The sequence below is a fragment of the Meriones unguiculatus genome, chromosome 14, assembly GCF_030254825.1.
Source record: "Meriones unguiculatus strain TT.TT164.6M chromosome 14, Bangor_MerUng_6.1, whole genome shotgun sequence".
Lineage (NCBI taxonomy): Eukaryota > Metazoa > Chordata > Mammalia > Rodentia > Muridae > Meriones > Meriones unguiculatus.
In genome coordinates, this window is record NC_083361.1 from 68,049,440 (window position 1) to 68,193,140 (window position 143,701).

The window sequence follows — 143,701 nt, forward strand, 5'->3', positions numbered from 1 at the left end:
AGACCAGGAGAGCAGCAATATGAAAGCTCAAGCTTTTAATTTTTTTTTAATATTTACTTTTATTTTATGTGCATTGGTGTTTTGCCTGCAAGTATGTTTTATGTGAGAGTGTCAGATCTTGGAGTTACAGACAGTTGTGAGCTGCCGTGTGGGTGCTGGGAATTGAACACGGATCCTCTGGAAGAGCAGTCAGTGTTCTTAACTGCTGAGCACCCCTCCCACACACACACACACACACACACACACACACACACACACACACACACACATCCCACCTTGAGACAGGAGCTCTGTGGTCCAGGTCAGTCTCGAACTTGCCAAGTAGTCGAGGATGATCCTGAATCCCTGGTCCTCCTTCCTCTATCTCCCAATTGCTGGGCTTACAGGTGTTCACCCACGCTCAGCTTATAGGGTGCTGGGGGTGGAACTTGGGGCCCCTTGCATTCTTGGAAAGCACTCTACCAGCTGAGCCACATCTCCAGCCCAAGGTCAGGTTACAGATGGGTGATTGGATGTCTGGGGTTTCCCTTTGACCTAAGCCCAGATGGGGTTGAGAAACCTGGGTGTATAACACAACACGATTCAACACAGGGGAACCTGAACCAGCCAAATGCTCAGTAATTGAGGGTTTGGTTAAATAAATTATGGATCTCCTCTGAGAATGAAGTACTGCACCATTGTTTAAAAGTAATAGATCATGTATTAAAGGCACTAGAAGAACTTTTTTTTTTCTTTGTTTAGCAATTAATTATGGAGTGCGAAGACCTAAAGTTGTATTTAAAAATCCAGAAGCCAGGGGCTGGAGAGATGGCTCAGTGGTTAAGAGCACTGGCTGTTCTTTCAGAGGACCCAGGTTCAATTCCCAGCACCCACGCGGCAGCTCACAACTGTTTGTTAATCCTGTCCCAGGGGGATCTGACACCCTCCCTCAGACACACATGTAGTCAAAACACTTGTGTACATGACATAAAAATAAATTTTTTTTTAAAAAAAAAGAGAATCTATCTTTCTCTGAATACAAAAATAAAAATCCAGAAGCCACAAAAAGGAAAGTCTGAGTAGCTAAAAGCAAAAATTTCTCCATTGCGGGGAGCGTGTGTGTGTGTGTGTGTGTGTGTGTGTGAGAGAGAGAGAGAGAGAGAGAGAGAGAGAGAGAGAGGGAGAGAGGGAGAGAGAGAGAGAGCATTACAAGAGGCTGAGGCAGGAGGATTGCCTCAAGTTCAAGGTCCAAATGAGCTACACAGCAAGGCTCCATCTCGAATGGGAGGGGCAGGACGCATTGCCTAGTTGGCAGAATGTTTGCCCAGCGTGCAGGAAATCCTGGGTTCCGTCCCAACCAGCTGTGGTTGCATACACTCGTAACCCCAAAACTGGGGAGGCTGAGGCGGTGTCAGAATTTCAAGGTCATCCGAGTCTACACAACACATTTGAGGCTAATCTGAGATCTATGAGACCCAACCGAGAGAGAGAGAGAGAGAGAGAGAGAGAGAGAGAGAGAGAGAGAGAGAGGTGGGTACTGCACACTTGAGGTGTACAGCCAAACATGCAAGTAAAATAACCATACACATAAAATAGGTAAGAGGTAGGTAAATAAAAAGAAATAAAACAAAAAAGAACAAACAAAATAACCCCATAAGGAAAGTCAAAAGGAGCAGTCTGCTGAGGTGAAGGAACCAGCCTCAGTAGTGAGGTGGCACAGACCTTAAACCCGAGTCCTTGGAAGGCAGAGGCAGGTGGACCTCAAGTTTGAGGCCAGCCTGCTACAGAGCGAGTTCCAGGAACAGCCAGGGCTACAGAGAGAAACCATGTCTGGGAAAAAAAAAAAAAAAAAAGGGAAGATTCATTTTATTTTTAAATTATGTAACTGGTGCTTGTCTGTGTGTGGGTTTGTATATTCGAGTGCAGGTGCCCTCAGTGGCCTGGAGATGTCGTTGGGCCTCCTGGAGCTGGACTTGCAAGTGATTGTGGGCTGCCACAGCAGGTGTGGGATTCAAACTCGGGTTCTCCGCAAGATCAGTTCACACTCGGAACCACTGCGCTGTTCTTTTCAGTATGTTTTGAAGTTAAGTGTCTCATACATAGATTTCTCTGCATGTGACAGGGTGACATTTGCCACTGAATTGGAGGTGAGCGCAGAATAAAAGCTTAGCATGTCTGAGGCTCTGGGTTCAAGCCCCAAATAACAGACACAGGTAAACAGTGAGATTAATATCAACAATGTTCAAAGGGGCCTTACAAGGTGTTTGAAAAACACACACGATTACAAACTGGACAAAGGATTAGATCCTGAAGTTCTCAGAAGAGGAAATGAAAAGGCCAGTGGGCACAGTTAAGACGCCCAACCTTGATTACATTCAGGAAACCGAATCAAAAACAATGAGGTTCTGCCTGTGATCTTGGCAACTGTTTAGGCTTGATGTTCCCAACATCGAGAGCTGGACAGGGTGTGGGACATTCACACGCCCCTAGGGGACTGGTGACTTGTTCTGTTGAGACAGGAAAACTGCAACGTATATAAAATTTAAGCGCATATACTTGGTGACCCGGTGACCCTGTTTGGAGAATTTATGCTGAACACATGGGGTGGGAGGAACCAAGACTGAGAGACGGGCAGGATAAGGCTTACTGCCAGCGTTCCGTACAAACGTCTACACGCCTTGCTTGCTCTTACCACTGTGAGCAAAATACGAAAGCGTTCATGTTGGCTCTGGGTCTGAAAGATGATCCAGTGCTTCCTGGTGGGCAAAGCTTTACGGCAGGAGGGCGAGACGGCTGCCCTTGTGGGATCTGTAGTTCCGATACAAAGAGAGCAAATGCACAGTTTGCTTTCCCCTTTTTTTCACTTTTTATTCATTCTACGGCCCCACCCCACACATTCAGGGGGCGTTTTCCTCCCGGGACCCAAACTGGGTAGGGATGGACACACGTCTGGCCTTCTGAGGGTGCTTCCTCCCAATAAGGTTCCAAGTCTAGTGAACCTGACAATGAGCGTCAACCACCGTGTCCAGGCAGCCCACTTACGTTACGAGCAGTCCACAGGAATTATGCCATGGCTGGGCTTAAACTTTCTGTGTAGCCTCGCCTGGCCTTGGACTCTTTAGCCTTTCACCTTCACCTCCCAGTGCCATGATTACAGGCATGAAACGGCAGACCCAAAACACCCGTATATTTTTAAGTTACAAAAATTTCAAAGGCTGGAGAAATGTTCAGCAGTGAAAAGTCGCTTGTTGCTCTTTCAGACAACCTGAGTTCAGATCCCAGCACCCACATGACGGTTCGCAAATAACTATAACTGCAGTCCAGGGGAGCTAATGCCCTCTTCTGACCCCCATGGGCACCAGGCATGTGTGTGGTACACAGACATACACGCAAGTAAAAAACCACTCATACACGAAAAATAATTTAAAGGTTGGCAAATTCTAGTGTAGCATTCACATGATGCTTTTTCACACACACACACAATAACACTTCCTAACCTAACTCGGTGGCACACACCTTCAATCCCAGCACTCAGGAGGCAGAGGCAGGCAGATTTCTGCGTTCTAGGCCAGCCCGGTCTATACAGTGAGTTCCTGGACAGCCAGGGCTACACAGGGAGGCCCTGTTTCAAAAACACCAACAAAACAAATAACCACTTCCTGGAGGCACTGACTTGTGCCTGGCCATAAATGCCAAGAAAATAGAAATGAGACTTGGCAAACTGTGAGTTTACTTCGCTTCCATGGGTCAGCTTGACGCAGGAGGGCCATTAGAGGAGGAGAGTGATTGTTTTCTCCACATACTTGGATGAATTCTTTGAAATTTAAGAACAAACACCTTAGGTTTGAAGCAATCATCCATCACCACCCAAACCGTCAAGACTTTACTTTAAAAGGAAGGAAGGAAGGGCTGTGTTGTGGCTAGAAGTGGGGGGGAGGATTGGGATTAGTATAGGCAAAGCCTTGAGTTGGGTTCAGCCTCTATCGTGGAGGGAGAGGAAAGAGAGAAGACAGCACGGGGGGGGGGGAAGAGGACGGCAGGACTGCTCTGAGGCATAAGTTCTTACAGCAGACAGAGAAGGGTGTCTGGGTGAACACAGCTTGCTTGACCTGGGTAGCCATCTTGGTCATGGGCAACACTCTGTGTGCTGCGTTACTTTCCTCATTTCTGTGTCAAAACACCTGACAAAAGCAACCTAAGGAGAGAAGGGCTTACTTTGACTCGGGTCACTGAGGCAGCAGGCGTGTGTGGTGAGGTAGATGGTTAGACAGTATCTGTGCTAAGGAAGCAGGGGTTGGGGGTGGGGCTGGCACTTCATTTTCTCCTTTGTGTTCTGAGCTGGATGGATGCCGCTGCCCACTTTTAAGGTGGGTGGTCCCACCTTACTGGAAACACCCCCCAGGGAAGATGAGCCATCCCATCCACCGTGTTGCGAGCTGACCCTGTGTGTTGCGAGCTGACCCTGTGAGATAAACAGAGCCCTTAAGAGCCCTTAAGACAGTCAGCGGAGAGTTGTGTGCCCAACAATGAGCAATGGCGCCCTGCCTGTCCCCGCTGATGTTGCAGTTTGGGAAAGCTCGGTTACAGTGCAACTGGCAACGTGCCTCTTGTCTTCTAACGTAGACAGGGCATATGCACACCTCCTCCTCCAGCTTGGGGGTGCTGGATCCTCCTCTTTTACCCCTGCCCAATACATATTTCCGTTGCTAAGACCCTGGTGGGTTGCTCTCCGCAACCCGGCGCTTGTCCACCTCTTCCCTCCATCTTGTCTTCCTGCGCCAACATTCCTCCCATCCTCCCCCCCACACACACACACACACTCTGAAATAGTATCTATCACAGAGAGTCCAGCATATGCAAAGGCAGGAATCAACTTCCTGGTGGGCAGTGAGGCTCGGTGATGCAGGCTTTATCCCTAGGGAATGCCAAATCCCTGATGACTTTTGAGCTGAAAGCATCTGACGGGTCAGATCTGCCTTGTGGGGAGAGCACCCCTGAGACAGTCGGAGGCAGGCTGGGTAATGGGAGGGGCCGGGGTTCCACAGATAGCTGCACACAGTGATGTGGGGTGGGGCAGGGCTTTAGGGAGCGACAGTTTGGTGGTAGTTTCAAGAGATCTGGTGAGAGGGTCATGGAAGTAGCCTGTGAGGATGACTAAGGAGGGGGGCACCAGGGCGCTGCTAGGCTGGGCAGACAGAGCTGGGAAGCAGTTCCTGAGCTAGTCTTCAAAAACAATTTCTCGGGGCTGTTGTCTTCAAGAATTTGGTATGGTTTTCATTATAAAATTAATTGAAAACAGTTTTTTGGAAGAAGAAAACCAAACAAAGAGGCAGAGAGGAACATTTAAAGAGAACTTTCTCCAGAGAGACAGGAAGTGGAAAGGGGCCAGCCGCTAGCTACAACTGTGGAGGGGAAAGATGGACCTGGAGCCCAATGGGAGATGTGGAGACCTTGAGATAACGGGATGAGGAGAGGCAGCCCGACAGCTAGGCGGGAAGGTTGAGCCCTGCCCCCTCTGCAGATGCCCTGAGTGCTGACTTCTGCACTAGCTGAGGGCCTCGTGTTGTGTGGCACCCTTAGGAACCCCGACACAGATGGGGCTGCAATCACTGTCTGACACCCACAGGTTGGGCAACTGGATTTGCATGGTTACGGCCTCTGACTTCCTCCTCTAGAAAAATGGGACAGTTTTCTCTGAAACCCTCAGAGAGTGACACCTCTGCAGATTTTGTCCCAAATAAAATGTCTGTCTTAGTTCAGCCAAACAAGACTTGTCCACCCAAAATATCTGTCCCTCTTAGGGGTGAAGCTGGGCAGGCGGCGCCAGATTAAGAACAGGATGAAGGTGTCGTAGGGGTATCTCTGCAGTGGCTGCCCAGGATGAAGCGATGGCTCTTCATGGAAGGGTCACAAGACCCTCCCAGGAGCACTACAGTTGGCCAGTGACCTCCAGGTCTCTGGAGTGTCTCAAGCCTGTGGTATTTCTTTCTGCCTTGTGTCTCCTATGCAGAGGCCAAATCACAGTCCTAAGCCAGCGGAGCTTAGAAGCTGCTTGTCATCCATCACATGTTGAGAACTAAGCCCAGAGATCAAGTGACTTGCCTGAGGTCACTGGGCAGGGGCAAGACGTGACCTCACCACCACAACGATAATGCTAATAGTCACATTTCCCGGACCCCATGACACACTGCTATGAACTGCAATGCTATGATTTCAGTGGCAGGATAAGGCTGCAAACCCTGGGCAGGAAAGAAGGGAACCCAGCCTCCACATTCCCATTCAACCCCTGAAAGCCATGGGTATGGTTTCAGTTTGTTGTACCCCATTTCAGATATTTCATAGGTCCTTTTTCTCTTCTGACACAGTTTTACTCTCTGTGTATCCCAGGCAGTCTTGAACAGACCATGTCCCTACCTCAGTCTGTCAAATCCTGAAGTTCTAGGCCTGCACGCACCACCACACCCAGCCCTGAACATCTTTGAGCAATGACTCATATCTTCATTTTGAGCTGGGCCCTGCAGTTACCGGTCCTGACATGTGGGCTGAGCCCCTAAGCATTTAATGTCCACACGAGCAGCCTGTGGACAAGAAGAGGAGGGCCAGGTTCCATGGAAATGAGACCCGGGATAAAATAGCTCTGTGTGTCATCCGGGAACCTGGAGAGAGTTTTAGGGGCAGTATTGAAACACAGATATCCTGGCTCCAGGATGAGCAAGTTAAGAATAGAGGTCTAAGCCAGGCATGGTGGCACACACTTTTAATTCCAGTACTCGGGAGCAGAGGCAGGCAGATTTCTGTGGATTCAAGACCAGCCTGGTCTACATAGTGAGTCTCAAAACAGCCAAGGCTACATAAAAAGACTGTTTATAATAATAACAGAAGAAGAAAAGAAAAAAGAAGTAGAAATGAGAGAGAGAGAGAGAGAGAGAGAGAGAGAGAGAGAGAAAGAAAGAAAGAAGCCTACTTGCCAGGTGATATGGAAAGTCTGGAATACCAAGGACTTGGAGGGGAAGGCAGGAGGACCAAGGATTCAAGATCATGAGCCAGGCTGGTAGCACAGGCCTTTAATCCCAGTACTTGGGAGGCAGAAGCAGATGGATCTTTGAGTTCGATGCCAGCCTGGTCTACAGAGTTCTAGGACAGCCAAGGCTACACAGAGAAACCCTGTCTCCAAACAACAACAACACAAAAACTAATTCATGATCATCCTTGGCTATACAATGAGATCGAGGCCAATCGGGACTACATGAGACCCAGTTGCAAGCAAAACAACAGGAGTTCAGCAACCTGCTTCTGAGGAAAGGAAACAGGCTCAGGGAGAGCCTGAGGCATTCTCCAAGTGGCCCGGTCAGCAAGGCAGAGCCCCCAGGACAAGAATGACCCAAGAAGAAGGCACTGACCTTCTTGACTGTTCAAACACATTACATGACACCCCACACCAGGAATCCACTGCTCAGGAGTTTCCCAGCCCAAGGAGCCTTCTGTGCCGAACTTGCCTTACCGGAAGGTCTTTGTGTTTGTCATTTACCCTTTGCTGTGACAGACCCCTGAGACAATAATTTGAAGTAGGAAAGATTTATCTGGTCCACAGTTTCAGAGGGCTCAGCCCATCCTGGCGGCTGCTGGGCAGGAAGCAGAGAGGGACCGCTTGCGATGGAGATGGAGGCGGTTCTCCGTGTCCCTTTCATTCCATCAGGACCCCTAGCCCCGCCTTCAGGACGAGTCTCCCCTCCGCGGCTAAGCGAATCCCCAGGTGCTTCTTAGCCCACTCAAGCTGAGACCAACCAGGTTGCGTCCTGGAGCCGCGGCCCTCCAGTGAGTCCCACCTAGCCTTTCCCCAGCTCCTCTGCGGTCACTGTTTCCGCCTTCCTGGCAGCATGGGCCTGCCCTCCCTGGTTCACCTGCGCTGGTCAGTCTCCCTGCCCTGGCGTTGCCGGGGCTGGCAGAGGAATCCTTGCGACATGCCCTTTTAACACCCCCGGGGTTTAGGTTTCTCGACTTTGGTGATGGACCAGCCTGTTAGGGGTTAGTAGAGCGGGGTTCCCTGACCTGGATGTAAGACTCGCCACCCCACCCACCCTGCCCCGAGTAAAACTAAGAGCAGGAAGTAGACATCGCTCTCCGGTGCTGCATCTCAGCTCGCTGTTCTCAGCCTTGTCCTGGGACATTCCTCGGTTCTCGTCACGTTCTGCCACTCCCACTGTGGTTCACCCTGAGGCGCACAGCCCCGTCCCTCAGCTCCTCATCGCAGCCTCCCTCGCCTCCAGCATCAGGAACTAAAATCACTGAGATGTCCTTACACCTGCGGAGGGCCCCCCACCCTCCTCGCACCTGGGGACCTGCTCCAACCTGTCTTCTCTGCATGCCCTTCCCGCTCTGCCTCAGTAGCCTGAGGCCTTTGTGGGACTTTGTGGGAACTCTCAGGCTGCTGTGCTGCCTTCACGCTCCGTGTGCTCTCCTCACTGACCTCCCCTTGAACTCCTTCTTGCCCAGCTTTCACGACCCCGCCTCTCCAACAACCCCCACCTCTGCCACACACACTAGAGCATCCCTTCCCATCTTGTCCCCACGTGTGGGTCCCCTCTTGCTGTCTTGAGTGTCCTGCTCTTTCCTTGGGCTCACCAGCTCCTGGATACCACCACCACCCTATTTCCAATCAAAGCCAAACCCCTGAACTAGCCTCTCTGGGTCCCTTGGGCCTTCCCCACCTTGCCTCTGAGTTGGCTGCTGTTAATTCTCATCTTTGGACACCACCACCTGCAAGCTCTCCGCCTCCCTGTCTTCCAGTCAGCCTTGGGTGTGCCCAGAGCTGTCCCTGCCACCCCATGGCCTAACCCTGTCCTTAAGTAAGTGCCTCACGGCCTCTCAAGTTTCTCAGGGGCCGCCATGGCCTCCTAGCTTCTGTCTCACTTCCAGCTGGGTAGGCCTTACAGTGCCCTCCTCCACAACTGTTTATCAACCTTCAGAGCTGCTCCTGGGCAAGCCACACCCCAGGCACAGCTTCTGGTCTCAGTACCCACTGTCAGTGCGGCTTCTTCCCCCGATAAGCGATGGCCGGCCGCACCCTCGGCTTCATCTAGCCCCTTCCCAGGGCAGGAGAGAAGCCAGCCTGCATGGCACAGAGCCTGGCAGCTGAGCAGCTGACAGGACAGCAGTGCCTGGTTAGCCGTGCTTGGGGGGCCTCACAGGACATCTTCTGGTCGCTCTGTCCCAGAGTGTCACGGTTTGCCTGTGAAAAGTCCCCTCAAGCTCCTGAGTTGAACACTTACTTCAGCTGGTGGCACACTTTGGGGAGACTACAGATCTCTGGGGATGGATGTGGGTCCTACATAGCCTTGGCGGGTTTTTCCTGCCTCCAGTTCATCCAGCTCTCGGCTTCCCCCATCTACCAAGATCATGCCACAGTCAGTACTAGGATTCCACAGGGCTTCCCCGCTGGGATGGGCTGAAACTGAACAGTGATGAATCTTCCTTCCCTTAAGTCACAGAGATGAAACAGAAAAGGAACACTTGGCGTTCTCCTCTTTGGAAACACAGAGCTCTGTCCAGCCAGCCTGGCCCTGGAGACTGTCCCAGGTTACTCAAGGAAAAGGCCCACCTGTCCTTGTCCTGGGGCCTGGGGTACTTGCTCCAGCATAACGGTCTGCATAACACATGCCCCCTGAATGGTTGTTCAGGAGAAGTGGGGCCACAGGCCTGCGGTGGATGAAGCCCACTCCAGGACTGTAGGCTAAGGTCCGGCTTTGGGTCCTGGCTATGACCCCTGTTAACAGGGTGATACAGTATAACTCAGTTACATGCCTTGATTTCCTCCCTTGCAGCCAATTACAGCACGTTACCTCACTGGGGCATGGTGAGAAATGCGTACTCTGCTCATGTAGCTCAGTGAGCACTCTACTCAGTGTGCACCAGCCATTTAGGATGATGACAGACATCCTGGACCAAACAGCTCCAGGCTCTGCTTGCCACCCTCAGAGGCTCCAGACCTGAGCTTTCCACACCCTCTCCCCATTCAGGTGACCCAAGGTCCCAGGGGGTCAGTGCTGAGGCAGCCAACAGGACAAAGGGGGGAGGTGAAGGTAGCTGTAGCTTTAACGTTTGCCAATTTCCATGGCTTAGGAGATCCACCTGAGCATCAGGTGTCCGGCTGTGTCAGAAGATGGAGGTGAGAGACAAGGGCCAGGAGCTGCACAGTCCCACTGTGCAGACCAATGGGCCCCAGAACCCAGGGCTTTCTCATGCTAGTCAAGCATAGAATTACCAACAGAGCTATGTCTCCAAGCTCCTCACCGCCTTTGCTTTTAGTAAACTTTCAGTTAGTTGGCTTGTTTCTTTGAAGACATATTTTAAATTACGCATGTGTGCATGTGTGTGTGTGTTCACGCAGATAAGTTCAGAAGAGGTGCTAGATGTCCTGGACCCGGAATTATAGGTGACTGCAAACTCTCCAGCCCTTGCTTTCTATAAACTTTAACTGTAAACATTCCTAGTTTAATGTTTCACAATGGCTGCGCTGAACAACTGACCCATGAAATGGTAGAACCTTAGCAACTGGCTATACCAAGCACATGTAAGCTAGCCCCAGCCCCTCACTATGCCTTCTTGGGTCCTCCCTTCCTGAGAAGGCTCTGGTTTACTATAGGAACTCTAAGACCTGACCTCTGTCCACTCAACAGACACAGCAACCCTCCCACCCTAACACACACACACACACACACACACACCTCCCGCCTCCTTCTACTGTCTTGGAATACTAGGCATAGACAGAAGATGTCTCTGGAATGTCCTGTGTCACCTGGGGACCTCTGGTCTGCCCACAAAGCTGGGGTGGTGGCAGATGTCTGTAATACCAGGATGTGGGAGGGTGAGTCAGGGGGATTGTGTGTTCTAAGGCAGCCTGGGCTGACAATCAAACAACAATGATAAAACCTGTTTTCATTCCAGGTAAAACAAACGTGGGGTTTGTATTCAGACATACTTTGGTATCTTTCGTGTTGATATCTGCCATTTAATCACCATGTGACCCTTAGCAGGTGACTTCATCTTCAAGCTAGTCATTTGCTGCATCTGTATAAAGGGAATATGAATTCTAGCCAGAATATAATCCCAGAACTTGGAGCCTGGAGGATCAGGAGTGTAGGGTATCTCAGCCTGGGCTACACGAGACCCAGACTCAAACAAAACCAAACCTGGGGCTGGGGTCCTGACTCATCAGGTAAGGAAGAGTGCTTGCTACACACACAAGCATGAGTTCAGGCCCATGTGACAAGCCAGGTGTGATTGTGTACCAGGCCTGTAAAACCCAGCACTATGGAGGGCAGAAGCATGAGGACCACGAAGGACCGTTGGCCACAGGAAAACCCCTGAGCTTGCTGGCTACTAGCCTAGCTCCAGGTTCAGTGAAAGGTCCTGTCTCCAGGGAATAAGGCAGGGAGTGATAGCTCAGGACATGCTGTCCTCCTCTGATTTATGTGTGTGCATAGGTGCTTACACCCAGGCACCCACATGCACAGACATCACACATATCACACACACACACACATACACACACACACACACACACACAAACACGGGAACACCTTAAAAACAAAACAAAGCAAGCAAACAAAAAAAGCTAGGCACACCTGTAATCCCAGCACTCGGGAGGCAGAGGCAGGTGGATCTAGTTCAAGGTCAGCCTAGTCTACAGTGTAAGTTCCAGCCCAAGGCTACACAGAGAAACCCTGTCTTAGAAACAAACAAACAAACAAAAACAAAAACAACAATAAAAAAAAGAAAGAATTGCAGAGAGTCTGATACAGAGGTCTTAAATTAACTGTGAATTTCGTCTTGGACCCAAACAAGTTTTATCAACTAGTCTTTGGCATGAACTCACATTGGAGTTTGCAAGTTCTGACAGTACATATTGGTGAATTATACTCACGTGACAACAGGGGCATACTAAGTCTGTTGACAGTTTCCTCCCTTTTGCATTCCCTCTTTCCAACCAGGCAGACAATGATCTGTCACTAGGGCCTAGTTAGCATGTCCTGTTAATGAGATCACACCACGTGTAACCTTCTGTGTCTGGCCGCCTCACTTGTGAGCTATTTCAGATTTGACTCAAGCGTCCAGAACTCCTGACCCAGGGTGTGATGCCCTCTCTCAGCTAGGGAGGGCTGTTAGGCAGCAGTTCTGGGGTACCCATGAGAGAAGCCTGCTCAGACACCCGTTTAGGCTAATCGCCGGCCAGAGACTGCACTGGGTGTTTGGGATCCAGTGCAGCACCAACCCTTTCTCAGGGCAAGTTTTTAAGCACGGAAACCATGTTCTACATTTAAATCCTTCAGTTAACAAGAACAGTTAGCCAAAAGTGGAACTACAGATGCCAAAAAGCGTTAGAGACTTTCCCAGAACGACAGACGGTGATGGATTAGGTCTTTGTTTTCATTTTGGCAGGTGGTACTGTCTACGTGCTGAATTTTACAGGCTGAGTGGTACCTCCATCATGGAGTTGGTTTCGATAAGGTCTGAGGGTCTACTAAGGTCTGGGGCCCTGTTACACAGTAACAAGCAGCTCCAGTTCTTGGTGGTTTCTTTCTTGTTCACATCCCACGCCAACTGGCGCACCTCCTTATGTACAATTGTCACTGATGGAAGCAGTCACCAAAGAAGTGGCCCAGCCTGGTGTCAAAACATTGGCTATCCCACCGTCACTGCTGAGATAGATCGCACACCGTGCCTCTTCCCCAGGGACCAAAGTCTTCTGACAGAGCCTGGTCAGTTGGACTACCTAAACCCACCTTTGGCCATGGCCTACCCTGTCCATGGCAGTCTCTTGCCTCACAATTCCCAGAAGCCCTAGCGTTATGGAGCTAGAAAGATACTAGCAGCCCTGCAGGTCATTGGAGATGGACCCCCTCTCTCCTGTTTCCCCGGCAACACTATGACAGGAGCCTCTTCTTAGGATTTAAGTTATAGTCTGGTGGGGTATCTGGGCTTGGTTGAGGCCCATTTAGGAAGAGCTACTTCTTCCTGGTTCTTCTTCTTTCCTGATGGGAAGACTGGCACCTGAGTTCTACCTATAGCCCTAAAGAGAGACCTGACATTTTAAGGTACCCAGAACATGACACCGTTGTCTCCTTTTAAGAGTTAATCCAGCTAGGCCTGTCAATCACCTGGCCAGGACTCCATCCCCGAGGAAAGCTGCTTCAGCAGAAGACAGGCCTAAAGAGAAAGGAGAACTAGTTAGCCCCTTAATGAGATGAAATACTAACCCTTCTTGAAGGCCCCCCCTGGGGACAGCAGTTTGCAAAATTTCCTTCCTGGGTCCTTCCCAGAACACTGGAGTCCTAACTCCTAACTCAGAAAAGAGTAAGTTCTCTCTCTCTCTCTCTCTCTCTCTCTCTCTCTCTCTCTCTGACAGTGGCCAGGAACTGGAGCATGCTTTCCCTGGCACTCTGACACCACATGACTGCTCTGTTACCACCATTGCAAAAGGCCCCAATTTCTCTCTTCTTTCCTCCATCTTCCTCCTTCAGGCAGCTGCCAAGATTTACCACCTGCTCTGCCCTGCCGCTTTCTTCCGAATGCTCATGAAATTGTCCTCAAGCTTTCTTCCTAGCCTGTATTTAAGTTCTTTTGTTAACTAGACTAAGAACTCAAAAGGGAAAGCTCCACTTCCCTGATAACAACTAGAGACTCCCATGCCATGGCCCAGGCTCTTCTAACCCTAGCTGGTGTGAGCAAGCTTCAGAAAGCAGCAGCCTCCCGCAGGCCGTGCTCTTCCTGGGCACTGCTGTCCACTATCCCCGCCAGGCTTCTGCAGACATCCTTTCCGGGGCTCCAGTGCCCACAACTCTCTTAGCCTCGGATTTCTGTTTCCGACCACGGGGCACACTCTCAGTTCTGCCACTCTCATACAGCCAGACCCTGAGCAGGCCAATTACTCCCTGGTCACCAGGTCCTGCCTGCCCTGACTACGACACTTTCCAGGTCCTGCCAATTCTAGCCCTTCAGTGTGCTATAACTCTGCTTCTTGCCGTCTGTCCCCACTGTCCCCACTGTCCCAACTCAGACCTGACCTGGGTCATTACAAATGCTCTCCTAGCTGGCTCTGAGACATTTTTTTTTTTCTTTCCCTCTTTATCCACTCTCCACACAGAAATCAAGGGTAAAAATAAAAACAGAGGTGAATGTTGGGGTGCACGGCTATAATCTCAGCATGTGGGAGGCAGGGGGATTATGATGTACTTGAGGGCAGCTGGGACTGGGCCTCAACCAGACTCAGCTCTCTTTTCCCTCCAGGCCCTCAGGGCGCTTCCCACAAGGGGCTTCACCTCATGCCCCAGAACAGAACCCTCCACGCCCTGAGCTCAGAGCCCTCTGTATTCAAGGTGTCTGGGAACATTACGTGCCCCCTCCAGCCTAGGGAAAGGACGCAGTGGGGCCGGAGGGCGGTGGGGCAATGGCATTAGTGACAGCGACAACCATGGGCTAACATTTCTTCAGCTCAGGCCATCAGTCAGTCACTGTCCCACATGCCTCTTACAAATTAGTTTTCCAGCCCATAAAACTGTATGTTTTGAGACAGGGTCTCATGCTGCCCAGGCTGCCCTCAAACTTTGCAGCAATGCTCCTGCCTCAGTCTTCTGAGTGCAGGACAATATAGATGTGAGCCACCATGCCGCGTTGCTGCTTTTTTTTTTTCCTAACTCAAGTACAGCATGCCTACAGCAAAAGATAAACCGTAAGCAGAGAACTGAACGAAGCATCAGAACACAGCACACACGTGTAAACAGGGCAGAGCAGAAGAAAGTGCCAGGCCCCGTAGGAGCCCCACCGTGCCTGGGTGACTCACCCTAGGAGGCCCCCTTCCCCTGACATCTGCTCCCAGAGAGTCATCCTGTCTGTCTTTAAGGTTGGACTAAATGACACTTCGCCTTGGGCAAAGTTGATTCTGCCTCCCCCACGTGCCTGCAGGCCTGAACACCTGCTTCCCGGGGGGCTATGAAGCAAGGTGCTATGGTTAGCCGTGGCTCCTCTGGGATCAGGTAGCGCGTCTTCAGAGTGATCTGGGCACTTGCTCCACTGTGGATGGCTACCATGGTGCCCTAGTTAGCCTTGTCAACTTGACACAGCCTAGAGTCATCTGAGATGGAGGCCCCAGCTGGGAAGCTGCCTGGATCTGTGAGCATGTTCTGTATGTGGATCTGGGTGAGGGGGACCCGGCCCGCTGTGGGTGGTGCCATCCCTAGGCAGTTGGTCCTGAGCTGTATAAGAAGGCTAGCTAAGCATGAGTCTGTGAGCAAGTCAGCAAGCACTGCTCCTCCACGGCTTCTGCTTCCGATGGTTCCTGCCTTGACCTCCCTCAACAAATGTCCATGACCCAAAATTGTAAGTCAAATAAATCCTTTCTTCTCCTGAGCTGCTCTTGGCCAAGGTATTTGCCGCAACAACAGAAAGGAAACTAGAACACTGTGTTGTGTCCCGGGCTTTTAGAGCGTGCATAATGCTCCTGTCATCCTGCCCACATCTTCTGAACGCACATGCGCTAATTTGGCCTCCCTGAGTCATGGAGTCAGCACACAGGCTCCAGTGGGCTCCATCAGCTGAGCCTGAGCAGTCTCCTGAGTGCCAAGCCCAGTCTTCTGTAGGCACATGACAGCCGTCCTGGTTCTTCCACCCAGGGGAACACTCCCCACCTCATGTGCATAGGACCTACCTCCCTGTACTTCCTGACTACCAGGAATGGCTGTTCACGAATCGGAAGTGCCCACTAGGATTCTGTCTCTGTCTGTGGCCCTCAAGTCTGATGCTGGCAATGCCAGCATTGAGCCTTAGAGTTCCGAAACAGCCAGGGCCACATAGAGAAACCCTGTCTCAAAAGCAAAACAAAACCGAAAACTCCCAAAACAAGAGAGAGTGTGTCTCAGTGCCTTCCTGGTTTGGGTCTTCTATTTGTGGTTGGGGTGCTGGTTCACACAAGGGGAGCTGTGCTGTTCCCATTTCGCAGATGAGGAAACAAGTACGGCGGTAAGGGATGTTGCCCAAGGCACACCTCTGGAGGCAGCAGAGCCGCCCAGCCACAGCGATGTTTCGTCTTGTCTTCACATTACCATTAGTAGCATTTTTCCCCCATCCCAGAATTCTAATTCATCATATATTTTAAATAGTGTTGGTTGATGTTGTAGGTCCCAGGGCAAGGCAGGCCCAAAGGGGTAGAGAAACACAGACAGAGCTAAGATAAGTGGGGACACTCTGCAGAAAGCGTCCCCAAAGTCCTGAGCCAAACACAAAGTGGAAGCTGGCTCAGGGGACTGCTGTTGGGGGTGTGGCTAACCAAAGCTCCAGTGTGAGATGCAAGATCCAGGAAAAGTTTCAAAGTTAGCGGTTCAGACACTGTGCTTTGGTGTGGAAACCATTGCTCTAACAGGAAGAAGGTTACTCCCTATGGCTGTCCTATGGTTACGCCCTAAGCCCATGTTGCCGTCTCCCCCGGAAGCTGTCTTTGACTAGGGAGTGTGGCTCAGACAGCCTGCAGCTAGCCACAGGTGGAAGGATGTCACATGTTCATTGCTGAGGCTGGAGAATACCTGCACTGAAGGCTGCCCAGGCTGGAGGATGGTCTCACAGTGAGAGATACCCAGGCATCGTAGCAATCTTAGGGCCTCACTTTCCAGGTCCGCTGAGGGAAAAACACTTGTCCCTCTTACCAATACAATTGTGTAAGAGGCATGCTGACCAATGAACCACAGGAGCAACCATGGGCTTTTTTTCTCTTTCTTCCCAGGACAGCAGTGACCTATGGGTCTCCCATCTGTCACCTTGAAGAGGCAGCAAGACCAGTCTACTACCCATCGTCCCTTATCCCGCAATCAGCACCTCAGCCATTATCAGGGTCTTAACTCATGATGGTCGATAGGTCAGATGTTGTGAAAACAGTACACATTCCATAGAAACTGTCCTTTAGTGTGGGATCTTGCCAGGTCTAGCAATATGCAGATCAATCATCTCGACAGGACAGGCACTGGCGGCAATCCCATCTCCATACGCCGGACTGTGGTGCTACAGTAAGCTGACCTGTGGCATAGGTCATCAGTTATGTTTTCAACTGAGGGCATTTCCAAATGGTGATGATTTTATTGGAACAAAACCCTGTTCTAAGACAGGGAACACCCATGCCTGACAACAGTGCCTGGAACTCCTTTAGAGCACTATATCTGCACTTCTCTCTCAGGAGCTTGCAAAACCCATTCTCCATCACGAAGAAGACAACTTCCAGCCGGCCCCTCCGCAAGACAGGGTCCTCATTCATTCCCAAGCGCAGCCAGGATGCCAGTCTGAAGGCATAGCTGGGGAAAGGTACAAGCTTTGTTCTTGAATTTAGTTTTCAAAGACAGTGGTGGGGGGTGTGCTTATATGACCCCACTCTTATTGGGCCTACAGGGCAGAGCCCATCACCTGACTCCAGTTCTGCACAGAATGTGGGCCCCCTCCACTGCACCTGTTGGGGGCATCCAACTTCCTACAACTCTAGAGCTCTTCCCTCTGACCCCATCTCTGGTCCCACCAGTCAGTCATTCCTTTGTCTTCAAGAAAGCTTCACCCTGTTTTACCCTGCAGTTTCTCTGGACATGGCAAGAGGTCTTCCGGGGGCTGGTTGGGTCCCTGTCTTCCTGAGGGGACCCCTGGTTGCTGCTTTTCTCACTGCCAGGATGAGCATCAGATACTGGTGGCTCTCTCCTTTCCAATACCACAAACCTCCCAGCAACAGCAGCAGACACGGCCTGTGGGGCTCTCTGTGGCCTCCACAGTTGGTATGTCACAAAGAGGCCCCCTCTGATAGAGACAGCCAATCTTTGGAAGGTCCTAGCAATGTATTCCTCATAGCCATCCTAGACAGGACCCTGGCCATCCCAAGCTGGAGCTGTTGAAGGAAGAGCTGGCTTTGCTGGCCCAGCTGGGAGCTCAGCTGGGCAGTTCTAAGCAGGAAGTCATCTTTTCTTAGTCACTTCCCCATTGAGGCAGAAGTGGGGTCTTTGAGAGCTGCAGACCATTTCTTGGCTCTTGGTGAGCTTAGCTAGGGGTAGGGGAGAAAGCTGGAGTCCCAGAAAACTTGACAGCCACAAAAGCCACGTCGAGCCAGTGGTTTCCAGGTCCTCGTCTTGTCAATTTAAAGAAAGAAGTGCATGGCCACAGAGGGCTGTACAAAGCTTTATTACAATCACTGATAATTTCAGAGCCTAATCCATACAGCTCCATTTCCAGGAGTGGCTCCTGGAAGACAGGCCACGAACGGCTAGGTCAGGTCTTCTTAAAGGACTCATGGTAAAAGCTGGGGTGAGGTATAGGAGGAGGAGCTGAGTGACCCACCCAGGAGGTGGGCAGTTTTAGTCACACCCTCACATACAGCTTTGAGGCCAGGCCAGAAGAACCAGGACCTCTTTTGGCATCCCTGACCTCTAGCAAAGGCATTCTTAGAGTTGCGGCTCTGGGTCCCTTCCCTGACTGACCAATCTGGTTCATGTTCTCACTGCTATCAGACACTCTCCTGTGATCTGAGGTTGCTCCAATATCCAGGCATTCCTTTCCCCTTGGCCACAGTCTGTCCTTCACTTTCAGCCGTTGGCCCTGTCACTCAATCCAGCTCCACACTCTCCTGCCCACTCATTCACAAGCAGGCATTTATACCCCAGTAACTCCAAATGGACGTGCCTGCACCCCATCCTTCCCAGAACAGTCCTTGCTGTCCTCCACCTTGAAGCAATGGGCCTCCCCACCCCCACGTCACAGTCCTAGTGTGCACAAGTCCTGAGAGACTGTGAGGTTCAACTTCTGCTTTCCTTAGTAACGCACCCATCCGCCATTCTTTATGGAGCAGTACGGATGTGGCACTGTTCAGAGCAGCCAGGGCACAGGGCGAGGTAAGAGGCTGATATCCCTGCCCTGGGGTGGGGGTGGGGGCTATATCCTAGGAGAAAAAAAAATAACTGAACGGCATGGAGTCCCAGTGCCTTGGGGAATAAAGCTGAGCAAGGCTAGGAGCTGTGGCGGTTTTACATGGTGCCTGCATGCATGAGGCATGTATGGAGGGCGGACTCTCCACCTCTGGATAACAGGACTGTGCTGGGCTGAGGGCCACTGAAACTATGTCCTCAGCTTTGAAAGTGAACATAAAAGATGCTTGTTTCTTACTCCTTTAAATCGCAAACACTTGATGACTGGAGAGATGGCCCAATGGTGAAGAGCACTTGCTCTGCTAGAGGACCTTAAGTTTGGCTCCCAGAACCCCGTATCAGGCAGCTTACAACCACTTAGCTCCAGCTCCAAGAGATCTAAGGCCTTCTTCTGGTTTCAGAGGGCACTTCCCCAGCCCCATATAAAAATACCAAACTACAGCGGGGTGGTGGCTCACACCTTTAATCCCAGTACAGGCAGGTAGATCTTTGAGTTTGAGACCAGCCTGGTCTACAGAGTTCCAGGACAGCCAGGGCTACACAGAGAAACCCTGTTTGAAAAACAAAACAAATAAAATCTCCCCAAAAACCCAAACTACATGAATATATGTCCTCTTTGGAAAATAGAAAAGCTGAAATGAGAAAGAGCTTCGGAAAGGATTGATCACTTGCATTAAGCTTTTTCAACAGCTACTTCTGCCAAAATGTGCAGGTGAAGAGCACCCCAGAACTTCCAAGGCCAAAACTTTGACCTTGAGGTTTGGGCCTAGCCTGGCAACTCCCACAGAGAGCTGGCTCACCGTGGGTGGTCAGCACACTCGGAGCAGTGGCCATCTAGAATGTTTGCAGACAGGTCCCTCCCTTCTGGGTGGGTCTCAGTACTCTGCCTGCCTACTGTAAAGTGGGTGAGGACCTACTTTAAAGAGCTACTTTCATGTACCTATCACAGACCCTTCTTTGAAAAGACATGGTCATGCTAAGGAAGCCTTCAATAGCCCAGGCCACAGACTGTGCCAGGGACCTGGTGTGAGGCATTTTCTCCTAGCGTCTTTTCTGAAGGTAAGGTCACAGAGAAAATTGCTAAGCTGCTTCTATAGCGGTGAGGGAGGGCTGGCTCTGTATGTGGCAGAGAATGAATAACCAAGGCCTGAGAGACTCAGGATACCTGTATGAGGCCATGGTCAGGCTTGGGGAGAGGTAATTTGTCCAGCACCCTGCACAGTAGGCATGACACTGGTGAGTCGGGGGTGGGAAATATCCTTTAAATCTTCCACATGGCTGTCACGGAGTCTGGCCGCCGTAGCTCCGGGCTCACAGTAGTGTCTCCATGTTCCATCTATGTGAGCACTGTCAGGGAAGCTCAAAGGCAGCGGAGCAAAGACAGCCTGTGTGCTTAGAAGCAAGCTCAACCCTCTTCGGGTACTGACACAGAAGTACGGGTAGTGGGAGGATGCCAGTTTTTAACTAGTGGCAGTGAGAAAACCCAGGGAAGCTTCAGTGTAACTCTACAGGTCCAGGATCGCAAAGCAAACAGGAACCCAGTCACTGGCTGTGCAACAGATGTCTCAGAACAAAACACCAAGGTCTCCCTCTAACTATTCCATGGAAAAGGGCAGAAGGCACGGTAGCATACACTTGTAATCTCAGCATTTTGGAGGTGAGGCTGGAAGACTGAGAATTTGCATTACAAAGTGAGACCTTGTCTCAAAACACAAAGAGGAGAGAGAGCTAGACCTCAGACTATGGCTTTGTTGACAGCAAACATAATTAATTAATTGATTGATTAATTAATCCCTCTGGCTTGCCCAGGGGAATTGAGTTTTCCAAGCTCAAACCGACAGACTGTTTAGGGGCATCGCGCAAGCCATTGTGTGATGCTTGCTTTTGCCGCCTACAGTGCCAGGCCACAGTCTGGGGAACCAAGTAGTTTCTAGCAGGCAAACACCTGAAATCTAAACTGCCAGGAAGCCAAGGGCTCCCAACTCAAGGGTGCCTTCAGGCACCAGCAAGCACTTGAGAACACTGCGGCTCTTATGACCCCTGACCTAACAACACACTGGATGGCTTCATCTCAGGCAACCAACTGGAGCTGCACGGGATCCTCCCGCTCCTGGTCTGCAGCCTCAGAAAACCAAGCCTCTTTTTATTAGTTTGTGAGAGTTGCTCAATCCCTTAAGTCTCAGTTTCCCCGTCTAGAGAGGAGAAGGTTGTAAATGGAGAAACCACCTACAATAATGAGGAGGAAAAGGACTTTGGAGCCAAGCAGGCACATTTCAAACCTTAACCCTGCCTGACCTAAAAGCAGGTTACCCTATCTGAGCCTGTGGTACTTGGCACCAAAATGTCTGAGAATGTCTGTGGCTGGGATCAGAGAGGTGGCTCAGTTCAGAACACTGCTGCTCTTGCAGAGACCTAACTTCCGTTCTCAACAGCCATATTTTGGGGGACTTTCTCAACCTCCTGTAACTCCAACTCCAGGAAACTCCATACCCTTCTCTGGCCTCAGAGCCTTCCCATATATACACATGAACAGCACAAATAAAATAAATCTTAAAAAAAATAAAATGTCTCTGATAAGGACTGTTAAAGGGTCTTGCTCATGTCACCTACAGCAGATGCAAAACACTGGTTTTCTTCCTTGAATTCCTATTCACATCCAGCCATTGTAAAAGAGGTGTGGATGTGCTAAAATGACAATAAATCAACATAAGATTAACATGCTTAAAGAGAATGGCATGGGGGATTTGGTCTCAGACCTATCCTCTAGCCAACTGGCCATTGATGAGGCTCTGACAGAGGACCCGAAAGGTTGAGGACAAGACACTGCAGGCAGCAGTGGGCAGAGCGCAAGAAGTCCTGCTGGAAAATGAGAAAAGCTGGGTAAGATACATGATCCTCCTAGGATCATCAGAAGGCCGGGGGAAATGCGCTAGCAGGAGGGAGGGGCATCTGGGCAGAAGGAGAAAGGGGGGTCTGGGCTGGGAGGTTCCCTGTCAGGGGCACCAGTGCCCTCACTACCCAGGCCTGAGGCCCAGCTGATGGCACGGAGAAGAAGCCCTGCCCCCAGCAGCAGTGCCAGCTCCAATCTGGCCATAAGAAGAAGACTCAGCATATGTTACCATCGACAGGTTTCCAGCTGCAGAACGTTGCCCAAGGGAGCCCAGCATGCCCACAGCACGACTCAGATTAGAGAGCTCACAGCACTGCGGCTAGCATGCTGTGGGCTCAGCCCACAGAGCACCCAGTTCAGGTTCTCAGCTCCAGAATCTGAGACTGGTTAGTGGGTTTCTGAGCAAGGGGAGGTGGGTCACCATTCACGTCATAGACATTGAACCTTCTGCTTCCAGGACAAGTGTATTTTAAGTTAGGGAAGAGTCATAACTCTGGGAAGATTCAGACTTCACATTCTGTAGACATCGGGCTCTCCTCTGGGCAAGGGTTCTGGCATGTGTTTAGGGGTGTCCTCCCTACTGGCAGGGGTGATGGCAGGCACCCAGAGTGTGACTTACACTGTGTCTGGCACACACATGCCTGTAACAAAACGACTAGAAATATGGCGTGGGGAACATGTGCTCTGTAGCAACTGCTGACCAAAAAGCTTGGCTACACAAAGGGATTCTAGGAATAGAGGCCCTAGCAGAGCCAGCAGATACCCTGCCGTCAGCTGCCTCTTGCCATACCTAACATCTGAAAGGCTGGCCCTTCTCCCCGGTTCCCTACCCAGTAAATGATATAGGATCTCAGAAGCCCTCGATGCCAGAGAGGAAGTCAGAGGTGATCGATCAGTCCCAGTGGTGGGCTCCTGGGCACCAGGTGGCTTGTTCCCCAGTCCCTCAGGGCAGCTGTGTGGGGGAGGCAAAGGAGCAGTGGCTTAGTGTCCTGATGTCTACCACAGCCATGCCTATCAGAGGGAAGCAGGATGGCCACGCAGTGTGCACCCCACTCCTTTCCCACTCTGTGAAAGGCTCAGGGTCCCAAGGTGTGACTCTAAAGGCTCAACAAGGTTCTGCTTCCGGATTTGACTGCTTTGCCCATCCCAAGAATTCCAGTTCATCCCAGTCATCCACCTTCACACAAACTGGGACAGGTTGGGAACTTTGATGTTGAGATCACCGATGTTGATGTTCCTCGGGATGTCAGGGAGGTTGATGTTCTTCACAGCAGACACAGCCCTTGCCGGAGCTGCTGAAAGTCCACCCTGGGAGAAGAGGAGAGCGTGAGTGGCTTTCCCAGTGTCATCTGCTTAAATCTTTTCTTTTCTTTTCTTGCCTGAGATAGGGTTTCTCTGTGCAGCCTTGGCTGTCCTGGAATTGCTTTGTAGACCAGGCTGGCCTCGAACTCACAGAGACCCACCTGCCTCTGCCTTCCTGAGTGCTGGAATCACAGGCATGCGCCACTGTGCCCACTGTCTGCTTAAGTCTTAAACCAGAAGGCAAAGATCTAAAGAACTCCAAACAGCACAGGCAGACGTTTTCATTTTCCTCCTTCCTCAAAGGTCGTCAACAAAACCTTATGTAGGACAGATGAAGCCTTGTGGAGCCCTACAGCCTTTTATTTTCGTCCCACTACAAGCTCTGCAAAGGTGGGCTATGTCTTATGCGATTTTACAGCCACAGCAACTAACAGTGCTCATGGCCATGGTAGTTGCTCAATAAATGCTTGCTGAGGGACTCTAAGATGGCTTACTCAAGTCTTAAGTATCAAGGAAATTTAGAAAGCAAAATAAAATGAAACCCTTTCCTCAAGAGACCATCTCAGAGGAGTGCAAAGCCAGAGAAATTCTTTAAAGGAAAAAGAATGTCAGCTTTAGAGAACTGCTTGCCAACTAGTGTGAGCTGGAAGAGGGTGGACTTTGGATGTCATATGGTGTCAAGCTGGGAAGCACGAACACGCACTGGGGAAGCTGCACCAGACAGGACAGTAACCCGCTCTCCAGGCTCAGCCTGGGGGTGGAGAGGGGGAGTGACAAAGACTTCAGAACCGCTGTCCCTAACCCACAGCTCTCAGGATGCTCACTCTAACCATCCCCTCCCCCTGCGTATCTGTCTCTGCTGTTTCCAGACCCCTTGCCTGACTCACTCACTGTGCCTGGAACCTTCCCAGCCTGCACTTCTCAGAAAACTCTGGCAGCCAGAGCTGTGGCTAGAAAAGCTTCCCTAATAGGATCATAGGAAGGACTCCTGGTTTTGTGAGACAGGTTCCAGTCACAAAGCAAAGAAACCCTGGGAGACACTCAGAGATAGCACTGTCCTGTTATTTCTGCAGCTGTTGGGGTTCTCCTCTAATTGCTGCTCACTGTAGAGCCAGCCGAGGCAGGCTAAGAGCACAGTGGGACACCAAGATGAGCGGGTACGGTATTTCCTCCCCCGGCCCCCCAGCCCCAGACAAGGTTTATTTATGCAGCCTTGGCTGTCCTGGAACTCACTCTGTGGACCAGGCTGCCCTCAAACTCAACAGAGATCCACCTGTCTCTGCCTCCTGAGTGTTGGCATTAAAGGTTTGTGCTACCACGCCTGGCAAGGAATTCTCTTTTTTGACTGTTTGTTTGCTTTTTGAGACAGTGTTTCTCTATGTAGTACTGACTGTACCTAAATTCGCAGTGTAGGCCAGTCTGGCCTTGCACAGAGATCATCTGCGGCTGCCTCCCCAGTGGAGGGACTACAACAGGTGGGTGTCACCACCACCCGGCCAGGTACGGTATTTCCAAATCAGCATGATTGTAGTTTTGTAGAGGCCTCACTGAAAAGAAAGAATCTTGAATTTCTAGAGGCTAAAAGATACCATGAAATTTAGCTGTTCAGAGAACAGATGCACACAGGTCCCACAAATATGGGCCATAATCATATTCCAGAAGCTGTTTGTCCTTTATGCCATCTGCCTTTCCTTAAGCCTGAGATCTCAAGTTGCCCTACCTGTTTAATGTTTGTTTATACTGGCCTTCATGTTAATGTAGACAAACCAAGAAATACAGGCTGGGAACCACCTCCTAAAGACCCAGAGAAACCAAGCATACACAAAATACCAAGCGCACACATCATACATAAGCCCACACAGCACACACAAGCCCACACAAGCCCACACAAACCCACACAAGCCCACACAAGCTACACAAACTACAGAAGCAAACGCTCCTCCCCTGACCCAGAGCTATCTACCCAGCCAGGGCACAAGTATAGCTACTTCCTTACCTCTGACTTCTCCAGCCTGTTTTGAGCTTCAATTTGGGCCACAATTTCATTCATGTTTGTTTCCAACACCATCCCGCCCATCACCACCTCCTGAAGAATGTAGTGCACCTAGAAGAGAGGCAACGAGAGGGCTCTGAGCTCAGCACAGCGGTTTCCTTTGGTGGAGCAACAGAGGGGACCCACAACTCATCCCCTCACTGGTGAGACCACAAAGGCTCTCTGCCTTTTGGCCTAGGGCCTTATGGTCTTTTATTACCAATGGCAGAAGGGTTTGGTATTCTCAAGACAGTGAGGTGGTGGCTGTGGCTTCCAACTCAGACAGGTCGTATTTAAATTCTAGCCCTGCTGTTAGCTAGGTGGTCTTCTCAACCCTTCAGATTCCTTCCAAAAACTACAGGAATACATGGCTGGGTGAGATAGGCATAAAACACTTTGGCTGGTACCTGGTAAATGCTGAACTCTATACAAGCAGTGATGCTTTTCTATCATCCATTTGACTGTCACCACACTGGCTGACATTAAGTACTTCCAGCTATGAGAACAAATTCCCAACCAAGCAGCTGAAATGGTCTACATAACCACTTTCCTTAATGTGAAGTTTACACTCAGTTTCCATCCATCCATCTAGCAGTTCTCTAAGCAAAGCTAAGTCTTGAAGCACTACTGGGATGGAGCAGAGGCAATCCACTACACAGGATATAGAAAAGCTGCCATAAGAGTCCTAGGTAGGTAAAGTCAAGGGTGACCACTGGAAGCCTACAGAGGTGGAACTTCAAATCTCTTTGCAGTACTAACACTGGAGCCAAGGGCCTTGTATAAGCATTTCCCAGCCCCCCTTTCAACTTTAAATTTTAATTCTTGACTCACGTATATCAGATTGATCTTAAACTTGCTGTGTAGGCCAAAATGATCTTAGACTATGATCGTCCTGCCTCTCCCTTCCAAGTGGTAGGATTACAGGTATGTGCCATTATAACTGCTTTATAGTCAGGGGAATTCAACCTAGGGCTTTGAGCCCGGTGGTGGTGGTACACACCTTTAATGCCAGCACTCAGGGAGGCAGAGGTAGGCGGATCACTGTGAGTTTGAGGCCAGCCTGGACTACAAAGTTGAGTCTGAGATAGCCAAGGCTACACAGAGAAACCCTGTCTCAAAAAAATAAACAACAACCAACCCTGCACATGGTAGACAAGCACTTTACCAACTAGCCAATGACCGCATCTTAACCTGTTGAGCAGTGTTCTCGTTAAATTGCTCAGGATGGTCCTATACTCAAAATCCTCCTGTCTCATTTCTCAACTAGCTGTTGCCAACCTGTGCAGGTCCAATCTGGAACTTTATATTTCAAACCAAATCGTATCAAGAAGACTTGTCTGTTAAGCCACGAAGGTAGGCAGTACTACCTTCTGTTGTCAAGTCAGTGCAGAACTATTGGGCCAGCCCACAGGAGGCCAGAAAAGGCCCTGGAAAAAGCAGTTCAGCTACAGGATGAGTGGGTTTGCGAAGCTCTTGGGACTGGCTAGGGTAGCAGCTTTATGTAAGAGGGAGACTAAAGTCAAGGCTGAAAGAACAGCTTGGGTTTAAAGCAAGGTGTCCTAGCCTTGGTGTGCGTGCGTGCATGTGTGTGTGTTTAGATTGTCTATATATATAGTGAATTGTCTGTGTGTGTGGATTAAGAGGCCAGAAGAGGACACCAAACATACATATTCAATTGTTTGTTTTCTGCCTTACTCCCTTTAGACAGGTTCTCTTACTGAATGTGGAGGTAGGCTGGCAGCCAGGAAACTGGAGCAGTCGTGTCAGCTCTACCCTCTAGTGCTGGCGTTGCAAGTCATGTGACCACGCCTGTGCAGTGCTAGGACCTGAACTCATGTCCTCATGCTTGCACACTAAGTGCTACTTTCCCCTGAACCATCTCTCCCTCAGGAGATGAATCTTTGTTGAGCTCTCCTGGATACTGTAGCAGTTAGTCTTGGAGTACTAGCTGCAGGAGTTCCCCTCCAGCAAAGTGTCCTCAGACACTGCTGGAAGTCTCCCACAAGGGAGAGTCATCCTAGCTGAGATCACTTATCCTTTGGATACGTTGGTGTCAACTTATCCTTTGCTTCCAGGAAAGCTGAGAAAAAGATGTGTCTGCGTGCTCTCGTGCATTTGACTGTGTCCTCCAGAGTTTGCCCATAGTAAGTTGAAAGAAGGCACTAACACACGTAACTGAGATTTGTCCTCTGACCTTGGGGATGGAGGACAATATGGAGTAATCCCTTATGTGTACTCACTTATTAAGTCTTATTAACCACATCTCTGCTATCCCCCTCTTTTCTAAATTCTATACAATATACATTATCTATATTATGCACCAATATATGTACATGTAAATAAAATGTAATAGTAAAAGTTTCATATTTAAGCAGCTTAGAAATATGTAACTTTTACTATTAGAGACTGGTTTTCATATTATTCCCTGGGGGAACTCCATTGCCTACACTTCCCTATCCAATAGTTGTTGGATGTATTAACTGTGTGGAAGTTCCTCAGATAGCAAAAACAGAAGTACTGTATGACTCAACAATTCAATTTCTGGGTATACACCCAAAAGACAAAAGCAGAGACCCAAAGAGACATTTATACATCAATGTTCATATTAGCAATAGTCAGTGAGCAAAAATATAGAAGCAACTCAAGAATCCGCACTCAGGTGATGGATAATATATATTAAAATATGTCCATGAAGTAGACTATTTTCCTGCCTTTAAAAGGGAGGAAGTTTTGATAAATGTATACACCCATACAACATGGATAAATCCTGAGGACACTTGCTAAGTAAACTAAATCAGACACACTATAAAATGGGCATGGCACATGCCTTTAATCCCATCACACAGAAAGCAGAAGCAGGTGGATCTCAGAGTTCAAGGCCAGCCTGGTTTACAAAGTAAGTTCAAGGACAGCCTGGTCTACAGGGAAACCCTTCCTCAAAAAACAACCAAAACTAAACAAAACCAAAACAAGACATATTATAGTAATTCATTATATGAGGTGCCTATGTTGCCAAATACATAGAAACAGAAAGCAGAACGGGGTGGGAACAGGGCAGACAGGCACTGTGCTGCAGTGTGTAGAAGTAGATGAAGATCTCTGCAGATGGACGGTGGTAACGGCTGCACACTAAGGTAATGAACTCAATGCCACTCTCCTGAAAAATTAACAATGGTAAGGCTGGTAAGCCCTAAACCTTAAGAAAAGAAAGAACCTATATTCCAGTACTCTCAGTGTTTCGTTCTTTGTGGTTAACCCACCTCTTCTTCATTGGTACCAAGCAATGTTTTCATTGACTATCAACCAGGTGCCAAGTACTTCATAGAGCTTATGTCACAACACTTATCTGACTTGGGTTCTTACGATGGCTGGTGTGAGCGCCAACTTGTCACAACTTAGAACCACCTGGGAAGAGAGTCTGAACTGATTGTCGTAACTGGGTTAAGTCTATGGCAGTGGTTCTCAACCTTCCTAATGCTGCAACCCTTAATACAGTTCCTCAGGTTGTGGTGACCCCAACCACAAAATTATTTTCATTGCTACTCCATAACTGTAATTTTGCTACAGTTATGGACTGTAATGTAAGTACCTGTTATGTAGGCTATCTGATACACAACTCCTATGAAATGGCTATTCAGCTCCCAAAGAGGCTGTCTATGGGTGTGTTTGTGGGGGACGGTATTGACTGTTCATTAATACAGGACGACCCAGCCCGCTGTGGGAAGTACCCATGGCCTGGGCAGTGGTGAACTCTACTGGATAGGGGGAAGGTAGATGAGAGCATGCAGGCAGCTTCTCCACTCCTGTCTGTGGATGTGATGTACCAGTCACTTGAGATCCTGCTACTGTGACTTCACCATGTGATGGTGAAACCAAATAAATCTTTTCTTCTCCTAGGTCACTTTTTGCCCAGACATTTTACCACAGCAAGAGAAATGAAACTAGGATAACTCCTTCGTTTCACATCTGAGAAGATGCTGACAGAGTTCTACAGTGCCAGGAGCCATCAGTTCCAGAACCAGGGGCTGAGTGCAGGTCAGGCTGACTCCCAGACCATATCTGTCATCACATCCACCTATGACCCCAGTACACATGGCATCACTTTAAGGCTTGCTGTTGGTGTGACAGCTCTAGTGGGAACTCTTGAATGCTTCACTCCAAGGCCTAAGTACAAGTACAGTACAGAGCAACCATGCAGAATGGGTAAAAGGCCTTCCCACATCCTATTCCTTGGGCTTTAGCAATTTAGAAGAACAGATGAAAGTGTGACTGCAGAGGCTTTATGGAGGAAATATAGCAACAGGCCTAATGTTGTGGGAATCAAAAAATAGAAAAAATATTAAGAACTTTTTGTTGTTGTCATTGTCTGAGACGGGGTCTCTCTGTGTAACTCTTGCTGGCCTGGACTCACTCTGTAGAGCAGGCTGGCCTCGAACTCAGAGATCCACACAACCTCTGCATCTTGAATGCTGGGATTAAAGGTGTGTGTCCACCGCAGCCTGGAGAAACTTCTAATCTCAGCATTATAGACACAGAATTCTCAAAAGCCATTCAAGTGTTTTATTTATATATATATCACATACATACATACACATACATACATACATATGTATGTATATGTATGTATATGTACATATATATATATATAGATATGTGTATGTGAAACTATAAACCAATTTTCAACAAAACTAGAAAGAAACATAAATTCCAGATCCTCAAACAATGACAAAGACATCAGAGCAGGGGGTTCAGGCAAGGCTTCTTCTGCTTCATAGAAGGAAAAGAATAAAATATGTGACAGAGAGAGGATGGGACCTAGTGACCTCAGAAAGGCCTGCAAAAATACACTCCCTGAAGGCAAAGCACCACACCCATACACATTCTTTGCTGGTGGAGGACAAAAACTTCCTTGGACCTAGAGTTGGGACCATGTCAAAAAATACACAGGCCCTCTGTTTGTGCCTCACAGATGTGATCCTCGTGGCAACAGAAAGAATGTCTTTGCATTGGAGAAGCTTGTGGATGCCTAGCTTTATTAGCTGCCTAGAAATAAGGGTAAATGAACTCACCTAGAACTCTCTAACGCGGTATTCTAACCCAGCTTAGAATATCGCCCCCAACAAAATTCCTAAAAATAGCTGGCACCTGAAAAGCAAACCCATTAAAGATGATTATAAAGAGGAGTCTACACAGGAGCTAAATAAAGATTCAGCAGAGAAAATTAGGAAACAGGAAAACCAAATGGGAGACTAAGATCACATACTAGAAAATTGATGCTAGGGAGCAGCCAAAATTACAGCAAAGCATTTTGAAAAGTTTAAGAGCAAAAAAGAGGAGGCAGAAAAGATAGCTCAGTGGAACAATATGTACCTAGCATGCACAAGGCCCTAGATTTGATCCCCAGTATTGGAAATAAAGCAATTACTAGTTAAGAAATGTATTTGGAGGAGCACGATAGTACATACTTGTAATCCCAGCTACTCAAAGGCTGAGGCAGGAGGAGCAGCTGTTTCTAGGAACAAGAACTCAAAGTAGGAAACAGAGAGATTACAACAGGGAAGAAGACAAAAAGACAAGAAAGTACCTCAGAGTGGAATTCAGGGACAAAACGGAAGAAAAAAGAAATTTCAAGATTGAAGGTAAAAATAGAAAACATAAAACTAGAGATATCACACACACAAAGAAAAGAACAAAGGAAAGAAAGAAGAGAAAAACAAATGAGACAAATTAAAGGGATGGAGGAGCTGGGATGAAGTGGCAGGGTGCTTGTCTGGCATGCATGAGGTCCTGGGCCCACCGCAGCACCGCACAAAGCGCAGGTGGTGGGGCATGTTTATGATCCCAGCATCTGGGAGAAGCAGGAAGTCCTGAAACTCAAGATCATCCTTGGCTATACAAGGAGTTTGAAGCTAGTCTCCAAAACCAACACTTAATACTAGCAGAAAAGGGGAACATTCTCACAGACACACAGTGCAACTCAAGCGTTTTATGCCCAGATGGTCATTCCTGAGTTTTTCTTGAGGAATCTAGTACATGTGTAACAATCAAGAGGCAACTCAGAAAGACTATGGCATAAACGAAAGATCAGCTGTGACGGGGATCAGATCAGGATTCCATGTCTCAACAATGAAAACAAGCAATGGCCAGGGAGAAAAGGGAGGGAAGGAGAGAAGACACCAAGAGACCATGTCACCTTCAATGGCTTAGAGTCCACAGACAGCACATTAACACTCCAGATAGACTTATTATGACGCCACAAACAAACTCCAAGAGTCAACAGTTAAGGCCAAAAAGATCTCTTCCGGATTAGTAATTCAAGGCCGTTAGTTTATAAAGCTCACCTAGAAGGCATGATCTATTATTTCATGGCTCTAGAAGAGAACTTGCCAGACAGCTGCCCATAATCCTGGCTCTCAGAGTAGAAGTAGGGAAGATCAGGAGTTCTAGACCAGCCTAAGTACAGAGTGAGACCCTGCCTCAAAAGCCAAAAATCACTCCAGTACTGGGCTTTTTTTTTTGGGGGGGGGAGAAGAGGGGGATGTTGGGAAGAATGTGGTGTTCATCAGGAGTGGGGGATAAAGGAGGATAATGAAAGGTGAATATGATCAAAGCATATTGCAAATATGTATGAAATTATGAGAAAAGGCACTCCCTGTATCCACCTCGCCAAAAGGAAAATTCCACACTTATGATGTTACAGCAAGTAGAGAATCCTTCTAGATTCCTTTAAAAAGGGCGGGGGATCTCTTTATGTAGCCCTAGCTGCCCTAGAACTCTCTATGTAGACCAAACTAGTCTCAAACTCACAGAGAGCCGCCTGTTTCTGCCCCCAAGAGTGTTGGATTAAAAGCATATGCCACTACCTCTCTCTACAGCATTCAGTTTATTTGTACTCAATGGTTCTCTCTTCCCATTCATGGCTTGTTGTGTATATTTGGTTAAATCCTATAGTTATAATATTCAGAATGTCAGGAGCTCCTTTTGGTACATGGCTTCGTGGATGTAAAGCAGCAAAGGATGAGTGAACAGCAGCCTACCGAAACCTTACAAGCCAGTCGGGAATTCTGAATAAAAGGCAGTAAAACTTATCTGAGTGGATAAGAGTGAGCTGAGATAGCTGGAGGCTGCCAAACAAAGGTGTGGAAAGCATGCAGCCAAGAAACGAAACTGACCCCAGGCACCTGAGGAACTCAAGATATGGGCAGAGCACAAAGAAGGATTCTGTTAGAGGATGAGGGCGGCTGACAGGTGCCCTGGAGGATGCCAGCAGAAATCTAGGTAGATACCTTTGAGAACACTGAGAGTTAAAGTGCTGCCCCATGGAGGGGGTGTGGGAGGAATGAAGACTGGCACCTGATCATGCAGATGACACTAAGAATAATGGGACTATGGGCGGTCTTCAGTCTCTAGTAATGTCAGAAGCTACACCCATAAAATCTCACCACCACCACTGCTCAAATGTGAGCTGAACAAGAATGAGACCAATGGGCTGGCAAACTGGACAGGGAAAAGCCCACAAGGCCTCTACCCCCACAAAGAAAGATAAACAACTGAGGAAAGCTTGATGTGGGAGCAGTGGTCTTGCCTGGGGAAGAGCACACCAACAGGTTGTCCAGTGCCAAACAGTCAGCCCTGAAAACATGAATGCAAGTAACACTATCCAGACTAAGCAGGTTATATTTAGGTGTGTGTTTATACAAACACATATATGCATTCAATAACAATTATTGAAAGAAGAGGCCATGAATTTGAAGGAGAATGGGAAGGGTTTAAAGAGAGGAAAGGGAAGGGATACATGTTGTAATTATATTATCATCTCAAAAAAAAAAAAAAAAAAAAGAAAAGAAAAGACGAGAGTAGAAGAAAGCAGAGGCAAACAAAGGTCAAGAGCCTGATGCACAGCGAATAGTGTGAGCTGCACAAACAAAATGACCAGAAGAATGCAGCATTCTGTCAGCTCAGTAACCATGTACAATAACGGCATTACCAAAACCTACTCAGAATTGCTTATTGGAATTTAAATAAGAATTATTATTTCGTTTCTAAGTTCTTGGCCAATCCAATGAAAAAAAGAGTTTATCTGAACATAAATGTTTAAGACAGCCCAAGGTCCCAATAGATAGAAAAACAATCCGGTATAAAACAACCTGCTATAAAAAGAAAGTATCAGTAAAAGATGCATCTGAAATCTTTTTATTTTTTTATTTGTATTTGTTTTGTTTTTTGACACAGGGTTTCTCTATATAGCCCTGGTTGGCTGTCCTGGACTCACTTTGTAGACCAGGCTGGACTTGAACTCACAAAGATGTACCTGCCTCTATCTCCCAGAGTGCTGGGATTAAAGAGGTGCACCACCACCACCCAGCTTGCATCTGAAATTGTAAGAGTTGTAGAGCATAAGGTAGCAGCTGGGGCTTCCTGAGAGTGATCTACATAAATCAATGAGTAGAAGCTGCTGTTTACAGTTCTACACTACCTAAATTTTTTCTCTTGAATCTCCTATCTTGCAATAGCCAAAAGTTGGACATGCTAACGTGCCAATTCTACAGATACTCTGACCTGTTTTATAATGCTTCTGTTCTGTCCCCATCCTAATTCTCACTCAGATATCTGTATCTCTTCAATTTTTCTTTTCTAAAAAGCTATTACATCCTTCTCTACACCTGGGTTGACTGACTATCCAAGATTTCCTTTACTATTTTTTGCCAATAGAAGTTACCTGTTTGAAGCAGGGTGTGGTGGTGTACATTTGTAGTGCCAGCACTTGGGAGGCTGAGGCAGGAGGATCACAAGTGTGAGGATAGTCTGGATTGTAAAAAGACAGTCTCAAGAAAAACAATGCCAAGTTCTATCTTCCAGGCACCCACTAGAGGTCATACAAGTCAGAATGGGCAGGAATGTAGCAGTTAGTACCCAGGGCCAATAAGACAGGAACATTATATGGTGTCCACTGAGTGTAGCAACAGTGCTTAGGGATAATGCTGGGCCTTCAAACAGTCTATGGCCATACAAAACTTGATCAGCAGCTCTGCTACAGAAGTGCACAGACAGAGGGACTGGGAGGCATCAGACAATGACTTGAGAGCAGCAGAGTGCTCACACATAGTGTATGTGCTCAGCATGCTCAAGGGCCTGGGTCTGATCCTCAGGAAAAAGAAAAAGAAAAACAAGGACTGTCCAACCTACTGGAATCTTCCAATAGAAAGCAAGCACCTTTACAGATGAGAGCTAGGGTTTGGAATGCTGTTAACTGCCGAGATTTGCCAATTCTCACACCTCTCTGCCTTCAACCCATTCTTCACGGTGACCCTGCTGAACGGTGAAGTCAAGACCTCTGCTGGTGGAGTCACTATCTTCCCAGTGACTTGACTGAGCATCTGAGATCCGTAACAGTGCACTGTTACGTTGTTCTCTGCAAATCTCTTGTCTACCTGATCCTTTGAGGTTCCATATTAAAACTCCTGTGGGTGCCCAGAGCAATGTGCCTACAAAGCCGTAGCTCCTAATTGCTGGTGTAATGAAGAGTCCAATACTAGGCTAAGGTCTGTATTTCAAGATACAGCTTGTTGACCTGGCATGGCCTCCAAACTTGGCCCTCTGAAATGTCACATCAGATAAACAGATTAAAATGAGCCTGCTAGCTTCTCGGCAAGGCTGACGTGAGTACAACAGGAGGGACACAAATGCCACTTCAAAGATACAGAAACCAGGCTGTGGAACTATTGAAGGTGGAGACAAGTCAAAGTTTCAATAACCCTTTCCAAGGACACAGGGTGCCAGAACCTCCAAGAGTCCCATCCCTGGTTACATTTCTCAATCAAATCGGAGACCTTTGTGCCTCTAACCCCGTATCAGCAGCCACTGCCACTGGAAGCTAACTATCTGGAAAGGGAAGGGGGCAACAAAGCGCCGCAAACAGGCTTCTCCTCTAGAGGAGCAGTCTCCAAACCTTACTTGGCCGTGTTCAAAGCAAGAGAGCGCACTACAGGTAGTGTGACATGATGTAGAAGCGCAGGCTCAGAGGGAGGCTTCCGGCTGCAGATTCTGACTCTGCTGCTTATCACTGTGTAGTCGGGAGAGGCTGGAGTCCTCTCTCACACCTTCTCCAATATATACAGAAAGTAAAGCTCAAGAAGCCAGCTTCAACCCTAACGCCACCCAAAGCGTGGTGCCTCAGAACAACTAGCATCAACTCCACAGTACAGTGCAGCTCTCGGCGGATCTGCTGGACTCTGTCCTGGAGGCTTTAGGGCAGGGACGATACGTAACATCTTCTAGGACCATCAGACCAGTAGCTACACCACACCCTTAGCTTACTGACAGCCACAGAAACCTCTAGACTCGAGTAATTCCAATTCCTTATAGGACAAAATTTTACAAAAGACAGGGGCATACACCCCTGCCCAGCCACTGATACAATCAATAAAATGCTAACCAGATATAAAAGAACACGGTCACTTTGTTTATGTTAGAAAATCATGGCATCAACTTCCCAATACTCATGCTTTCAAAAGGAATTTCTAATTACTTACAAACCAAGCTTACAAGCTAACAACAGAAGCAGCCAAGTATAGATAACATCCTCTCTTGGCTTAAACTGCTTCAGTAATTTCTATGAAAAGTCTTCAGAGAGTAAGCAGAGAAGAGATTCTTGGGGGAGAGGGTGGGTCACTTTTCTGTCTGCTAGAGGGTATGTGCTCTGCAAGAACCAGAGTGGACTCAACAGACTGGGAAAGAGAAATCACCTTGGCTTAGGGTCAGTTTCTAGTTCTCATATTTTCCATATTAGAAAGAAATGGAGAACAGAGGCAGAAACAGGCCCTAGAGACCTGGTGAGCGTGCCTTTTTCTCCCTGACTCTCGTTCTGAAGCCTGGTGTTCTACAGCATCTCAAGACATGCAGAGCACTGCTGTTCTCCCGCCCTGTGGATTGCCTTATGTCCCTGTGTCAAAAATAAAACTGTGATCAACAGAGCTGACCACTGTTGGCGGCTTATACCCTTCCTCTTCCCAGATAGTTAGTTTCCAGAGCTGGTGACTGCAGATACAGGGTAAGAGGCACAATGCTCTTAGACTTGATTGAGATATGAACCAGGGATAGGGGTCCTGGAACCCTGTGTCCTTGGGAAGGGCTTGTCTCCACTCTCAACAAAGGAATTACTGCAATGCACACCTTGAAGAGTACAGGCATACTTGGTTCCACTGAGGAACTAGGGAAATAAAACGGTGCAGGAAAGAGTTAATTCTTAAATCACCATTCTGTTGTTTTATTAAAAACTTCTGAAAGTGTATTACATACTCCCAAGACTCTAAAACAGCACCCTCACCCCATTCCAGCTAAGATCAACTAATGTGTTGCACTATAATACTGACATGTCTTTCAAAGTTCAGATAGACAGCTGTTTGGTCCTAAGCACCCAGACCTACTGCACAGAGGTAATGTGTTATGTTCAAAACATCCACTCAGCTTCACTATCTTCTCAAATACGTTTAACATCACATAATGCTAAGTGCTGGGAGGAAGAGCAAAGATAAGATGTGGACCATGTCCTCAGGCCCTTGAAACAAGAAAGATAAAGCCTGTACAGAATGAACTACAATAAAAAAAAAGATTGCAATGAGTCCATGACCCGAACAGAATGCTATGTCAGCTCAGGGAGGGGGCCTGAAACTAAGTATCCATGTGGAGGAGAGGCGGGGCGGCAGATCACCTAGCAACTGTATTTTCCTCGTGTTCTAGAAATTCCATAATGAACGGATCACCACTCACCGGCTTCATGATTTATGCTCTTGGAGTTCTTACCCTTGACTTAGCACACTATGTTCACTCTTCTGATCTCTTCCTTTTATAAAGAAACTAATTCTTATTATCAGTTAGGCTTCTCTAAATTTTTTAGTTCGGGGGATCAGATGAAAGGCCTTGTGCATGAGAGTAAATACTCTACCTCTAAGCTACATCCCTAGCTTATCTCTCTAAAAGGGATCTGTGGGGCTGGGGAGATGACTTGGTAACGGTTAAGGGTGCTTACTAGAGTTTGGATCCCTGTAACAACATGACAATCAAGGCACACACAATACACAGACACAAGACACACACTCAAGATGTGTCCACTTATGTGGACACACACACAAATAAATATTTTTTTATTTTTTTATTTTTTAATGCTCTAAAACTGGAGCTGGAGCTCAATGGTAGAGTGCTTGCCTAGCATGTGTGAACCCTTGAGCTCAATCCCTCAATCCCTAAGACGGAAAGAAACAAAACAAAACAAAAGGGAGAAAGGGAGGGGAAAAGGGAAGGTAGAAGAGAGAGAACTAGCATGCTTAAGTCGGGTATAGTGGTGCACACCTATAACCCCAGTTACGTGGGAGACTGTGGTAAAAGGACTACTAAGAGCTCATGGCCAGCTTAGGAAAAAACAAAAGCTCTAATAGGACTTTTTCCTTCTAGTCTCTCATTTGATTCCTCCCATCAACCTGCCTATATTACTGATCTCAAATGCCACCTGGTATTGAGCCCAGAGGACAATCCAGACCTTGTCTTCTTGAATTCTGTCCTTGTCCTAGATAAATGTGGGCTAACAGAACATGACTCCAGTCCGTCTTCCCCATGCTTAGTGTGCTAAAGCAAGAGAGAGCACTACAGCAGTGTGTCGTGGTGTAGAAGTGCAGGCTCAGGTGCAAGCACCAGGCTGCAAATTCTGGGTCTATTTATCACTGTAATCGCGAGAGGCTGTAGTCCTCCCTAAGTCCATTTCTTTACCTGCGAATGGAAAATCCCAGAATCTTAGCTACCTGGCCTACAGATAAAAACGATGATGCTGGAAGAAGACTATTTACATAACCTGCCTAGTCACTCTGGCTGACTCAGCAAATACCAGATGGGGGCTGGTTACTAAGAGATTGTCTTCAAAGCCATCTTGTTTAACTCTTCCCCTACACCAGGATCGAGTTTTAATTTCCTTTAGCTCAGAGAAGAGAGGTACTGTACTATCCCTCGAAGTAACCATCAGAAACTAACTGTAGTAATGGAGCTGCCCACTGTTGAGCAGAAGCAGCCATCAAAAACTTCTCTACTACATTAGCTGCACTACGCAAAAAACCATCTCCATTCCTGGCTGACCTGTGTCCTTTAGAGCAATGACAACAGCAGAGCTCTGTCCCAGCCAAGCTCAGTGGTGCACACCTGTAATCCCAGCACTCAGGGAGACAGAGGCAGGAGGACCTCTGTGAGTTAAAGGCCAGCCTGGTCTACAAAGCAAATCCAGGACAGCCAAGGCTACACAGAGAGACCCTGTCTTGCAAAACCAAAATAAGAAAAAAAGAAAAAGCCCTGTCCTCTACATGGATTCTAGCACCCTTCCTAATCAGAATAATGACAGTCAGGTAAATGAAGCACTTTTCATTTGCTCATCAACAGAGATCCCAAACGCTGGACCACAAAGCTGTCTCTAGGAAGTGACCTCCAATCCCACAGTTGCTGTTCCTTCTAAACCATGGTCACAAAAGAGCCCAGGGCCTCACTCTACTGTCACCCCTTTCCATGCTAGGACAAAGACAAACACAACAATAAAACCCTGAAGACAAGCTTTACAGAGTTTCGGTGTTGCTGACCAAAAGGCTGTCGGCAGGAAAAGGAAAGGGTGAAGCTGGGAAGGCAGGTGGGAGATTATGACAGTTGCTGCGCGCGGCATCGAAGAGCTTCGGATTCAGCATTTTGATGGTAGTACCCAGGTTTTTTACACTGGGGAAAACTCGTTTGTTTAATCAGTCAGGGCCATTTAACATTATTAAAGGTTTCCGGGAAGGTGGAGGGAAGGAAGAGGAAAGACCGATATGCCCGCCTTCTTGCAAGGGCCTCAGTCACTTAGATAGGGCAGACAGTCCAGTCTTAGAAAGAGGAGCATGTTCAGAGTTAATAGTTGTGGAAGTAGAGGACTACAGGAAGAAAGTAAAAACAGAGGCAAATTCAGCATTAACTGAGCTAAATAATTACTAACTCCAATCCCCAATAAGCAAAGGTATGCAGTACTGTACTTACCTGCTCCACAACCTCAGTTGGTTTTTTTTTGTGACTATAAAGGAAAGTGTTACAAATTAAACTTTGACATGCCAGTGACTATAAGACAAATCCTGATTTGAGATAGTAAATCATAACTAGAAGTGAACTACCAATTGATGAGGCCTGCCAAAGCACTTGCCTAGACTATGAAAGGTCCTGGCTTCCATCCCCAGCAAAAGGAAAAAACAAAACAAAAACCCTACACCGATGGAAGATGACATCCTGCTTTATAACTGAGGAAGACTGAAGCAACAAGGCACTCCTTAAGATGGCTTCCTGAGCTACGGAAACCGGGGAAGCTGGAAGCCCACAATGCCTACAGGAGACACAGGGTCCTCCTGAGCCCACCCAGTCATCCCTGAAGAGGAGCCCTACACTGAAGCTAGTGAGGACACAGGGGTGGTGGCAGGTCATGGGAGAAGTGTGCACACTCCTGGAGCACCAGCTCACCCGCGTCACAATGTGACTTGGATTTGTGACCCATCTGTGTGAACACAGATCAATGTTTAAAGAGAAGAGCTAACGAGGGACAAATGTGAGAGGAGGAGACCTACGTTCCCACTTGTCCTCCAGGTGAAAGGGCCCAAGAGGTGGCTCTGCATAAGCAACATTCAACACAGACAAACAGTGTAGTTCATGTGCACGTGAGGACACAGCTATATAGTACTTCGCAAAATCCATCAAGTATGTAGCTCTGGGCTTCGCAGAGTGCTTCTTCTTGTAGTTAAATTCTTCCTTCAATAGTTAAGCCTAGGGTGGGGATGGGGGAGCAACCTAGGCATTCCTCTGTTACAGCCGGCTGACGTCACAAACACAATTGAGGACCTTCTCTAGCCGTCATGAACCTTAACTCTTCAAGTCGTGGGCAGCTAAGGTCACACAAGCTAAACACTGAGCAAATGTGAATGCACGGTGCGGTCTTCAACTGGCATGGAACTACTTTTAGACTCAACACTGGGCCCTGAAGCCTGCACTGGGCCGTTCCCTTTATTGGGCACACACTCCCTTGGCTCCTACAGGCTGTGAAGTTAATTACAGTTTTTAGGCTAGGGAAGGAATAATCTGTAGACAATTTATTATTTTACCTGGCCTCAAACTCAGACTTTGCCTTATATCAGTTGAGTGTGATTTAACTGTTTATTGTTGTAGACAACAAAGGGGAGGGAGAAGGAAAAAGAGAACAATGGAAGGACACATGGACACACACACACACACACACACCAGGCATTATGTACACATGGCACCTTCCTATAAACTTAGTCTCTACATTTATCCAGCATCTCTCCGCAGAGGCCGTGACTCTTACCAGTTTCTTCTATAACCATGACTTGCAACAATCGCTCCATGCTCTTCCTGTATCTCCCACTCCTCATCTCTTATTCCCTCCTACCTTCATCATTGTGATCAAGCCAAAAAATTAGTTGCCGTTTTTTGGGCATCAAGTTCCTTTTACGTATTGTTCCATGGCCTGGAATGTGCTACTCCAGCATCACATATCTCTTTCTTCTCTTCTTTCTGTTCAAATGCTATGCTATCAAACACCTTCTCCAACTGCCCTCCATAAGGTAGCAGGCCGTGTCCAGCTAATCCTTACGCTCCTGTATTGTGCCCTCTCTCTATAGCCACCACCAGTTAATATACATCACATTTTATTTTCTCCTACGCCATGGAAGGGAATGCTTTCTTAACTCTTTTTATAACCCTAAAACAGTGAATAAATTCATTTCACAGTAATTACATAATCAGTATGTGCCAGTATGTAAGTGGAAATATGTGAATAACACAGTCTGATCGCTACTTTCACAATACTATCCAGTAGGGAAAACAAGCTGAATAAGATTCTCATAGTAGGGGGCTAGAGAGATGGCTCAGCAGCTAAGAGCACTGAATGCTCTTCCAGAGGACCTGGGTTTAATTCTCAGTATCCACATTACCAAGTGTCACAACTGTCTGTAACTCTAAGATCTGCCGCTTGAGAGACATACATGCAGGCTAAATATCAATGCTCAATAAAATAAATAAATAAGGGTTCTCATAGTCACTATCAGGGACTATGGCAAAAGCCACAGAGTTCATAAGTGGTAGAGCTAGGCTTCAAGCCCAGCCATGCAGGCTTGAGTCTGTGTGCTCCTAACCACGTCATAAGCAGAAACACGCTGCGACAGCCGGAACCACACAGGTGGCCTGCTTCAGTCTGACTGGGACAGGTGGCAGCAAAGACTTTGTCAAGACCAGCTTCCTTGAAAGGGGTCGCAGCTGTCAGTCTGCAGCTGCACAGAGCTGGACACTGCTTTGGACATGTGAGTATGCAGTGCAACGAGCCTGAGTAAGTGAGGAGTCAGCACAGATAGGTAAGTAAGTTACAGTACTTGAGATTTCCAGAGTATCTGACAGAAAACAAAGGACAGCCCATTTAAGATGTAAAAAGCCAGCTGGGTCTGGGGTATGCCCATTCAGTCCCAGCACTCGGGGAGGCAGAGGCAAGAGGATCTCTGTGAGTTTGAGGCCAGCCTGGCCTATGCACCTTATCTCAGAAAACAAACAAAAAGTTTAAAAGCTCAGAAAGCTTAAAAAAAAAAAAAAAAAAAAAGGTCAGAATGGAAGAAAAATTCCAGCTCGGTATGAAGCTAAGAACAAAGAATGATTTAAGGTAAAGAGGACAAGGCTTCACAGTGTTATCGCTGTCCACAACTCTAAATCCTCCAGCTAGCCCCAGCACACACCCTGTATCCAACCCAGCCTCCCTACCCTCCACCCAGAACCCCTGCCTTCAGGCTAGGAAGTACCGCTGCCCACCAGAGGGCCTTTGGAAAGTGGCCCAGGGTACCACTGAGTATTAGCAAGACGGGTCAAGGACACCAAGGCCAGTGATTAAACGTGCAGTCTCGAGATCTGCACTGGATCTGTTGGAGTTGATGCAAAATTCCTGCTCTCGCACCCATTCCTCCCAACAAGCATGTCCTCCCCAATGCCAGCAGACCCTGAACCTTGGGTAGCTTAAGTTAGCCTTAAACTTGCAATCCTCCTGTTTGTCCCTGAATACTGAGGGAAAGGTGTATAACATCACAATCAGCTTGTTCCTACTCTTTTGTTTTCTAGTTTTGAAAGAAGAAGCAAGAGAAGTGCATATTTGTATAGTAGTCATATTTTAAAGTACTCCAATTCTGTGTAGAAACAACGTGGGTTTAAGTTTCAGGTCCTTTTAACCTAAGCCTCAGCTTCCTCATCTGTTCCTGGAGAACATCACCACACCTACAAAAGATAATGAGGAATAAAGTCCACAGATAATTCCTGGCACTGGGCACCTCCCATCACTAATCTCTTTCCCTGACTCCCTGTTTCTCAATGACTTCTTCGGTGGAAGCTCAAACACCCTCACTGTTCTCACTTGATACTGATCTTCCACCTCCAGCTTTTGACTCAAGACAAGTCACTCCCAGATGGGAGTGACCAGCCAGCACCAGGGCCACTATACTGAGGCAGCCTGGCCTGCTTCCCTATGCAGAAGCCCGGACTTCCAGCTAGACGCTGAGGGCAGTCTGCCATCTAGTGTGCCCACCAGGTTCAGAGTGTAGCCTCAGAAACAGGCACATCCGTCTTCAGTCTCATGCTTTCCTCTACTTCTGATCAACATTGCTAGCTAAGCGCTTACGCACTGTATTATCCCACACAATCAGGTACATGCCTTTGGTTGTTTGAAATCCAATATGCTGCTCTGCATATGTATTTGAGGAAAGTGGTGCTAAGTTACAAGAAGCCGTGCACAGTGGGGTTCCCACCTATCAATAGCACCAAGTCAACTGAGAGTGGCATGTAGTTTACAACATTTTTCCAAAAGTATGACTATTCTAGGACCAAGCAAAGGCTTTGGGTAACCCATCCTTTCAGCTGGACCACAGGTTTCTGGAGGGTAGAGAATTAGTGTATAAGACAAATTTGTCTTTAGTTTCATATCTCTGTGTCACTATATTTAGCAATGTTTTCCTATTAAATGATTAATTAAACACTTTTTGTCTTCTAATCAGGAGTAAACACACACACACACACACACACACACACACACACACCAAAAAAAGGAAAGAAAGAAATAAAAAAGAACAATAAAAAACAAAAACCCACAAACGTTTTCTGCATGCATCCTTACTTCCCAGGTCAGAAATCCCAGGAAAAGGACATCCCAGGAAAGAGAGGTCATTTGCACACAGCTATCCTAAGGAGGGGAGGCTCCTGCTTCTCAGAATCTGTTCCTGAATTTCAATTCCTAAAGTAACCTTAAATTCATGTAGGAAGCATGTAAGATATAAATACCAAATACACTGTCAGCAGCACTTCAGGAAAGCTATTGTAGGAGATGCCTCTTTCTAAGTATTAACCATGTTTTCTTCCTACACAGGTGTTTCTCAGCTAGGTGGTGGTGCACACCTTTAATCCCAGCACTCTGGAAGCAGATTCAGGTAGATCCCTGTGAATATGAGGCCAGCTTGGTCTACAGAGCAAGTTCCAGGACAGCCAAGGCTACACAGCAAAACCCTGTCTCAAAAAAAAATTTTTTTCTGTAGTTTTGCAATATGTAATATAAACTGTTAATGAATTAAATGTCAGCTTTACCCCTAAAAGAACAAATGAAAAAACAGTGGTAGGCTGCTGGGCATGTTGGCACACACTTGTAATCCTAGCACTTGTGAGCAGAGGCAGAAAGATCTGAAGTTCAAAGTCATCCCTACCTACATAATGAGTCGGAGTGTTACCCAGGAGACCTTGTTTGGAAAAAAAAAATCAAACTAAATGAGCAATGTCACTCGACATTCTCCTCCCTTCTCGTACAAGGCAGGACTGCGTTTCCCTAGCCTCTTGAGCATGACATGTAACTAGATTGGCTAAGGAAATGACTAGTGGTAGGCATGTCATTCTAAGAGACAACACACAAGCGCCCAGATGGACTTCCCTCAGCCCTGACCTCCGAGTAAGGGTGTACAGCAAAGGCACAGAATTCCAGAGAAATAAACTAACACTATTATAAAGTGCTGAGATTTTTGGAGTCATGTATTACCAAGCCTCTGCTGATTCACATGAATAGCAAGTGCAGCGATGTGTTCTCAGCTAATGATTACGAAAGTCCTGTTGCCAGGCGTGGTGGCACACACTAGTAATCCCAGCATTTGGGAGGCAGAGGCAGGCAGATCTCTATGAGTTCCAGGACAGCCTGGTCTACAAAGCAAGTCGAGGACAGCCAAGGCTACACAGAGAAACCCTGTCTTAGGAAAAGAAAACAAAACCAAACAAAAAAGTCCTGCTTAGCCAGGTATTGGTGGTTCACACTTTTAATCCCAGCACTTTCAGAGATAAAAGACTCTCTGTGAGTTTGAGGCCACCCTGGTCTACAGAATGAGTTCTAGGACAGCTAGGGCTACACAAAGAAACCCTGTCATGGAAGGAAGGAAGGAAGGAAGGAAGGAAGGAAGGAAGGAAGGAAGGAAGGAAGGAAGGAAGGAAGGAAGGAAAGATAGGAAGGAAGGAAGGAAAGATAGGAAGGAAGGAAGGAAAGATAGGAAGGAAGGAAGGAAGGAAGGAAGGAAGGAAGGAAGGAAGGGAAAGAAAGGAAGGAAGGCAGGAAGGGAGAGAGAGAAAGAACGAAAGAACGAAAGAAAGAAAGAAAGAAGAAAGAAAGAGAAAGAGAGAGAAAGAAAAAGAGAGAAAGAGAGAGAGAAAGAAGAAAAGAAAAAAGTCCTTCTTGTTTTAGAGGTGGCTCAGCCTCTGCTGTAATACAGAAATGCATCTCTGTTCCAGCCTTCAAGGGCCCAACAAATCAGTATCCACCATGATGTGCATAATGTGTGGTTTATTTCATTTGCAACTTATGTAAGAGACAGCACTGGCAATTAACTTTGCTCTTGGTTACAGTCTGGTTGTTAGTTTGGTTTTAGGAAGGGAGTTTCACCTCTATATGTCATGCTGGCTTTGAACTCACAGTGAGCTCCTGACTTAGCTACCCAAGTGTTGGGGTCAAAGGGTGTTACAACACCTGGCTCCCTTCTGCATCTTGAGAAAGACTGAATTTTCTTGAATGGGCTGGATTCCAAACAGATTGCTATGTAAGGTCAAATGTTGCTGTTCTGTGCATAGGGTTAGCTTCCTAGTTGCCCTTAGCTTCTAATAAAAAAAAAAATAACTAAGCAAACCAAAGATAAAAAAAACACACCCAGGAAACCAGTTGAAAAAGCAAGATTATGGTGTGCTTCAGAGAGACAGGAAATGAAACGGAACAAATTCCCTTCAATACAAGAATATGGAGGTATAGATATAGAGGCAATTTTTAAAAAATGAGATTTAACAAAAACAATTTAGAAGTCTGAAAAAAAAATCCCAAGATTAGAGGAGGGTGTGGTAGCAAGTGCCTATAAATCCAGGACTTGGAGTGGGGAGGAGGGCCATTCAGTTCAGCCTTGGCTACATAGTAAGCTCAAGGCCAGCCTAGGCTACATGAAACTCTTTCTTAAAGCAAACAAAAGAGACGCCAAGATTGGAAAACTCTCCAAAGTATTCAAAATCAGTCGAATGTAGTCCACACAGGCCCCATGAGCACAAGGTGACAGACAGAGCAGCTACCAGCTAGTGCAGACGGCGAAATCTACGACCAGGAGCTTCTAGCCTCAAGTGAGAAGATTCTTCAGTTGAGAGGCATGGAATTCAGTGACAATCTTGCTGTTTTGAGACAGGTCTTTTGTCTACATAAGTTGAACAAAACAAAAAGCTGACCATCATGATACACCTTTTGGGGGGGGAGGCGGGATTGTATGTATATGCCCGAGATGGCAAATGCTTTGTGAGGGTGGAGATCATAAGCCTGACGTGTAATGAAAGTGAAGTCTTCTGCTGGAAAACACCTTCAGACATTCTAAGGGTGACTAAGATAGGATTCTGACTGTCCATCATCAATATCAACAAATTCTATAGATATGAGCAGTCTTTTCCCAGTGCCAATCAACACCTAAAAATAAACAGTAAGAGAAATCTGCTGCAGCAGCAAGATGCTTTATGGCACTAAGATAAGACCTATGAGAAGGGCAGTATTTTTATGGCCATGTACTAAAAGCCATGCCTAATAGAGCAGACCTGGCATCACGTTACTGACTGAGCAGACATCCTTAACAGATGTTTGCTTAAACAGCATTAGCATGACGAGGCAAAGATTCACCCAGGAGATAGAGAATCCTCATATCCTTCCATGATCAGAAATTCCCAGACACAAGGAGGAGCAGGGAAGAAAGCTTAACCTGGTAAAGAAGGTTTACAAAAGACCCAAAGCAAATGCTGTGCTTCATAGCAATAGGGTGAAAGATGCCTTTAAAACCAGCAACCAAGGGGCTGGAAAGATGGCTCAGAGGTTAAAAGTACTGGCTGTTCTTCTAAAGGACTCAGGTTCAATTCCCAGCACCCACATGGCAGCTCACAACTGTCTGTAACTCCAGTTCTAAGCGATCTGACACCTTCACACTAATGTACATAAAATTAAATAAATTACTTTTTAAAAAAATCAGCCACCAAGACTTGATGCCATTTAACCCATTTCTAGCCAACACAACGCTAGAGATCCTGGGCAGCACAATGGGAGTGAAAAAAAAAAAAAAAAACCACACAAAAAGTAAAAGCACTGGAAAGAAATTAACAAAATGTCTACATGTGAAAGAACGCATACGAGTTTAACACAACCACTGGTCTTAGTAGTAACATATAAAAAGAAAATGAATTGTAAATAGCAACAATATATTTAAAATGAATATTCCAAACACCATATCTACATTAAAGTCAATATCTAGCATAAAATTTAACAAAATACAAAACCACTATAGAAAAATATCATGAATGCCAATTGACAGGTCTACAGAAACAGAGATAGAAGAGCTGGGTATGGTAGCTCATGTCTGTAATCCTAGACTTGGGAGGCTGAAGCAAGAGGATCACTGTGGGTTTGAAGCCACCTACAAAGTAAGCTATCTGGGAAGTTCCTGGACAGCCAGTCTTGAACAATTTCCCCAAAAGAAGTGAAGATACACTACGGATGCAATTTATATTATAAAAATGTAAATTACCTTCAAATAGCTAATGAATTTGGTACAATTCAAGTTAAAAAATGTATTTTTTAATTTAAATTATACAAACCACACTTAAGAACAGGTCTCCTACCCAGCAGTAGATGGCCAACAGAAAATAAACACAATGGTATTTTGGGAGCTTTCTTTCTTTCTTTCCTTCTTTCTTTCTTTCTTTTAATAATGCTTTATTTGAGCTTTTTTTTTTTACTGGTCTTTTGCTTATATGTTATGATTTTTTATTTTGTGGTTTTATGGATTTATGTATATGGGTTCTTGTTTGCTTGTTTGGGCTTTTTTCCTATTTGTTTTCTAAAGAGAGAAAGGAGTGGAGTTGGAGAATGGAAGGAATGGGGATAATCTTAAAGTAGATGATCAAAACACACTGTGACTATGAAGAGCCGGGCATAGCGGTACTACTTACATTTCAATTTTTCAACTGAAAATTCTTACAGCAAAACAAAGACAGTCAAACGTGAACGGCATGCTGTGATTTGGAAAGCTGTCTTAGAAGCACACCCTACACTGCTTGGATAGAGCAGCTTAAACTTGGGACCCCCCTTCTCCCATCCTCTACCTTTCACAAGACCAGCTGGCTCTTCAAGGCTCCCATCCAAGGGTTCAAGGACCAGGCAGGTGGTCTCCCAGATAATGTGTATGAACAACTGGCATCAGCTACGAACAGCCTAATGCCTATTCTGTGTTGCTCATCACTGAAGCTCTTGCACTTACTAGCTGCCTGATAAAGACAGAGCTCTTGGGCTGGAGAGGTGGCTCAAATAAAACAAACTAGCTGCTGTTCCAGAGAACCCTAGTTCAAGTCCCAGCAACCACATGGCATCTCACAACTGTCTGTAACTTCAGCTCCAGGGGACCCAAAACCCTCACAGACATACATGCAGGCTAACACCAATGCACATAAAATAAAAAGCAGTAAGTCATTTTTTTAAAAAGAGAGAGCTCATTGTGGGAGGGAAAGAGGATGGTCACTTCATCAGAGACTGCCCCTTAATTATACTCCTCAACATGAAAATAGAGGATGAAGTAGATTACAGGATTACACACCTGTAATCCCAATACTCTGGGAGGCATAGGCAGGCAGCTCATTGTGCATTCAAGGCCAGCCTGATCTACATCCAGGACAGTCAAGGCTACACACAGAGAAACCCTGTCTCAAAAAACCAAAAAAAAAGAAAAAAAAAAAAAAAGAAAGAAAGAAAGAAAGAAAGAGATCTTTGTCTTATTTTCTGTCACTTAGGAAATTCCTTTCCCAAGAAGGACCAATGCTTTAATCTATACTGAGACATTAAAAACGTCACGCCTACATTTGCAAACAACAGGTAGCACCTGCAAAGGAACCCAGTCTGTATATCACAAGGTAACCCCAAGCAGCACCCAGTTTTTTACAACTTAAAAAAAAATGAGTGGGGTGTTAAGATAGCTCAAAAGATACAGGCACTGGCTGCCAAGCCAAATACCTAGGCCCTATATGGTAGAGAGAACTGACTGGTTCCCACAAATCTGTTCTCTGACCTCTACACATACGCTGTGGCTACAGAGTGACACTCAGTCTCAAAGAACAAAAACAAAACAACAAAAACCCAACCCTTTAAAACTATTAATATTACTATATTAATATTAAATATATTAACAATATTAATAATAATAACAACTCAATCTCATATTCTAAATGTTAACCTTTTGTTCCCCAGATAGTAGGTAAGGGAAGTGTTCTCTTTGGTGTAAATCACAAGATAGCAACATCCTCAACAACTGGAGAACAACAACCACTGCATGCAAAGAGAAGGGTTAAGGGATGTCTGAAGTTTCAAAGATCCTCTCAGACAACAAGGGAGGTTGACCACCACAAAAGCATCATTGAGCCCTGGATGCCTTGTGAAACTGTCAGTCTCAAGTTGTCTCTAAGGAAGGAATAGGTTCCATGATCCTCTTGCACCAGACTATTAGAGTTAGACACAAGCCAAGGAAAACAGCACTTGTGTCTAATAGCCAAACAAGAGTGCACTGACTGAGGTCATCCTACAGGAGCCAGATTGCTCCTCTAAAGCAGTTAGGACTTCTTTGGATCACAAAAAAACATAACTGGGACAAGATCAACTAGACCCTTGACCAGGACTGTTTAATTATGTCTACCTCTTGCCCCTCATGCAAGTCTCCTACTTAAAGCCACTGGAAATGGCCAGACACTGTTCTGCATAATGCTAGCAGCAATGTGTGTAAAAAATTAATAATAATAATAAACTAATAAAAACTATGCCATGACAATGGGCGGTTTTATCAAAAGGTGAAGTAGGGGGCTGGAGAGATGGCCCAGTAGTTAAAAAGCACTGACTGCTCTTCTAGAGGAGCCAGGTTTGATTCTCAGCACCCACATGATGGATCACAACCATCTTATAACTCCAGTTGCAAGAGATTCTACACCCTTATCTGACCTCCATGGACACTGCACACATACAGTATACAAACATGTACACAAAATATCCACACATATCAAATAAACAAACAATAAATAAACAAGCATTAAAACACAAAACCAAAACAAAACAGAAAAACCTCCTTCCAAAAGCCATGGATAATTGGAAGGTCGCTGGCTGATCTGCCAGTGAATAGCACTGAGGATAGCATGTGCCAGCTGGACAAAATAATGTTCCTATCCCCCTGTGAGTTGTCTCCTGTTTAACTTGGCACATGAGGACACAGGCCTCAGCACAGTTCTAACAAAACAAATCTGAAAACGCTCCTTGGGTCCATTTCAATTCTGTCTGAGTATGCTTTCCTCAGATTATCTTGCATCTGATCTCAAATGGTGTTTCAAATGCATTAGTCACTACACTGCTCCTTGGCAAAGACATAAGTTTTTGTTTTGTTTTGTTTTTTAAGGTTTATTTTGTGTGCATAAGTGTTTTGCCTGTATGTATGTGTACTGCATACATGCCTGGTATCTGTGGAGGCCAGAAGAGGGCATCAGATCACCTCACTGGAGTTAAAGAAAACTGGTTATGAGCAACTAGCTAAAGTCAACTAGTATGTTGGTACTGGGAAACAAGACTGGATCTTCTGCAAGAGTAGTATGTACTCTCCTGTTTGTTTGTTTGTTTGTTTGTTTGTTTTCTCAAGACAGGGTTTCTAACAGCCTAGGGTGTCCTAGAATACAACTCTGTAGACCTTGAACTCACATGGGATTAAAGGCATGTGCCACTACACCCAGCTGTAATATGTACTTTTTTTTTCCAGACAGGGTTTCTCTGTGTAGCCTTGGTTGTCCTAGACTTACTTTGTAGAGCAGGCTGGCCTCAAACTCACAGAGATCTGCCTGCCTCTGCCTCCCTGAGTGCTGGGATTACAGATGTGCACCTCTGCCTGGCTTAATCACCTTAACCACCAAGCCCTTCAGTCCCCCGAGACACAAATTCTATTAAATCAGAGTTCCTGAGTTCTCATCATTCCAAAGCTTCATTGTCACTAGCCTACATCTAGGAGACTCATTTCATAACCAACATAAAATTTCAGTTTTGGAGGTATAGCCACTTATTTTAGTGTCAGAACTGCCAAATACTAAGAAGTCTGCCTGCGAAAGAACCAGGAGCTAGGAAGAACAGGCCCAGTGTTAATCTATGTGTGCTAAAATCATTAATATATCTTAGTGAAAACTACAACAAAAAACAAGATGCACCAGTGCTAGAGGGATAGCTCAGCAGCTGAGAGCACCAGCTGCTCTTTCAAAGGATCTGGGTTAAGTTTCCAGCATCCACATAGCAGTATCGGTAATTCCAGACCCAGAAGACCCAATGCCATATTCTTCTTGTCTCCTGGAGTGCCACATACATACTTGTTGCACAAACAGACAGACAAACACCCATACACAGTAAAAAAAAAAGTATCTAACATCTAACTTTTTAAAAACATGTTTGTTAAAAGCCAGATGTGGTGGTATATGCCTTTAATCCTGGCAGAAGCAGGTGGATCCTGGGCTACACAGAAAGACCCTGCCTCAAAAAAACAAAAACAAAACAAAACAAACCCAACAACAAAACCAACCAACAAAGTAGATGTATAAAGACATGTTTGATTAATCTATGTGTTTACTTTGGGGGCGGGCACACATGCCATGTGTGGAGGTGAGAGGACAATTTGCAGTAGTCAGTTTTCTCCTTCCACCACGTGAATTCTGAGGATCTCAGATCATCAAGGCCTGGCCAGCAAGTACCATTACCCACTGAGCCATCTCACTGGCCTCTCAGAGCTATTAGACTAACTGTTAAACTAACTAAGACAGGTTTGGACGATGCATGGTACAATACCTGGTTAGCATGTGGGAGGCCCTGGATTCAACCCCCAGTACTACAAAATTAACTGACTAATTAAAACAGACTCTCGGACTAGGTCAGAGCAAAAGAGCAAGAGAAAGAGAGGGCAAGAGGGCACACAGGTGGCTGGCGACGTCCTAGCCTGATAGTCTTCCAGGGACCCTGTTCCGGGAAAGGACATACCTTATCCATATGGAAGATCAAATCCAACTCACATACATTTTCAAAACACTTATCCAGCGTCTCCACAAAAACCTAAGGAATAAGAAGAAACAAGAAAAGAGAAGACCATGACTCACTATTTGACAGATGCCACATGTGAAGTAAAAGGACAAACTTGGCACACACCTTAGTCCCGCTGCCGCCAAAGCTGAGGCAGGAAGACAGCCTGAGACCAGAGGTTTGGGGCCAGCCTGGACTACACAGTGAGACCACAACCTCATGAAAAAAGGCTGACACTAGAGAAGCAGGTCTGTAATCCCATCTACTCAGGCAGGAGGATTGCAAGTTCAAGGACTGCTCAGGCAACTGGGGGCAACACCATGTCAAAATTTTACAAAAGTAAAAATAAATAAAAAAATAATGCAAAAGGGGCAGCCATGGCACTCTTTTTTACCTCACAATAGATCTCAAAAACAAATCAGCAAGCCCTGCCTCCATTCGCTGATACCCACTTAACCAATTCAGGGGATTGATCAGGAAAGCCTTGTTTTCAATTTAGCAATTCAACCAGCAAACACATTAAAAGATGTTAATTTACATAAAAGGATAAAACACAAACTTATGATACTATGTCCTTTCCCCAAACTTGAAGTACACATTCATTTAAAATTTTTTTTCTTAGAGTATTAATATAATTTTGTCTTTATTAATTTATTCATTTTGTTTCTCAAGTCACAGTTTCCTGTGTCAGCCCTGGCTGTCCTGGAACTCACTCAATAAAGTAGGCCTGACCTCAAACTCAGAAATCCGCACAGTTCTGCTTCCCAAGTGCTGGGATTAAAGGCTTATGATGTTACACCTGGCCAGATATCTGTTCTAAATAATTATATGTTTGTTGGTCAGGAGTGGTGGAGCATGCCTGTAAAGGGAGGCAGAGGCAGGCAGATCATTGTTAGTTTGAGGACAGCCTGATCTACAAAGCAAGTCCAGGGCAGCTAAGGCCACATACACAGTGAAACCCTGTCTTGAAAAATAAAAACAAAAACAAAAAAAATTGCATGTACATTTTGTGTATGTGTGTAAGCCAGAGCACAACTTGTGAACTGGATCTCTCTTTCCAAAAAGAAGGTCAAGGTATCAAACTCAGGTTACTTTGCTTGGCAGCAAGTACCTTTACATGCTGAACCTTCTAGCCAACCCAACTCCTAAGTTTTTTATTCCTCCCTCAGAGTAGGACCTCCTTTGTTTTACAGCCTCATTGTCAGCACTGGCATGGATATTCAATGCTGGATAAAAACGGGTCTCATCAGGAACAGTACATCAGGCACACTCTTGCACAGTGGCTCAAGATGAGTACAAAAAAAATCAAATAACCCTGTGGTGGCTGCTGAGGAGACTCAGCAGCTGAAGAGCTGGCTGCTCTGTCTCTTCTCTTATGTTTGTGTCTCAGTTGCGGTTGCTATTGCTGTGATAAAATACCGTGAACAAAAGCAACTTGGGGAGGGTTTACTTCAGCTAACAGTTCCACATCACCATCTATCACTAAGAAAAGTCAGTACAGAAACTCAAGCTGGACAGGAACCTAGAGGCAGAAGCTGACTCAGAGGCCACCAACGTGTGCTGCTTACTGGCTTGCTCTCCCTGGCTTGCTTGACCTGCTTTCTGCTTTCTTGTACCACCCAGGATAACTAGCCCAAGGGCAGTACTGCCCAAATGAGCTGGGCCCTCCCTCATCAATCATCAGTCACAAAAATGTCCAACAGGCTTGCCCACAGGCCCCTCTAGTGGGGCCTCTTCCCAGATGGCTCTAGCTTGTGTCAAGCTGGCATAAAACTAGCCAGCACAGCTGATCCCTTTTCAACGTGACATACAAGCACATCACTGTTAAGACATAACTACTCCTTTCTCATCTGTCCATCCCTAAAATCTCATATTAACAACACAATATAACGTTCTCCAACTTTTAAAAATATTATTTTTGTGTATGTATGTGTGCTTGTGTGTGTGCCTAAGGAAACCAGGAAAGTGTTGGCTCCCTGAAGATGGAGTTCCAGGCAGTGATGAGCTGCCTTATGTGGGTTCTGGGAATCAAACTTGGGTCCTCTGTGATAACAATATGTGCTCTTAACCACTGAGCCATTTCTCCAGCCCCCTCCCCTTTTTAACTTTTAAAAGTCCCATAGTCTTAAGAATCCAAACACTTTGAAAGTTCAGTCTCAGCCAGGCAGTGGTGGCTCATGCCTTTAGGAGGCAGAGGCAGGCAGATCTCTGTGAGTTCAAGGCCAGCCTGGTCTACAAAGTGAGTTCCAGGATAGCCAGGGCTATACAGAGAAATGCTGTCTCAAAAAAACAAACAAACAAAATCCAAAGCCTCTCTAAAATTCCAATCTCTTACCTATAACAACTTAAATAATAAGTTATATTCTTATTTCAAAAAGGAAGAGCCAGGGCACAATCACAATCAGACTAAAGCAAAACCAAATTCAACAGTGTAAAAAGTTTACAACCCTCTGGGCTCCAAAGGGCCCACCCTCTGCAACATACACAGTTCGTCTCCTAGGCTCAAGCTAGCTCCCCTCAACACCTGCTGCAGTTCTTTGGAGGACGTCCCATGGTGCTGTCATTTCAAAAATGCTGGAGTCTTTGCAACTGGGCTGTACCTTCACCAATAACCTCTCCGGGTTCTCTTCAGGGACCGTAACCCTACCACATGGTGCCAAGCCTCAGCATCTCTCCATGACCCCTTCAGTCCCGGGACTTTGACTGCACCTCCACCAGTGGTCTCTTTTATACTCTCATGGTGCCAAGCCTCAGATGCTCGCCATAACCCCTTCATGCCTTCAAAACCACTATCACCAGTATCAATAAGAGATGACTCTTATTCGTTACCAAGGCTCCTAGCATTGAGAGTCAGCCTCAGGGCCCACTGGATCACAGTTTCTGTACGCTGACCCTAAGAAAACATGTCTCAAAAAATTTTACTTTGGGGCTGGAGAAGATGACTCAGAGGTAAAGAGCACTGGCTGCCCTTCCAAAGGTCCTGAGTTCAATTCCCAACAACCACATGGTGGCTCACAACCATCTATAATGAGATCTGGGTGCCCTCTTCTGGCATGCAGGTGTACATGCAGGCAAAACACTTTACACATTACAAATAATTAAATCTTTAAAAAAAAAAAAAAGATTTCACTTCAATAACTAAGGTCTCTTCTTAATTACTGCTATTTCTTAGCTCTGGTAGGTTAACATCACTTGTCCCAGGAAAGTGTTGGTCTCTTCTTAATCAAGGCTGATTCTTCATCCCCAGCTGACCAGAAACAGATTCTTAATTCAAAATATCATATAAATGGCCCTGATAGTCTTTAGTTCCTCTGAAACATCACAAGCCAGGCCTCTAGCATCGACATTTCTCTCAGCATTCTTATCTTCCAAGCTCCCACAGAACAAGCCACTGAACTCTGAGCACTCAAGAGCTTTTCTAGCCCAAATCTCAAATGCCACCGTGACCTTCCCAGAAATACATGGTTGGATCTGTTATAGCAATACCCCAAAACCTAGTACCAATTTTTGCCTTAGTTAGAAAGCAAAGTGTTATTCTAGCCAGAGCTCAACTACTGTTTTCCTTGATGATGTGATATCAAGATGCAATGGGCAAAAGTGTCAGTCCCACCTCCAGATCTGGGACTGGTAACTGACATGGCTCCTCCTGGAAACCAAACACTGGAAAATGGCAGACTATTAAGTATTAATACTCTAGGACCTAGCAGCTGTACTCCTCAGTGTATACCTTACAGAAATACATGCATGCGTAATGCCAAAACAGACACAGTCATTCCAGAGTGGCACTTTTTAAAACTCTTTGCACTTTACATAATACAGTGATCGTTTAAGAATAGCAGTTAAAGTGGGCAGTGGTTGAGCACTTGAGAGGCAGAAGCAGATGAATCTCTAAGTTTGAGGCCAGCTTGGTCTACAAAGCAAGTTCTAGGATAGCCAGGGCTACCCAGGGAAATCCTGTCTCAAAGAAACAAAAACAAACAAGCAAACAGAATAGCAGCTAAATATGAGTTTGAATCACCACACTGGTACTTCGTGGTGAATCTTTATGACCTAAAAATGCAAATCCATTAGTACTGGGAAATTTTGTCAAATTACAAAGTCATTACACACATATTCCAAATCAAATTTTCTGGAAAATGTTAAAGAATATGCTGAGAAAATGGCAATAACAAGGACTGATTTTTCTTCCTATGCATCAGAATTTGTCATAAAACCTCAGGATTTCAAATATTGTAATACTACAGAAGAGCACAGGGCCAGCAAGATGGCCCGATAGCAAAGATGCTCATGGACAAGCCTGACAACTTGAGTTTGATCTCCAGGACTCACACAGTACAGGGTGAGTGCCTGACTCACCAAGGTATTTCTGACTGGTTTTATGGCAACTTGTCACAAGCTAGTCGTCAGACTGGCCCGTGGGCAAGCCTGTGGAGTATTTTTTTGACGGGTGATTATGTGGGAGGGCCCAGCTCAGTCACGGTGGTGGTACCACCGGTGGGCTGGTGATCCTGGATTACATAAGAAGGCAAGCCACAGAGAGCAAGGCAGTGAGCAGCACTCCTCGGTGGCTTCTGCATCAGCTCCCACCTCCAGGTCCCTGCCCAGCTTGAGTTTCTGTCCTGACTTCCTCAGTGATGGACTGTGATGTGGGAACTATAAGCAGATACAAACTGTTTCCTCCACAAGCTGCTTTTGCTCATGGTGTTTTATCACACACATGGAATAGAAACCCTAATAAGTCAGACCTCTAAACCTACACCATTATACTCACACTCTTGGGCATACACACACACACACACACACACACACACACACAGAGAGAGAGAGAGAGTGTGTTAATTAATTAAAATATAGATACTTACAATGAAATGATTTTTTCAATGAAAGTAGTATCTGTAGTTGGTGGGAATTGAGCTTTTGTTGGCTTTACTTACTTACTGGCCTTGTATGCTGACACACATACACTTGGTCCTTTACTTTCCTGAGTTTCCCTTTCCTGGGCTCTTGAAGGCTTTCTGAAGAAACTTGCTTTTGTATCTGGTCCACTGATTCTGCCTTGGAGGCTGCTGTTGTCTTTGCTTGACCTCCCAACAAGAGAATGCTGTATTTACTCCAAATATTACTTTGTTTTTTCTTTTATGATTTTGCAACTTTTGTGGGGTTCTTAGTTTCCTTTTTAGGCAGGGTCTCACTGACTGGCTGGAACTCACTATGTAGACCAGGTGGGGTCCTGAACTTGGCAATGATCCTCCTGCCTCTGCTTCCCGGAGTGCTGGGATTATAGGCATGCACTACCACAACTGGTCCAATTTTGAAATTTTGTTGGAATCAATATCGGGTAATCTATAAGTTAATTTTCAAACACTATCCTTAATCATCACATAATATTTTAACTATACATTTGTATATATAGCAAATTCACTGTTTTCTCAAACTCAGAAAGCATGACTTTCATGTGGAGGTCAGAGGGCAACCTCAGGTTTTGATCCTCAGTTTCTACCTTGTTTGAGATGGGGTCTCCAGCTGTTCACCCCTTCTATGTCAGAAAAACTGGTGTATGATTTTTTGGTATCTTATCCATTTTCCCCCCATCCTGGTAGATGCTGAGATTTCCAGATTTCCATCCTGTTGTTTTTCCTTTCAAATTCCAGTAAAACTGTCCCATGTAGTTTCATTCTTAGTCTATTTAAAACCTCTTTCGTTTTCAAAATCAAGATCTCACAAAAGGCACCCTGTGCTCCCCACTAATAACCCTGCCTTGGCCTCCAGAGCGGCTGGGATTACAGCACTACAATGCTCAGCTTCCAAACTTGCATTCGGTTTTGTAAGAGATACTTTTGTTTTGAGTGTGCCTTTAGACTTCTTCCTTAAGGTAACACTGGCTCTTGGTTTTGCAACTAAAATTAGTTATGCAATAAATGAAGGGAAAAAGCTATTGCTTTCATAGCTAATCCACTGATCTCACCTTGGAGGCTGCTGTTGTCTTTGCTTGACCTCCCAACAAAGGAGGTCATGCTTGAGGCACCATGCCAAGTAAAAATACAATACTTAGGACTGGGGAGATGATTCAATCTGTAAGTGCTTGCTGCACAACCATAAGGGCCTGAGCTTGATCTCCCAGAACCCAAACAAAAAGCCTAGTACAGCAAAGCCTGGCCATGGGGAGGCAGAGGCAGGTTCATGCCTGGGGCTTGCTGGCAAGCCTGTCTTAACAGAATCAGCAGCTACAAGTCCAGTGAAAAGTTAACTATCTCAAAAGTCAAGGTGGAAAGCAACTGAGGAAGGCACCAGATGTTAACCTCTGGCCTCCACAGTATCTATCCAAATACAAGTCCATGTGTCTTGCACACAGAAAGTATAAATACTTAAATGTAATTTGGTTTCAAAGCTAAGAAGAAAATTCAGCATTGAAAACCCAGGGCAGTGAAAGGGCCGGGTAGAAACCACTCTCCAAGAGCATAGTTCTGGGAGGCTGCTCAGGCATTTTTCCCAGAGCGCCACCTGGTGGACATCTGGCAACTCTTACCAACCTTGATGAGACTGAAGAAAGGATCCAAACAAAGGCTGGTTACTTACTCCCCCAACTCCCCCACTCCCTCAGCTCCATGAAAACTCTAAAGTCGCTGCCATTATTCTATGGCTACACATACCTGAATGAGGTCCAAGATCCCAAGTTCACTCTCTGATGAATCCACGCAAAATACAAAGTAGAGGGTAGCATAGTGCCGGTAAATCAGTTTGTAGTCAGAACCACCAATCAAACTGTGGAAAACGGTAGTAAATAGTTGAGAACTTGAATGTTAAAGTGTCAAAGACCCCTGCACCAAAAAATGGGATGGGCCTAACGGAGAGGAGGGAGGCGGAGCACTCGGACCAGGCACTTTCCACACAAATGGCAGCTGCACCCTGACTTCACCTTTACCTTTCTCTTGCCAGTGACTCTAAGTCAGAGTGATGACTAGAGAGCTGGCTCAGCATTTAAGAGCAAGGGCTGCTCTTCCAGAGGACCCAGGTTCAATTCCCAGCACCCATATGGCAGCTCACAACTGTCTGGAACCCCTGTTCTAGGGAATCCAACTCTTTCACATAGACATATATGTTGGCAAAACACCAATGCACAGAAAATAAGAATAGATAAAGTATTTTTAAAAAAAGATAAAATATAAAGAGAAAGAAAAAAAAATTTCAGAGTGATGTCTGAAGCCCAGTATTGTGTTTCCCAGAGAATCAGGTGTCTCCCTGAACAGGGCATGCTAAGAGCAGGTTCTGGGTCTGGTGCAGTGGTACACATCTTTAATCCTAGCACCCAGAAGGCAGAGGCAGGCGAACTTCTGAGTTCAGGGCCAGCCTGGGCTACACAGAGGAACCTAGTCTTGACTGACAATCCCCTACACACACACAAACCAGAAAAAGAAAAGGTTATGCTGCATCAAGTGCCACTGACCACTGAATGTGCCAGAAAAAGCAAAAGCAAGGAAGGCCACCAGAGTGGGGCTGGGGGAGGAGGGGATGGGGGCCTGCAGCTGGCTTTACCTTCCGCCTTCTAAGAAGTTACAGATGTTGTCGTCTCGCTTGAGGACCAGATGGAAAGTCTCTCGAACAATCTGCTGTTGAATTTCTTCTGGCTATGGAACAACAACAAAAAGCAGGGTCAGGGGGCAAGTGAGGAGTGTGCCCATCAAGGACAGATATGTAAGAGAGGGTTCCAGGCTAGAGAGATCAGGTTAAGAGCAGTGGCTGCTCTTCCAGGGGACTCAGTTTCAATTCCCAGCACCCACAGGGAGCTTACAACTGTCTGTACCTCCAGTTTTGGGGGATCTAACACACACACACATACATCCACCCATCCATCCATCCATCCATCCATCCATACACTCTCTAAATAACATAAAATAATGTTTAAAAAGGGATTTCACGCTGGGAACAATTGGAAAAGATCATGTATAAGCACGTGGAAACGGAGAATGACTATGAAAAAGACAAGGCTACGGGGATTAAGGTGGGCTTATTTACTGAGGTATTTCAGTCACAAACTATTACTGTCTTACAGGCAAGCTGAGATTCAAACAAGGAATCAGAATCCAAAATTTCACAAAGACCCTATGGTATTTTTTCTTTTTTTCTGACCCTAGCCCTCTGAAAAATATCCATGCTGGGTAATTAACATGCCTCAAAGTGCCTGCACTGTATGAAGATCAAGATGTAATCATGTACATTTCTCAGAGTTAAATTTCTCATTTTTTTTTTTTACTTTAATACCAGTACTATAGATAAAATGCTGTTTTACTCGCCAACAAAGGATTACTGGAGAGAATAGAAAATCCATTTACAGATGTGAATTTGGGACAACTAAGTAGTACTATAAATAAACTTTTTTCAGTCATGTAATCTTGAGAGACCTCAGCTGTGAATGAATCACTTGGTAAGTCACATTTGATTTCCACTTATGCGGTTAAGAATAAGTATGGCACCTTTTTTTTTTAAGCCATGCATGGTGGCTAGCTTGGTCTACTTATTAAGTTGCAGGCCAGCCAGAAATACACAGTTGAGACCCAGTCTCAAAACAAACAAACAGAAAGGATAAGGGAGAAACCAGACAGAAACTAAGTAGTTAAAAACTCTAGCTCAGAGCCAGGAGATGGTGGTGCTCACCTTTGATACCAGCACTCAAGGCAGAGGCAGGCAGACCTCTTAGTTCAAAGCCAGCCTGGTCTACAGAGTGAGTTCCAGTATAGCCAGAGTACAAAGGGAAACCCTGTCTTACAAGACAAACAAAATAACAAAACCCTCTGTATCAGGAACTGGAGAACTGGTTCAGCCATTAAGAGCATTTGTTCCCCTTACAGTGGGCCCAGTTTCAATTCCCTGTAGCCATGATGTCTGGCAACCATCAGTAAGGCCAGTTCCAAGGGATGCCCTCCTCTGGCCTCCCAGGGCACCAGGTAAACATGTGCTACACACATATTCATGCAGGCAAATCACTCATAAACATAAAATAAAGAAATCTAAAAATGGTTTAAGCCCTAAAACCCTCTAGGTCAGCCTTCTCACAGGGTAATGTGCAATGCGTCAGCTGGGGATGGTGTTCAAACGCAGGTTCTCTTTTAATTTGCCTGGACTTAGGGCCTGAGACTGTGGTCCTAACAAACCCCCGCAGACAGCAGTACTTCAGGTCCGGGCACCACACGGCGTTGCACAGCATACAAAAAATGTTCGGCTTAAATCTTCCTTAAGGCGAAAAACACATTTAAAAAACTTAATCCCTTTCTTTCTACACCACTGAATCTTAGCTGTGAAATGGCCAGTTATTTAAAAGCTATTAAGTCAAGGTGGGAAGGCGGGAGGCGTTTGCAGCAGTGACCACACAAACAGGGAACTAATCACTGAGAAGAAATGGCAGGCTCGGCGTGGGTTCCGAAAGGCTCTGGGTATCTATGAATGCATGAATGCAAACTTGCTAATCACTGGCCCACAAACTGGAACAAATCAATCACTATCTTCCTGGTTTCCATGTAAACAACACACCAAGCTCACATTTGCTTGGATGTTGTCAAAGATTAACTCTGTGTGCTCAGAAACACAGAGCACAATAAGCACCAGCACTCTTTTAAATTGACAAGAACATCTTTTCAACTAAAGCCCTTTGTACAACTCTAAAGGAAGTAGCAAAAATGGGGATGTGGTGGTGATATAAAACAATGAGGCCAACTAATTCCTGGTTCAACAAAAAGGCAAACTACCGCCTGCTTACATGCCCCAGTTATTCTAACAACCTGTCCTATCTTTCAGTACACTGCAATTTTCAAGGGACTTTCACTCAAGAGGTTCTTAAACAATTCTATGATCTTCAGAGATATACAAAGGGTCAATAAGCATAGAAAAGACAGGTGCTCAGCATCCTTAGTCACTATGGAAACAGACATCAAACCTTTTACAAGGAGATCCATTTTCATCCACTAAAATGCCTTTAATTAAAGAGAACAAGGCAAGGATTATATAGCGCAGTGGTAGAGGATTGCCTAAAATGAGGGAGGCTCTGAATTCACTCCCTACTTCAGAAAACAAAAATAAACAAAAAAGATAAACTTTGGAGGAGATAGGAAGAAACTGGAATAATCAATGGTATCAACAGCTGACAGTAATGTGAAAGGGTACAACCACTTGAAAAACATTTTGCCAGTTTCTTTAAATGCTTACCATTGGGCTATTAGGTAGCCTGATGATTCTACCTCACATATAGTCAGGAGAAATGAAAAGATAGGTCCATACTAAAACTCAACACGTGAATGTTCACAGCAATTAATGGGAAATAAATCTATGGATGAACAGCAGAGCACAACAGCACCTGCCTGGAATTCCAGGGTGCAGAAGGCTATGGTAGCATCTCTTCTCTTTTGGTGGTTGGTTGTTTGGGTTTGGTCTTTGTTGCTTATAATATCTTCACTATGTAGCCAAGGTTAGCCTTAAACTCACAGTCCTCCTGCCTCAATTTCCCAAGGGCTGATTACAGACCTGTGCCACTAGGTCCAGCTGGGCAGAAGGATCTCCAGATCCAGGACAGCCTGAGCTACATAATGGAATCCTGCTTCAAAATAAATAAAGAACACACATATATACACATGCCACAACACAGACAAAATCTGAGGATGTCTTGGCAAGTAAAAGAGAATGTGGGTAAGCGCTTGCTTAGGGCTAGAGAAGCTGATGGCTGACGGAGGAATTTCTTTAGGGATAGAGACAAAAATGTTCTCAAATTGTGATAGATGCCACCGAACTGCATACATCAGATAGCTGGATAGTAATTTGTATCTCAATAACTTAGAAAATAGAAAAAAACAAATGCACACACCAAGTTGAAGTTACAATAACTGTTTTTTAATGTAATTTTAAAATCCTATTTTCAAAAGCAAGATATTCTTTTCATTTATGATGAAAAAGGAATAAATGTACAACAGACATTTCTTAACCTGCAGAAAAGGTGAGGCTGAATGTTTTCCTATTCCATTCCCTTTCAGGTTTAAACCGTCTCTCAGTTACATATTTTCAAATCTAATCATGAATAGAACATTAGGAAACAGGAGGCAAATAACGACATTTGCGTTTTCCCAAAGGAAATATTTCTAGAAGATTCAAATTTGCAAGAACATTGCTGAGCCATCCTGTAACAGAATTTATTATTTATTTAGTTATTTGGGTTTTTTTGTTTTGTTTTGTTTTGTTTGAGATATGGTCTGGTGTAGCTCAAGCTGGCTTTGAACTAGCTGTGTACCTAAAGATAACTTTGAAGTCCTGATCCTCACGCCTCCATTTTCCAAGTTCTGAGCTTAGAGATGTGAAAACTACATCTGGCATCTTGTAATATCCCATTTCCCTGCCGATTTTTAAAGAGACTTTCCGTAACCTTACAGGGTATGTCCTAGACAATGCTGAAGCACGTGATTCCAGGAAATAACTTCTCCCCCACTCCTTTGAGAAAACGGAAACTTAGAAGAACCCAACGACCCGATCATCACAAAACTACGCTCATCTATTTAAAAAAAGCTTAAAGACAGTGGCTTCTGTCATCCAGCATCTCAATAAGGCACACTGTGTACCGTGTCTGGACCTAAGACCCAAGGGGAAGTGTCACAAGGCAACGTAAAGCCGGGATCCAAGGAGGGTAAGAGAGGAGCAGGGGTGGGTCGGGTCATGCACAGTGCCGCCGAGCGCTGCTGCGGGCAGAGGGGAGGGAATGGGTGCGGATACTCCGCAGGGGCGTGGCGGGCCCGGCCGCACTCACAAAACGCTGGTAGAAGCGGACCAGCCGCGGCTTCCCATGGTTGTTGAAAACCAGAATCGCCTGAATCATCTTTGCCGGTCCGGCCTCTCTCCGCTCCAGCTGCTCCAAGACTGCACCTTCTTCCGCCACAACACGGATACTTCCGGTTGATGCCCTGCTAAAAGCCGCTCCCGGAAACTTAGCCTCCGTGCCATAGGGTCCGAGCACCGAAGGGTCCGGCCGCTCTGGCGCCCTGGTGAGGTCGGCGGGATTGCTGTGGAGGCCGAGGAGCAAGGTCGCGCTGGCCAGTCTGGTTATCAGTCCGAGCCTTCCTAGGACGTGAATCCCGGAATTGGCACCTCCGTCAGCAATGCTGATCGAGGGCAGCATCTCCTGCCAGCAGCCGAGCCAGTTTGAGCGATCAGGAGGGAGCTTGTGTGGCTTCATCGCCTCCTAACCTTGAACCTGCAAAAGCTGGGCGTTTGTTTTTCATTATTACAGTGCTGCAGTAAATTAGGCAAAAGTCTCCTCTTGCAAATGATCAGTCTCTCCTTTAGATAATGAAAGTTGAAATCACAAGGGCTCTTTCATGGAATTTCATTTGAAAGGAACTGCTGGGCCCAAACTGGTAACACCTTTTGTTTTCTTATTTGTTTGTTTATATGTTATGTCTTTTTTAAAAAAAACGGGGTCTCAGCCGGGTGTGGTGACGCAGGCCTGTGATCCCAGCCCTCAAGGAGGCAGAGATAGGTGGATCTCTGTGAGTTCGAGGCCAGCCTGGTTTACAAAGGGAGTCCAGGACAACCACGGCCACACAGAGAAACCCTTTCTCAAAAAAAAAAAAAAAACAACAAAAACCAGTCTTACTATAAAGCCTTGGCTGGCCTTGAACTCAGAGATTCAAGCCTCTGACTCCCAAGTGCTGGGAGGCCACAGCACATGCACCCCTGAGTTTTTAGTAAATAACAATTCAAATGACTCTTGCATTAAAGTGTGACAAAATGATTTATATGTTGGGAAGGACTATCAAAGAGAATTCTGAAACAGAGTAACAAGAAGGAACTAGCTTTACCCACTGAGTGAAACAACCAGGATAGGTAGAAGTCTGTTTTCAAGTTACATTTATATATTTGTTGGGGGAGAGTTGCAGGTGACAACTTCAGGATTCAGTTCTCTGCCGCTGTAGGGAGATCTGATGTATAGGTCATCTGGCTTGACAGTGCCTTTACCTGCTGAGTCACCTCACAAGCCCTAAACCATAATTAAAGGGAGACATATTGAACTATAACACAATAACCTCTAGTAAAATTATTTTAAAGATTTAAAATTTTAAAGATTTCATTTTTTTCGTTTTTGGGTTTTATTAAGACAGGGTTTCCCTGTGTAGCCTTGGCTGCCCTGGACTCGATTTGTAGACCAGGCTGGCCTCAAACTCACAGAGATCCACCTCCCTCTCCCTGAGTGCTGGGATTACAGACATGCACCATCACACCTGGTGGTTAAAGATTTAATTTTAACTATGTGTATTTGTATCTGTGTGCCAATATAAGCATATGTGTTCAGTGCCCTGAAAGACCAGTAGAGGCCTTGTTAGTTACAGGGAGCTGTGAGCCACCAGAACTGAGCGCTGGGAGCAACTCCCATCCTTTGGAAGAGAAGTAGTCTTAACCACTGAATCATCTTTCCAGCCCTTGGCATGAAAAAATTTTAATATATGATGCAGGGGTCATCATAGTTCGGCTGTGGGAGGGAGTTCAAGAATGCTGTTGAGATAACTGATTAACACTTGAGAAAAACAGTTTAACTATCTCATGTTTTCATATAAATTAAAGGCACAGTGGACCAAAGAAGTAAGTAAAAAACAAAATAAAGGCCTGGGAGGTGACTCAGAAGATAAACTCACTTGCCCATTAGGAATAACAAACTGGGTTTGAGTTTGATGCCCAGAACCCAAGGGAAGGAGAGAACTGGCTTCCAAAAATTGTCTCTAACCTCCACATACTTGCTGCAGTATATGAGCACGTATGTTCACACAAAAACAATAATTAAAATGTATGATAGTGATAAAGGGATGTAAAAAAGTAGAATGCTTACACAAAATCCTGGGTCCCATCTACAGCACTATAGAAAAGCTGGTATGACAGTACATGTCTGTTAGATTTGGGAGATAAAGGCAAGAGGTAGAGACAGAAGTTGAAAGTCATCCTCCAAAGCGCATAACAAAAGAAATATATGCGGGGACCAGTGAGATGTCTCAGCAGGTAAAGGCACTTGCTGCCACTCCTGATGACCTGATTTGGATTCCCTGAATCCACATGATGGGGGAACAAACTTAAATTATCCTCTGACCAACATGTGCACACACACAAACACACGGTAATAAATGTAACCAAAAAAAATTTTAAGGACTGAATACAGGAAATAAAAAATGTTTAATTTCACTCTAAATATAAGAAATGGCAAATTAAAATGTACTTAAGAACTTTCACCTTATCAGATAGTTGTTCAAAACCTTCATCCCCAATTCTGGCAAAAGTACATTGGTACTGACATGGCAGTTTAAAACAACCCCTTGGGGAAGCTACTTGGCAACATAACAAGAATTTTACAAAAGCTGCCCAGGAATCTAACTCTGGAAAACTGTTTCTAAATAATAAAAAATACAGTGAGGAGCCAGCATTGTGGAAGCAGAATCAGGCAGATCTCTATAAATTTGTGGTCAGCCTACTCTAAATAGTCTCAAAAATATAACTATGAGTATTGACAGTGTTTACATAACAAGGGTGGGAAAAGTAATGTCCAGTTTCACATGTGGACATATTAGAACCAAGGTAATTTTAATAGGTAAGAATGAAACTGTGGGTCTTTTCCAGCTACTCAAGGTACCAGGATGTGACCCCAGGTTTCCATGTGGCTCTGAGCCAAGCCATTTTTCTGTCCTGGGAAGAGGGTTTTGTCTCAGTTTCTCTAACTGCTAAGCTTGAAAACTTATTTATTTAGTTGTTGTTTTTGTTTTTCCAGATAGGACTTCTCTGTGTAGCATTGGCTGTCCTGGATTTACTCACTTGGTAGACGAGGCTGGCCTGGAAACTCACAGAGATCCTCTTGCCTCTGCCTCCCTGAGTGCTGGGATTACAGGCGTGAGCCTCTGTGCCCAGCCCTTAATTTTTTATTCCCTTGGGAGGTGTCCATGGGCCACTGTGTGCATGAGTATTTCGATCAGCACACAACTGCTGGGGTTGGTTCTCTCTTCCACCATGTGAGTTCTGGGAATCACACTTGTCTTCAGGCTCAGTGCAAGTACTCTTACCCACAGAGCCTTCTTGCTGTCCCTTTTTGTTGTTGTTCATTTGCTTGCATCTCTTTGGTTTTGGTTTTATGAAGCAGGTCTCAAAAGCCTGGGCTAACCTCAAACTGTTGGCAACCCTGTCTATACCTTCGCCTCCCGAGCACAGAGATTATAGGTGCGAGCTACCCACCTGTCTTTGAAATCCTGTTCTTCTCTGTAGAGCACTTGGTTTCCCCTTCCTCAGGAACCTGATTTCAGCCTAGCTTCAGACAGGACTCCTGATAAACCGTCTTATGCACCCCAACACTTCTGCCCACCAGAGAATGAACATTTTGACTCCTTTGTCTCTGGGGGCCTGTTGATTCTGTTCCCTCCCTGAATACCTCTGGGCATGGGCCCTTCTCTCACACTTCTCTCTGTCTGCTACAGTCCAAACCACACCAACCTCTAAGCTGAATATTGCAGAAGATGCTCATTGCCCCCATTTCTTCTCCACCAACTGAGCTTCAGAGTAGATGAGTCAGACCTCACTTCTCCACAGGATTGCTGGCTTTCAGAACATTAAACAGAAAGACCTCAAAGCTTCAGTGAACATGAAGTCGCCATGCCCGCTATCTGTCTATCTCTCAAACACACCTTCCATCCTCTTCTGCCTTCTGAGCTCTAGCCACAGTGGTTTTTTCCTTCCTTGAAGTCCAACATCCAGAGCCCTTCATTTTTATCTCAGGACATTAACAGACTAACCTACAGTTGCCACAGTGCTTTGGGCAGTGAGATGTCCCAATGTCCCCAGATACCCTTATGTGTACCCACCTTCCTGGCCATCCTCAAGAGTAAGGCTACATTGTAGCCAGTCTGTAAGTCATCCCAGACACAGGACACCAATGACATGATTCCATATACTTTTGCCCCTATATCTAAAAACGTTTTGTGGCCAGAGAAACAGGGGACAACGGAAGAAACAAAAGCTTTGCCTTTGAAATCTCTGGACTTGAATCCAGGGTCCTCCACATAGGAACTGGGAGAGTTGTCTGAACCCATCCTTAGCTACATAGCAAGGTCAAGGTCAGCCTGCAATGAGGTTCTCTGTCAGTAAAAAAAAAAAAAAAAAAAAAAAAAAGTAGGCTTTGAAGCTGACTGCCTGGATGTAATTTCCTTTCTCTCACAACATATGCTATTCATGGAGCCTCAAGGCATCAGTCTCATGAATCAGAAAATGGGGACACTAATCATATGTACATCGTAGGACTGTGGTGACAGGATACTCCAAGTGTTTGACATGAGCACTAGCACCAGGAAGGTGTTAGTACAGGTCACAGAAAGCATCCGGCACTGCAGCTGACACATTAAGGAGAGTCAGTGACTCCTCCCTCCCCGAGCCTTCTTCCCAGGATGGAGAAGGACACAGACACTTGCCACGGTGTGTAGAATTGAACTCCGGACCTGCAGACTTCCTCTCCAGACCCCGTCACAGAGCGGAGCGGGGGCACACTACCCACGGAGGCAGGGTTCCTGACCAAAGGCTTATCTCTTTTAAGATCGTGGCTCCATCTGGAAGATCATTAATACCAGACGAGAATCCAGGAGTGTGGAGAAATTGTTTCCTGGAGATTCACTCATTCATAAAAAGCTCTCCAAGCAAAAAAACAATAAAAATAGTGGTACCAAAAATATGGTCCAGGGCTGTGGTAGATCACCCACCTAGCAAGCATGAAGCCCTAGGTTTGATTATAAGCACTATTAAAAAAATGTTTTTAAGATAAAAAGTTGGCCCAGTGGAATGAGTCAAGACCTGTGGAGCAGCCAGACACAGGCGGACAGGCTGTTGGCCTTCCCAAGAACAGCATCTTCCAGGAGAGCAGCCAGGTAGGTCTGTACTGGCTAGCTTTCCGTCACCTTGACCCAAGCTAGCATCCTCTGAAAGAGGGACTTCCATTGAAATAATGTCTCCGTGAGATCTGGTTGTAAGGCATTTTCTTAATGGCTGATGGGGGAGAGCCCAGCCCATCGTGGGTGGAGCCATCCCTGGGCTGGTCATGTGGGTTCTAGAAGAAAGCAGGCTGAGCAAGCCAACAAGCAACAGCCCTCCATGGCCTCTGCTCCTCTCCCCAGGTTCCTGCCCTTCTTGAGTGCCTGCACTCACTGCTTTTAATGATGAACTGTTAAGCGGAACTGTGAATAAAATAAACCCTTTCCTCCGCAAGTTGCTTTTGGTGATGGCGTTTCATCAGCGCGGGAAGAACCCACTAAAGACAGAGGTCTATGACAGAAAACCCCATGGAGGCACGGAGCCAAATAGAAGTCGTACCTTGGATGTGGGGCAGAGAAGAACAGACCAAGGAGGACTGGGTGAGGAAAACAGAGGCTCAGCAAGGAGCCTGGCACTGGGGAGAAAGGAAGGAAAGGAGAAAACAGCAAGAACGGAAGGAGCCCATTCGCTTACCCTTGGAGCCCCTCTGTACTTAGACAAGGAACATTTCTCAATTTTGCACTTTGGGGGATTCATCAGGTACACGCCCGCCACCTAGGGAAAGGAACACTGGAGAAAGGTTTAGGAGAGCTAGCCTTGCATCCAAAGAGGGACACACACATACAAAAGCCAAAGCCTGGAGACCCTCTGTGAGTACTGAGGTCTTGGATTTGATTTCAGCAGAGTGTGTTAAATGGTATTCAGCTTGACAGACTGATCTCTCCAGGGTGGAAGTTGGTGTGGTCCCTTAATGACGCCATCGCAGAAGCTGGTAAGGGAGGAGGCACCTCAATCATCCTGGAGACAGACAAAGTGGCCAAGTCAAGAAATAGAAAAAAAGCATTATTTCATAAAAGCCTTCTGGCAATCTTCAGACAAGGGCCTGAGCCTGTCATCCTCAGCCACAGCCTTGGCCTCACTGCATTAGAGCTGGCTCCAGAGCCCCCCCAGCAACTCCACCACTTCTCAGCTGGGGGCACAGACCCCCCCCCCACTTCCTTCCCTGACCTCCTTTGGTCAAAGTCATTCTTGTCATCTCTGAGGTGGATACCCCATTTTTTTGTGACTCCTTTGCTCTAAATGTTCTATTTGGAGGCTTTAGCTATCAGCTCAAATTTTCAAGTGAAATATGCTTCAGATAAACAACTAAATATAAGCTAAGCAGGGAGTTAAGGCTGAGCACAAGAAACATGAATAAGACAGGACTAATATTCAGCCCCTTTCCAGGCAAGTCTAGACTAAGAAGGAAAAGACATTTGGCTGCTCAAAGATTCCTACATGATTATTGTATCACTTCAAGAGAAACATTCTGAAACTTAATGGGTCCTTCTGTAATCTTTCCTTCCCTCCCTTGCTTTTATAAGTCCCTGGGTGGGGCTGCATGTCCACAGGGCATTTCAGGACCTCCAGCAAGAAGATCTCAGGTTGTCACCTCACCGTCTGTTAATTCCATGAGTGAATTTCCCTGAATTCCTCTTAAAAATTACACATCAGAGGGGCACAGGAGAAGAGGGAGGGAGGGTGGGACTGAGTGGAGATGAGGGAGGGGGCTACAGCTGGGATACAAAGTGAATAAATTGTAACAAATAAAAAAAAAAGAATTACACATCATTTATCTTACCTTCCACTCCTTGTACCCCAGCCATACTGTGTATGGTACAAAACTCCCACCAAGAGACACAACAGTGCCAGGGCCAGGTCCACAGCTGTCCCCTTGACCTACCCATTCCTCATCCTCTGCCCCATCCCCTTGCTCTCGGATCTCCGCCGTGTTCCTCTCCAAAGACTTTTGGGCCATGATGTTGTCTGTCCAGGATGCTCCTGTCTTTCCATCACCAGCAAAATTACACTTGGTCACTGTTCCCAGTTCCAGTTTGGCTAAGGAATCTGCAAGAAGAGAAGTTGAATGGCCTCTCTCCTTACAGACTAGCTGGGTTAAGTCAATCATTCTGGTGAGGCCCACTAAGTCTGGCTTGACTTGTTCTCCAGTGTGGCCACTAAGGTTCTTGGTGAGACTCCTAAATCACCACAGAGCAAGGGTCAGCCACAGTAAACAAGGAAGTAGATGGTACCTTGGGATATACTGTGTCTAGGCTAAGGGTCCCAGAGTACTTAGACACAGATTTAGGAGTAAATCTCAAGGTCATAAGTCATGTCTCCATGGAAGGCACACCTGGCCTTCTCCCATAGCTCTAAGCAAGAGAAATGGGGAGCCTCTAAAGAGAGGCCAGGAGCCCCGAAAGGCTATTGGAACAGGCAAAATGAGCCACAGTGCTCACCTATGAAAGGGCCGTCACCCCGAGTTTTTAACCGCACTCCAGTCCCCAGCTCAAGTTCCATGACCTCCATCTCTGACTCAGGCATCCAGAATGCCACTGTCTCATCTGGGGTGAGGCTCTCTGTCAGCTCCAGCAGCTCGGGCTTGTTTACCAGGCCCTTCAGCACCTCCACGGTCAGCCTGTCAGTATCCCCCTTGGCTTCCACTTCTGTAAAGGATATGGAGCAGGAGTGTTAGTTGTACCTGGGGAGGAAACAGCCTCTGAGTACCTTCAGGAGGTGGTGAGGGCATCCATCCTGCCAGGGCTCATCAGAGAAGTCCACAGCAGAGACTGTATGGCCTGGACTCTGGGCTACCTGGTGTAAATCTAGATTCTACCACAATCTGGGCCAGTGAGCTTTCTCTTTGTCCTTGGAGAATAGGGTTAAAAATTATGCAAGTCTGACAGCACTGACAAGCAGTACAGATGAAACACACACACATAGAGCATTTAGCAAAGTATCTAGCATCAAGCCAGCCCTCAGCAAGGGTCTTTGGTTTTGGTTTTGTTGTCCCCATCTCAGAGATGAGAAAAAAAAAAAAAAAAAGACTGAGAGAAGGCAGTGTTCAAACACCCACAGCGCATTCCTTCCTTCCCACTGAGACTCTGTGACCAGGGTTCTCTCAGGTTCTAGAACCAGCAGCCAGCTTGTGGTCCTGATTCTCTCCATTGGCCTACTCCAGGAGAGGCCTGGCAACTCTCAGCAGCTCCAGGAGGAATCCAGGTTCTAAACCTGCAGGTGGTGGGGCTCCCGGGGCAGTAGCTGTCAGTAAGATGCAGAAGCCATGCCTGGTTACCCCCACATCCCCACACAGTTTCCCCACATCTTGTCTAACAGTTGTCCTTTAGAGTTGCTTTTGTCAGGCATTTGGTCACAGCAACAGAAATATAACCAATAAGCAGAACAAATAGATTAGAGCCAAAAAGCAAACACCTGGATAGAAGAAGCGCGACTTGCTGGACCTGGCCTGGTCTGCACATAATGATAGTTAGAGCCCAAAGCCAGTCTGGGCACAATTTTGCCAGGCTTCAGCTTCAGGAAATGGACTCAATTGGGAATGCCAACCTGGCTCCTGGGACAAAAATGGGACACTGGGGAATTCTCTGGGTAGGCAGGGGGGGTGGGGGGGAATCCAATAGGGAAATGCTAAAGCCAGAAAGAGCATCAAAGCCAACTGTGCTGAGAAGCCACTTCCAAGGATCTCAGAGGACCAACAGGACAGTCTAAGAGCCTCTTAGGGACAGAGGACCCAGGATACCTACTGTAAGATGACATGAGGAAGCCTGTGTTCACCTTCCTGGTGGCACTGAAGTTGGGCTCAATTTCATTTCCCTTGGTGTCAAACTTTCTCCGGTGGATGCAGCTGGGCCGGATATACAGCACGTAGTAGCGCTCCTGGGGAAGGCAAAGAAAAGGTGAGTGGACTGTTTCACACCCTAGTCTAGCCCAAACTCCAGCACGCACACACACGCGAGTAGCGGAATGTTAATTCAGAACATGGCTATTCTGCAAAAGATCACATTCAAAGACCTTCTAGGTCTGTGTGATCTGGCTGACAAGAGATCACATTCAAAGATCTTTTAGGTCTGTGTGATCCGGCTGGAATACAAACATGCCTTTAATCCAGGAGACAGAGGCAGGCATATCTGAGTTTCAGGTAAAGAAAAGCTTGGATACAGGTGTGGTGGTGCACGCCTTTTATTCCAAACAACGAAGGTAAAGTTAGTTTGTAGAAGGAAGCACCCATGTTGAAAAGTGATGTCTAACTGAGTGGCAGAAACAGTAAGAAATCAGAGAAAGAGTTGATGAATAGGGTACACCCTACTCTCAGAGAGAGGATAGAAAAGCTACTATAGGGGCAATACAGAGAGGAAAGGAGGCAGTTTTACTGGAACAGTAATAGAGAGATGGGTTGCAGAGAGAGAACTCGGGTGAAGACTGAATGATCCAGAGAATGAGAAGAAGCCAGGAGGTTAGAGCAGATTGCTTGAGTTAGTTTAAGGCCATTCAGGGGCCAAGAGCAATTCAGGGGCCAAGAGAAAAGCCAGGTTGAATAAGTCAGCTGGGGGAGGAGTTTGAGCCAGAGCAGCTGACCTGAACCAGACAGCCTGGATGGAGCTCAGAAAGAACACAAAAGGGTAAGCTTTATTAAAGCAGTCAGTCTCAGTGGCTGAAAACGTTCTAGTCCTAGGTTAGATGGTACAGAAGCTAGAAGCTTCCAGGACTAGGCCCAGCTTAGCAGAAGGAGGCGATAAGCTTCCAAGAGAACAACTGAACCAGGCAAATAAAAGTCCTTTTACATATTGTGCCCAACGTGGGGCACAAACCCATGACCCTGAGATTAAGAGTCTCACCCTCTACCAACTGAGAATATAAATTCAGTTTACGCGCGCGCGCGCACGCACACACACACACACACACACACACACAGCCCAGGCTCTCCCTGCAGCCTTTTCCTCTGCCCAGCTCACCCTCTGCCTCAGAATCCCATCACCCTACCCTGCTGTGTAGGCTGAGCAGACACCTCATTTACATACTTATTCACTCTTATACTTACTAGAGTATCTGTCACACATGACGTGCCACACAAGCCATGGCAGGGCAACACAGGCATGACTCCCAGGCTTCCACACAGCCTTGGCGTAACCATAACCCAAGTCCCAAGGTCCCCAAAGGCCAGGAGGCAGGATGGATGTTGCCAACCTGCCTCAGAAAGAACACTGAAAGGACGTAAGGTTGGGCAGCCACTCTGCTACTCCCACAGACATAGCACTGGGGCAAATCACTCCAAACTCCCATTGCGTCAGTTTTCCCACCATGTGGGAATAGCACGATGCATCCCTTCAGGGGCATTGCAGGGAACCAGGGACACAATGACAGAGAAGTGACCTTGCAAAGCAAGAAACGGTCAGCTGTTCTCATTGAAGCAGGCAAGGCATCAGTGCCAAGATGGAAGAAGCAGATAGTTCTTTTTAGGACAACCACAGAAGGTGAATTCTCAAGAGAGCAGAGCAACCTGCAGGTGTGGGATGAGAGTGTAGGAAGAGCACTAAAAACCTGAAACAGGCCTGAGGATGTCAAATGCTTGCTGGGCATAATCCTGGGTTTGATGTCCAGTGTTAAATAAGCCTGGTATAGTGGCATTCACATGTGCTCCTGGCACTGGAGAGGCAGAGGCAGGACCATCAGAAATTCAAGGCCTTCCTCTATCAAACAGTGAGTTCAAAGCCAGCCTGGATTACATATGATACTATCTTAAAAAAAAAAAAACAACAAAAAACCTTGAGCCAGTCAAGAGGCCATGCATACATCTAAGCAATTCAGGCTATTAAGAGGCCCCTTGGTACCACAGGATGGAAAGCAACTGAGATGGGTTTTAAATGAGCCTTCCATTGCCGAGAGGGTGTGTGAACCTTCTTTGGTAGGTAAGAAGGCATCCTCTAAGGTCTGCAGCAGCAACAATACCCCCAGAGATGTCTTTCTGGAAATGAGTTAGCAAGGGGTCAACTGAGGGCCACCAGAAGGTAGGAAATCAGGCACAAAGATTAAAGGGGAATGGCTAAGGGCCCCTGGAAGGAGGGGGGCACCCTGGAAAGAGGAAGAGAGAGAATGGGAGAGAAAAAGAAATGACTGGGTAGGAGCGACGCTGCATGGGCACCACTTCCCGGAGGAGGAGGAGGAGGAGGAGGAGGAGGAGGAGGAGGAGGAGGAGGAAGAGGGGAACAGATAGAGGTTTGAAGGCTGGCGGCTGACATGGCTTCTGCCCTGTGTACCAACAGGAGTAAGGACAGAAGGGGCACATTTGGAGGGGGTCTGTCAACACCTCCCTGTGCTGGGACAGCTGAGGCAGGCCAGCTCCACATTGCTGCAGCTCTCCTGGGCAGGCTGGGTGGGGTCTCCACATTCGTGTGCCCACCTACTGACTTGCAACCTAAGAAGCAGAGAGAGTGGCAAGATCTTTGGGCAGGAAAAATGTCCTCATGGAGTGTGATACAAACGCACAGGCTGAAGCCTGCCATGGTGGTGCACACCTATAATCCCAGCAGAGGCAGGAGGATCTCTGAGTTCAAGGCTAGCCTAGTCCACAGATTGACTTCCAAGACAGACAGGACTATACAGAGAAACTCTGTCTCTTTAAAGAAGAAGGAGGAAAAGGAGGAGGAAGAAGAGAAAGAGAAAAGGAGAAGGAGAAGAAAGGTGGAGGGGGGAGGCTGGAGAGATGGCTTGGAGGCTAACAGCACTGGCTGTTCTCCCAAAGGTCCTGAGTTCAATTCCCAGCACCCACAGGGTGGCCCATAGCCATCTATAATGAGATCTGATGCCCTCTTCTGGCATGTAGGTATAGATGCAGGCAGAATACTGTATAAACAAACAAACAAACAAACAAATAAATCTTTATATAGTGGCTGGAGAGATGGCTCAGTGGTTAAGAGCACTGGTTGCTCTTCCAGGGGATAAGAGTTCAAATCTCAGCACCTGCATGGTACAATGCAGCTGCTGTAACCCCAGTTTAAGGGGCTCTGACACCTTCACACAGACATACGTGCACGCAAAACACCAATGCACGTGCAATAAAAATAAACGAATTTAAAAATAAAAAAGAATAAGATAATATAGAACCGGGCCTCCGCTCACCTGGAGAGGGCCTGGTGCCAAGCTGGGGTATAGAGATGGAGGAGCACTTGGTGTGGCCAGCCCTAGAGAGGCTGTCTGAAGGGAGGGCAGAGGAACGAATGCTCAGGAAAGAGACATAGGCTGGTCTAGGGTGGCTGCTGTGAGTGGCCATGGGGTGAGCACAAGCTGAGGAGGCTGTGAAGCAAAGACAGAAGGCAGGAGGCCATCCTCACAGGAGCTGCAGGCCTAGACAGCAGCGTGCGGACTGTATATCCGGGCTAGACTGGGTTTGGTCTATCTTTTTAGTTGCTCTTCCCGCAAGAACCATGGAGTATCACCTGTCTGCTACACTGCCAGGCCCTAAAAGTCTCCTTCCTACTGGTCCTGTTTTGGCCGTGGCAATCTGTTCTGTGGGCCCCTCCCAAACGGCCTGGATTTCGTGTCTTAGCCCAACACAAGATGTCATGTGGGTGAGGGAGGAGACCCTGTGAATGCCCCCCAGGACACAGCCTCACCTTCCTGTTATGGGCATCCAAGATGCTGTGGCGAGAAACATCCACCAGCTCTCCCTCCAGCAAGACACCATTTCCCCTGCGGATGAGAAGGGAGGAAGGAGTGCCAGTCCGTCAGCCACACTCAGATGTACGGTTTGGGTGAGAATCTGACTGAGACAGAAAGCCCAGTTCCCTAGCTACCAGTCTCTGAGCATACCTAGAAGGGACCAAACGCTCATGGCTTCCCTAGCGCTCCTGGCTTCCCCTATCACAACCTCCATCCCTCCAAATGAACCTTCCCAGGCTGTTCAAAGACCAAGAGGTGCCCCTCCACAGACAACCCAGGAATTATTTTGAGTCTTACCCACAAATGAGGAGCAAACAGCTGCCTGGCTGCGCTCCTTTCTGATGCTGGCCTAAGATCATGAAAGCAGAGGCAGTGTAAACTATAAATAAGTACTTACTAAACGTAAAGCATATTTTACAGCTGGCCTTGAAGACACACACCTGTAATCCCTGCACTTCGGATGGGGGATTGCTGTTAGTTCAAGCCCGACCTAGTCTACACTGTGAGTCCAAGCCAAGCCTTTAATACATAGCAAAATGCTGCAAACAGATAAATAAATGACTCGACTTTAGTTAAGCAGATTTGGGAACAAATCATTTTTCCTTTTCATCCTTTAAAAAAAGGGGGAAATCAACCCATCTCTGCCTTTCCAAGGGCTGGGAATAAGGCTGTGAGGCACCATGCCTGGGTTGCTTTTATTTTTATTTTTCATTTCTGTGTAAGTGTGTGTAAGCATGTACAGTGATGTGTCCTGGTGTCTGTGGAGTCCACAAGAGGGAGTCAAAGGCCCCACAGCTGGACTTACGAGCAATTCGGAGCCCCCTGATGTGGGTGCTGAGGACTGAACTCAGGTCCTCTGAAGAGCAGCACGCCCTCTTCACTATTTAAAGGAGCTTTCAAGTTCCTGTCCCCATCCATACCTACGTGGTCATCAACCTGAGGAAATGATTATTTTCACAGATACAGCTAAAAAAAAAAAAAAAAAAAAAAAAAAAAAAGCAGAGACTCTTAAGTTTGGGGATTAACTGGAGATCACAGGTTCCCACACAGAGTGGAACCCCAGCCAGAACCAGCCCCTGACCACTTCCAAGTGATAGCTTCCACAAAAGCAGAACCTGGGATCTGGGGGCTTTCTTTTTGGAGCCATTAAGATGGGAAAAGGGTAGGTCTAAGAAGAGAGATAGTGGAAGAGGGGTGGGTCAGGGCTCCTTGCCTCTATGTTCTTTCTCTTCTCAAGTGCTTTCTAAAAATGTTTAACTCCTAAAGACAGGATATACTGAAGGCATGTAACAAGAAAACTTGATAGATACATACACTGTGTAATGATTCACAATCAATTTTATGTACACATTAGATCCTCAGAACCTGGTCCTCATTTTATCTGAAACTGCTCCATTGGAAACCTTATGAGTTGGACTTTGGACGACGCAACATTTGATTTTCTGGGCCTGGCTTCTTTCACATAGAATAATTCTTTGGTGTTTCTGGCTGTAAATGGAACCTTCCACCCTGCCTATTACCCTCGGAAAGGCCAATAGCTCCGGATATTCCCGCCCTCCCGCTCCTGTTCCTGCCACAACACGCACTAGTCACCTGTAGTGAGAAATGGCTAGAGTTTAGAGTCCTGGGGTGGGGAACGGACCTGAGGTCAGCGGGAACCGAAGCACCTCCTTTGGAGTGCCATTTGGGAGTCTGGTGTCCCTCCAGCGGATGTGCTTGTAGGAGGGAATTTCAAGTTTACCTGTCTTCCCAGTGTGTGGCGGCCAGGAACCGCAGGAAGAGCAAGCGAGATGCCTAGCGTGGCTTTGGCAACCTCCCAAGGCCCCCTGTGCCCCAGATCAATCTCTGAGCGGGACTCAGATCCCGATTTAGATCGAGGACCACAGCCCCAGGGATGCTCCCAGGCCACCGCTGGCCAACAGCAGGGGCCAGGCTCCCAGGGACCCGACAGAGCCAATAGCTCCAATACCCAGTCCACTCCTGGCTAGCAGGAGGGAAGAGGGGGAGCACAGCCCACCCCTGGCCAGCAGCGGGAGACACGCTGCCTGCAAACCCGGGCGGACGGAGCGCAGCCTACCCCTGGTGGGCGGCGGGGTCCCAGGCCCCGGGGAGTCGCGCGGTCTGCACGGCCTTGTTGCGGAGGGCGCTGTCGTGGTAGATGCGGCTCATTCTGCCCACGCCGAGGCCCAGCGGCCCCAGGAAGCAGCCGGCGTGCGGGGCGGGGCACCTCGAGGACAGGAGCCCGGAGGTCACTGCAGCGCCGGCTTTCCCAGCTCGCAGCTCCCGGAACTGTTGCTGCCTGCCCCGGGCGTTCCCAGGCGGGACTTAAAGGGGCCGAGCCTCCTTCCTGACGGTCAGACCTCGCGCACCGGCAGGGAGCTTTCCAAATGACTGTCCTTCGCGTCCTCGTAGTCTAAGACAAAAAGGTAGAGAGTTCGGGACTCATCTGTACTCCGCAGAGACCCCCGTCATCAATGTACAAAAAAGCGGCAGTGGAAGGTCAGGAATTGTAGATCGTGGGTTCTGGGAGAGTATTTTCTCAGGGAGCAGGAAGGGAGAAGAGGAAACGGCCTCCAGGAACGACAGAGTGGTCTGCATAGACGCTGCCCCTTCGGCCCTCCCGTGGTCCCGCAGAGGCCTAGGGAGTTCCAGGGATGCGTGAAGGAGTGGGGATGGATGTCAGATCTGCTGCAGAGGAACCCTGAATCGGCAGCGTGAGCGCGGCAAGTTCCTCAACCTTTCCAGGCCCGCGCTTAGAGATAAAAGTCAGCATCCGGTGGTTGGTAAAGATGGAACTCGCCCTCTCCTCGTCTCGGGGACCTACCACTACTCTCCCTCCCGCCTCTCACAGATCCCGATCGATCGCTTCTCCAGCCCCTCAGTGCCCTCTGCTCCAGAGTGTCTGCAAGCCTTTTATTCGCAGCCTGCACCCGGGAGTCTCCTCTGACCTGGAAATCATTGGGAAGTCGTCTTGTTTTATTGGCTCCTTTGTACCAAACCCTGGCGCAGGTGGCCGCATTCTAGTGTGCCAGGTGCGTCCCGGCTGCAGCAACAATAGAGATACCGGGAGAGTCCAGGGTGAGGGGTCAGCGTGGGAAGTGCTCTCTCCCACACATTGTGGTGGTCTCTGTCACATTGTTTTTAAGGGTCCTTCCTCCTTTAGCAAAGCATAAATCTTTTTTTTTTTTTAAGACATCATTTTATATATCACAGGCTGGCCTCGAACTTGCTATATAGTGTGGAATGACTTTAACCCCCCCCTCCTTACAATTCCTCCCATGAGCTGGGATTGCAGGTGTGGGCCACCACCGCACCTGAATTATTTGATACTGGGGGTTCAATCCAGGACGTCATGCACATTAGGCAAACGGTCTTCCCGACTGAACACATCCCCAGCTTCAGAACTAGTTCTGTGGATCTCTAAAAATGTAATGGGCTCTAGTCACAGTGCCTGGGAGTGGTCAGCCCCAGCCCGTCTCTGGCCTGTCAGGCAGCTCTGCGTATTTCCCAGGAGGCAGGAGTGTCCTTCTGTCTCCTCTCTAAAGTCCTAGACTCCTCAGAGCACCTGACTGGCCTCCCCTACCTGGGTCATTGACTCTTCACAGTGCCTCTGCATTTGCACAGTCCTCTGTGGTGGCTACTTAAATTGTATTTTAACAGTGCTGAAAATAGAACCCAGGGTGTTTGTGCATGCCAGACAACCACTGAGCTACACACCTAGCCTAAATCATAGATAATAAAATCTAAATAACATCGAAAGTGATATCATTGCTGATGATTGAGGCTCATACCTGTAATCCCAAGACTTGGGAGACAGAGGAATTTAGGAAAATTGCTTAGATTTTAAGGCCAGCTTGGGCCATACAGGGTACCAGGCTAGCAGAGCTACATTATGAGACTCTGTCTCAAAATCCTCAAACAATAATAATTTTTAAAAGTAAATATGCACATTTAAATTCACTTTCTCAGCCACTAGTCATATATTTGGGGGGGGAGTGTTTGTTTTTGTTGGTGGTAGTTTCTAATTTTTGTTTGTTTTGGTTTTTGGTTGGTTGGTTGGTGGGATTTTTTGTTTGTTTTTATTGTTTTGTTCAAGTCAGGGTCCTGCTATGTAGTTTTGTCCAGCCTGTAACTTACTATGTAGACCATGCTGGCCTGGAACTCATAGAGATCCACCTGCCTCTGCCTCTTGAGTGCTGGGATTAAAGGTGTATGCCACCATACCAGGCAATCAGACACATTACAAAATAAATCTTTTAATTACTATTGTGGCTGGAGAGATGGCTCATCAGTTAAGACCATGCCCTGTTTTTGCAGAGTACCCAAGCTTGATTTCCAGAACGGACATCAGACCCCTGTAGCTATAGCTCTAGGTGACCTTTTCCCATGCACAACAAACTTAAGAATGGAAGTGAATATTGGGGCTGGAATAATGGCTCAGTGGTTAAGAGCACTGGCTGCTCTTCCACAGGAGTTGGGTTCAATTCTCAGCACCCACATGACAGTTCAGAACTGTCTGTAACTCCAGTTCCAGGGGATTTGACACTCTCACACAGACATACATGCAGGCAAAATGCCAATGCATATAAAACAAAAGTAAATAATAAAATCATTTTTAGAAAGGAATAAAGTGGATCTTTTTTTTAAAAGAACTACTATTTTGTGTATATAATGACGGATGAGGATGTGGGTCAGAGGACAACTCTGTGGAATGAGTTCTCTCCTCGCAGCTTTACCAGGGCTTCAGATATTAATTCGGGCTGTCAGGAGTGCAGCAAGAACTTTCATAAGTGCCTCACTGCATCGGCTGGTTCTGGGCAGTGGCTACCGTTTCAGAAAGTATGGATTTACTTTTATTTCTCCTTTGCTGGGTATTGACCTTAGGACTTCACATGTTGGTCAACTGCCCTAACCTTACATCTCCAGAATGTACAACTCCCAGCCATCAGCATGACCTGCAGAGCACAAACCACAGAGGAAGAAGAACCTTTTCCTTTTTCTTTTTCTTTCTTTCTTTCTTATTTTTTTTTTTTTTTGAGACAGGGCTTGTTTTCTTTGTGTGTGTGTGTGTGAGTGTGTGTGTGTGTGTGTGTGTGTGTGTGTGTAGTCTTTGTTGTCCTGGAACTCCTTATATAGACCAGGGTGGCCTCAGACTCAAAGGCCTGCCTCTGCCTCCTAAGAGCTGGGTTAAAAGCGATGATTGCTCCTCCTCTTCTTCTTCCTCTTCTTTCTCCTCCTCCCCTTCATCTTCTTTTTCATTTTCTTCTTCCTCCTCCTCCTCCTCTTCTAGTGTTTTATTGTTTGTTTGTTTTGGTCTGGTCTTTTGCTTCCGTTGCTGTTACTGTTTTAAGACAATATTTGTTTTAATACAATATTATGTATTCTAGGCTGGCTTTGAAGTTGCTATGTAGCCAAGGATGGCCTGGAACTTCTGGTCTCCTGCTGCTACCTTCTGAATGGTGCTGGGGTTATAGGCAGGTGCTATCTCACCCAGTCTGTGAAAGGCTGGAAACGGAACTCAAGGCTTTGAGCATGCTAGGCAAGCTGTCAACCAAATGAGCTACAGCCCCAGCCCTAGCATATGCTTTTGTCAAATCTTTCATAGATAAGGCAGTTTTGCTTCAATCAGTGAAGATGACTATTTCTTTCTCACCCATGATTCTCCTTTGGCTCAAGTCAGGTGATGAAGGGATGAGACGAGGTGAGGCCACATTGATACGAGGGTTAGTGGAATTGACAATGTGGTCTGTCTTTCATCCTTCGTCTCATAGAGTCATAGCGAATTGTCTTAGACAGGGACACCCTACTGTACTCTGTGCAAGACACAAAGCAAACCAAAGAGCAGAGCAGAGGTCACAGAGCAAGGAGAAATCACAGGAGAGAACTGTCCTAGTATTCTGGTCCTGAGATTGAATAACTGACCAAGAAGAGTGAACGGAACAAGATGTATATAACTGACCAAGAACAACGAATGAAAGCAGAAAGCCAGAATGCGAGCAGAGCATGATGGCACATGCCTGTCATTCCAGACTTGGGAGGCTGAGACACAAGTATTTCTACAGTTCCAAAGCCAGCTTGGGCTACATAGTGCGCTGGATAGCCTGGGCTACAGAGTGAGATCCTACTTTACAAAACAACAGGAACTGAAGAGATGGCTCAGTGGTTACGAGCACTGGCTGTTAATCCAGAGGACTCAGGTTTGATTCCCAGAACCCATATGGAAGCTTACAACTGTCTCTAATTTTAATTCCAAGGGATCTAACACTCTCTTCTGGCCTCTGTGGGTACCACTGACTGTACATGGTACACAGATAGACATGTGAGCAAACGCTCACACACATAAAAATAAATAAATCTTTTTTTAACTTAAAAAAAAAAAAAAAGACCCAGAAGCTAGTGTGTGCAAATTTCTTCCAGTCAGCATGCAGGTAAAATCGTAAATGAAAGATTTGTTTTTCATTAACCCTAGTCAAAAATCGAAATTCTCTCAGGAATTTTTTTTTTCCTAAAGCAATGCATGTAATTACAACACACCAATCTCCCCCGCCCCCACCCTACCCCCACACCTTCCCTGAAGAATATAGGCTTTGTCAAGATCCCTGTTCAGAGCAAAACAGTAAAGCGCACAGGCGCGCATTCATGCATCAGGTCACAGCTTAGCACGCCTGACACATCTCACACTGACGGTTTGTCTGGTGGTTCCAGAAAAAAAAAATGGCATACTAAATTGCCACCAATGCAGTGAAATAGCCTGGAGAAAACACACATGCAGACCACGGAGCAAAAGAGAGAAAACAAAGGAAGCAGTCAAGAGAGAGAGCGAACCTAACATGAAATAAGATGCCAGAAGGAGGGCCAGACCCATCCATCAACAGTCCATCAATAAATGCAAATGGAGGAGGCCTGCTTCGGAGAGAAAATCTATCATGCCCCTTGGATCAGGCAACGCTTAATGTCACTTCGATGTCTCTCGGCCTCCTGTTCCTCCGGGCCTGTCGTACTCTCTGCGGTGACCAACTGACTTCACAAAGAAACAACGCCATCCGTCTCAACTCATGGTCGTCACACCCCACTTTTTCCTTGAGAGAGTTGTTCCAAGAGAGTCCCGGGAAAGAAAACTCTCAAAAGAGGACTGTAAAACTGCGTCCGCTTCCTGTTATGATTGTCATCAGGAACACTATTCCTAGTGGTGAGTCAGTGGCAATAACCCTAGGCATGAAGTGGCATAAAAATGTCAGGTGTGCAGACCAGCTACCCAGAAGGCTTCGGAAGTGCGGTAGTTTGAATGAAAATAACCCCCATAAACTCATAGGGACTGGCGTTTATTGAAAGGGTTAGGATATGTGGCCTTGTGGGAGTGGGCGTGGTCTTACTGAACGAAGTACGTCGCTGGGGGTGGGCTTTGAGGTTTCAGAAGTTCAAGACAGGCCCAGTGGCTGACTCTCTTCCTGCTGCCTGTGGGTCACCAAAGAGACCCCAAAAAGAGATTCCATCTAATCCTAACTTGGTGAATTTGTTTATTGGAATTATTTGCAGGAGTGTGGGTGAGGGCTTACCTACAGGAGCATGGATGACTCAAAATGACTACATCTCTGAGAAGCCCACTCCAGCATGGGTGACACTGTGTCCCTGGAGTATCCTGCCCGTTTGCAGTCAGCTCCAGCACGGACTCTCCTCTCAGCAGTTGCTGACTGCTGATACAAGCTTGTGGAGGAGCCTTGGGAAACCTGGAACTTTCCTGGCTTCCTGAGCCCTATACATTTCATTAGCTTCTTGAGTGCGAGAAGCTCCTTCCCTGCCCCAGAGGGAATTTTTGAATTCAGAGGCAATAGCTTCACAATACTGTCTCTAAAATAATAACAGCTAGAGGTCAAGGGTGCCATCCCAAAGCCAGCACTTAGAAGACTGAGGCAGGAGGATTGCCCTGAGCTCAAGACCGCCCTGCCAGAATGGTGAGCACCATGCCAGTCAGGGATATACATATTTTTGTTGTTGTTGTTTTATTTTTTTCAAAACAGGGTTTCTCTGTTTGCCCTGGCTCTGTAGAACATGCTGGTCTTGAACTCACAGAGATCTGCCTGCCTCTGCCTCCTAAGTGCTGGGATTAGAGGTGTGCACCACCATCTCCACCACCACCACGTGGTTGGGAATACATCTTAAAACAAAAAATACAATAAACTATGTTAAGGTTTTCACCTGCTAATTGGTGTGCGATGCTCAGACTGGGAAATAGCAACCACTGTTTGATGAGACCATGATCACGGGGAGAAATGGCAGTGAGCCAGCTTCTTGTTCCATTTCATTTTCTGAGGCAGGGTCTCTTGTAGCCCCTGCTGGTCTCAAACTCAGTGTCTCTGAGGATGGCCTTGAACTTTTGAAGCTGCTGCCTCCACCACCCTAGTTCTAGGATTTGGGGTAGGTCTGCATCTCCCGGTTGATGGGATCCTGGGGATAAAACCCAGGGCGTGGTGCATGCTCTACAGGCACGCCACCACTTGAGCCACCTCAGGAGCCCACGAGTCAGCTTTTCGTATGGACACGGAACCTTGAGGGAAAAGAGAGAGAGAGAGAGAGAGAGAGAGAGAGAGAGAGAGAGAGAGAAAAGTAAAGGAAGAGTAAAATGTCATCCTCAGAATAGCTAACAGCTAACCTTGGTGTCCAGAAGCCATGATGAGAGTAACGTCGGCACATGGTGGTGAGGGCCACAGAGCTGCCAAAGGAGCAGCCTTGCCTGGACTACCGCACTTGAGAACATGAAGGGCATCCCACCCACCCTCCCAGGCAGGAGGCAAAGGGTGGCCAAACCCAAAATCCTACAGCATGAAGACTTCAATGTGAACTTTCAGAGCTCCTCTGATGCTGCCTTGAGGAAGTGGTTATGAGACTCCAACAGAGGAACGCCACAGTGGATCTACTTGATGAGACCTGAGGTGATGCCCCTACCTACCTTGTTCAGAGGCCATAAGGTAGGGCAAATCTCTTTGAGCTGCCCTTTGGGACTGGTGAGAGTATTTGCTGTCATGGAATGAGGCATCTGGACCAGGATGCCAGGCCCTGGTAGAACCCTTACCTGGTGGGCTAGGTAGATGGAATGAATCACTGATGGCTGAGGACATTGCAGGCAGTTAGGAACATTGGAAAACCAAGCCATTCATGGTGGTGCACTCCTGTGATCTCAGCACTTGGGAGGCAAAGGCAGGAGGATCAAGAGTTAAAAGTCATCCTCAGCGATAGTGAGTTCAAAGCCAACCTGGGATCCATGAGATACTGCAAATCAAAATTAATTAATTAATTAATTAATTAATTAATTAATTGATTGATAAACAAAGTCAGTTGTGGCGCACACCTTTAGTCCCAGTACTCAGGAGGCAGAGACAAGCAGATTTCTGAGTCTGAGGCCAGCCTGGTCTACAGAGTCAGTTCCATGATAGCCAAGACTATACAGAGAAACCCTACTTTGAAAAAAAAATTAACAACCAAAATCTTTATAGCCAAGAAAATAAGAGACTGATGCCACTAAAATGAGAAGTTATGGGGCTGTCGAGACATCTAAGCAGTTAAGACCTTGCTGCTATTCCAGAAGACCAGAGTTCAGTTCTCAACACTCATGGACAGCTCACAACTGTCTGTGACTCTGGCTCCAAAAGATCTGATTCCCTCTTCTGGCCTCTGATGATACCTGCACACATGTGACCTTCACTCAAACTCACACAGACACATACGCGTACATATAAATAAAAAATATATCTGTAAAAATATTTTATTTATTTATTTTTATTGTTGTTTTGTTTTTGTTTTTGTTTTTCAAGATAGCCCTGGCTGTCCTGGACTCACTTTGTAGACCAGGCTGGCCTCAAACTCACAGAGATCTGCCTGCCTCTGCCTCCCGAGTGCTGAGATTATACCTGTGTTCCACCACACCCAGCTAATATTTTAATTTTGCGTATGTGTGTTCATCCGTGATCAGCTATGTCAAGTGTGTTCAGTGCCAGTGGAGGCCAGAAGAGGGTTCCAGGTCCGCTGGAGCTGGAGTTACAGCCTGTGAGTTGTGTGATGTGCGTGCTGGGAACGAAATCCTAGTCCTCTACAAGAACAGTGAACTCTCTTAACCACTGACCACTCTCCAGCCCCCAAGCTTTAGTTTTTAAAGAAAAGTTAATGTCCTTTATGTATTTCCAAAGCCAAGTGAGTTTTCAGACATAATCCATCGTCTGGAGAAGCTGAAGCACCTTTAAGGGCCCCTTTCCCATGTGACATGCAACAGGTTACTTGTTCCATTTCCAAGGCGTCCGTGGCCCCTTGACTTGATACCTGTGAGGTAAAGAGTCAACTCAAAATTTTACAAGACCATGACGTGCAGGTCTCATCAAACATTGTGGAGACATGCAATCCCAGCTGTCACAGCACACCTGTCACAGAGGGCTGGTGGAAGCCAACAAGCAAATTCTTCATCAGTCAGGCCAATGAGTGTAAGGACAATGGTACTCCCTTAAAGAAAAAAAAAAAGGCAAAATAATTATAAAGAATTTCAGAAGAAAGCATATGGGTTGGGAGAGAGTCTAGTAGTTTAAACATGGAATAGCTTTTCTAAACAAATATATATATATATATATATATTTATATATATATTTGTTTATGTGTGTGTGTGTGTGTGTGTGTGTGTGTGTATACCTACCCTTAGAGGCCAGAAGAGGACATCAGACACCCTGAATATTCAGCCTGATCTGAGTCACCCCATGAGGACACTAGGAACCAAACTCCAGTCTCCTGCAAGAGCAGTATGTGCTTAACCAGGGAACTTTCTCTCCAGAGGGGTTTGGTTGGTTAGGTGTTTGGGTCTTTTTGAGACAAAGTTTCTAGCCCACTCTGGCCTCAAACTCCGGATAGTTAAGGATGACCTTGAACTTCTGATCCTCCTGCCTCCGCACTTAGAGTCCAGGTACATGATGCCACTCCTGCTTTACATGGTGCTGGAGATCAAACCCAGACCCCTTCTGACACATCAGCAAGAGCTCTACCGCTAAGCCAGAGCCTTGGTCCTTATCCTATTTGCTTTGTTTTGTCTTTTGTTTTGTTGTGCTGTGTTTAGACAAGGTCTTGTTTTTCTTGGCTGGTTTGATACTTACTGTGTAGCATAGGCTGACTTCGAATTTATAGGATTCCTCCTGCCTCAACTTCCCAAATACTGTGGATACACATGCCTGCTAAATTTGTGCAGTGTGTGTATGTATGTATGTGTGTGTGTGTCAGTGTGCCTGCACACCAGGCTCTGTGCCCTCTGTAGGAGGACAACATCAGGCATTCTGCTCTATCATTCTCTCTGCCTTATTCCCTTGATATAGTCTCTCACTAAACCTAGGGCCAGGGCAGTACCCAGCAAGTGAACCCCAGTATTCACACACACACACACACACACACACACACACACACACACACACACAGAGGCATATACTGCCACACCCAGCTTTTCACACGGGTGCTTGGGATTTGAACTCAAGTCCTCCTGCTTCTACAGTAAGTGCTGTTATTTACTGAGCCATCTCTCCTTCTCTATGAGTAAAATCTCTCATTCTTTCATAGAGAAGTTCCCAGGTATCCCATATTGGCTTCAAACTCATCATGTGGCTGAAGATGGCTTTAGTTTCTGCTATTTCTGTCTCTTCTTAAGTGCTAAGGTTATGGGCCTATACCACAAAGCCTCTTTTATGACCTACTGGGGCTGCCCAGGGCTCTGCAAATACTCTTGTCAACTGAGCTACATTCTCAGTCATTATTTTTCTTTTTCTTTCTTTCTTTCTTTCTTTCTTTCTTTCTTTCTTTCTTTCCTTCCTTCCTTCCTTTCCTTCTTTCTTTCTTTCTTTCTTTCTTTCTTTCTTTTTATGGTTTTTAGAGACAAGGTTTCTCTGTGTAGCCTTGGCTGTCCTGGACTCACTTTGTAGACCAGGCTGTCCTCAAACACATGGAGATCTGCCTGCCTCTGCCTCCCTGAGTGCTGGGATCATAGGCACCTAGCTTACTTGTTTTTTCTTTTTGAGACAGGATCTCACTGTGTAACCCTGGCTAGCCTGGAACCTTACTAGGTAGACCAGACTGGACTTCAAAGACCCACCTGCCTCTGCCTCCCAAACCCTGTGATTGTTCTGTATCACCACACCCAGAATTTCTCCCTCATTTTTTAAAGACAAGCTTTCTCGATGTAGTCCAAATTGCCCCTGAACTCGTGACCCTCCTGTTCCAGCCTTCTGAATACTGGGATAACAGGTGTTCACTGCACCCAATGAGACAGAACATTTTTTTAAAGATGTATTTATTTAGTATGAATACAGGGTCTGGCCTGCATACAAGAACAGGGCACCAGATCTCATTTTAGATGCTGTTGCTCAGATTGAACTCAGAACCTCTGGAAGACCAATCAGTGCTCTGAGCCTCTAGGCCATCTCTCCAGCACCCCCGATAGCCATTTACATTCTCATTTGCCTGTGTGAAGTCAGATTTTAGCTTTCACCCATTTCTCCCCAGTTTGGTAAAGATCAAATGACTTGCTAATACAGATTTAGTTACAGCAAAAATAAACAGACAGTCCTGTGCTTTTCTAAGTGAAAAATGCATGTTTGAATCGATCTGACTTTCCAAAGGGATACTAAGTAATGTTTGTTAAGCTGTAAACACATAAGTCATGTGACACAGCAACTCTTTCATTTCCAGGGACAGAAATAGTTCTGCAGGAGATGATACGTATATAAGCATTGTTTGAAATAGCAAAATGTTAAAGTAACCCCAGTGCCCGTCCACCAGAGACTGGCTAAACACATCACAAAATAACCATTAAAAGAAATGCTGTGAAGCTGGGCCTTGTGGTACATAATCTCAGCACTGCACAGGCTACAACAGGAAGATTACTATAAATTCAGTGCCAGACTGGCCTGCACAGTGAGTTCCAGGGAAGCCCAGGCTACATAGAGAAACCTAAAATGAAAGAAAAAGTTGGGCCAGGTGGTGCTTGCCGGTAAGCCAAGCAATTGGGAGAACTAGGCAGGAAGATCACAAGTTTAAGGCCCGCCTGAGCTCCGGGGTAAACTTCAGTCCATACTGAGCTACACTTCAAGACCCTCTGTCAAGGCGCTTGAGAGGCGGCCCAGTAGTTACGAACACTGACTGCCCTTCCAGAGGGATTTAGGTTCAATTTACACCATCCACAAGACAGCTCACTACCATCTCAAGGTCTAGCCCCAGGAGATCCAATGCGTCAATCTAGCGTTCGCTCATTCGTTTCAGACCCATGAGGTCATAAACTGACAGCCTGGTAAGGGTTATACAGGAAACAAAGCAAGCAAGGAACGTGACCCCAAGGTGTTGAGTGGGATGGGGGGCTGCTTTAGAACAGAAGGTAAGGAAAGACTTCTAGGGGGGTGGGGGAAGCGGTGATGGAGTGGGGGAGGGGCAAACAACTTCTCGGAGTGGAGAGCAGGGGTGTGGTGGTGACTGTGGCCAGAAAGCAGGTGCTGCTGAGGAAGGCAGTGTAGGTCAGATGTGGGCAGGAGCCTGCACAGAACTTGCTTCAGAACTTGGAGGGATGGATCAGAGAGCAAGATTCCGTTAGCTCTTGCAGAGAACCTGTGTTTGGTTACCAGCACCTATGTCAAGGAGCTCACAGCGGCCTGGAACTCCGACTCCAGGGCATCTGATGTTCTCTTTTAACCATCTTGGGCACCTGCACTCGGAAGCACACACACACACACACACACACACACACACACACACACGAGAGAGAGAGAGAGAGAGAGAGAGAGAGAGATCTTTAAACAAAATTTATGTGTATGAGGGTGTGTATCCTGTATAGTTGTCAATATAAGTGTGTCTATGTGCATGTATGTAAAAGCCAGAGGTTGAGCTGGGAGAAGTGGGCATACACCTTTAATCCCAGCACTTGGGAGGTAGAGGCAGAGGGATCTCTGAGTTCAAGGCCAGCCTGGTCTACAGAGTGAGTTAGAGGACAGCCAAGGCGACCATAGTGAGACCTTGTCTCCAAAAAAACAAAACAAAACAAGAAGGCAAAGGCCGATGTTGACTATCTCTCCTCACTCGCTTTTCACCTTTTTAGAGAGTCTCTTACTGGACCTGAAACTCATCTATTTGGCTAATGAACAACGTTCCTGAGGATGACCCTTCAGGTTGTCCTCTGGCCTACACACACACACACACACACACACACACACACACACACAAGCAAACACACAAACATGCGTGTGTTTTGTGTGTGTGATTGCTTATGTATGTAATGTTCTAGAAGGAGAAACAAGACACTGGAGATGGTGGTTGCCCCAGGGACCCAGGCTCCAGGGTGGGAAGAAAACTTGTGTGTCGAAGAACAGGTTTTTTTTATGCCATTTGATATTTTTGCCATGTGTATGAATTCCTTTTTCAATTAAAATCTAGTTAATTTTTTAAACTATGAAAACATCTTAATACACCATCTCATCTTATAATCAGAGCAATGTAATTTACAACCTCAGAGAGATAGGATTTTTTTTGGGGGGGGAAGGATTTAAAAACTCATAAAGCTCATTGTTGATGAAGATGGGGGGGGGAATGGGCTCCTCTGCTCCCTGCATAATTTATTCATGTGAGTGAGCGATGCTAAAGCTTGCTGAAGGATCGTTGGCCTGTTTTGATATCCTTGCTTCAATCATTGAATGCCTATGAGTTTACACAAAGGAAAAAGAGACTCAGATCATCAGCCTCGGTGGCAAGCGCCTCTCCTTGCCAAGCCATCTTGACAGTCTATCCCTACGTTTTAGATTTTGGGTTTGGGTTTTCAAAACAGGGTTTCTCTGGGTAGCCCGGGCTGTCCAGGAACTAACTCTGTAAGCCGGCGTGGCCTTGAACTCAGAGATCCGACAGCCTCTGCCTCTGGTGGGATTAAAGGCCTGTGCTACCACTGCCGAGTCCCTCCCCAGGTTTTCACTCTGACCCATTGTCAGCAGCGCCACACCGTCTGATTTTTGTTGTTCAATGTGATATTCCAATAACCAACAGCGTTTTAAGTTCCCTGCATTCGTCCATTTGATCTTGAAATTTCTTCCTGCACTAGTTTTTTCCAGGCACATCTATTCTGGACCAATCAGAGCCCTTGGATTGACAATCGGGGTCTTTGGGACTTTAGGCCGTCATATGTTGGTTTCCCGTCGCTTAGGACAGAGTGGAAGGGACAGAGGCTTGTCAACCATCTGAGGCCAGGAATCTCTAAAGTTTTTCCATGCTTGTCCGGTCCTCTCTCCATGCTCTCTCTAGCTGGGTCCCCTCTCACTCAGCCATTCCTGCTGCCCCCAGAGACCTAAAGAGTAATTTCTCTTTCCAGAAAAGGGTTAAACTTCTTTCTTCTTGAAACCGAAGACTGCCTGCTGAGCACAGTTCCTCCAAGTGCAACTGTTGTTTCTTCCAGAGGCGCCTGACTGGCCTAGCTCCTTAAGCGCAGATCCTGAGGACCCCTGCAAGGCACTGAGCATAGAACCTAGTTGTCCTTGTAGTGTTTCTCAGTGTGAGGGAACCCCTGCCCCAGGCAGTGGCAGAACAGAGTGAGCTGTGTGAATCCTGGGCATGTCTCAGGAGCCTCCCGCTGGTTCCCCTGTTCTGCCGATGGGGTAGCTGTTGTCCGTATGTCTGCTTGGGCATCTGGTCACAAGTGGACTCTATTTCTTTTGTGCCCCATGAAGAAGTACATCTACCTCTTGAGGATCAAGAAGTAATCTAATCTCCGAGGATTAGAATGTCAGAAGCAGGTTTCTCCCGGAGCCGCCAGTGTGGAAGCTGATCTGAATGGAGAACTCCTTGCTGACACACTCGTAAAAGACACAGGGGCCGCTGGACTGCCATGGGGAAGCCAATGTATTACCTCGGCTTTGAGGACTGACTGACGTTAGAGGGTTGGCCTGGTGAGGACTCCCCAGGACTCACAAGTCACCGACCAGATACTGGGGAAGCGGGGGAGGGGAAGGGAATGGAAACAAACTCTAAAAGAATGAAAAGTACCCAGGTACACAGTCCATTCAAAATAACAGTTGTTTTATGTTTGATGACTTTTCTAGAATCTATTTTTAAATATATAAATGAAACCACCGAATGCATCCATATTTATTTCTAACTGTACAACTAAAACGTAATTATAAATGGAAATTTTTTTTTTTACCTTAAAGTTTACTCTCTTTTAAATTTTAATTGATTTTAAATTATTCTCACTTATTTTTAATAATGGGGGGTGTGCGTGCGCATGCGCATGCCTGTGTGCGATAGCACGTGTGGAGGTCGGGGGACCGCTAGCAGGGGTCTCTCCTCTCTCATTACCATGTGGACGCTGAGGCTCGAACTCGCCAGGCATGCCCCTACGTGTTCTACCTGCTGAGCCTCTTCGCCTGCTCTGTTTCAGGTTTTGGGGATTTTTTTTGGGGGGGGGGTGGATTCCCTTATTTTAAAATTAAAAGCAGCTGGTTACAGCCAGGTATTGGTGGTGTAGGCCTTTAACCTCAGTAATTGGTAGGCAAAGGCAGGCGGATCTCTGAGTTCTGAGTTTGAGGCTAGCCTGGTCTACAGAGTGAGCTCCAGGATGGATGTCCAGGGCTACACAGAAAAACCCTGTCTCAAAAAGGGGGAGGGGGAAAGTAGCTTCTGAGATCCCAGGGACAGGGTGGCAAAGAAAGTCCGGCTCTTGGAGGGAGAGCTTGTTCAGGGATCTAAGGAAACATTACAGCCCACTACATCAGGATGTCCGCCATCTCTGCTGCCATCACAGAGTTTCAGGATAAGGGCCTACAGGTGAGGCCTTTCTCCATCTACGTTAGCAAGAACATTCCAGAGAGGGGCAGGGCATTCTTGGAGGCAGCCTTAGACCCAACCTCTTCACGGCAGCATCTCCTGACTGGCCCTCTTCACTTCCATCTTGCATCTCCCCACCTCCCCCAGCTCTACCACAAGGACCATCCTCTCCACTCTGGGCGTGACTGACTCCCTCCATCTCCTGTGGGTTTGTTAGAAGGCTAAGGAAGTGAGGAAAACTCTCTGGACAAGGCTGCTGTCTTGCTTCACGCTCCTGCTGGCTGTCGCTGCTGAGTACTCCGGCTTCTCCATTCTCTCCTCCCATCACGTCCCACGTCACCCAAGCCGCCTCTATCATCGGGGAGCTGCGCTCCTATTTTCGGTCTTTCTATGGATGAAAACCAAGCTGCCAACGAAGCCATGAACAATAAGTTCTTATTTAGGATTTTGGTTAAACCGTACTGAGAGGCTCTTTTTTTAGACTTACTTAAGCATATATTTTTATCACCCGTCACTCTTGTGCATAGGTAAAAAGGGAAACAAATTGACAGTTGTTACCAAAACTTTCTTATAGAACAGCCTGGTGCGGAGGCTAATTTCTTTCTGAATTCCTTTTCAGCTCAGAGTTGGTTATGACCGCTCTTCCTCCTCGTTGTGAGCGCCTGCGCGTTCGGAGCGTCGTTGACACAGGAAGGAACCTCTTAACCCAACGCTCCACCGCAGCCTCCAGAATTCTCTTCCAAGCTGTTGGCGTGCACTCTGCAAGCTATTCCGCTGTACGCCTCATAACCTTTAAAAAAATGTATTTAATGGATTGTCGTTGTCTGCGTATATACGTGTCTGAGACCCAGAGGCCGGGGCTGCGAGCCCACCGCACGCCACAGTGTGTGTGTGGAGGTCACAGGACAGCTTTCAAGAATCGGTTCTCGCCTTCCACGGAGGGTGATGAACTCTGGAGACTGAACCCAGAGCATCAGGCTTGCACAGGGAGCATTTTGCGTGCGTGCGTGTGCGTGTGCGTGTGCGTGTGCGTGTGTGTGTGTGTGTGTGTGTGTGTGTGTGTTTTACCGGATGAGCCATGCCACTGCCCTCCCCAATGCACTACTTTCTAAAGCCTTATGGCAGTCAGTGATAGAATGTGTCCAGGCCCCATTTGCTTATGTGCAGACAATAGCTGCCAATCATAGCTGCTCTCTAACCAACAACTAGAGTCAGCAGTATTGACTGTAGGACACATGCCAATTCCAAGGAGATGGAAACCTTGGACATGATGGATTTGAGTGAGTCTTAAGTTTTCTCCTTCACACGCCTCTCCTGCTGCCTGCCTCGAGGCGGGTGGTACTTCAAGTCACCTTGAGAGGTCACGTGCTTGGAGAGAGTGATGCTTTCTGAGATATAAATCTTACTACATTGCTTTTGCTGAAGAAAAAAAAAAAAGATTTTCTTTTGTAAATTTCTTTTTAACTTAATTTATTTTTTTCTTTGTATGTGTCTGTGTGAGTGTATGCCACAAATGTGTGAGTGCCCACAGACACCAAAAGAAGGTGTTAGGTTTCCTGAAACTGGATTTATAGGCAGCTGTGAGCTGTTGGACATGGAGGCTGGCCACCAAACTTGCTTCCTCAGAAGAGCAGCCAGCGTTCTTTTTGTTTGTTTGTTTGTCTGTTGTTTTGCTTTTTCAAGACAGGGTTTCTCTGTGTAGCCTTGGCTGTCCCAGATGAGGCTAGCTTTGAACTCACAGCTACACACCTACCTCTGCCTCCCCAAGTGCTAGGATTACAGGCCTGCACCACCACACCCAGCTCAGCAGCCACTGTTTCTTAGCAAAAGAACCATCTCTCTAACCCCTGGTGTGGTGCTTTGAATGCAAATAGCCCCAAAGGTTTATACAGAGTGTCACTATTAAGAGAAGTGCCTTGTTGGAGGAAGTATGTCACTGGGACCAGGCTTTAAGGTTTCAGAAGCTCAAGCCAGGCCCAGTGTCTCTCTCTTCCTGCTGCCTGATGAATCCAGGTGTAGACCCCTTGGCTACCTCTCCAGCACCATGTCTGCCTGCATGCCACCATGCTACCCGCTCTGATGATAATGGACTAAACCTGTAAACTGTAATCCCACCCCAACTAAATGCTTTCTTCTATAAGAGTGTCTGTTCACAGCAACAGAAACCCTAAGATACCTGAAAAAGGTTTTCCGGTTTTTGGTTTTTTGAGGCAGGGTTTCTCTGTGTATCCTTGGCTGTCCTGGACTCAATTTGTAGAACAGGCTGGCCTTGAACTCATAGAGATCAGCCTGTCTCTGCCTCCCTGAGTGCTGGGATTACAGGTGTGTGCCGCCATACCCCGCTTGTTAATTTCTATTTTAAGTGCTGGAAGGTGGGACTTGGCACCGTGACATTGGCAGAGAAGTTCTAAAAAGGCTCTACTTAAAAAAACAACAAACAACCCCCCCCAAAAAAAAAAAAAAAAAAAAAAAACAGCCAGGCACGCCTCTAATCCCTGCACTCAGGGAGCCAGGTGGATTGCTGTGAGTTCGAGGCCAGCCTGGTCTACAAAGCAAGATGGAGGATGGAATTCAAGAGGTTGAGAGAGCAGCATGCCCATAGCTGAGTGCTGTGTGCTTGCAAACCGTGGAGGGCGGGGTCTAAGGTTCTCACGAAGGCACGTGTTAATCAGCTTGATCTCCCCACTCTGAGGCACAAGCATACATCTAAACATCAGGCTGATCACCATAAATATGTACAGTTTTTACTTGTCAATTATGAAAAGGAAGAAGGAAAACAAATAGATGGTCTATATTTAATTACTGTATGGTGATATTTAATACTGAAGCTAGAAGTCAGGACCATGCAACCGGCTCCTTGGTGGAAGGTGCCCGCCACAAAGCCTGAAGTTTGGTCCCTGGGCCTACGTAGAAAGACCTAACCCTAAAGATTGTCCTCTGACCTCTACACTTAGAGGAACCGCATTGACTTTAGCCTTTTGTTGCTTTGTTTGGTTTGGTTTGGTTTGGCTGTTGAAACAGGGTCTCAAGTACCCCAGGCTAGCCTTGTTGTGCACCTCAGGATGACCTTGGACTCCTATCTTTGTAGAGGGCTGGGATTACAGACATGCACTCCCACAGCCAGCTACTAACCTCAGCTTTGGCCACCTCCTCTGGTACTGGGTGTCATTCCGGGTTTCTTATGCTTGCTGGGCAAACACTCCCCTACACACACACACACACACACACACACACACACACACACACACACACTGTACCGCTCCTCTAGCTATTTTTTTTTTCCAACATAGGATACTAGATAATAATGGTGAAATCCTGAAGCAGAAGAAAGAACTTTATAAGCCCGGAATTTTATCTCCATCTGTACTGCCAGTCAACCGGGAGGACAAAACAAGCACTTTCAGAACGTAAATTCAAACTAAGTAGTTTCACCTCCTGTGTGGTGACTCTCAATTGTCAAGCTAATGAGATCTGTCATCCCCCCGGGGGTGGTCCTCTGGGCAGGCCTATGAGGGATAATCTGGATTGGGTTAATTGAGATGGGAAGACCTGCCCACTGCGGGTGGCACCATTTCCTGGGCCGGAATCCTCCCCTGTAGAAGGAGGGAATGAGATGAGTACAGACATTCGTGATTCTCCACCTTCGGATGCAATGTAGCCAGCCACTTCAAACTCCTGCCATTTCCGCTTCCCTGCTGTGATGGGCTGAACCTTCAGACTGTGAGCCAAGAAAAGTCTTTCCTGCCACGAGTTGCTCTCCCCAAAGGAGATTATCACAACAACTTGAAAAGTAACCCAGGCACCATCCAAGAGCCGCATGAGAGAGTTATCGGAGCAGGCACTCTACAGGGAAACGTAGCGATCTGCAATGGGCAGATCCTACAGCAGACGCCAGTGAATGCTGCCTCCTCGTGCTCATTCCCCTCTGAGCTCCAGTGCTCGAAGCAGATCACAGGTCTGACTTGTACTTATAGGCCAGATTACCTCGGGCACGCTAGGCGCTAGGCAAGCATTCTACCAATGGAGCCGCATCCCCAATGCCTTCTCTTCTCCTGTTAACCCTACTGACAAGATCAACCAGTGTCCATTTCAAAGAGGTTTCCTTTTTATCCTCATTAGAGTCCTGGCTGGATTCCTAGCAGTTGCCTTTTGGTTCTATGTCCATGCGTCATCTTGGCTAAATAACATCCCTGTGTGCAGGCATGCCAAACTTTCCCAATTATTCTCCAACAGCTGGTGGGAACGGGGAGGCTGTGTCTGTGTGTGTGTGTGTGTGTGTGTGTGTGTGTGTGTGTGTGTGGTGGAAGAGCTCAGTCTTTGACTTCTACAGTGGAAAACCAGCACTATAGAAAACCATATTACAGATGAAAACTTGAAGAAGTAGCATCCTTGCGCGTCTAGGGGTAGATGAATAGATGTGAGAAGAATCGACCAAAAGGGTGGGTGTGGTTTCCAGGAGGTGGCGGCAGCGGGACAGGGGCCGCGATTTCTCACAGAAGACATGGGCAGAAAGCGCCATTCCCGAACCAGGTGCACGGTACTCACTGATGAAAGGTGAAAGTAACAAAGATGGGGATGCGTGTCTTGTAAACCATTAGTGAAGGAAAATAGCTTAAACAAGGAAAACTTGGTCAGGTCATCGCCTGGCAGGAAACGAAAGAAAACCGTGGCTTACAAGAATAAAGCATTTAGAAAAAAGCAAAAACAAAACAGAATCTTCATTTCTTCAAATTTTTTGTTGGCACAAGTTACCACAAAATATCATATCCACCATTCCAACACCTTGCGCTGCTCCCTTTCTTTCCTTCTTTTCTCTCTCTTTTTTGCTTCAAAATTACATTATTTAAACTTTTTAAAATTATTTTTAAGTGTGTGTGTGTGTGTGTGTGTGTGTGTGTGAGTGTAGTGCCCTCAGAGGCCACAAGAGGGTGTTGGGTCTCCTGGGACTGGAGTTACAGAGAGTTGTGAGCTACCATGGGAATTGAACCTGGGCCCTCTGCAAGAACAGCCAATGTTCCTAACCGCTGGGCCATCTCTCTAGGCCCTCGGAGTTATTTATTTAGTTCATGTGGGTGTGCACCATAGTGCCTGTGTCATACCGTAGTGGAAATGTAGGGGTCAGAGGACAACTGTGGGAGTCAGTTTTTCCTTCGACCATGTGGGTCTAGAGGCGGGTGAACCATGTGGCCAACCCTTTGTATTTATTTTAAATTGTTCTTTATTAATTTTGTTTTATGTGTGAGTGTTTTGCCTGCATATGTGTGTGCACCACATGCGTGTTTGGTGTCCTCGGAGATCAGAGAGGACATGGGATCCCCTGGATCTGGGGTTACAGAGGGGTGCGGACCACCATGTGGGTGGTAAGAATTTCACTTGAGTCCTCTCGCCAAGAATACACACTCCCAACCTCCCAGCCATCTCTCTAGTTCCACATATGTTTGAGACAGTCTCATGTAACCCACAGTGGCTTCAAACTCTCTTTGTAGCCAAAGATGACCCTGAACTCCTGGTTTTTCTGCCCTACCACCCAGGCACTTGAACTACAGGTGTGTAAAGTGTGTAACAACCCTGTCAAGTACCTACTTCCCTCTTAAACACTTAAAGGCATTTCACTTCCTGCATTGTTTCCATCTGGAGAATGAAGAATTCAAGATACTCTTTGTTTTGTTTTGTTTTTCAATACAGTTTTTCTTTGTTTAGCCCTGGCCGTCATGGAACTCAATCTGTAGCCCAGGCTGACCTTGAACTCACAGAGCTCTGCCTGCCTCTGTCTCTTGAGTGCTGGGGTTAAAGGTTTGAGCTATCATTGCCACCAGCCCAGGATACTCTTATTTAAGGTCAGTTAACTAGCACCTTAATTCCTCTTTGCATGTAAAATACTGTCTTCACAGGTCCCAGCACAAGGTTGTGGGTCTTCAGGCAGATATCATTATCACTTCCATTAAAAAAGAAATAAAATGCAAATCAAAATGACCCTGAGATTTCACCTTACACCCATCAGAATGGCTAAGATAAAAAACTCAAGTGGCGGGGCTGGAGAGATGGCTCAGGGGTTAAGAGCACTGTCTCCTCTTCCAGAGGTCCTGAGTTCAATTCCCAGCAACCACATGGTGGCTTACAACCATCTATACCCTCAACTGCTCTCTTCTAGTATGCAGGTGCACATGCAGATAGAGCACTAATATAAATGCATAAAATAAATAAATAAAAATCTTAAAAAAAAAAACTCAAGTGACAACACATGCTGGAGAGGATGTGGAGAAAAGGGACCCCTCCTCCATTGCTGGTGGGAATGTAAACTTGTACAACCACTCTAGAAAGCAATCTGGCACTTTCTCAGACAATTAGTAATAGCGCTTCCCCAAGATCCAGTTATACCACTCCTAGGCATATATCTAAAACATGCTCAAGTACACAATAAGGACATTTGCTCAACCATGTTTGTAGCAGTTTTATTTGTAATAGCCAGATGTTAGAAACAGCCCAGATGCCCCTCAGTTGAGTAATGGATACAGAAATGGTACATCTACACAATGGAATATTACTCAGCAATAAAAAAAAACAAGGAAATCAAGAAATTTGCAGGTAAATGGTGGGAACTGGAAAAGATCATCCTGAGTGAGGTATCCCAGAAGCAGAAAGACACACAGGGTATATACTCACCCATAAGTAGATATTATACATATAGTATAGGATAAAAATACTAAAATCTATACACCTAAAGAAACTAATCTGGCTAAGATGCTCAATCCCCATTCAGAAAGGCAAAGAGGATGGACATCAGAAGAGGGAGAAAACAGGGAACAGGACAGGAGCCTGCCACAGAGGGCCTCTGAAAGGCTCTACCCTGCAGGGTATCAAAGCAGATGCTGAAACTTATGGCCAACCTTTGAGCAGAGTGCCGCAAATTTTATGAAAGAAGTGGGAAATAGTAAGACCTGGAGAGGACAGGAGCTCCACAAGGAGAGCAACAGAACCAAAAAATCTGGGCACAGGGGTCTTTTCTGAGACTGATACTCCAACTAAGGACAATTCATGGAGATAACCTAGAACCCCTGCATAGATGTAGCCCATGGCAGTTCAGTGTCCAAGTGGGTTCCATAGTAATGGGAACAGGGACTGTCTCTGACAGGAACTGATAGACCTGCTCTTTGATCACCTCCCCCTGAGAGAAGAACAGCCCTACCAGGACACAGAGGAAGACAATGCAGCCACTCCTGATGAGACCTCGATAGACTAGGATCAGAAGGAAGTGGAGGAAGACCTCCCCTATCAGTGGACTGGGGGAGGGGAATGGGTGGAGAAGGGGGAGGGTAAGAGGGAGGGAGCTACAGGGGTGATACAAAGTGAATAAATTGTAATTAATAAAAACTAAAATTAAAAAAAAATAAAATATAGTCAAAGAGGAAAAAAAATAATCCATGAAGTTCCTAAAATAGGGGAGGTATAATTAAAAAAAAAAAAAACAATTGAAGATAAATTCACTAGAATTAAACAGAAATGGCAGATTTCAGATGGACATAGTCCATAAAAGCCAAAGAATAGAGATACCCCATAAGAGAGAGCCAACCCCTGACACTAATGATGCTCTGCTCTGCTTGCAAATAGGAGCCCAGCCTAACTGTCCTCTGAGAGACCCCACCCAGCAGCAGATCGAAACTGATGCTGAGACCCACAGCCAAACATTAGGTGGAGTTTGGGGAGTTCTGTGGAAGGGTCGGGGGAGAAAAGAAGGTCTCAGAGTGAACAAGAACTACTCAAGGAGGCCTACAGAGTTAACTAATCTAGGCCTGTAGGGGTTCACAGAGACGGAAGCACCAAGCAAAGAGCATGCATGGACTGGATCTGGGCCCAGGACACATAGGTAACTGATGGGCAGCTTGGTTTTTATGTGGGTTCCCAGCAAGTGGATCAGGGGCTGCCTCTGACATGGACTCTGTTGCCTGCTTTTGGATCCCTTTCCCCTAGCTGGGCTGCCTTGTCTGACCTCAGGGGAAGAGGATGTGCTTAGTCCTGATAGGACTTCATGTGCTGGGGTGAGTTTGTTTCCGGGGGGCTCCCCTTTTCTAAGGAGAAGAGAAGGGGGAAGGGGGATGAGAAAGGAAGGCTGTAATCAAGATGTAAAACAAATATATAAATAAATCTAATACAATTTTTTAAAAATAGAAAAAATCAGTAAAAGAGAGAGAGAAACAAAGAAAACCATCACTGAGAAATAACAGTGAGGAAAGATTTCTTTAAGAGATAAGGTTTAGTCAGACAGGAAGGCTCATGCTTATAATCCCAACACCTGGAAAATGGAGACAGAAAGGTCAGTTCAAGGTCATCCTTTGTTACATTTGAGTTTGAGGCCAGTCTGGGATATGTTAAGATCTTTTCCGAAACAAACAACAGAAACAGAGACAGAGAGAAAGACAGAGAGAGATACAGAGAAAGACAGCGAGAGAAACTAAGGACCACTGAGACTAAGAGTGACTTAAGTGTTGCCCGGTGTGGTTTTGAACCCATGCCCTCAAGTGATCCCCCTGCCTCAGCTTCCCAAGTAGCTAGCGTTATAAGCACATGCCCCTTTGCCTGCTAATAACAGTGTAATTTAAGAGTATCGGTAGCAGGGGCTGGAGAAATGCTTTAGCCACTAAGAGCACTGGTCATTGTTACAGAGGATCTGGGTTCCCGTCTAAGCACTTACATCTGGCAGCTCATAACTGCCTGTAACTCCAGTGGCAGGGGACCCAGTACCATCTTCTGGCCCCTTGGTAACCTGCACACACCTATCGTACATGCAGACAAACGCACACACAAGTACTTTTTTTTTTTTTGAGACAGGGTTTTTCTCTATAGCCCTAGATGTCCTGGAACTCTCTCTGCAGACTGGACTGGCCTCAAGCTTACAAAGATCTGCCTGCCTCTGCCTACTGAGTGCTGGGATTAAAGGTAGGGGCTGCCACACCCAGCTACACATAAATGCAATTTAAAAAATAAAGTATTTAAGATTTGTTTATTTTATCTACACGAGTGCTCTGTTTCCATGCACTCCAGAAGAGGGAATCATACTTCATTATGGATGGGTTGTGAGCTAGCATGTGATTACTGGGAATTGAACTCAGAACCTCTGGAAGAGCAGCCAGTGCTCTTAACCACTGAGCCATCTCTCCAGCCTGCAATTTTTTTTAATTAAAACTTTTCTTTTTTTTTTTCTTTTTAAGAGCAGCACCAACAAGAAGGGAAAAACAAAACAGATTTGGGCTGAGGAGATGGCTCAGGGTGTAAGGTATTTTTTTTTTTTTTTTTTGTAAACATGAGTTTGGATCCTCAACACCAAGGTAAAAGCCAGACATGGCAGCACCCGTGTATAACCCCAGAGCTGAAGGCTGGGAGAAAGGCTGATCCCCAGACAGGGTAGCTAAAACAGTGAGCTCCAGGTTCACGAGAGAGCCTGTCCCAAACAATAGGGCAGCAAGAGAAGAGAAGTTGATACGCCCGGCCTCCACACACGCATGCTTGGGCACATGCACACACAATGCGCGCGCGCGCACACACACAGCTAAAAGAAAGAAGAAAGAACAGATTGCCAATCTTCAGCCCTGCGAATAAAGAGCAGGGTGAACTGAAGGAACAAAGACTGTGTTTCTGTCGATCCTTCAGTTGCAGTAATGTAGACAAAAAGACAATGGAGCCTCATTTTCAAACAATCGAACAGAGAGAATTTTAAAACCTAGAATTTCACATCCAGTTGAACTTTCATTCAACTGTGAGACCATGACTTTAAAAAAGAATCCCATCATGCATAGCAAGCCTAAGAAGGCTTACCACACACAGATTCACACTACAGCTAGTTTTGAATAAAGTACTTAAGTAGGAGAGATAAATCTGGGGGATTCCAGAAAAAGTAAGAGAAGTTAAAACGATCACATTCGTCTTTGTAAAAGTCTAAGGTGAGATCTGGGATTGTAGGTCAATGATAGAGCATTCCCCTAGAATGAGAAACACACATACACACCTAAAAGAAAGTCTTAAAGATATGCATTCTCATATCAATATGATGTGCCTATTTTTCCTTGCTTTAAAGGTTTATTCCATTTGTGTGTGTCTGCCTGTCTGACTGTTTCCGTGCCCACTTCTGTGAGCTTGCAGAGGACAAAGAAAGGTGGCAGATCCCTCAGGTCTGGTGTTACATGGGCTCTGGGGTGTGAATTCCAGTCCTCATGAATGAGCAGCAAGCACTCACCCCTGAGCCTTCTCTCCACATCTCTCCAACCCTGTTACCACCTCCCCCTCCTCCTCCATTTTCTGAGACAGGGTTTCTCTGTGTAGCCTTGGCTTTCCTGGACTCACTCTGTAGACCAGGCTGGCTTTGAACTGATATTCACCTGCCTCTGCCTCCCAAGTGCTGGGATTCCAGGCGTGCGCCACGGCGCCCAGGTGTTACTTTAGATACACGTAGGATTTTGTCGATGATTTGGTTCTGAAACAGTCTTGCAACTTAGCCCTAGCTGGCCTGAAACCTGGTACATACATACACAGGGCTGACCCGGAACTCGTAGCAACCCTCCTGCCTCCTCCCAAGGGCTGGGGCTGCAAGCGTGTGCCAAAACTGGAAATCTTTTCATTTTTTAAAAATATTCATGTATTCCGTTTGTTTGAGTTGGGGGTGGTGTGTGCATGCCCTGGCAGGCATGTGGAGGCCAGAAGACAACTTTCAAGGAGCCTTTCTCTCCTCCTGCTGTGCGGATCCTGTATCCAGGGCATCGCAGATCATCAGGCTTGGCAGTAGTCCCTTTACCAGCTAAACCATCTCACTGGCCTCAGAATTTTCTTTCTTTCTCTCTCTCTTTCTGTAATAGAAAGAAATAAATACCAGTGCTAAGAGCATAACTTTAGTCCCAGCTATTTAGCAGGCTGAGGCAGGAGGATTACCTGAGCCCAGGAGGAGATGAGGGAGGGGGCTACAATCAGGATATAAAATGAATAAATTGTAAAAAGTTTTTTAAACACATTACAAAAGAATACTTCCGGTTAAATTAATAACGTAAATAAATGTGAAAGATATAAAGTCTCCTTCAAAAGAAAGAGTGGAGCTCCAGAGAGGGCTCAGTGGGAAGAGTGCATGCTTTGAAAGTATGAGGATATGAATTCAAATTCCCAGCACCCACATAAAAAGCTGAACATGGCTGTTGATGGCTGTAACCCCAAGATTTCTGGACAGAGACAGGGAGGTTCTGTGAGCTTGCTGGCTAGCCATCCTAGCCAAAACATGAAGCTTCCAGTTCTGTAAGAGCCCCTGTCCCAGCCAGGTGTGGTGGCACACGCCTATAATGCAGCACTCAAGAAGGCAGAGGCAGGTGGATGGCTGTGAGTTTGAGGCCAGCCTGGTCTACAAAGACAGTCAGGACAGCCAAGGCTACACAGAGAAACCTGTCTCAAAAAACAAACAAACCAAAAGTCCCTGTCCCAAGGGAATGGGATGAAGAGTAACAGAAGACATAGTTATCTTGCATGTACACACACACAAACACACAATTAAAGCAAAACCCCAAAAGACCAGGTCAGGCAGTCCTAAGTGTAGACACAGCTTCTAGACAGGCTAAGGCAGGCAGATCACTTCAGCTCAGGAGCTCAAGACCAGACTAAGCAACACAGTGAGCCTGTCTTAGGGGAAGAATTTGAAGAGTTGGTGAGCTGGGCCTGGAGGGCAGCTCAATAGTGGAACACTGTTTAGCCCAGCATGCACGAGGCTCTCACGCAGTCCCTAACACACACACACACACAAAGATAATGAAGTGTGTATTAAATTTCTAAAAATCCCAGCTGTATGCTCTTTATATACAATCTACCTAAACTGAAAAGACACTCAGATGTTGGAATAAAAAAGGATGGAGCCAGGGATGGAGAGCTCTCCAAGACTGAGAGCACCGGCTGCTCTTCCAGGGGATCCAGGTTCGACTCCCAGCACCGAAAGAGTAGCAGTTCACAACCTGCAGTCCAAGGGGATTTGTTGTCCTTTTCTGGCCTCTGCGGGCATGGCATACATGCAAAAAACAAACAATCAAAAAAGAATGGAGCTAGGCATGGTGACCCATGCTTTTCATCCCAACACTTGGGTGACAGAGACAGGCAAATATGGAAAAAGTCTTGTCAAGCCAAAAATAAGATGATGCCTTATAATCCCAGTACCTGGAAGGTAGAAGCCACGAAGTTCAAGGTCGTCACTGGTTGCATAGCAAGTCAGAAGCCAGTCTGGAACTGCATGAACTCAAAACACCAAACCAAATAAAGAAACGCAGAGGTATGTGATCATATTCGCATTAGATACAATGGGCTTTCAGCCACAGAACATTATTACAAAGAGGCAAACTCACTCTGTTATGATGAATGACATCATTCTGCAAGAAGTGGTAGCAATTTTAAACTGTGTGCACCTAATAAAGTATATGAAGCAAAAAATTGATAAAGCCACGAGGAGCACTGCCTAATGTATCATCAAAGTGGGAGATTTCATAGAATTGCTCTTAAGTGGGTCACACGGCAGAAAAACTGTGAAACGGATCTGGACAGCACCATTAGCGCGTCTGGCCTAATGAATAAAGAGAGAGGTCTGTGGGAGGAACAATTGTTTTTTCTCGTCCATACATGAAACACTAACAAAAATTAAGGGAACCACAACCTACTTTCTTTTCTTTTTTCTTTCTTTCTTTCTCTCTTTCTTTCTTTCTTTTTTTTTTTTTTTTTTTTTTGTTTGTTTTTTTGAGAGGGGGGTTTCTCTGTGTAGCTATGGCTGTCCTGGATCTCGCTCTGTAGACCAGGTTGGCTTTGAACTCACAGAGCTCCACTTGCCTCTGCCTCCCAAGTGCTGGGATTACAGGCATGCAACCACCACCACCTGTCTGCAACCTATTTTCAATGCATAGGGAATGTATAGGTCAATCTGAGCAAAATTTAGTAAAGTTAAAAGTTAATTGCAAAAAAGTAAAAATAAAAATAAATCCATCCAAAACCCTGGTTTCTAGAGGTTGGGGAGGTGTAGAGGGGCGGGTATAAGAGAAGCTGTGCTTGATGAGCTTTTAGGAACTCATGCCAACATGTCCTGAAATATCACGCTGAACCCCATCAATCTAGGGTAGCCACAACTGAGTGTCTGAATGTCTACATCTGAGGAAACTCTGAAACAGACTGCAAGACAGCTCATGGGTTATCTTAGTTTGCTTTCTAGTGCTGAACAGCAAGACCTGGGGAGGAAGGGGTTCATTTCACCTACAGTCCATCATAAGGTCCAGCTTACGGTCCATCAGGAAGGGCGGCCAAGGCAGGCGCTGAAGCAGAGACCATGGAGGACTGTCACATACCGACTTGCTTCTGGCTTCTTCCGGTTACTCTTCTACATCCCAGGACCACTAGCCCAGGAACCGCACTGCCCACCTGGGCTGGGCCCTTCAAAATCAACCAAGAAAACGCCCCACAGGCTTGTCTTCAAGCCAGTCTGAGAGGGACATTTTCTCAATTGAGGTTTCCTCTCCTCAGATGACTTTAGCTTGTGTCAAGTTGATTAAAAAAAAATTAATAAGCAACACATGGATTAAAGAATCCCTTCAGGAAGCTGGGTGTGGTGGTACATGCCTTTAATCTCAAAGACAGGCAGGAGGAACTATGTGAGTTCAAGGCCAACCTTGTCTACATAGTGAGGTCCAGGATAACTAGGGCTACATAGTGAGACCTTGTCCTTTTAAAAAAAGTCTTTATGGGGCTGGGGGCTGGGGGCTGGGTGCAGTAGCTCATTCCTGTATTCCAACTCTTGGGAGGCAGAGGCAGGGGGATCTCTGTGAGGCAAAGATGAGAGAATGGGGATTTCAGGCGAGCCTGGGCTACACTGTGCATTTCTATCTCAGAAAACTAAGAAAGGAACAAAGCGGAAAGAACCAGAAGTCGTGATGTGAGTTTGGAGGTGTCCCTGGTAGAAGGTCAAGATATAGAAATTGCTAATAAAAAAATAATAAACTTTATTTTAAAAACAAAATAATTTCCTTTTAGAAATATCCAATGCTAAAACATGGATGGGCAAAGCAAGGCGTGCGTGGAAGGCCACTGGGTCTGGGTAGCTGCCGGGGTGAAAAACAAGTACACAGGAAGAGCACAGCCTAGCCTAAGAAATGGGGCACAAGTTAGACAGGACGATGTCCCCAAAAGAGGGCAGCCTGTGTGGAGTGTCACAAGCCATCCAGGGCTAGCGGACGCTGAGGAAGCTGCTACACACCCTAGCATAGGGGAATCACACAAGGGCTGCTTGCAGAGACAAAGCCCAGAAGGGATGACAGATGCTTAGGGAAAAGATGGCAGAAGTAACATAGCGATGGCACACCTGGGGGCATCCATCAAATGAGATATGGAATACTAAGCATCCCGCCCTCCGAGAACAGAGTCTCAGATATGGAACAGGGAAAGCTCATGGGGTTGGGATGGGATTCAAGGGGCCATGTGAACCACGGCTTTCAGTTCAGACAGAGAAGTAAATGCACACCTATGTTTCTATCCTGAGTTCTGCCCGTTGAGCGGACCTGTGGGGCGAAGTAACACCCCAAGTTAAACACACGCAGGGTCAGAGGTGCAGAGCAAAGGGCTGGCAGAGCTGAAGCAGGACAGATATCAGTGCAACCGGAGCCCAGCCATGCCCGCCCTAGTGAAGGCACTGCTGATCACCAGGGCATCTGTGAAAAGTCATCACAAAATGTACTCTGAAAACCACGAGACACAGCCCGGGCAGTGGGGGCCGTTGATCCTAGCAGAGACAGAGGCAGGCAGATCTCTGTGAGTTCAAGGCCAGTCTGGTCTACAAAGAGAGTCCAGGATAGCTAGGGCTGTTACAAAGATAAACCCTGCCTCAAAACAAGCAAACAAACCAACATACAAAACATGAGATGGGCAGTCTGAGAATCTGTGTTTCTGTGAAAGAAACTGAGTTTGTAACTTCAAACAGAATCTTGGGCTGAGACCGTAACTTAGTTGGCCGCATAAGCCCTGGGTTCTATCCCAGCCCTCCCGTAGCAGTGGCTCTGGCCTGTACCCTCAGGAAAGTGGAGGCAAGAGAAATAGAAGTTCAGTGTTATCCTTCAACACTGGAGACTGTCACAAAAGGGGGAAAATGGTTTTGTTTATGAAAAATGGTTTTGTTTGTGAGACAGGGTTTGACTGTGGAACCCTGGCTATTTTGGAACTCACTCCATAGACTAGGCTGGCCCCAAACTCAAGGATCTGTCTGTCTCTGCCTCCTTCATGCTAGGATCAAAGACGCGCACTGTCAAACCCAGCTTCAAGGACAATTTTTAACTGGTGTGTTAGAGTACACCTGTGATCCTAGCCACTAGGGAAATAGAGGAAGGAGGATCATGGTACATTTGAGGCCGGCCTAGGCTACATAAGTGAGTTTAAGACCAGACTAAGCAAGTAACAAATAAGGCCTTCACACATACATACAAAGGATATTTGTGTTAGAAATGAAGAAAGTTTGAAAATCAACTGTCTAAGTCATTAGAGGGAAAAGAGCAAATTAAACTCAAAGTAAGTAAAGGAAATAAGAGAAGAAATCAATGGGATAGGAAACAGACTCGCATTAGAGAAAAATCAATGCACCTGAAAGCTGCTTCCCTGGCGAGCTCGATGGCATTGATAAACCTCCAGATAGATTGATCAAGAAAAGGAAAAGGAAGATGCAAATTATCAATACACGTTGATTGGGGTTAGCTTTTCTCATAGGTTAAACACTCACATAGTTCCAGAGTTAAAGCTGCAAAACCCAGGTTTCTCAAACAGGCTAGTGTCTATGCCATCCCTCTCACCCAGTTGCCTGTGTTTCAGCCTGCGATTCAGTTGTCTGGGCTTTTCTCGTTCCATTGTTTAGCATTAGAATATGTATAAATAGGGCTGAGGAGACGGCTCGGCTTGGCAAGTAAAAGCCCTCACCACACACTCTGGTGATTTGAGTTCAATCCCAGAAGCCCACATAAAGGTGGAAGAAGAGAACCGACTACGAAGCTGTCCTCTGGCCTCCACAGGCATGACCCCCAAGCACAGGCACACGCGAGATAATCATAAGTATATTTTTAAACAGAAGATGAATGAGTGCTGACTGTGTCTGCACGGTGGTTTTAGCACTGGTTTGTCTCTTGCACAGGACTACTGAGAAAGGCTTAAGATGTCTGTGGTATAGTTGTGGGTCCCAGGGAAGGAGTCCTGTAATGGCAGTACCTGGCAGGAGGGCTGTCAGGAACTGTGGGCCAGCCTGAGCTATACCATTAGACCCTGCCTCATAAAGACAAAACCAAACAAAAAGCCACACAGACCAAGGTTTCTGCGGTGTGCTCCAAAGTAATCGACATGTTCAAATAAAAACTTCTTACTGTGCTTCAAAAATAGATGCCAGCGTGTGCTCAATAGATCACTGAATGCAGTCCTGATCGATGAGTGTCACCGAGAATTCCTAAAGGGCCCTGCTTCCGCAGAACAGGCCATTCAAGTCGCTTTCTGCCTTGCCCCTCAGCATCCTGTTTCTGATCCCAGAGATCTGTTTGGCGGAGCCTCCGTTCATCATGGGGCCAGCAGAGTTTGCAACCAGAAGTCGTGCGCATCTTCACCTCACGGCGAGCTTCAGACATCTTCAAAACTGTTTCACGGCCTGTCTGCTCGTGTCACCGCCTTGGATTTAGGAAGCGTTCTGTGACTTTCCCCGGGGTGGTACCCTCACACAACAGGATGTTGCATGTGGACCACAGGACACTGTAATGAACACTGATGTCTGAACAATGTCTGACTCCACACTCCATACCCTTCCACAGACATAACTGTGTGTGTGTGTGTGTGTGTGTGTGTGTGTGTCTGTCTGTCTGTCTGTCTGTCTATCTACCTGCCTGGCCACCATGTATGTACAGGTACCCACCGAGACCGGAAGGGTGTCAGGTCCGTGGAATTGGAGTTACTAGGTATGGGTGTAGGAACCAAACCCAGGTCCTTTACTAGGACACTGAGTGCTCCTACCCACTGAGCCATTTCTCCACCTCCCCACCCCCTTTTCCAGTCGAGTCCTCTATTCTTTTAAAACAATAATTTATTAAAATAAGTAGGTTCACATTCACTCCCCACCTCTCAGTCCTGTTGCTAAGCATCAATGTCTTTATTTTTCCTTCCTGATATCTCGCCTTTGCTCCTCCATGGAGTAAACGTGGACAACTATCTCTTGATTTCTCAGCTTAGGACCTGATCATATATGACTTCCCGCTGTTAGCGGTTAGAATAGCTGCCGAGTACTCGCAAACATTCTCTCCCAACCCTCAGCTGAGTCCTACAGTCAGGCTTCCCCTCTGGTGAGGACTTTCCCTAATGCTCACCACTATGTAGTCCAGGCTGTCCCAGAAAACACTGACCAAGCTGGCCTTAAAGCCTTGGCAATCTTTCTGCCTCTTCCTTCTGAGTTAGAGGGGTGAGCCGTCATTCCATTTCCCCTACTTTTTAGAGATAAGGTCTCGGGATAAAGCCCATTTAGGCCTAAAACCCTTAGTGATCTCCTGCCTCATGAATCCTGGCACACCTCACCCAACTCTCCCCCTTTCCTTATAGATCATTGCTCCTGTCCCATCAATGCCTGTTGCCAGTCAGCCTTTATATCACTGTGACAATCAATGGAGGAAACAAACATCTATGCCCACATTGACTCTTCTTGCTTTTAATTCAGGACCAAAAAAACCCAAATCTTTATAGATTATTCCTTCTCTTTTCCCACCCAATGTCGAGTGACTCACTCCATTATTCAGTCTAGGTTCCTGTACTAATCACTTCCTTAAATCACTTCTCTTCTTGGTCACTCAATGAAACTCTGCTCCTTAGGGCACCGCCGTCCTGTCCCCATGCCTCCATTTGCCTGTATGATGCATAACCTCTCCTGATATGATATATTGTTATGCATCTCATAGCTCCCTTGAACACAAGTTCAGGAGCTTCCGTTCCACTGTACTTCAGTCCCCCAAATAGTTATGTCACACAAGAAGCAGGTCTGGTATCGCTATGGAGCCTCAGTTATCTAAAAACTCTTGCTCTCTGTCTTAGAGATGAGTTCTGCAAGTGTACCTGTGTATATATATGCATGTCTGTGGACACGGGACATGATGTGCGTGTTTGTGGGTGCTCGGGCCTATGTGCTCTTGGGAAGGCACTGGGTGTCCTCCTTCATCGCTCTCTGCCTTATTCCTTTTAAGCAGGGTCTCTCTGAACCTGGAACTTTTTCTGCTAGGCTCATAGGCAGTTGAATTCCAGTGATCCTCCTGTCTCCATTCTCCTAAGTGCTGGGATTACAGGTGTGAACAGAACCACGCCCAGCTTATTAAGTGGGTCCTCGTGCTTTTGTGTAGCAAGTAAGTTTATCCATTGAGCCATCTCCCCAGCCCAGGCCATCCATCTGCCCAGGCTTTCTGAGTGGTGGGGAATGTTGTGAACATTCACATGGCGTGTAGAGGGACTTTTATTTGTCTTTTGGCTCCTTCTGCTAACCTAGGCCTAGTACTGGAAGCTTCTAGACTCTATACCATCTAACCTAGGCCTAGAGTGCTTTCAGCTTAATAACTTCACCCTTTCTTGTTCTTACTGAGCTCTGGACTCACTGGTTCAACTCAGCTGTTCTGACTCAAACTCCTCTCCCAGATTATTTATTCAATCTAGCTTCTCTCTTGTCCCCTGAATTGCTCTGCTTGGCCTCGAACTAACTCCAGTAATCTTTTCTAATCTTCTGGCTCCTTCTCATTCTGTGGCTCCTTCTGTCTTCACCTGTGTTCTCTCTCTGTGACCTGTCTTTCTATTACTGTCCTGGTAAGAGAGCCTCCTCTCTCTCTTCCTTAAGTAACTTCTCTTTCCTTTCTCTTCTCCTGAGAGTTGGGCGTATCCTATTCTGTCAAATCCTTCCCTGATTTGTCACTTTCTTTTTCTGCCATTCAATTAGACATCACTTTCAAACATGGGTACTTCCTTCCACAAACTAACTTTACCTTCATTGTTTGGGATTAAAGGCGTGTACCACCATGCCTGGATCTAAGCTTTCCTTTACCTGAAACTTGCTCTATACCAGGCTGGCCTAGAACACAGATCTGCTTGCCTCTCTCTCTCCTGGATTAAAGGTGTGTTTGTATTCCAGCTGATCCCACAGACCTAGAAGATCTTTGGATGGGATCTCTTGCCAGAGCAGCCACATTCTAAGTTAAAATTCCTCTACAATGGAGCACTGCTTAGTCACAAAGAATGAAATCACATCTATGAAAATGGATGGAACTGTAGATAAAATAAGCCAGGCTCAGAAAAACAAGCACGGCAAGTCTTCTTATCCGGACTCTGAAACCTCACCTTCTACAGTGTGGGTTGTTATACCTGTCTGGGCCTGAGTTTCTGTCAGTAAAAAGGGAGGCAGTAACACCTAACTGGAGGTACAGAATTTATCCTAAGAAAACCTTTGCCAACTTCTTGTGTATCTAGGTATGCTCTCCATGGGGCTCTCGGAAGATCTGGCAGGTCCCATGGCAACAGAGTCTGCAGCAGAGGCCCCTGGGATTCCTAAGCAAAGGAGTTGGAGCCAGAGGAAGTAGAAATAGACAGCGAATGGGTGAGGGTGGACTCCAGGGTGATGCCAACAATTTTTTGTTTTGTTTTGAGATGGATTCTCATCTGAAGCCCCTGGAACCCATGCCAAGTCGCCTGCCTCAACCTTCCAAATTCTGGGATTTCAGGAGTGAACTCCACTTTGATGTCACCAATTTGTGACACACATATTTAGTCCCAGCACCCGCAAGGTAGAGACAAATATATCTCTGGGCGTTCCAGGCCAGCCAGGGCTACATAGTCTGTTTCAAAATCACCACCACCACCATCAAAAACAAGAGAGGGGGGCGGGGAGAGAGCTGTGAACCACCATGCCCTACCAAAATGTATTTTTTTAAAATAGCTGGAGAGAGGCTAGAGAGATGGCTCAGCAAGTAAGAGTACTGGCTGTTTTTCCAGAAGACCCAGGTTGGATTCCCAGCATCTACATAGCTGTTCACAGCTGTCTGTAATTCCAGTTCCAGGCCATCCAGAGGCCTCTGAGAACATCAGATGCACAAGTCATCCACAGATATGCATGCAGACAAAACAGCCATACATACAAAATAAGGAAGAAGCAGAAGAAAAAAAAGGAGGAGAAGAAGAAGAAAATGTAGTCAAGTAACACAATGCTGAAGAATATTTTTTTTCAGTGCAGAAGATGTAACATAGAACCTCACCCATGCCCAGCAAGTGGCCCACCATTGCCCGCACCCCAGCCCAGAAACTCAGCTTTATGAGGTAAAGGAAGATGAAGGTTAGGCTACAGCCACAGAGAAAATGACTTAAGCAGGGCAGAAAGAACAGAGTTACAGGTGATTGTGAGCCACCACGCGAGTGCTGGGAACCAAACCAGAGTCCTCTGAGAAAGCAACAAGTGTGCCTAACCAATGAGCTAATTCTCCAGCCCCTGGCCTCAGAAGCAAAACCTTTAACTCCTGGGATCTGACCCCACCTTCTGGCTGTACAGGCATGAAGCATGCATGTGGTACACACGCGTATGTGCAGGCAAAATACTTATGTGCATGAAAAAAATCTAAAACAAAGCAAAACTCCAAAGCAAAGCCAAAAAGTAGCAAAATAAATAAGGGTAAAGAAGCAGCAAGGTGGCTCAGAAAGGGAAGGCTTTTGGTGCCCAAGGAACTGAGTTTAATCCACACGGCAAGAGAGAACCGAATAAAACTTCCATTCTGAAAAGTGGTTAAATAAAGTTTAAGTCCCCAAGACCTCCCTGGGTAACTGACACCCTGGTTGGCAAGTTGAGATATGAATGTTAGGCAAGTCACCCCACCACAGCTGAATACGGGAACAGGATAAGTGTGCCACAAAGACGTGTTCCTAGGGAAAGTCCCCTATCCTTAAATCCTGATTGGTGGAAAAATCTAACTGTAACTTGACACAGGATTTTGTGGATTTCGGGCTTAAAAACTCTGTGACATTCTGGCTGGGGGTGGGGTTGGTGCTTCGAAGTTCAGCTCCCTGATCTGCTCTGCGGCCCTGATGGATCAATAGCATAACACTTAAATACTAAGTACCGTAAACACTTAAATACTAAGATGAACGTTTGAAGACGCAGCTGGCTCCCAGAGTCTGTTGCTGGGCTCTTGTGCCTGCTTGGGTTGTTCTGGATTTCCAGATCCCAACAAGTTGACCTTCTAAACGTTCCAGTTCAATAGCTTGCCCCTTTGACAAAACAAGCAGACATTGAGTAGACAGCTAGGGAAATGTGTGCAAAGCCAAAGCAGACACAGCTAGAACACTGAAGAACTTCTGCCTTAGCCGGGGAAAACCAGGACCCCTGCACCCCAAATCCTTTCTTCTGAAACCCACCCTTCATACAACCCACCCTGTTCTCAAACTGGCTCTATGATAGAGGATGACCGTGAACTTCTGATTCTCCTGCTTCCTCTTCTCCGGGGTTGGGTTTATGTGTGTACCCACCACACCCATACCCACATCACACTCTAGTCAATCTTGGCTATATGGAGCCCTGACTCAAAAACAAACAACAACAAACAGTTAACAAAGCAAAAAAAATTCAACAAACCCTGTCACCCGGGGCTGCGGAACATACCTTGTCCCAAACAAGTAAACAGAGATGCCGACCTGGCACAACAGCCAAGAGCTCTTGTTGCTCTTACAGAGGATCTAGGTTCCGTTCACAGCCCCCATAGTGGGTGGCTCACAAACCCTTGTAACTCTAGTCCACAGTATCCTAATCCCTCTTCTGGCCTTCATGGCTACCAAGCATGCACTGAAGCACCTTCATACATGCGGGTCAAACACAGACACCTAAAATAAAAATTTAAACATCTGGGTGTGCTAACACAGGCCTGGAATCCCGGTACCTGGGAGGGGAGCAGAGGTTCTAGGTTTCAAGGCTAGCCAGGGCTGTATGAGCCCCTTCCTTAATAAAAACAGTAGGCAAATAAGTCAAGTAGTTTCAACGTGGGTTTTAGAGTGTTCAGATATTCAAATCACTCAGTGAGTCTCAGTGCAGTATCAATTCCCTAATTCTAAAAGCATATACCAAAAATAGAAGTTCATATATTTTTAAGAATTGACATATGTTAACTGAAACAGATGGTGGAGCAGAAACAGGTCTGTATTAAGTACACTAGAGACGGTGCCCACACAAACAAAAAGAGAAGAATGAAACAGGTGAGACAAATCAGGGCCAGGGGTTATTGATCGGTGGAGCACAAGGCCCTGGCTTTGATCCCAGCACCAAGACAATAAATAAATGAAATAGACTTCACACAGACCAACTGAGGAAGTAAATCTCCATCTTGTGCACCTGAGGTGAAACTAACAGGAAAGCAAATAAATAAAACAGGAGTGTTGGTCACATAATAATGTTCCAGCAGGCTATTGTTACCTTGAAAAGCTAACCTGACCCTTAGCAGCTTTTAAAAAGAAGGAGTTCAGTCCTGGCACTTGCAGGAAAACAGAACTCCAGGTGTGTTGTGGCACACACCTGCAGTCCTAGCACTTTAGGGACCAAAACGAGAGGATCGAGAGTTCGAGGGCAGCCTGAACTACAACAGCCACAGCAAGACCTGCTCTCAAACTAACACAAAACCCCTTTACTGATACCTCACCAGGAACTTGAGCAAAGGCAGATCTTCTGTTCCCACATGGTGTTGGCAAGGGTCCCTGGGTGGGATGCAGATCCCAGAATAAGTGACCTATCCAAGCTTCCTGAATCTATTAAAAACCAGTACAATAACAGGCAAATGGATGGGGTGAAATAGCACACGCCCTTAAGCCCAGTACTTAGGAGATGGAGGCAGGTGGCACTCTGTAAATTCCGGGTCAGCCTGGTCTACATAGGAAGTTCCATAACAGTTGGGGCTGTACAGTAAGATCCTGTCCAAAGAAGGCAAGTAATGCAGTGTCTCAGCAGCCAGGCAGCATCAAGTGAACAGCTGCAAGTTCAAGAACTCTCTCTAATGAGTTCTAAAGCAGCCAGGATTATAGAGAGAGCCAGCATCTTAGTTACTTTCCTATTGCCGTGCTAAGACACCACGACCAAGGCAACGTATAGAAGAGAGAGTTTATTAGGGTTCTAGTTCCAGAGGGTGAGTCCTTGACCATCATGGGGCGGAGCATGAGCAGCAGGCATGGCACTAGAGCTGCAGTGAGAGTTTATACCTTGATCCAAAGGCACGGAGCAGAGAGAGAACTAACTGGAAATGGTTTGAAACCTCAAATCCCATCCCCAGTGACAACACCTCTTCCAACAAGGCCACACCTCCTAATCCTTCAGAAATGGTCCACCACCTGGGACCAAGCATTCAAATACATGACGGGGTGGTGGTGGCACAGGCCTTTAATCCCGGTACTCAAGAGGCAGGTGGATCTCTGTGAGTTCGAGGCCAACACGGTCTGCAAAGTTAGTCCAGGACAACCAAGGCTACACAGAAAAGCCTGTCCTGAAAACCAAAAAATAAAAAAGTAAAAAGTAAAAAAAGACAAACAATAAAAATACTGGCAAGATGGTTTACAAAGCAAGTCCAGGACAGTCAAAGCTATACAGAGAAACCCTGGCATATATATATATATATATATATGTGTGTGTGTGTGTGTGTGTGTGTGTGTGTGCCTTTAATCCTAGCACTCTGGGACAGACTCTGGCAGATCTCTGAGTGGGAGGCCAGTGTGTTCTACAGAGCAAGTTTGAGAACAGCCAGGACTACATTTCAAAACAGGAGGACCAGGAGGGGTGGGTGAGTTGAGGAGTGACAGCTAATGGATGTGGGCTTCATTTTTATTTTTTTTTTTTTTGGAGTGATAAAAATGTTCTAAAATGGAGGTAGTGGTGAGTGGAGGACCATGGGTATGCTAAGAGCCGCTGAATTGCGCACTTTTAAAAGGGTGAGCTATTTGGCGTGAAGCTCTAGAAAGCTATTTTTTTAATGTACAAAGGCAAACCACACGGTAGACGGTATTTATGACACTTATAATCAAAATAGAACTCAAACTCAGAAAGCACAAAGAACTTCAAAAGTCAATATGAAATAAAGACAACACAATAGGAGGCAAAAAGCACAGAACTTGAAACCAAAAAAAAAAAAAAAAAAAAAAACCAACAACCTAGATGGTCGATGAGATAGGAAAAGTGCTGGGCGTCTGGAGACATGGAGGAAATGTGTCCTAAAACTACAGGCAGATGCCCCTACTGTCTTGGTATGTTTCTCTAACTGAACACTACTGACCAGGGACTCTGTAACTAAGGGTTGGTGACACGCACCTTTAATCCCAGCAGTTGGGAGGCAGAAACAGGGAGCTCACTGAGTTCAAGGCCAGCCTGGTCTCTACAGCAAGTTCCAGGGGCCTCAGTACTTTATTCTGGCCTCCAAAGAGGCCAGAAGAACGGGAGTTATAGACTGTCGTGAGCTGCTTTGTGGGTCCTCGGGATCAAAACTGGATCCCCTGTAGGAGCAGTCAGTGCTCTAAACTGCTGAGGCATCTCTCCAGCCCACGTGCCCAGAATTCACAGAGTTCTCATACACCTAGAAGCCCCACCTCACCGGTGGCACAGAACCATCATGTGGGGAAACTATTTTGGTATCTGTGAGAGCTGAATGCATGCAAAAACCTGCGTGTCTCTTCCTCTCCTGGGCACTCAATCTGTAGAAATATGTACCTTGTATGTACCTTTATGGTTGGACTCTGGGTTGTTATTGGTTTGGTTTTAGTTTTTGCTTTTTTGTGACATGTACCCCAAGCTGGCATCAGACTTCCTATGTAGCTGAAAATGGTCTTGAACTCTTGATGCCCCTGCCTCAGCCTTGAACACTCCCCCCCCCCGCCACAAACAATAAAAATAAAAACTCTGAAAGAAAAATAAGAAATGTATCTCTATGAGGGAGCAGGTATTGAGTCAATGTGTATCTGTGACAGCATGAGGCCAAACAGGGACCTCCATCCTTCAGAAGGTCAGTTGCAGATTATCTGTTGCTCCCTTTTAATGAATCATTGAGGCAAAATCGTGGAGGCAAACATGTTGGTTTGTGTCTTTCTCTATATAGATAAGTAGAGCTATAAGAATACATCCTGGGCAGGATGGTGGTGGAGCACGCCTTTAATCCCAGGACTCAGGAGGCAGAGGCAGGTGGATTTCTGAGTTCGAGGCCAGCAGTGTGCTCTACAAAGTGAGTTCCAGGACAGCCAGGATTATACAGAGAAACCCTGTCTCAAAAAAATCACACACAAACACACACAGAGTATATCTTGTATTTTATCGCTAACATGCTTCAAGAAGGACCAGTAGCTCAGTGGAAAAGTGTTTGTCTAGCATACATAAAGCCCTGAGCTCCACTTCCCGCCCTGCAAAAATAACAGTAACAATAAAGACAATATTAAAAAAAAAAAATGAAGAAGAAGAAAACTATTGATCGACAAGGAGATTCGGGCTTGAAGTATCATGAAATGAAAAAGTTAGCCAAAGTATACATATGGTGTGGTTGTGGTTTCACTTATGAATACATATTTATCTATGCACCTTGGACTAAAGTAGAGGGTCTGGAGTGACAGCCACCACAGCAAAATGGTAGTTGTGCCTGGGATGCAATCACAAGTGGTTTGTGTGTTTCTGTGTATTTTCTGATCTTTCTGTAATAAGTCTTTATTGCTTTTCTAATAAGAAATAAAGTCATTTTGTGGTATTGACTGGGGAATAAACCAACAGATCGATAAAACAGAATAGAAAACTGAGAAAGAGATTCAATAGGTATAAGAATTTGATGTGTGATAAAGGTGGGATTTCGAATCAATGGGGAAAAGACCGGCAGTTCAATGCATTTCATTGGCACTATCGTCTAAGACACCAGAAGACAGAGTTAAGCCCTACCTCATGCCAGATGCTAAGTAAACGCAAATAAAAATTTACAGCTTACTTTTTAAAGTAAAACATAAATGCTTGGGAAGAAAACGGACGTAAATAGTTTCATAGTTTTGGAGCAGAGTCCTTACTAAGCCTAGTAACAAACTAGAAAGGACAAAAGAAAAGGTTGGCAGCCTTGACAATAGAACAACGAAAAAACATGGTAAACATGCCATACACCTGGACATGTGCCCATATGTAAACAATAAGGTTCGCAATATTAAGTAGGGACAAGTTAATAGGAACTGTGGACTGCCTGAGTGCTAGAGAAAAAAAAAAAAAAAAGAACTGAAACTTCACTGGAGAATAGAAAGTAGGTCTGCAGCAAAGAGTTAGGTAGGAACCGTGGGGGCGGGTTGCTCAGCGGGAGGTGCTCACTGCAGCTTAGATTGTGGTGGAGTTGTTTATATTTAAAAGACAGGACACCTGGACCTGGCGGTGCAAGTCTGTAATCCCAGCAGGACGGCTGGTGCAAGTTCCAGGCCAGCCTGGTCTGATACTGAGTCCTAGGCTAGGCAAGATCCCATCCTGTCAAAAAGAAAAAGAAAAACAAAACCAGAACCCAGCGGAGTGTGACAGTAGTCCTCTGTAGTCTCAGCCTGTGGGAGGCAGACACAGGAGGAGCAGGGCTTCAAGGGCAGCCTTGGCTAAACTGCCAATTCAAGCTAGCCTGGGATACGTAGAAGACCCAGCTTCAACAAAATAAGACAAAAGCCAACCCTTGTAATTTCAACACCAAGGAGGCTGGGAAAGGAGGACCACAAGTTCAAGGCCTGCCTAGATAACGTATTGAGACCCTCTTCAAAATAAAAACGGGGCTAAGGACATTGCTTGTCTACCATATCTAAATTCCTGAGTCCCAGCCAGAGACAGAGGGGAAAATGTCTTAAGTTGTTTGTTTGTTTTAATTTATCTTGATTTGTGTGTGTGTGTGTGTGTGTGTGTGTGTGTGTACGCGCGCCTACGTGAGTTTATGTACACTACACACTGCAGGTACCAATGGAAGCCGGAAGAGGACGTTGGATCCGCTGGATCTGAGTTACAGGCTTTGTGAGCTGCCTGATATGGGTGCTGGGAACTGAACTCGGGTTCCCAGAAAAGAAAGGAAGAGCTCTTAATTGCTGAACTATAGCAGTGACTCCAAAGCCCCGAATGCTAATGAGTAGGTCAGTGGTTTTCAACATCCTAGTGCTTCGACCCCTTAATAAAGACCCCCAACTACAAAATTATTTCCATTGCTACTTCGTAACTGTAATTTTGCTACTGTTATGAACTGGGATAGGGTCGTTCAACCTCCGAAGGGATCTCACCCTACACGTTGAGGACCACCGGGGTAGATTTGCCTTTCTGGTTTGGGAGAATCTGCCAGCAAAGTACATATTCCCACCTGCAAGCAGGGTCTAAGCCCCTCCCCTCCCAGACCCATGCCTGGAGCGGGAGGAAGTTTTTGTTCCGTTTAGCTGGGGACTAAGGGTTGGACACACCAGAACTCACTGCTCTTCCCTGCTTCTTCCCAACCTGTACGCCCTGGTTCTAGAAGCTCCCAGGCTGCGTCCTGGCTTGTGAGGCCATCACCTGTAATCCCACAACCTCCAGCTCCCTTCCCTTAGGGCTGGCCAGACTCCTGACACAGCCAAGGTCTGGGCTCCAACCCAGCCTCCATTCCAGTATCCTGATCGAGACTGCGGCGGACAGAGGCAAGCTGGCCGTTCACGCCATCCTTGGCCTCCTTACCCCAGCTCTGCAGCCTGCTGCGGCTCCCATGGCTGCGGCGTCACTGCCCCAGGGGATTCCCACTCATCATTGAACGCCAGAAACGTGGAGAAATGAATGATGCCGGGACTGTAGACGCTCAGTTTTGATGATGTGGACACCGAAAGTAGAAGTTGCTCAACTGTGAAGATGTGTGGTCAGAAACTAGAAGCCAGGACCCGGGGGTTGGGTTATACCTATATTCCCAGCTCTTCAGGGGCTGAGAAAAAAAATGCTGCAAGTTTTGGGCTACGTCCTGTGTAATAGGCTAGTCAGGGATTTGTAGGAAGACCTTGTCTTGAGCTGGGCGTGGTGGCATATGCCTTTAATCCCAGCATTTGGGAAACAGGGTTCGAGGCCAGCCTGGTCTACAAAGTGAGTCCAGGGCAGCCAGGGATACACACAGAAAAACCCTGTCTTGAAAAACCAAAAAGAAGAAAAAGAGGAGGAAGAGGAGGAGGACGAAAGAGAAAGAACGAACGAAAGAAAGAAAGAGAGAGAGAGAGAAAGAGAGAGAAAAAGAAAGAAAGAAAGAAAGAAAGAAAGAAAGAAAGAAAAAAAGAAAGAAAGAAAGAAAGAAAGAGAAAGGAAGAAAGAAAGGAGGAATACCTTCATAGAATAAAACTGATAGGAAGGAAATTGGGGCCGTATAGCAGTCAAAAGAGGATTTTATTTACATACATGTATTTAGGCATGGGGTGGGGGGCATCTACCATGGCATACATGTGGAGGTCAGAGGGCAGCTTTCTGGAGATGGTTTTTTCCTTTCAGCATGCAGGTCCTAGGGGATGATCTCAGGCAGTCGGGTTTGGAAGGAGGCACCACTCAGGACAGATGCTGAAAGATGTCCATTGTCCGATGTTAAGTGAAAAACATACCACAGATGTGGGTCTGATCTAATTATCACCAAAGACCTGTGGGAGGTTAGGCTTGGTGGCAGGCATATTCCAGCACCCAGGAGGCTGGCCCAGGGAGATCACAAGTTCAAAGGTAGCCAGACTACAGAGCGTGATGGGTAATTGACTGTCAACTCGACAGGATCAAGACTCACCGAGGAAACAAACTCATGCTCCTGTCTATGAGGGGCTGGATTAAACTGACGTGAGAACCCCACCTTAAATGTGGGGGGCACCACTCCATGCCTGGGGTCCTGGATCAAAAGAGAATGAAGATCAGAAAAGTTTAGAAGGTTTGAAAAGATAAATGAGAATAAGAAAAAGAGAAGAAGCTATTTAGAAAGGAAAAACCAGACGGATGTGAATTGGAGTGAAGTACTATAGTAAAATAATGCAAACAAGCTAAGATACTAAAAGTCAATAGTCCGTGTTAGCATTGACTGTTGGCTGATGGAGTCACCGGGGGATGAGGCTTTGAACGTGCCTGTGAAGGGTTTCCAGCCTGGGCTGCTTGAGACTGGACGACCCACCCGAATGTGGGCAGCACCCTTCTCACCCCATTCCGTAGGTTCTGGGGTGACTTAATGAAGGCAGGAAAGCGAGCTGCTTCCTCACTGTGGAGGTAATGTGACTGGCTGCCTTACGGTCCTGCCATGATGCCTTCCCTGCCATGGTGAACCGTACCCTCCCAGCCTGGGCCAAAATAAACCCTTCTTTCCTCAGGTTGCCCTTGCCAGACATTTTGTTATAGCAACTAAGACACACACACAAACACACAAACACGAAGAAGCAGACTAATGACGAACCCTCACACAGGGCTTACAGGAAGGCCACCCTGACTGAGGGCCAGGGTATCCCTCAGTGGTGGGTTGTCACATGCTCAAGCCCCTGCCAGATCTATAACTGGACCTTCTCAGTTCAGACCTTCAGTGCAGACCACTTGGAGGCATGGGGCGGGGGGAGCTTACCCCCAGAGCCTCAGCATCCATCTCACCCGGTGGAGATACTCTTATACAAACCAATCACATGTTTTCAAAACGCCTGGCGCAAAGGAGCTAGGAAAGCAATGTCGAGTGGCTCCTTTAAAAGAGCTGTGGCGCAGACACCCAGAATTCCACCTGTGCCCCTGCTCCCAAACCTGCAGCTCTGCCGTTGCACAAAGACAAGCTCTCCAACTGCCATTGGCTGCCACCTGCTGACCGCATGCCACCACCTGCTGACCCCACGCCAAACAGGGAGGCTTGTGCAGGAGGGCACGGAGTCTGTGGGAAACAGAGGACATCCTAAGCCCGACAGCGTGCCCCCAGCAAGTCCCTAGCCTAAGGAACATCCATCGAGAATGTGCTATGTGGGGCCCAAGGTGATGTTCATCCTTCGATTACAAATAGGGGTGGCAAAGTGACTCATCCAGCAAAGGCCAAGCCTGATGGGCAGAGTTGGATCCCTGGAACCTACATAAGAGAACCAACGCCCACAGGCTGTCCTTTGACTGCTGCGTGCCACACGCCTACATACAAATAAATGCATAAACGTGATAAACATTGTAATTAAAAATAAGACCTTAAAGAGATAGCTGCTTCTAGCCCAGGTCTAGCTACAGCAGTTAGAGGATCGTGGTATTCGGGGGCAGGGGTTGTGTTTCCCACGTGGTCACATGCACATGACTGTTGACAGTCTTATGAAATGCAGATTTCAAGCCAGGAGGTCCAGTGAGACCCAAGATTAGCATCCCCTTCCAGCTGCTGCTGGTCCAGGAATCACACTTTGAGTGGCAGCTGCTAGACGCTGCTGGCTGATTTCACTGTCTGTAAAATCATCAAATTGAACGGATGCCTGTCCTTCTAGCTCCTGTTAAGGACAGTACATCTCTTGCAGCACTTTTTTTTTTTAATTTATTTTTAGTTGTGTGTGTGTGTGTGTGTGTGTGTGTGTTCAAACTTGTAATCCTCCTGCCTCCTATACTGCCCAGGTATTGGGGTTAGATGAGTACAGGCCATAATACTGTTGTGCCCATCAGGTGGCTATGAGCCACCTGGTGTGGGCATGAGGACTCAGACTTGACCATCTAGAAGAATACCAGTGCTCTTAAGCACTGAGCCATCTCTCCAGCCCCTCCTGCAGGGTTTCTATGATGAATGATGCCTAGCAGGCACAAGGGTGCTCAGTAGACAGTAGCTAGCTGGAGGTACATTGCTCCCAGAAGCAGGAAGCTCTTTGGCAGTGAGACAACGATGGCCTCAGAAAACTCCTCTGCTAAGTCAGCACAGGCTCCCTAGAACTGCCACCCAATGCCCCTGGCACGCCTCAAGCTGCTTCACCCACCAGGCACTATGCCATAGTGCCAAGCCAAGCAGAATGTTGGTAACTTAAAAAAAGCAGACAACAGGAACAGAAAAGGCTTGACTTTATAGGAAGCTGAGGCAGGGGGATTGCAAGTTCAAGGTCTGGCTGGGCTTCTGGACGAGTTCAAGGGTAGCCTGGGCAGCTTAGTGAGACCCCTGTTTCAAAATAACTAGTGAAAAGAGGACTAAAGATGTAGTCTCAAGATGTAGTTTGATGGTGGATCGCTCAGCAGGCCCAGCAACAATGAAACTATTGACTCCAAGAAGGAACCAGAAGTACATAGCCTGCATTCCTCTACATCCAGAACTTGGGAGGTAGAGGAGGCAGAAGGATCACAAGTTTGAAGCCAGCCTGGGTTACAGACTGAAATCTTCTCTTAAATAAATAATAGATAGATAGATAGATGGATGGATGGATGGATAGATAGATAGATAGATAGATAGATATAGATAGCAGTCAGGGAGGCAGAGGCAGGTGGATCTCTGTGAGTCCAAGGCCAGCCTGGTCTACAGAGTGAGTCCAGGACATCCAGGGCTGTTACACAGAGAACCCTATCTCAAAAAAAAAAAAAGTAATTAAAATGATTTAATCACAACTAATACATAATTAACTATTTGTTTACTCTAGTTGTGTCCTTATGAGTTCCAGACCAGCCTGGGCTGCATAGTGAATTTAAGGCCAACCTAAGCTAAAGCCAGACCTTGTCTCAAAACAACAACAAATGGGTCTAGGGCTGCAGTTAAGCTGGTAGAGTGCTTGCCTAGCATGCATTAGGCCCTGGGTTCGACTCCCAGACTCTCACAAACTAGGCATGCAGCCCATCCCACACCTAGGGAGGTAGAGGCAGGAGGATAACTACAGTCAGGGCTAGCTAAAGAGGCATATCTAGACCCTGTCTCTCTAACAAACAAATAAACAGAGATCATAAAAAGAGTTGGGACGCTGGAGAAATGGCTCCGTAGTTAAGGTTGCTTACTTCTCTTGCTCTCAGCACCCACATCGGCGGCAGACAAATGTATGTCCAGCTCCAGGGGATCAAATACCCTCTTCTAGTCTCCTCAGGCACCAGCACATAGGTGTCATACACACACACACACACACACACACACACACACTCACACGTATGTATACATAAATAAAAATAACAAATAAGGTTGAAAAGATGCCCGGTGTTTAAGAGCCACAGAGAACCGGACTTCAGTTCCCAGCACTTAGGTCAGGCAACTCAAAACAACCTATCACTCCAACTCCAGGGATCGGCTTCCTGCTTCTGGCCCCCACAGGCACTGGAAAACACCTAGTACACATTTACAGACACAAACACACACATAAACAAAAATAAAATATCTGGTAGAAATCGTAATAGTTGGGTGTGGCGGCACATGCCTGTAATCCCAGAGCTCACAAATAATAATAATAATAATAATAATAATAATAACAATGACAACAACAATAATTGTAAAATATTTTTCTTTCTTAAAAAAGAGAGAGTTGGTGGTATAGCTACACAGCCTGGCATGGATGAGGACCTGGTTCCATTTCCAGCATCCCAAAAATAAAATAAAATAAAATAAAACACAACACAAAACAAAACAAAATATAAAATAAAATTAACAGTAGGAACCTAACACTTGTGAACGAAAACTCCTGAAAAGAAGCTGTGTCTGCAGAGACTGACGGATAGAACTGCAGTCCTGTGGGACTGGAATGTTGCAGGTCCAGAGGCTAACTGCCTTATCACTGTCCGTTCTAGCCTCAAAACAGCCAGCCACTCCTCGCCCACCTTCCTTGGAACTAACAGCCTGTGACTAAGAGACAGAAACCTTCTATGATCCATTGACTTAGCAGACCACTAGCTTCCACAAATCCAAAAGCTAAGAAAGGCTATCAGACAGCATCTTGGGCCTGTAAAGAAGCTTCCCCATCTCACTGGACCTGTCTCTCTGATTTTTGTTTGTTTGGTTGGTTTTTGTTTGTTTGTTTAAGACAGGGTTTCTCTGTGTAATAGATTCCCGGCTGTCCTGAACTCGATTTGTAGACCAGGCTGGCCTTGAACTCACAGAGATCTGCCTGCCTCTGCCTCCTTGAGTGCTGTGGGATTACAGGTGTGGGCCACCGCACCCAGCTCTACCTTATCTCCTTTAAGATGAGAGCTGGGATGGAGGGTAGTGTTGAAGAGATGGCCCAGAGGTTAAGAACACTGACTGTTCCTTCTCAAAGGTCTTGAGTTCAATTCCTAGCAACAACATGGTGGTTCATAACCATCTATTGATCTGGTGCCCTCTTCTGGCATTCAGGCAGAACACTGTTTAAATAATTATAAAAAAGAGAGAGCCGGGTCTCTTGTTTTGTTTTTTTGTGGCAGTCTTTAATCTTACCCATAAAGCTTGGAGGCCCGGGGCCCTTCCCCTGCCTCAGCCGGATCCCATATTTCCCCTCTCTTTCCCCAAGTCCTACTCATACTGAATCAATTACAACTGCCTCCTCCTAAAAGGGCTCTCTCTCACTCTCCTCCTCCCACCTCCATTTTTCCGTTTTTTCATTCCCGCTTTTCCTGATGTTTACTTATTATTCATTTTTGTGACACTGTGGGTTGAAGGCAGGGCTGTACCGCTGAGCCACATCCCCACCCTCAGACTGCTTCTTCACGTATGCGAATTCCTCTGTCCAGGAAACTCTACTCCACCTACTAACTACGGCCCTTTCCTGCATCTCAGTACAGCTCCGAGGAGTGAAGGAGGAAGGGATCCAATATTAGGAATACACTGAGCTGGCCCTCGGGTGTGTGAGGGAAAGGCCGAATGCTTGATGTTAGAGCTGGTGGGAGGGGTTTCCTTCGACTCCTAATCTCTTCTCTCCAGGAGAAGAAAATGTAGGTCAGTGGAGGCACTGACTTGCCCTTAACATCGTACTGCAACCTTTGTCAAATCTGGCCTAGGAAGTCGGATCCTAATTCTGGTTTGGACATTCTTGCACCCTCCCGGCCACAGCTCCTCCTGTCTCTCAGAAAGCTTCTTTACGTCTCTGGGTTTTTGTTCTGTTTTGTTTTTGAAGATTTATATTAAGTGTGTGTGAGTGTGTGAATGTGTTTGCGTGTGTGCATGAACATGGGAGAGGGTACCATCCTAGGCCAGAAGAGGATGTCCGACTCCCCGAGTCTGGAGCTACTCACAGTTGTGAGCAAGTCAAAGTGGGTCCTGGGAACTGAACTTGGGTTTTACACGAGAGCCCCTCTTGGAAGCTTTTCTTCTCTCAGTTATCTACCCTGGGAACCCCATCCTACTCAATGTCTTCACCCTGGATCACGAGTTCATGTACTGGAAGGAATGGGAATAGAAATTCTCAAATGCAGGGCTGGAGAAACGGCTCAGTGGTTAAGAGCACTGTTCTGCCCTTCCAAAGGACCCTGGTTCAATTCCCAGTACTCACATGGGAGCTTACATGCTAATTCCAAGGGATCTGACATCTTCACCCTAATGCACATAATATAATGTTAAAGAAATTTAAAACAAAAAAGAAAAAGAAATTCCCAAATGCTGCAGTATCAAGGAGACTGGCTGAGAACTGCTTTCCAAAATCTCCAGATCCCGCTGGGAGAGCTGGGGCCAAGGAGAGGCCCTTTGGGAGGTGAAATCAACACCATGGAAAACCAGCTAGGCCCCAGCAGCACCCATCTCAGGTCTGGGGAGGCAGACAGGAGGATTCCCAGGGCTTGCTCTCCAGGCAGCCTAGCCAGTTAGTGGTTGCAATGAGAGGCCCTGGCTCAGGAAACAATGTGAAGGACGATTGAGGAAGACATTCATGTTGGCCTCTGACATTCACAGGCTCAGGCCTTCACCAGCACACTCACCCACCTGAACATGCCATATAAACACATTCAAATATGTACAACACACACACATACACACACCTCTGGGAAAGGGCTCACAAATACGTATTTTTGAGGACATGAATGGTGAAAGGTGCCTGCAATCCCAACACTCCAGAAGTTAATGTAGCCTGATCTACCCAGCCAGGGATGTACAGCAAGGAGAGGGGGAGAGAGACAGGGAGGGAAAGAGCAGGACACAGAGGAAGAAGGGAGGGAGGAAGAGAGGGAGGGAGGAATTTTGATTGATTTTCAGATGCACTGGGGCACACCTATAATCCCAGCTACTCAGGAGGCTGGAGCAGAAATATCACAAAGTCAAGTCAGCCTGGGCTAAACCAGAAAACCCTGTTACACACACACACACACACACACACACACACACAAAATGAAGGACTGGAGGGATGGATGAGTTGTTAAGAGCACTGGCTGTTCTTTTTCAGAGGCTCCAGTTTCGATTCCCAGCACCCACATGATGGCTAACAACTGTCTATAACCCCAGTCCCAGGGGAATCTAGCTCTCTCTTCTGACCTTCATGGCCACTGCATGCAAGCACTGCACAGACATACATACAGACAAAACACCTACACACATGTAACTAAATACATTAAAAATTTTAAGTACATGAAAAAAAATAAATGTATATTTTGTTTAAAGTGCTTCAAGAACACCCATGAAACTATCACTACTAGGTATCTCTGCAGAAGGAAAATGGGGGTTGAAAGTCCAAAATGGAAGGACCTTTTTGGCTTAAAATTCTGAACCATGTGAATGGTTTTAATACATACCTTTTAATACATAGTATAAATTTTTTAGAGGAAAGAAATAGAACAACCAGACAGAAGATCAATGAGGAAATACAGGATCTAATCAACACTGTAGATCAGATGGATTTAACCAGTTCATGTATGTATGTGTGTATGTACATATATACAAATACATACATATGTGTATATATGTATGTGTGTGTATATATATACAAATACATATATGTATGCTACCCCTGAACAGGAAAATCTACATTCTTCCCAAGGGCATCTAGAACATTCTCCAGGATAGATGTCACATTGAAATAATAGAAAGGGTCTGTTTCAATAACAGTGTGGAAAACCAAAGACCAATAGCAGCAGGAAAACAAAAACCTACCAACTGGGGGATGAAAACAGCAGAACTTTAAATGCTGACCGGGCTTCCGGGCTTCCGGGCTTCCGGGCTTCCGGGCTTCCGGGCTTCCGGGCTTCCGGGCTTCCGGGCTTCCGGTTCCGGGTGTGTGTGCTCGGATGCCTCCATCCGATGCGGGTGCTAGGAATTGAACTGGGGTCCCCTGAGAGAGCAGAAATCCTCCTTCTCACTGGGCCATCTCTCCAGACCCTAGCCAACAGACTCATAACCCAGGGGCCAAAGGAGAAATGACAAGGGAAATGTAAAAATATTTTGTGACGAAAAGAAGGAGTGCAGAGCTGTAAGTGCCTGCATTATTCAAGAAACGGCTGAAGAGATGGCGCAGCGGTCAAGAGCACACACTGCTCTTGCAGAGGACCCTGATTCAGTTCCCGGCACCCACGGGGCAGCTCATAACCTTATGTAAGTCCAGTTCCGGAGAGACTCTAATGCCCTCTTCTGGCATCCACAGGTACCAAGCATTCGTGTGGTACACACATAAAACTTAATTTAATTTACACACACACACACACACACAGTGACCCATGTCTGGAAACCTAGTACTCGGAACTTGGCAAGTGGATCCAGAGTTCCAGATCAAAATTCAAGGCCAGCGGACCTGTCGCCTGCCAGTGTGTGATCCCTGTCTGATGGGTGTGGTCACCTGCCTTCTCCGCCTCAGCTCTCGGAGCAGCAGCCCTCTGCGTTTTCGGGGAAGAGAACAGGGAAGGCTATTTGCAGCATCCAGTCCGGAGACATCCTGCGCCTGTGTGGGACAGAATGGAGGAGGCCTTGACATCAGGCAGAGACAGCCACGTGAGGGCCTCAGGGAGTCATGGTAGCTCCTTGAGCAGAACCAGTGACCCCCAGTGGTGTTTCCCCTCAGTGTGTGACGAATGCCGTCAGCCGAGTCAGCAAGATGGGTAATAAATACAGGAGGGTAGGTCAGTGGTCAACTTTAGCTCCTGAAGTCCGAGCCCTAGTCTCCTCCCTCCCCTCCCCATTCGCCCCCCACGTTTCCAGGCTTCTCCTCTGAATGACTCACACCCAGAGGCAGCAGGTCTCTGCCATCTGCGCTGCTCTGCTCTGGCTGAGACCAGCTGGGCTAAGGCTGCTTTCTCCCGCCATTGGGTGCCTGGCAATTGCTTAGTGTTGGGGGAGGGGAGGGCTGGGGAAGGTGGGGGGAGCTGTGCCTACGATCCCTGTGAGCACCCTCTGCTGGAGGCTTTTGGCCTGGCTAAGTCTGCAGGCTCTGGGCACTGGGCCCAATGGGTTTTCATTTTTTATTAGTAACAGTGGGATGTCTTTCAAGAGTCTCCATGATACTCATTACAACCTATTTTGTATCTGCCTATGGCTTCACAAAGGAGAGGGCTCGTGTTCCCAAAGGCCTATGGGACCTGAGACTCCCTCCACCCCCAAGGATTGATTTCTCAAGGATTCTGGGCTGTCTTCTGATGTTCTGCGAAAGCCTTCTGTTCCCAGCCCCTCCTTGGCAAGCAGAGCAGCAGGGTCCTAGAGCTATGGGTACTCCACGCCAGGAGCCTTCTGCAGGATGGAGAGTTCTAGAAATCTGATCTAGAAGTTGGACACTGATGGTCAGGACAGAGCACTACTTTCCAATTCCAGAAAAAAAGGAGGCAGGGAGTCTCCCATTGCTGATAGTCTCAGGCAAGCCTCAGCCACCCACGTGAACAGCATCTCGAGATGGGGCAGTTTTTCAAATTTTTTAAACAGCAAATCCCTGGAACTTTGGCACTGCTGCATGGGAGATTCCTGGGGTCCCAGGTGCAACCCTGGCTATATCCTTTCCCACTACCCATGGAAGTCCAAACACTGCCATCCCAAGGCAGAAAAATACTAAGGCTGGGGACACAGCTCAGTGGTAGAGGGGGTGGTGGTTAAACAGCCCTTTTAATTTTACTGTTATTATTTATTATTATTATTATTATTGGTATTGGTATTATTGGTATGGTGTGTATTTGTGTGTGTGTGTGTGTGTGTGTGTGTGTGTGTGCACATGCATGACAGACTGAGAAGACAAGAAGACAGGGGCTCCTGGCCAGCTAGTCTATCTGTATAGAGAGCTACAAGTCTAGTAAGAGATCCTGTCTCAGAAAACAATCCAGGCATTGGTAGTTTAGGCCTTTAATCTCATTACTCAAGAAGCAGAAGCAAATTCTGTGAGTTCATCTATAGGCCATTCTGGTCTACAGAGTGAGTTCCAGACCAGACAAAAATTCACAGTGAGACCCTGTCAACAGTAGTAATGATAATAATAATAGTGTAGACAGTGACTAAGGCAGACACCCAAGTGGCCTTCTGACCTCCACATGCAGAAACATACATATACATATGAACAGTAACACACACTCAAAGTACTTAATGTGTCCTATAAAATGGCAGCTCCCCAGCTCCCAAAACTTTTAATACGAAGGCTATATAGGCTTGTCTTAGTCAGGGCTTTATTGCTGCAAGGAAACACCAGGACCAAAAAGCAAGTTGGGAAGGAAAAGGTTTATTTGGCTTACACTTTTATATCACCATTCATCACCAAAGGAAGCCAGGACAGGAACTCAAGCAGGGCTGGAACCTGGAGGCAGGAGCTGATGCAGAGGTCATGGAGGCGAGCTGCTCACTGGCTTGCTCCCCATGGCTTGCTCAGCCTGTTTTAGCTAAGGAATGGAACCACCCACAATGGGCCGGGCCCTCTCCCATTGATCACTAATTGAGAAAATGCCTTACAGCTGGATGTCATGGAGGCATTTCCTCAACTGAGGCTCCTTTCTCTCTGATGACTCTAGCTTGTGTCAAGCTGACACATAAAACCAGCCAGTACTAGGCTCATTAGACCATCTAGGTAGTATTATTTAAAGTGCTTCCACAGTGCACATCTCATTTAGTCCCAAATCCAGTCCACAAAAGAGATGAGTGTTCAAGGAAGGGAATATGAGATAGTTTGGATAGAGGGAAGGGAAGGAAATAGAAAGGAAAGATGATATAATTACATTATAACCTCAAAAGGGTTAAAGAGATAACTTTTCAAAGGAGATGTGCCAATAGCTGTGTTTCACAAAGGTGCATGGAGCTCAGAAGACCTGGGACTCTTCCGAGGTCCCTGGGTGGGGGAGGGCAGCTGCCCTGCTTGCATGGGCTGGAAACTTGGTCATAGAGCAGTTGAGGTGCTGTGGGGTCTAATGGATGGTAATAAGGCTCCACCCACATGAATAGATGAATGCTGCCCTCCAGGGTTGAGTCTCATAAGAGTGAGTTTGCTCCTTCAGGACTGGAATTTGTGGACCCAGAGAAATGGCTGTGGGTAAAAGCATAAGTGTAACAACTTGAGTTCAATCCCTGGAACCTATGTTAAAAAAAAAATAAGCTGTGTGTGTTGACATGCAATTGCAATCCCAGCAACTCCTAACGTGAAATGGGCAGAAACAAGAGATCATGCCTCAGAAATAAGACGGTGGGAGAAGCAACCCAAGAGAACCCACTTCGGAAAGTTGTCCTCTGACTTCCATGTGTGCTGAGACACAGAGGGACCCGTGAGAGTATGCATGCTCAAGTGTGCGCACACACACAAATGAATTAATTAATTAAAAAGAAAATAAATTTCCCAGTGGTGGTTGGTACATGTCTTTAATCCCAGCACTTGGGATGAAGAGGTAGGTGGATCTGTGAGTTCAATGCCAGCCTGGTCTACAGAGTGAGTTCCAAGACAGCCAGGGCTACACACAGAGAAAACCTGTCTTAAAGATAGATAGATAGATAGATAGATAGATAGATAGATAGATAGATAGATAGATGATAGATAGATGATTTTTTTTTAAGAGTAAGGGTTTTCGTTATGTTTATAAAGAGCTAGCTGAGCATGGTGGCTCACCCCTTTAGTTCTAGCACACAAGTGTCAGAGAAAGGCAGATCTCTGAGTTCCAGGCCAGCCGGGACTACATAGAGAAACCCTGTCAAGAAGAAGCAGAAGCAGAAGAAGCAGAAGCAAAAGAAGAGAAGAAGAGGAAGAGGAAGAAGAGAAAAGAGGAGGAAGAGAAGAAGACGAGGAGGAGGAGGAGCTAACCCAACCCCCAACCCCCTCACTGTGCTCTGGCTTCTTGTCATGCCAAGCAATCTCTCCCTCCCATTAGCGCTTCTTTCTTGGTGCTGTTTATCTCTGGGTGCCATCCGTCATGTTGTGACAGTCTTTCTACATGCCTGGAACTCTCATTATAAATGAGACTCTCATGAAACGTGTAGCAACCCTCCTCTCTGTGCCTCCCGAGTTGCTGGAGCGACAGGCATGCACCACCATATATGGCAAACCTCTTTTCTTTAAAAACTACTGGTCTTGTGTATTTTGTTTTGGCAATACAAAACAATTGGGAGTTCCCGGGGGCCCTCAGACATGCTAGCTAGAACTCAGTTCTTCTCACACTAATGCCAGAGATTCTTGATGGAATCATACAGCTCCCAGAGAACAGGAGTCCTGTGCTGACAGATCTCAAGGCGAGGTCACTCTGTGCTTCCCCCTCCGTAGCATTGCAGTTTCCTCAAGACCCTTTCTTCCTCTTTTCTGTTTCCTCTTCCTCTTCTCTCACCATAAACAAAATCCTCATCTAAGGGATACACTAACTTTGTTCACAGAAACGTAAGAGCAGCTAATTGTGGGCTGTCACTTGCAGAGCCGGCCCCGGGGTCGCTTGTGAGGTGTCCTCACCATTTGCTGCACTTCCAGCAACGAGGCAGGCAGGTGCCTGTGCGAGCTCACTGCAACACACACAAGTCTCAGAGGTGGGTTCCTACCTGCCCATTTTACAGATGAGCTAGCAAAGGTTCAGAAGGTGCTTATAGCTTCCTGCACGGGGTGATTGCTTTCTGGCTAAATGTTCCAGCTAGTTTCAATTAAAGAGAAGGCCGTTCAGTGTGTGTGTATGTGTGTATGTTAGTTTTTGTTGTTGTTTTCTTGGAGACAGGGTTCCTCTGTGTAGCCCTGGCTGTCCTGGACTCACTTTGTAGACAAGGCTGGCCTCAAACTCACAGCGATCTGCCTGCCTCTGTCTCCCAGAGTGCTGGGACTAAAGGGGTGTGCCACCACTACCTGGCAGATGTGTGTGTGTGTGTGTGTGTGTGTTGCCTGCATATATGTAAGTGCACCACATGTGTTCAGTGCCCAAGGACACCAGAAGAGGGTGTCAGAAACTAGAGTTAGAGGCGGTTGTGACCCACCATGTAGGTGCTGGAAACCAAAACTGGACTGGCAGGGCTGGCTGCTGTAAGAAACCAGGCTGAGCAAACCACTGAGAGCAAGCCAGTAAGCAGCAGTCCTTCAGGGCCTCTGCTTCAGTTCCTATGTGCAGGTTCCTGCCCTGACTTCCTTGGATGTTAAACAACAAGCTCTTACTGAAATGAACCCTTTCCTCCCCAAGTTGCTTTTATTCACAGTGTTTTATCAGAGCAATAGGAACCCTAAGACTTTCATTCAGTCCCCACAAAGTACTTTATGAGATGGGTCCTGCTCCCCCATTTGACAGAGGAGAAAACTGAGGCTCAGGAGACGGAGGAACTTACCACCAGCATTCAGCTTGTGAGTGACCAAGAAGGTGGAACTCAGATCTAGCTGCCTCGTGGGTCCAGACCTTTGACCACCTCCCCGCCTTACCAGGCAGGCTGACTGTTTCTCAGTTTCTCTGTTTCTGGAAGGCAGGGTGGGACGAGCAGGCCTGGTCTGCTTGCCCTGCCTTTCCAGGTTCCTTGGTTCTGCCTGAGGCTGTCTTTGCTTCCCGGTAGAAGTGTCTGGGTTTCAGGATAGAAGCCAGTTGACAGCTAGAGTGTCTGCTAGAACCCCGGGAACATATGCGGCACGTCTATTTGGAGGCACGGAGGAACCTGGAGCTCAGACTATTTCGAAACAGTTCCTTTCTCTTTAGCAAGACGTGCGCGCAGCATTCATCTTCCAAAGAAGAGGAGGAGACAGAGCATAAAATCAATATTGAGCCCCGGGTGTTGGCTATGGGGCTCCGTCATGCAGGGGTATGTGGACGTTAGGGACGGAAAACCACGGAGGGATCTTTGGGCTGCAAGCAACAGAAAACCCAAGCCACATTAGTAAATGCAAAATTGTGTGTTGATTGAGAGAGCAGAAAACGCAGGAACAGGTCCACCTTCAGTATAACTTGATCAAGAGGAGGCGCCAAGGCCTACCCTCCCAGTTCTGCTGTCCTGCACCTTGGCTCTGCCTTCTTTCTTAGAGCAAGATGGCTGCTGTGTTAGGTCTGTTTCATCACAGTTACCCCAGCACCTGAGTCAGTAACTCCAAGGAGGACTGTCTTGTTTGGGCTCACAGATTCAGAGTTCTGTCACGGATGCTCGGGCAAAGCACCATCGTGGCGTAAGCCTGTGTAGGAGAGCTGCTCACCTCACGACAGAAGGAAGCAGAGAGTATTGAAAAGGGGCCAGGACAACCTTCCTGCCCTCAACTCCAAGGATTGGCTGTCTTTCTCTGGGTAGCATTCTCCTCTTCCTCCCAAAAGAGTACCACAAGCTAGGGACCAAGTATTCAATATAAGAGCCTGGAGGGATATTTCATATTCAAGCCTAATCTCCTCTCGGAAAAATATGTTTCCAGTAAGTTAAGAGTTTCATTGTAAATGTGTTTCCAGTAAGAGTTTCACTGGCTCTAGGTGGCTTAATAGGAAGTAGGAAAATGTGATGTTGGCCAAAAGTGTTAGCACATGCATGTGATCCCAGCACTCAGGAGGCAGGGCAGGCGTTCAAGGTCATCTGCATGGCTTGAGGCCGGAGAGAGAGACAGAGAAGATGTTAGGCCTGGGAACCTGTGAGTGGGCCAAAAGCAACAGCTTTATGAGGATGAGGGGCGTGTTCTCAGACAGTAGTAGGGTACCGTGGACCTCTGCTGGAAAAGGCTGAGGTCAGTCTCTGGATAGCCAATTATTTGCCCTCGGTCTATGCTGATAGACTCCCTCTTCTCAAAGGAATCCTAAAAGTCTCCTTAGAGCTAAGGAGTGTCACAAAGCCCTCAGGGCAGAGGACAGGCCAGACCCTTCCCTGATAAGGAAACTGCTCTAGCAGGCATCTAGGAATTCCACCCTGCTAAGGATCTTAGTCCAGTAGTGGCCTTCAATTGTACTTGGAGATTTCCCCTCCCCCACCACAGGATAATTAAGTACTGCATTTTCCTTCCTGTGGTAGGACCATTACGTATCTCCCACCTAGCAAATCAAACATGTTCACCCTCGAAATCCCTCCCTCTGCCCAGGGTCTATATTGCCCTTGATGTCACAAGAACAAACAAAATAAAGGTACGGTCACTTCAAGACCGGCTGAGATTTGTCATTCTCCTCCAGGCCTTGTCTCACCAGGCCTGCAAACCGACCAGGCATGGGCTTTGGCCCACACTTCTGCCCTGCTCAGCACAGCAGCTTAACCAAGAGCTGTTACACTTTGGCATCTGCCGCAGGCTTCGGGATGCCCCAGCTTCCACTGCCGCCAGCGATCTCATGCTAAAAGAGCTAAACTGTAACACTCTGTGGAAAACCTTCTCCATACCCCAGCTCAGCGCACTCAGGCTGCACCCTAAAGCACTTTAGCCACCCCTGAGAGAAACAGATCCCCCCCCACCTTCCCCATCTGGAAGCCAAGCCCCACCCACCCACCCCTCACCAAACAGAGAACAACAGGGTAGCTTAAAAGAAGTGGGATCGGCCAGGCTTGATGATGCAGGCCTGCAGCTCACACTACTGAGACAGGAGGATCACAAATTAAGGGCCTGTCTGAATAGAGTGAGCTCAAGTCTGGTCAATTTATCACAGCCCTGTCTTAAAATGCAAAGTGAGAGCCAGACTTGGTGGTAGAGCACGCCTTTAATCCCAGCACTCGGGAGGCAGAGGCAGGCAGATCTCTGAGTTGGAGGCCAGCCTGGTCTACAAAGAGAGTTCCAGGACAGCCAAGGCTACACAGAGAAGCCCTGTCTTGGAAAAGAAAAAAGAAAAAAAGAAAAGTGAGAGGAGGCTGGGTCTAGGCTGGGGTCTGGGTCGGTGTCAGAGTGCTTGCCTGGCATGAGTGGGGCCTTAGATTCAATTCTCTCTCATCTCTCTGCACCACACACATGCAAAGCAGCAGAAAGGATGGGAGCAGGATGAAAGAATGAAGGCAGGATTCGGGGGGAATAAAGAGAAATGGGTGGAGGAAGGCTCATCAACAGGCAAGAGCTCCACTTGGGGTTAAAAGCAAAATGACAATGGGATTCCAGGAGGGGTATGCTCAAAAGTTCACTTGTTAATATGTTTGGAAGTCGGTACAATTTACCTGTGGCGGTGGCAAGGAGAGGAGGTAATTTTTTTTTTTTTTTACTGTAAATAGCCCAGGCTAGTCTGAAGAAATACTATTTAATCTGTAATGTAGTGGAGATGCTAGATATTTGCAATGAAAAATAGAAATCAATGCACAAGTCCTGGTGACAAGCCAGAGAGCTACTGGGGGGTGGGGGGGGGGGACTGATTGTAATTGTTTGGAGTGCTGGTGCTCCATAGAGAGCAAGCTTAATTAACGAGCATGGGCTGGCAGATGGGGGCTCCAGTGGGGACCCGAAGGGGGCTTCAGAGCCTTTCCAAGGTATGCAGAATTTCCCTTCCTGGGTCGTGGTTTCGCTTTCTCTTGGTAGAGATGAGTCCAGACTGTTCCCCATCCTTTCTCCTCACAGGTCCACAAAGAAGTGGGACAGCACTGGAAACATGACGTCTGTCATTGTGGGGCACAGATAGGATCCATGGAAGGGTGAGGTGAACGGGGGCTGTCCCACAGCTCCTGAGCCTAAAGTGGGTTCAGAGGTAGCAGGAAAGGAGCAGAGGTCATGGAGAGCTTTGTGGATCATGAACGGGAGAGGGGGGGCTGTAAAGGGCTGGTTCTCCCCAGCAATGGCCTGTGTCTGCATGAGGAAGTAGACAGAGCTGGGATACTCTCCTGCCATGAAACGCGTCCAGCTGGGCAGTGATGGCACACGATTTTTACCCCAGCACTGGGGAGGCAGTGGCAGGTGGATTTCTGTGAGTTTGAGGCCAGCCTGTTCTCCACAGAGAGTTCTAGGACAGCCAAGGCTGCATAGTGACAGCTGCAAAACAAAATAAACAAAAAAATCCAAGGCACAAACTTGCATTTCCCACACTTTGGGGGCTGGAGGTCAGGGGAGGTTGACAAAATTTTGAGGCTAGCCTGGTCTACCTAGCAAGTTTCAGACCAATGTGAACTACAGAGTAAGACCCTGCTTCAGGCCAGGTGTGGTGGCTTACACCTTTAATCCCAGCACTTGGGAGCTAGAGGCACATGGATCTCTGCGAGTTCAGGGCCAGCCTGGTCTACGGAGAGAGTTTCAGGACATGTAGGTCTACACAGAGAAACCCTGTCTTGAAACTTCCCCTACTCCCTCGCAAAGAAAAAAAAAAATTTAAAAGGCCCCGTTAAAGTGGAACGTTTTGGTATGTTACTGTAAACATGTTTTTGTTTTACTCCCAGAGGTGGGAGATGGGACTGATTCAGACTTGTCCATGGCAGCAAACTATTTGCCTCCTGCGGGCTCTGATAGGTGCTGCAGATAGTTTAATTCTGAGGACTCCAGAACGAAGGCCAGAGCCCCGAGAGAGAAAGGAGGCTCCAAGGAGGAAGAAGGCCTGTGTTTCCTCCACGGGGCTCCTGGTTGCTGTTGATGCAGCTTGCCGAGAAGTTGGAGATCTCCTGAAACAAAGCTTGCACTCGCCCCAAGGAGCCCAAAGACCCTAACCAGCAGGAAGCAGCTAAAGAGAACTATGCCCTCTCTCCCCACAAACCTTCTTTCTCTCCTACCTGGTGTTGGGGTGTTGGAAGGGTTAAGGGTCGGAAGGGAGAAAGAGGTATAAGAAACCAAAGTAAAACAAGAGTTTTAAAAAGTATGCCAAGACCCTGTCTCAAAAAAAAAACAACTGTTAAGTCCACTCGAGGTGGAGGTGGGGTGATGCTGAGGGTGTTAGTTCAATTGTAGGGCACTTACTTGCCGTGTTCGAGGCCCTGGCTGGGTATCTTTAAAAAGAAAAAGAAGGGTGGGGGTAATCTAGAAAGAGGTTATTTACATTTGCTTTCAGCCAAAAGACCAAGAAATGATGTGAGAGGATACGTTTATTTCTGTGCCTATGTGTGTCTGTGTCCTAGTCTGTGTGTGTATCTATCTTTGTGTGTCTATATGTGTGCCTGTGTGTATGTATCTATGTGTAAGACCATGTATTTATATATGTGTGTGTGTGTGTGTGTGTCTGTCTGCCTGGCTGCTCCTCTGTGTGTGCACGTGGAGGGTGTAGGTTGACTTTGGGTATCTTCCTGACTCACTCTCCACCCTTTTTCTTTCTTTTTTTTTTTTTAAACAGTCTCTTGCTGAAGCTGGAGCTAGCAGTTTTGGGTAGCTCTTGAGATCTATCTTTACCCCTATGTGTAGTGAGAATTTTGGAATTTTGGTTTCTTTAAAAACACAGAAATAAGCTGGGTGGTGGTGGCGCACACCTTTAATCCCAGTGCTTGGGAGGCAGAGACAGGCAGATCTATGTGAATTCCAGGCCAGCCTGGTCTACAGAGCTAGTTCCAGGACAGCCAAGGCTACACAGAGAAATCATGTCTCAAAGAAAGAGAGAGAGAGAGAGAGAGAGAGAGAGAGAGGGCATGGTGGCTCGGCAGATGCATGTAATCCAAGCACTGGAGAGGCAGAGGCAGGAGGCTCTCTGTGAGGTCCAGGACAGCTAAGGTTATGCAGTGGAACCCTGTCTCCAAACCAACCAACAAACAAATAAGTCTAAAGGACGATAGTGTGAGCTCAGAGCACGTGCTTGCTTGCGGTAGTGCTGGTTTGCTGGGGGGGAAGATGACGTGACGGGGCTGGCTGAGAAGCAGGGTGGGCCCCGGCTGGGGGAAACAATTACTCCTGGAAGCTAAAGATCATGGAAGTGGAGGAGAGGGAGTGTCAGGTTTTCAGCTGGTTCTGGATAGACATTGGCACGGCTGGGGTTGGATGAAGCCCAAAGCGAGGCAGGCTTGGTGTAGAAGCTGGCAGGGGGTGGGGAGTTCTATTTTACACAAGTGACTCATCAGGAGAGCGTACAGGTGGAGTGGGCCCGCAGCCATGAGCCACACAATTTAAATAACACGAGCACGTAGCCAGGGCTGAGGGCAGGCCACTGGGGAACGCCAGCTCCCATCTGGTAACAAGCCCTGTGTGGTGCCTGGGCCCTAACTGTAGCTGCTCTTGAGGGACCAGGTTCTTAACAAACCTTTAGAAAGAGAAACAGTTCAGAGAGAGGTTCCAGGATTTCCATTAAGCAGGGACTAGGTGGGTCTGGGCTTTAAATCCCGGATGACTGGAAACAGAGAGCTAAAGCCTTCCGCAGCCTGTTCGCTCTGTGTGAGCAAACAGTAGGGATCCGTGCAGCCTCGGAGAAGGTGCCAGTCTCCAGAGGTTCCAGGCTGCACTGCAAGCCTACATGTCAGGCTGGCAAGGTGGCTCAGCAGATAAAGGCGTTTGCTGCCGAGCCTGAAAGCATCGCTTGGATCCCTGGAACCTACACGCTAAGAGGAGAGAATCGACTCCGCAAGGTTTCCCTCGCACCCTGTGGCGCGTGCGTGCCCTTGTTTTGTACGCACACAAGTATAATTTTTAAAAAGCGCGTGTGTCAGTCAGGCTCTGGGGTGCACACCTGTAATCCCAGTACTCCAGTGGAGGCTGAGAATCAGGAGTTTAAGGCCAGTTTGAGGTACATGAAATGAATGAATGGATGAACAAATGAATGCATACCTAAGTAAGTAAATCCCACTGCTCATCTGCCTTCCCTTTATTCCCGCTCTGGTCTCAAGGAAGCTACAAAGTCAAAATCTTCCTGGAAGGGCTACCTGGCTCCGAGTGCTGGACCGGAAATGCTGAGTTTTGCCTGCACCCCTGTTACAGAAAGGCCGGGGAATCGAGGGGCAGGTGACAGGAGACAGTGGGGCGGGCAGCTAGGCAGTCAGCGCCGGAGGCTCCTCTGGGCAGGGGACTCCCTTTGCTACTGTCCCCTTGCCTCTGCTCTCTCTTGTGGGTCCATTTCCCAGGTGAGGTGGGTTCTGATGGGAAGAAGGAAGGAGAGAAGAAAGCCAACAGCCCACAGCCTCTCTTGACCTTGTGTTCATCCGCGCATACTTTTTTGTTGTTTTGTTTTGTTTTCTGAGACAGGGTTTCTCTGTGTAGCCTTGGCTCTCCTGGAACTTACTCCGTAGACCAGGCTGGCCTTGAACTCACAAAGATCTGCCTGTCTCTCTATCCCAAGTGCTGGGATTAAAGGCGTGCACCACTGTGCCTGGCTCCATTTTCTGTATTTTTATTTTCTGGAATTTTCTCTTGAGTAGCTTGCCTTTCCATATTTGTTATTATATGTTGAGATTTTACAGTAAATATATATATGTACATATTTATGATGTATGTGTAACCTGCATCTAATAAAAAAATAGCTTTAGAAATATTTAATGCCTTTCTGCTGTCTTTCCACTTTTCCCTTTGGGCTTTTGACAGAGGGTTTCAGGTAGCCCACGGTGGCCTCAAATGTATATGTAATTGAGGCTAGCCTGTAAGTCCCAGTTTTCCAGCCTCTTCGGCCGAAGGGCTGAGGTTACAGGCAAGCATTACCACACCCAGATACCCTCCCCCACCTCCTCTTACTCTTCCACTTCCTCCTCTTTCTTCCTCCTCCTCCCCCTTTCTAGATTTTGGAGATAGGACACCAAGTAACCAGGCTGGTCTTAAACTCCTGACCCTTCTGTCTCTACCTTCCTAGTGCTAGGATTATAGGTGTGTGCCGTCAAGCCCTACATGCTCTTCTTTTTCATGAGAATACTGTCTTTCCTTCCTTTCCTTTTAGACAGGTCTCAAGAAGCCCCAGTGAACAGTGAGCCCTCCTGCCACTGCCTCCAGAGTGCTGTACGACCACTCCCAGCTCGTGTTTTCTTGGTTTAACAATATGGGGTCAGGGGCTGGAAAGATGGCTCAGAGGTTAAGAGCACTGGTTGCTCTTCCAGAGGTCAGGAGTTCAATTCCCAGCAACCATATGGTGGCTCACAACCATCTATAATGAGATCTGGTGCCTTCTTCTGATGTGTAGGTATACATGCAGACAGAACATTATATAAATAATAAATCTTTAAAAAAAAGCAATATGGGGTCAGAGACATGGCTCAGCTGTTAAGGGCTCGTGCGCTCCTGTAGAAGACCCAAGTTTGCTGCCTAACACACGACAGCTGGCTAACAATCATAATCACTTCAGTTCCAGAGAGATCCAATCCCGTTCAGGCATCTTTGGGCACCCAACACGCGCACACACACCTTTGAGTGTGACTGATTTAACAGTAAGAACCTCTTTCCCTTTGATTTCCACAAGCTCTAAGCTTCAAAAGTTGTTGCTTCACCTGGTACCTGAAAATATCTCATTTATTTGTTTGGTTGGTTGGTTTGATTTTTCGAGACAGGGTTTCTCTGTGTAGCCCTGGCTGTCCTGGACTCACAGAGATCCACCTGTCTCTGCCTCCTGAGTGCTAGAATTAAAAGTGTGAGCCACTGCACCCGGCTTTTTTTTTTTTTTTTTTGACACAGGGTTTCTCTGTGTAGCCTTGGCTGCCCTGGACCTCACTCTGTAGATCAGACTGTCCTTGAACTCAGAGAACTACCTGCCTGCCTCTGCCTCCCAAGTGCCTGGCCTTTTTTTTTTTTTTTTTTTTTTTGCCTGCATGAATGTGTTTATGCACTACATACAAGCCTGGTGCCTGAAGAGATAAAAAGAGGGTGTCAGATTCACTGGAACTGGAGTTAACAGACGGTTGTGACCACCATGTGGGTTCTCTGCAAGAGTTATGAGTGCTCTTAATGACTGAGCCATCTCTCTCTCATATATATATATATATGATGCACGAATGCTGTTGTTTTTCATAGTCGAGGTTCTTTTGGTTTTCCCTGCTTACTCCCCTCCATGTACCAACCAGGCCCGGCCCTGCTCAGCTTCTGAGACCAGAGAAAATAGGATACATTCAGGGAGATACAGCCAGACACCCTGTGCTGTCCTGTAAATTGATACTTTACTTTTGATTTCTCTCTTTTATCCCAGAGCTACCTCCGAGAATCCTCAATAACCAATTTGTAACATTAATATTCAGTTGTAGCATTTTGGGAACAGGGAGTGTGGTTCAAATGACATCTGCATTTTCAAATTTATTGGGATTTTTTTCCCTGCGGTGCAAAATAAGATCCTTTTTTTAAAACTATTTTTTCAGCTCTGGGGAAAATTCTCTGGGTAAAGTAAGGGTGGGAGCCAACAGCAGAGCTCACTAGAGGAAGTGGAACCAAGAGGGAAATGGGAACAGGAAGTAAGTTTCCGAGAGAGAGGAACTGATCTTGATAGCCCGGGGGACAGACGCTGATGCATGCCGGAAGGTGGGATTCTTCCAAGTGGGAAGTGAGCCTTCGGAGGTCAAGTTAGTTGC

General features: G+C 46.7%; 2 protein-coding genes and 1 long non-coding RNA gene across 4 annotated transcripts; 1 reads left to right on the forward strand and 2 right to left on the reverse strand.

Moving 5' to 3' along the window:
- Nucleotides 1-18,161: 18,161 nt before the first annotated feature.
- On the reverse strand, nucleotides 18,162-64,442 carry Ap3s2 (adaptor related protein complex 3 subunit sigma 2). 2 transcript variants are annotated; one of them, XM_021658928.2, is made up of 6 exons: nucleotides 63,622-64,437; nucleotides 59,376-59,467; nucleotides 58,493-58,604; nucleotides 51,804-51,875; nucleotides 25,106-25,213; nucleotides 18,162-23,115 (listed from the first exon to the last, which is right to left on the reverse strand). In XM_021658928.2, exons 1-6 carry the CDS (start codon nucleotides 64,045-64,047, stop codon nucleotides 22,987-22,989), a joined length of 939 nt encoding a protein of 312 aa, XP_021514603.1. In that variant the 5' UTR covers nucleotides 64,048-64,437; the 3' UTR covers nucleotides 18,162-22,986. The 2 variants fall into 2 exon arrangements, with proteins under 2 accessions (XP_021514603.1, XP_060223390.1); XM_060367407.1 differs by lacking the exon at nucleotides 51,804-51,875 and having other exon boundaries at nucleotides 63,622-64,442.
- Nucleotides 64,443-66,013: 1,571 nt separating this feature from the next.
- Arpin (actin related protein 2/3 complex inhibitor) lies at nucleotides 66,014-78,663 on the reverse strand. The gene is made up of 6 exons (XM_021658929.2): nucleotides 78,430-78,663; nucleotides 76,307-76,382; nucleotides 72,440-72,572; nucleotides 71,138-71,344; nucleotides 70,582-70,745; nucleotides 66,014-69,656 (listed from the first exon to the last, which is right to left on the reverse strand). The coding sequence occupies exons 1-6, from the start codon at nucleotides 78,519-78,521 to the stop codon at nucleotides 69,648-69,650; spliced, it is 681 nt and encodes a 226-aa protein (XP_021514604.1). The 5' UTR covers nucleotides 78,522-78,663; the 3' UTR covers nucleotides 66,014-69,647.
- Nucleotides 78,664-79,232: 569 nt separating this feature from the next.
- LOC132647243 (uncharacterized) lies at nucleotides 79,233-93,975 on the forward strand. The gene is made up of 2 exons (XR_009585597.1): nucleotides 79,233-79,384; nucleotides 93,781-93,975. It is a non-coding gene; the product is annotated as an uncharacterized LOC132647243 (long non-coding RNA).
- The last annotated feature ends 49,726 nt before the right edge of the window (nucleotides 93,976-143,701 follow it).

Bases quoted from the DNA above. Each gene is read 5' to 3' on its own strand.
- Ap3s2 (XM_021658928.2), bottom strand. From the start codon at position 64,047: ATGAAGCCACACAAGCTCCCTCCTGATCGCTCAAACTGGCTCGGCTGC. The intron at 59,468-63,621 runs GTGAGTGCGGCC...GTTGTTCCATAG, and splicing joins TCCGCTTCTACCAGCGTTTT to CCAGAAGAAATTCAACAGCA. The intron at 25,214-51,803 runs GTATGTCCTTTC...CCTCTCTTCTAG, and splicing joins TGATCTTCCATATGGATAAG to GTGCACTACATTCTTCAGGA.
- Arpin (XM_021658929.2), bottom strand. From the start codon at position 78,521: ATGAGCCGCATCTACCACGACAGCGCCCTCCGCAACAAGGCCGTGCAG. The intron at 76,383-78,429 runs GTAGGCTGCGCT...TCTCATCCGCAG, and splicing joins GACCCCGCCGCCCACCAGGG to GGGAAATGGTGTCTTGCTGG. The intron at 71,345-72,439 runs GTAGGTATCCTG...TATCCTTTACAG, and splicing joins CTTCCTCATGTCATCTTACA to AAGTGGAAGCCAAGGGGGAT.